Source organism: Muscardinus avellanarius (assembly GCF_963383645.1).
Source record: "Muscardinus avellanarius genome assembly, chromosome: 9".
Lineage (NCBI taxonomy): Eukaryota > Metazoa > Chordata > Mammalia > Rodentia > Gliridae > Muscardinus > Muscardinus avellanarius.
This window is the reverse complement of record NC_137795.1, coordinates 89,554,102-89,698,280: the sequence shown is the minus strand read 5'-3', so window position 1 is coordinate 89,698,280 and position 144,179 is coordinate 89,554,102. Positions and strand designations below refer to the sequence as shown.

Genomic DNA, 144,179 nt, shown 5'->3' with positions numbered 1-144,179 from the left:
CTTGGAAGCCCGGAGAAGCATGCCGGCTGTCTTCCTCTCTGGAATAGCTTCTGCCCAAACCACACCAGCTCCCTGGCCTTGGCCACCCTCGGGGGGAGCGGCAGGCACAGGGGTGGACTGAGGCTGCTGAGGCTGGCAGGAGGCGTGCCCCTGCCAGGCCTCGGGAGACAACAAGTAGTTCTGAGAGTCCGAGGCCAGGGGAGAGAACTCACGGCCAGGGGCCAGAGCCAGTGGAGACGCCCCTGGGGACTTGGCTTCACCCTTCCTGCACCTCTTTCCTCCCTTTCATTGGGAGACAGAAAGAGCTGAACAGACAAGTTCAGGCTGGGTGTGGGGTGGGCGGGGGTGTTGGACCTAACTGGCAATCATGGACAACAGGTACCAGTCCTATTGGGAGAAAGTACTAGGAATGGGACCCAGAGGTATTTACCTCCAAGCTACACCCCTAGCCCTATATTTTTATTCTTTATTTTGAAACAGGATCTCACTGAGTTGCAGAGGGCCTCACTAAGTAGCTGAGGCTGTCCGCGAACCACGATCCTCCGGTCTCAGCCTCCCCAATGCTGGGATTACAAGCCTGCGCCACCACGCCCAGCTAGCCAGAACTTTCCAACCCCTGAGCCTGTTTCCAAAACTCCTGGATAAACAATGTTGGAGGTTTAACCAGGCAGGATGGAACACACCTAAAATTCCAGTACTTGGGAGGCTAAGACAGGAGGATCGCAGATTTGAATCATCTTCAGCAATTTAGCAAGACCTGTTTTGAAACAAAAATAAAAAGGGTTAGGGGTGTAGCAGGGAGGTAGAATGCCCCGGGTTCAATCCCCAGGACCACCACCACCGACAAAATGTTGGCAGTTTATCATCTTGTTGTGCACTGACCAAAAATCCCTGGAAGGAGGCCAGCCAGCTGTAGTGGCGCATACCTATAATCTGTCCTTGGAAGGCTGAGATGGGAGGATTACAGGTCTGAGGCCAGGTTTAGCAATTTAGCAAGGTCCTTTGGCACTCTAGCAAGATGTTGTTTCAAAATAAAAAATAAGACCAGGTGTGGTGGCGCACGCTTGTGATCCCAGCACTTGGGAGGCTGAGACAGGAGGATCACACAGGTTCAAAGCCAGCCTCAGCTACTTAGTGAGGCTCTCAGCAACTTGGTGAGACCCTGTTTCCAAATAAAGTATAAAATAGGTCTGGGAGTGTAGCCCAGAGGTAGAAAGCCTCTGGGTTCCACGCTCAGTACCACAAAAAAGAAAAAGAAAAAGAAAGAAAGAAAGGAAAGAGAAAGAAAGAAAGAATAAAAGTAGGGCTGGGGGTGTTGCTCGGAGGTAAAATATCCCTGGGTTTCATCCCAAGTACAGCAAAAATAATAATAATAATAATAATAATAATAATAATAATAATAGGGTTGAGGTTGTAGCTCAAAGGTAGAATGCCCCTGGGTTCAACCTCCAGTACATACATACATACATAATATAAGGCCAGGTAAGTTGGCTCATGCCTATACTCCTAGTACTTGGGAGGCTGAGACAAGAGGATCATAAGGCTGGAGGACAGCCTCAGCAACATAACGACACTCAGCAACAGTGAGAGAACCTGCTTCGAAAACAGAGTAAAATGAGCTGGAGGCATAACTCAGAGGTAGCATGCCCCTGAGTTCAACTCTCCCCTCCCCTCCCCTCCCCTCCCCTCCCCTCCCCTCCCCTCTTCTCTCTCTCTCTCTGTCTCTCTCTCAGAAGAATGTAGCTTAGGTCACACTGCAGGTACTGGAATTCTTCCCTGCTAGACTTTCCTGTTTCTTTGGTGCCAATAAATACCAGAAAGTTTCCTTTTCAGGAGTTCAGAATTCAAGCAGCCGAAAAGTGAACAAAGGCCCAGGGCCTTTGAAAGGCGACCTTGGGGGGGGCAGGCCCAGGTGGAGCCTCCTCCAGGAAAACTGGGACTATCTCAGGGCGAGGGGAAGGCGAGCAGCCTTGGGGACGCAGCCACTAACTTCAGGAAGGGCCGTGTCAGCCTCTGTTACTTCTGAGGCAACGAGAGACAAATAATAAAGGAAAGGAGGAAAGACTTTATTTTTATTTTTATTAATATTATTTTTGGAGTACTGGGGATTGAACATTCAACCTCCAAGTTATACCCCCAGCCCAATTTTATTTCTTATTTGGAAACAGGGTGTCACTAAATTGCAGAGGGCCTCACCTAGTTGGCGAAGCTGGCTTCAAATCTGTGGTTCTCCTGTCTCAGCCTTCCAAGTACTGGGTTATTTATTTTTTTCTTTTGTGGTATTAGGGACGGAACCCAGGGGCATTCTACCTTTGAGCTACACCCCCAGCCTTATTTTTATTCTCTAATTTGAACAGAGCCTCACTAAGTAGCTGAGGCTGGCTATGGAACCGGTGATCCTCCTGTCTTAGCCTCCCAAATGCTGGGATTACAAGCGTGCGCCACCATGCCCAGCTATTTTATACTTTTTTATTTTTGGAAATATAAAATAGGTCTGGGAGTAAAGCCAGGCGTGGTGGTGCACGCTTGTAATCCCCGCACTTGGGAGGCTGAAACAGGAGGATCGCAGGTGTATGAAGCCAGCCTCAGCTACTTAGTGAGGCTCTCAGCAACTTAGTGAGACCCTGTTTCCAAATAAAATATAAAATGGGTCTGGGAGTATAGCCCGGAGGTAGAAAGCCTCTGGGTTCCACCCCAGTACCACCAAAAAAAAAAAAAAAGTATAAAATAGTTCTAGGTCTGGGAGTATAGCCCAGAGGTAGAAGGGCTTCCAGGAACCCCAGTACCACAGAAATAAACAAACAAATAAATAAATAAATAAATAGACTTGGCCAGGCGTGGTGGCACACACTTGTAATCTCAGCATTCAGGAGACTGAGATAGGAGGATCCAGGTTCCCAAACAGCCTTAGCTACTACTTAGCAAAGCCCTTTGCAACTCAGTGAGACACTGTTTCAAAATAAAGAATAAAAAAAAAAGGCGGGGGGGGGGGCTGGGGGTATAGCTGTGAGGTACAATGCCCCTGGGTTCCATCCTTAGTACCGAAAAAAATAAAAATAAAAAAATAAAAAATAAAAAGACTAAAAAATAGGGTTGGGGGTATATCTCTGAGTTACAGTGCCCCTGGGTTCCATCCCCAAGTACTGCGAAATAAATAAATAAATAAATAAATAAATAAATATGTTTTGAAACAGGTCTCACTAGATTGCTCAGAGTCTTACAATGCTGCTGAGGCTGTCCCTGAGCCCTGCCATCCTCCTTGTCTCAGCCTCCCAAGTACGGGAATCACAGGTGTATGCCACCATGCCAGGCTGAATATTGGCACATCTTACGAAGTACACTACGATCATTCTACACATGTTTACAACGTGTAAAGAGCAAACCAGGGCAATTCGAATTTGCAACTCCTCAAACATTGGGAAACTTCTAATTATTTTGAAATATATAATAAATTATGGACTATAGCTACCCTTCCATGCTACAAAGCACCAGAACAAATTCCTCCTGTCTGTGTTGTGAATCCATCATCTGACCTCTCTCTGCTTCCTCCCCTCTAGTGACACTGTCGCACCTGGATTTCTTTTCCTTTGTGGTTACTGGAGGTTGAACCAGGGGCATTCTACTTTTGAGCTGGGGCATTCTACACCCCAGCCGGCCCACCCGCCTGCCCTCCCTCCCTATCAATCAATCAATCAATCTATCTATCTATCTATCTATCATCTATCTATCTACCTGTCCCGTCCCTAAGGCTCCGTCCTGCAGAGTCCCAGGAAAGAACACACAAACGCCGAGTCTGCTGATGATGCTTCCTCTTTAATGCTTCCCCTTCAATGCGCACAGCAGGCAAATATATATCAGTCTCATAACCCCTCCCTCATCACTCCACCAACCCCAAGCTTCCCACAGCTAGGGCATGCGCATTTCTAACCCTCTCATAGGCGGGCTGGTGGTAGCACGAGGCGCTGCGTCACTGATCATCCGTAGGGCGCCTGATAGGGCTCACTGCGCAGGCTCAGGGCACCGCCAGCCTCGTGAGCCTCGTGACTTGGCAACATGCCTAGGCGCCATCTTGAGCCACTGCCCCATCCCGGTCTAGCTGACTGGGCCCCAACATCTATCTATCTATCTATCTATCTATCTACCTACCTACCTATTTATCTATCATCTACCTACCTATCTATCTACCTATCTATCATCTATCTACCTATCTGTCTATAATCATCATCTACTTGGGAGGAGAGTTCTGGAGCTGGAACCTGGAGCATTCTAGCTCAAGTTACACCCCCAGCCCTTTTCATTTTGTATACTGGGTCTTGCAGCCGGCATGGTGGTGCACGCTTGTAATCCCAGTACTTGGGAGGCTGAGACAGGGGTTCGTAGATTTGCAGTCGGCCTCAGCAGCTCAGTGAGACCGTGTTTCTTAATAGAGAATCAAAAATCAGCCTCCCAATTACTGGGATTATAAGTATGTGCCACCACGTCCCGCAAATGATCAGCTTTTTCAGCTTCCACAAATGAATGAGAATTTACAATACTTGTCTTTCTGTGTGCCTCAAGCTACACTCCTAGATCTATTTTTATTTTTATTTTTACACAGGGTCTCTTGGAGCCGGGCATGGTGGCACACACTTGTAATCCCCGCGCCTGGGAGGCTGAGACAGGAGGATCGCGCAGGTTCGCAGCCAGCCTCAGCTACTGAGTGAGGCTCTCAGCAACTTAGTGAGACCCTGTTTCCAAATAAAATAGAAAATAGCTCTGGGAGCATAGCCCGGAGGTAGAAAGCCTCTGGGTTCCACTTCCAGTACCACCAAAAAGCAAAACAAAACAAAAATAAAAAATAAAAACAGGGTCTCTTGGTCTCCTTAGGTTGATGAGAGTCTCACTACTTGCTGAGACTCAAACCTACAATCCTCTTTTCTCAGATTTCTAAGTACTGGGATCATAGGGTATGCCGCCACACCCAGTGGAATTCATCTTTTTTTTTTTTTTTTTTTTTTTTTTTTACTGAACAATATCCCATCATTATATGCACTGCATTTGCTTTGCCAACTCATCTGTTAATGAACGGTGGGGTGGACTCCAAGTCTTGGCTGCTGTGTGTCCTGCTGAGATGAACCCAGAAGTCCAGGTAGCTCTTTTTTTTTTTTGCTGTACTGGAGATGGATTTCAGGGGCATCCTACCTCCAAGCTACAACTCCAGCTCTATTTTTTTTTTTTATTCTTTATTTTGAAACAGATTCTCACTAAGTAGGAGAGGGTCTCACTAAGTAGCTGAGGCTGGCCGCGAACCCGAGATTCTCCTGTCTCAGCCTCCCCAATCCTGGGATTACGAGCGTGCGCTGTCACACCCGGCTCAGGTAGCTCTTTGACACTTGGTCTCGTTTCCTGTGGGTAGACCCTGCAGTGAGATTGTCCGACCATATGGCAGTTCTATTTTTCATTCTTTGAGAACTTTTCATGTACTTTTCCATAATGGCTGTACTAATTTATATTCCCACCAGCAGTGTCTAAGTCTCCACATCCTCCCTGGCATTTATTTTTTTGTCTTTTTTGCAGCCATTCAAAATGGGGTGAGATAACATCTTATTGTGGGTTTAATTTTCATTTCCCTGATGATTAATGATACAGGAATGTTCTTTTAGGGGCTAGAATGAAGAGGCCTAAGGGAAAACTCTTGGGAGCACTCCCTCTCTCTCTGTACTGGGAATTAAACCCAGTGGTATTCTACTACCAAGTTATTTATTTATTTTTTGCGGGTCTGGGGATGGAACTCAGGGGCATTCTACTTCGAAGCTACACTCCCAGCCCTATTTTTTATTCTTTATTTTGGAACAGGGACTCACTGAGTTGCGGAGGGCCTCACTAAGTAGCTGAGGCTGTCTGCTAAGTAGCTGAGGCTGTCCGTGAACCGCGATCCTCCGGTCTCAGCCTCCCGAATGCTGGGATTACAAGCATGCACCACCACGGCCGGCTTTATTTCTTTTTTTAATTTTTTTTATCGGTGCATTGTAGTCATACATCTTAATGGGATGCAAGATGGTGGAGACATACATGCATGAATCACCCAATTAGCCCTTACCCAGTTCCCGCTTCGTTCCCTCCTCCTCCCTCCTCATCTTTGGCTTAGTGATTGACACTGATTAGTTTACCAAGTTATTTCCTTAGTTACCCTCCCTTCCCCTGTTTTTTTGTTTGTTTCAAGGATTGAACCCAGGGCATTTTACCTCTGAGCTATACTGCAAAACTGTTTTGTTTTGTTTTTGTTTTGTTTTGTTTTTTGGTGGTACTGGGGATGGAACCCAGGGGCCTTCTACGTCCGGGCTAAACTCCCAGACCTATTTTATATTTTATTTGGAAACAGGGTCTCTTAAGCCAACTGAGGCTGGCTTTAAACCTGTGCGATCCTCCTGTCTCAGCCTCCCAAGCACGGGGATTACAAGTGTGCGCCACCACGCCCGGCTTTTTGTTTTGTTTTGAAACAGGGTCACATTAAATTGTTAAGGCTAGTCTCCTATCCCAGCCTCCCAAGTATTGAGATGACAGATGTGAGTGACTGCACTCAGCTTTTTTATTCTGTGTGTGTGTGTGTGTGTGTGTGTGTGTGTGTGTGTGTGTGTGTTTACTGGAGATTGAACTCAGGGATATTGTACCTCTGAGCAATACAAAGTCTCACTAAGTTGTGGAGCGCCTCACTGAATTGCTGAGACTGACCTGAACCTATGATCCTCCCATCTCAGCTTCCCAAATACTAGGATTACAAGTATGCGCCACCACAACTCAGTTTTGGTGGGTTTTTTTCTTTTGCAATATTGGAAATGGAGCCCAGGGGCATTCTACCTCCAAGTTATGCCCCCAGCCCTATTTTTTATTCTTTATTTGGAAACAGGGTCTCACTAAGTTGCGAAGGGCCTCACTAAGTAGCTGAGGCTGGCCGTGAATACGGATCCTCCAGTCTCAGCCTCCCAAGTGCTGGATTACAAGCGTGCATCATTACTCCCGGCTCACAACTCAGTTTTTATTTTTTATTTTGAGATAGTGTTGTAAGAGAGTTCTTCCCACAGCCTGATCTCTCCATACAAAAGTCTCTGTACAAAAGGAAAACTCTGGACCAGAAGTAGAATCTGCAGGTCATTCTTTTAATCAGTAGCTGAGGGCCCCAGCTAGCAATTTCCCACACACTGGGCCCTGAACAAAGACATGGGAGGGGGGCAGGGGGAGTACTGGGGTGGAACCCAGGGCTTTTTTACCTCTGGCTATACTCCCAGACCTATTTTATACTTTATTTGGAAACAGGCTCTCACTAAGTTGCTGAGAGCCTCACTAAGTAGCTGAGGCTGGCTTTGAACCTGTGCGATCCTCCTGTCTCAGCCTCCCAAGTACCGGGATTACAAGCGTGCATGACCACGCCCAGCTATTTTTTATTTTGAAATGGGATCTCACTAAGTTGCAGAGGGCCTTACTAAATAGCTGAGGCTGGCTGCCAATTTGGGATTGTCCTGTCTCAGCCTCCCAAATACTGGGATTACAAACATGAGCTCTCCACCACACCTGGCTGAAAGACATGAAATTTGCTATACCTAGCAGAAGCCGGTTACAGAAAGCAGAAAGTGCTTGCTACTCCAGGCCTTATCTCTCTCTTATCTGGCAGGTGTACCCTGGCTGGGCTAATGCTACCTTGTTAGTGTTGAATTGCAAACACTTTCCATTTTCCTTCTGTAAATAGGCAGATAGGGGAGGGAGCAGAAACTTTCTAATTTCCCCTAAATCAAAATTCTTTTTTTTTTTTTTTGCAGTACTGGGGCTGGAATCCAGAGGCATCCCACCTCTGAGCTCCACAGCAACCATATATATATATATATATATATATATATATATATATATTTTTTTTTTTTTTTTTTTTTTTTTTTGGTAGTACTGGGGATGGAACTCTTCTCCAAGCTACACTCCCAGACCTATTTTTTTTAATATTTTTATTTGGAAACAGGGTCCCTTAAGCCAGTGCGGCTGGCTTCGAACCTGCGCAATCCTCCAGTCTCCGCCTCCCAAGCGCGGTGATTACAAGCGTGCGCCACCACACCCAGCCTAGAGCAACCCTATTTTTTATTTTTTATTTTGAAATGGGGTCTCACTAAGTTGTAGAGGGCCTCACTAAGTAGCTGAGGCTGGCTGCAAACTGTGATCCTCCTGTCTCAGCCTCCCACATGCTGGATTGCAAACTTCTAATATTTCCAGGGCTCTGACTGTTCTTTTCCTACATCAATAAGGTCTTGCTAAATCACCAAAGCTGGTCTCAAATTTAATGATTCTCCTGCCTCATTCTTTGGAGACGCTGGGATTACAGGCACGTGCCATTACACCCGGCTCTTCGGAGTTTCTCTTGTCCTTCTAGCATATCTATTTTCTCTTCCTATTCTGCCTTGTTTTAGAAGATCTCTCTACTCAGAAAAATCAGGTTTATTTTCTGCCTATTTCCCTATAATTTTATCAGTTTACTCAACAAATATTTAACTGATCCTCTGTTTTATATCAATAATTTTAAAATGAAGATCACAGTTTCTAAGCCAGGCGTGGTGGCGCACGTTTGTAATCCCCGCACTTGGGAGGCTGAGACTAAAGGACTGGTGTTCACAGACAGCCTCAGCTACTTAGCAAGGCTATGCAACTCAGTGAGACCCTGTTTCAAAAAAAATAAAAAGACTAAAGAATAGGGCTGCAAGCTGGGTGTGGTGGTGGCACAAGTTTGTAATCCCCGCGGTTGGGAGGTGGAGACAGGAGGATCGTGCAGGTTCGAAGCCAGGCTTAAGAGACTCTGTTTCCAAAAATAAAATAGTTTTGAGAGTGTAGCCTGGAAGTAGAAGGGCTTCCAGGAGCCCCAGTACCACCAAAAAAAAAAAAAAAAAAAAGGCTGGGAGTGTAGCTCAGAGGCAGAATGCCCCAGGGTTCCATCCCCGTACCACACACACACACACACACACACACAAATCATAGTTCAAGGAAAACCTCAGCAATTTAGCAAGACTCTCAATAACCTTGAGACCCTGTTTCAAAATAAAAAACAGTATTTGCAAGGCTGAGACAGGAGGATCAGAGGTTCAAGGCCAGCCTTAGCAAGGAAGTAAGATTCTTGGCAACCTAGGAAGACCCTGTTTCAAAATTAATTCATTAATAATAAATAAAAAGCCAGGTGTGGTAGTGCACGCTTGTAATCCCCGCACTTGGGAGGCTGAGACAGGAGGATTGCACAGGTTCAAAGCCAGCCTCAGCTACTTAGTGAGGCTCTCAGCAACTTAGTGAGACCCTGTTTCCACATAAAATATAAAATAGGGCTGGGAGTATAGCCCGGAGGTAGAAAGCCTCTGGGTTCCACCCCCAGTACCACCAAAAAAAAAATAATAATAATAATAAATAAAATAAGCCGGGCGTGGTGGCGCACGCTTGTAGTCCCAGAATTTTTTTTTTTTTTTTGAGGGTTTGGGGATGGAACCCAGGGGCATTTGACCTCCGAGCTACACCCCCTTCCCTATTTTTTATTCTTTATTCTGAAACAGGGTCTCCCTGAGTTGCAGAGGGCCTCACTAAGTAGCTTTGGCTGTCTGTGAACCGCGATCCTCCGGTCTCAGCCTCCCAAATGCTGGGATTGCAAGCGTGCACCACCACACCCGGCTGTAGTCTCAGCATTTGGGAGGCTGAGACCAGGGGATCACGGTTCACAGACAGCCACAGCTACTTAGTGAGGCCCTCTGCAACTCAGGGAGACCCTGTTTCAAAATAAAGAATAAAAAGTTGGGCAGGGGGTGTAGCTCGGAGGTCAAATGCCACTGCGTTCCAGACCCGCAAAAAAAAAAAAATAATAATAATAATAATAAATAAAATAAGCCAAGTGTGGTGGCCCACACTTGTAAACCCAGTACTTGGGAGGCTGAGACAGGAGGATCATAGGTTCTCAGCTAACCTCTGCAATTTAATGAGACCCTCTGCAACTTGGTGAGACCCTATTTCAAAATAAAAAATGGAATAGGGCTGGGAGTATAGCTCAGAGGTAGAACACCCCTGGGTTCAATACCAATTAAATAAACATAAGTAATTTTTTGTGTATGTGTGGTACTAGGGACAAAACTTAGGGACATTCTACCTCTGAGCTACACCCGCAGCCCTTAATATTAACTCTTTATTTTATTTTATTTTTGTGGTACTGGGGATAGAACCAGGGGCATTTTACCTCTAAGCTACACCCCTAGCCCTATTTTTTATTCTTGATTTTGAAACAGGGTCTCACTGAGTTGCAAAGGGCCTCACTCAGTAGCTGAGGCTGGCCTCGAACCACTCTCCTCCTGTCTCAACCTCTCAAATGCTGGGATTACAAGCGTGAGCCACCACGCTGGGCAAACACACATAAATTTTTAAAAGGGCGGGCTAGGGAGTATAGAATGTCGAATATCCTTCCTGGGTTCAATCCCAAGAAACACACACACACACACACACACACACACACACACACACACATGAAAAGAGCCTAGAAACCTCTGGGGAATTGCAAAGCCTTTCCCCTCAAGCAAACACAGTGTGCCTGACTTCCTAGAAAACAGAGCTTGAGGCCAGGCTTCCTGTTTCACAGCCAGCTTGCGAGGCCAGGGCCTCAGGCTTGGGGGAAATGAGGAGGGGGGGGCCGGGAAGGCAGGAAAGCCACCTAAGGGTGCTGTGGGCTGATGGTGGTCGCTCCTTCACCAGCTGGTGTCTCTAGGTGCTGGAACCATCAAGTGGGGGAGGAAATAGCAGGTGAGCTACTGCCAGCTCCTCCCTCTTTTTGGTACAGGTTTACCCCAAGGACAGGCATCGGCTTCCTTCAAGTCTGGGTTGTATTATGCAGCAAACCATGGCTGCTCCAGCTCTTAGCCCTGGGGGAGGTCTAGGCTCCGCTGGGTGAAGGCATTAGGCAGTTTGAGGGCCTACTGGACAGAATGGAGGCTTGGGAAAGTGTGGGGCTTAGCAAATGTGCAGAAATGTCTAAACTAGGTCCAGGCACTGAGTTGGAAGGAAATCTCTTTTTGTGTGTGGTACTGGGGATAGAATCCAGGGGAATTCTATCTCTGAGCTATCTGCCCAGCCTGATTTTTTTTTTTAATTTAGGTACTGGGATTAAGTATTAAGTACTAGAATTATAAATGTGCACCACCAAGCTGGCTCTTGAAAGAAAACTCTGGATTCTGAATTTGCTCGGGGTCCTGAGCTCTGGCCAGTGTGTGTTGGAGGGGTGGCTTGAGAGATGTTGTGTGCTTCCTTCTCAAGATACAATGAGGCAACTCTCTGCAAGGGCCCAGAGGCCTTGCAAGTTGGAGCCAGGGCTGCAACTATGCAGAAGGCCTGGGTGGTTTTTTTTTTTGGTTTTTTTTTTTTTGTTTGTTTTTTGTACTAGGGACTGAACCCAGAGGCATTTTACCTCCAAGCTACATCCCCATCCCGGGTTTATTTCTTATTTGGGAACAGGGTCTCACTAGGTTGCGGAGGGCCTCCCTCAGTTGCCAAGGCTGGCTTTCAACCTGCGATGCTCCTGGCTCATCCTCCCAAGTCCTGGGATTACAAACCTGCGCCACCACTTCTTGCTAGGCCCAGGGTTTTGGCCCCACCACCAACCAGGTAGCCAGAAACAGTATTGGAGCAGTATTGGTTGTTTTATTTGTTCATTTATTTGTTTTGTGTTGGTACTGGGGGGTTCAACCCGTGGCCATTGTGTCTCCAAGCTACACCCTCTGCCCTATTCCATTTCTTTATTTTGAAACAACAGGGTCCCCACCATTCAAGGGTAGCATTGTGTGTGTGTGTGTGTGTGTGTGTGTGTGTGTGTGTGGTACTGGGGGTGGAACCCACAGGCTTTCTACCTCCGGGCTATATTTCCAGATCTATTTATATTTTATTTGGAAACAGGGTCTCACTAAGTTGCTGAGAGCCTCACTCAGTAGCTGAGGCTGGCTTCGAACCGGTGCGATCCTCCTGTCTCAGCCTCCCAAGCGCGGGCATTGCAAGCGTGCACCACCACGCCCCGCCGGCAGCCTTGTTTTGAGGCAGAATGTGATGGGAATGGAATCAATCAGCATTCAATAGTTTGATAGGCGTCCTTTCCCCCACCTGCCACCCCTGGTCAGGGGATTCTTTGATGTGCACTACTTATCATAAGCCAAGGACGCCCTGGTACCCTGGGAGAACCAAACAGGCTGTAAAGATAATGGGGGAAAGTGAGAGGAGAGAGATTCCGAAAGGGAACGAAGCTGGAGCCCTGGTTTATTGCGTTAGCTTTCTTATCCTTCGATAACTTAGCAGATTTATACACCCCTCATTTTCTCCTAATGCAACCCTATTTCTCTCTCAGCAAAATTAGCAGAAGAGTTCTGGCTGGCTAAGACTCAACCTATTTTAGAAAAAGTTTCCGATTCTCTGTAAGCTATGATACAAATAACCTTCCTAGGGTTACCCAACACCGCCACACAGTCTCCCTGTATCCATGAGGCAAGGAATTCCTTCCACGCCCTGGGTTAGAGCTGGGATTGGAATTTGGAGTTTCCAGATGCCGCAGCCCTACCCCACCGGGCCTGTCCTCAGAGAGCATGCCCCGACCAGAGGACCAGAGTGCAGAGGGCAGAAGCCCTGACTCCGTATATTCTGCCTTTTAAATACATAGGGCTAGCCGGGCGTGGTGGCGCACGCTTGTAATCCCCGTGCTTGGGAGGCTGAGACAGGACGATCGCACAGGTTCGAAGCCAGCCTCAGCTACTTAGTGAGGCTCTCAGCAACTTAGTGAGACCCTGTTTCCAAATAAACTATAAAATAGAACTGGGAGTGTAGCTCGGAGATAGAATGCCTCTAGGTTCCATCCCCAGTACCGCAAAAATAAAATAAAATAAAAAATAAATAAAATAAAAAATAAGGCTTGGAGTATATAGCTGAGTGATAAGAGTGCTTCCCTGCCATGTGCAAAGCTCTGTGTTGTCAATCCCAAACACAGCAAAACAAAGCAGAATAAAAAAGAAAAGAAAAATAAAAAGGGCTGGCGGGGCTTGGTGACACAGAGGCCTGTAATCCCAGCACTTGGGAGGCTGAGATAGAAGGATCAAAGTTTTGCAGCCAATCTCAGCAATTTAGCAGACGTTGTTTCAAAATGTAACCCAAGATGGGTGTATTGGAACACACTTGTAAGTCCAGTACTTGGGAGGTTGAGATGGGAGGATCACAGGTTTATACCCAGTCTCAGCTACTTAGTAAGGTCCTAGGCAACTTAGTGAGACCCTGTTTCAATATAAAGACTAAAAAAAAAAAAAAAAAAAAAAAAAAAAATCAGGCTGTTGGTGCAGCTTGGAGGTAGAATGCCCCTGAGCTCCATCCCCAGTACCAAAAAAAGGAAAGTTAGGTTCATCAAAAAAGGCCTGGAGGCAGGAACAGCCTAGCCCTGCACTCTCAGGAGGCTTCCTTCCTTTTATCTGACCTGCAGCATCTCTGCCTGACTTGGAGGGGAGGGGGAGAAGACAGGAGAGGACACTCTTATCAGTATTTGTGTTTGGAAGCCGTGCAGTGGCACACAACTATAATCTCAGTCCTTGGGAGGCTGAGACAAGAGGATCGCAGGTTCGAGGACAGCCTCAGCAGTTTAAAAGACTCAGCAACCTAGAGAGACCCTGTTTCAAAATCAAAAGGGCTAGGGTGTAGCTTAAAGATAGAATGCCTCTGGGTTCAATCCCCAGTACCGAAAAATTAAAGAGAGAGAGAGAGAGAGAGAGAGAGAGAGAGAGAGAGAGGAGGGGGGGGAGAAACCGAGGTAGGCATAGGCCTTTCCTTTTTAGAGGAACTTTAATTTGGTTTGGAAGGGCCTGGAGGTCTCCACGGTCTGAAAGGAGGTGGGATTTGGGTGGGGCACTAAACACAAGGACTTCATCAACATTTGCAAAATAAGTCTTCCATTCAACTCAGAAAGTGGGTGGCATATCAAATTGCTGGTGGCCTGGGCTCTGAAGTGGAGACCTGGATTTGAATCCCCAGGCTACCCTTTTTGCTGATTTGACCTTGAGCAAGTTATTTGACCTTTGGGAACTCAGGTTTCCATCTGTGCAGCAGGCCGGAGAACACCTGTTTTCCCAGGCTGTTGGTTTGGAAGTAAAACACATGTGGGTCCAGTGCCTGGGACAGACACTGTACAATACACAAGACTTCCTGCCATTCTAGAAAACCCTCTGGAAGAGCTATGTGAGCCTCCAAGCAATGGCCTTAAACTGCTAAGTGTTCGGGCGAGGTGGGCAGCCTTGGAATCCAGCATTTGGGAGGTTGGGAGGTTCACGACCAGCCTCCACTTAGTGAGGCTCTCTGTTGCAACTCGGTTGAGACCCTGTTTCCAAATAAAGAATAAAAACTAGGGCCGGGGTGTAGCTCGGACCCTGGGTTCCATCCCCAGTACTAAAACAAACAAGCAAACACCTGTTAATTGTTCATTGACCCAGGTGAGGATTGAACCCAGAGGCAATTCTACCACTAAACTCTGTGTGTGTGTGTGTGTGTGTGTGTGTGTGTGTGTGTGTGTGTGTATGTTACTGGAGATTGAACCCAGGGGCATTCTACACTGAGGAAGGATCGGGTTCGAAGCCAGCCTCAGCTACTTAGTGAGGTGCTCCACAACTTAATGAGACCCTTTTCAAAATAAAGAATAAAAAATAGGGCTGGGGGTGTAGCTCGGAGGTAGAATGCCCCTGGGTTCCATCCACATTACCACAAGAAAATAAAAATAAAAATAAAAAATAAATAGGACTGGGGTTATAGCTTGGTGGTAGATCGCCCCTGGGCCAATCCCCAGTACCACAAGCAAACAAACAAACCACCAAACAAAAGTAGTGGGGAGTGTAGCTGGAAGGTAGAATGGCCCTGGGCTCCCTCACCAGCACAACAACAAACAAACAAACAAATAAACAAACAAACGAATGAATAGATGTGTGTGTGTGTGTGTGTGTGTGTGTGTGTGTGTGGTACTGGAGATCGAACCTGTACAAGAGGCATTCTACCTCTGAGCTACACCCCCTGCCCTATTTTTTATTCTTTATTTTGAAACCGGGTCTCACTGAGTTGCAGAGGGCCTCACTAAGTAGCTGAGGCTGTCCTCAGACCTAGATCCTCCTGTCTCAGCCTCCGGAATGCTGGGATTACAAGTGTGTGCCACCATGCCTAGATCATATGAATGAATACATTTAAATAAATAAATAAATAAATATAAATAAATAAAATAGGGCTGGGGATGTAGCTTGGTGGTAGATTGCTCTGTGGTTAAAAAGTCCCTGAGTTTAATCCCTACTACTAAAAAAAAAAAAAAAAAAAAAAAGGAAGAAAGACATGTCCATCAGAGGGTTGGTAAAGACAGCAGTGAGACAGGAAGAAGTCACCAGGGGATTACAGGCAGATAAACAGAGGCCTGAGGCCTCTGACATCTCCGCATCAGAGCGACCCAGACAAAGGAAAGCAGGAGCCTACAGGGAGAGGCATCTACGTATGGGTGTGAATCACTCCCTAGACCACGGCTTCCTTGAAGTCAGTGTTGTGGAGTGTACACAGGGGTGTGTGCGTGTGTGTGTATACAATAACATTTTATATCTGACCGGCACTACAGAGAACGTGATGTCTCCTGTTTGATCCAGGCAAAGGAAGTGAAGTCTTTCTTTGCTTGTGGTACTGGAGATTGAACCCAGGGGCCTTCTACCACCAAGCTACAACACCAGTCCTATTTCTTTTTCATTTATTTATTTATTTTTTTATATCTGTATCATGCTGTTTGCAGATAAGGAAACAGGCATCATGGTTCAGCGCTGTAGCCCAAGGTCCTACCAGTATCAGGTAGAACTGAGGCTGATGGGCCCAGTCGTGCACATCTGTCATTCCAGCACTTGGGAGGCTGAGACAGGAGGATCGATTATCAGTCGCAGGTTCAAGACCAGCTCAACAACTTGGTTCATAGTTCTCAGCAAGACCTCCTTCTCCTTCCTTCTTTCTTTTTTCTTGGTACTAGGAATTGAACCCAGAAGCATTCTACCTCTGAGCTACAACCCAGTCCTATTTATTTATTTATTTATTTATTTATTTATTTTGGTGGTACTGGGGTTCCTGGAAGCCCTTCTACCTCTGGGATACACTCCCACGGGCTACACTCCCAGACCTATTTTTTAACTTTTTTATGTGGAAACAGGGTCTCTTAAGCCAGCAAGGCTGGCTCCGAACCAGCACCATCCTCCTGTCTCCGCCTCCCAAGCGCGGGGATTACAAGCGTGCGCCACCATGCCCGGCTATTTATTTATTTAATTTTTATGGTACTGGGGGTTGAACCCAGAGGCTTTCTACCCCTGGGCTATACTCCCAGACCTAATTTATATTTTTATTTGGAAACAGGGTCTCACTAGGTTGCTGAGAGCCTCACTAAGTAGCTGAGGCTGGCTTCGAACCCGGGTGATCCTCCTGTCTCAGCCTCCCAAGTGCAGGGATTACAAGCATGCGCCACCACGCCCGGCTTATTTTTTGTTTTGAAACAGGGTTTCACTAGGTTAATGAGAGTCTCACTATTTGTTGAGGCTGTCCTTGAACCTGCACACCCCCCATCTCAGTACTGGGATCACAGTCCTGTGCAACCATGCCTGGCTCCTGTTTTTTGGGGTTTTTTTGTTTTCTTTTTGTGAAACTGGGGATTGAATCCAAGGCCATTCTCTCTCTGAGCTCCACCCTCAGCCCTATGTTGGTTTATTTGTTTTTGAAGTAGTGTCTCACAAGCTGATTGTGGTGGCCCACGCTTGCAATCCCAGCATTTGGGAGGCTGAGACCAGAGGATCCTGGTTCATGGACAACCTCAACTACTTAGTGAGGCCCTTTGCAACTCAGTAAGACCCTGTTTCAAACTAAAAAATAAAAATAGGGCTGGGGGTATAGCTCAGAGGTAGAATGTCCCTGAGTTCCATCCCCAGTACCACAAAAGAAAAAAAAAAAAAGAGAAAATATAGTCTCACACTGAGTCGTATTGGCACATGACTATAATCTCAGTATTTGGAAGGCTGAGACAGGTTCAAGGACAGCCTCAGCAAGTAGTGACTCTCATCAAACCTAGTGAGATCCTGTTTCTTTTTTTTTTTTTTTTTGCGGGTCTGGGGATGGAACCCAGGGGCATTTGACCTCTGAGCTACACCCCCTGCCCTATTTTTTATTCTTTATTTTGAAACCGGGTCTCACTGAGTTGCAGAGGGCCTCACTAAGTAGCTGAGGCTGTCCGCGAACCGTGATCCTCCAGGTCTCAGCCTCTCGAATGCTGGGATTACAAGCGTGCGCCACCACGCCCGGCTGAGATCCTGTTTCAAAACCAAAAATGAAAAGAGCTAGGATTGTAACTTGGAGGTAGAATACCTTTAGGTTCAGCCAGGTGGTGGAACACATCTGTAATCCCCGTACTTGGGAGGCTGAGTCAGGAGGATTGCAGGCTAAGGACAGCCTCAGCGAGTAGCAAAACTCTCAGCTATCTAGAAAGACCCTGTTTCCAAACAAAATAAAAGGAGCCATAGTGGTGGTGCACGCTTGTAATCCCTGTGCTTGGGAGGCTGAGACAGGAGGATCGCACAGGTTCGAAGCCAGCCTCAGCTACTGAGTGAGGCTCTCAGCAACTTAGTGAGACCCTGTTTCCAAATAAAATAGAAAATAGGTCTGGGTGTGTAGCCTGGAGGTAGAAAAGCCCCTGGGTTCTATCCCTAGTAACACACACACACACACACACACACACACACACACACACACACAAGGGTTGGGGATGTAGCTCAGAAGTAGAATGTCCATGGGTACCACACAAATAGATCATCCTTAGGTTCAATTCCCAGTACCCTGTATCCCTAAAAACAACAACAACAAAATAAGCCTGGTGGTGCAGCATTTGAGGGGCTGAGACCGGAGGATCACAGTTCGAGGATGAGACCCTGTTTCCAAATATAAAGAATAGGCTGAGGGTATGGCTCGGAGGTAGAATGCCCCTAGAGCTGAAGGGCTCCTTGTCTCTCAGCTTTCATCAAACCATGCACATCCCGTGCTCTCCCTGACTGCCTCCCTGGGGATGCCCTAGGCAAGTTTACATGAACATGACTTGAAATGAGCTCTAAGCTTTTAAGTCCACAGCAGCACAGAGACCACTGATGACAGGTAACCGGTGACCACCTTCTAGAGGGGTCCAGACCTGAGGTGCAGGTGTGCCAGCTGCAAATGAACAGCTCTCCAGACGAGAAGCCATCAATGGAGTCGGGTGGTCACACTTGGGGGGCTTTCACACCGGGTGGGGACAGCAATAATAGATTCCCTTTGGCTCCAGAGTGTTGGGGTTAACAGGTAAGCTCTAAGATGGAGTGGTTGGTTTCTGGGCCCGGCTCTTCCATTCTTCCCACCACACACGGTGTCATCTCCCTCCCTCCCGGCGTCTTGCTTCAGCAGTGCGTTCTTGCAGTTTATTTTCTTGCCTTAGAGAAGTTGCTCCTGCGATCAGAGGCCACAGGGGTCAAGCTTGGCCCTGCCCTGGGCAGAGATAAACAGGCCCGGAACACATTTCCCAGATTGCCACACTGGTGAGTCAGGCAGGGCCGGACAGCTGCGCTCTCCAGGCACCCTGGGCTGTACCTGATAAGGCAGAGTCGCTCATTCCAGAGCACCGGCTTGTGAGTGCACACATATAAACAGACACTCCCAGGCTCCGTGTTGTCTTAGAGTAAATTATTGACATTTTGAATGGCTGAAAGCAAATCCACCTTTACCAAGGAGGAGTTCTAGCTTTCTGAAGCCAAACAAGTCAAACCAGGCCCATCCTTTGGTTCTACTTTGGGCCACCTGTGTGTGTGTTAATGTGTGGTACTGGGGATTGAACCCAGGGGCTTTCTACCTCCAAGCTACACCCTGAGCCCTTGATGATGAGGAAAAGGAGGAGGAGGACGGTGTGTGTGGTTCTGGGGGTTGAACCCAGGGGCGTTCTACCTCTGAGCTACATGCCCCCAAACTTGTTTATTTATTTATTTTTATGGTACAGGTAATGGAACCCAGAGGCATTCTGCCTCTGAGCTCCACCCCCAGCCCTATTTTTTATTCTTTATTTTGAAACGGGGTCTCACTGAGCTGCAAAGGGCCTCACCAAATAGCTGAGGTTGTCTGTGAACCACGATTCTCGCCTCAGTCTCCCAAATGCTGGGATTACAAGCATGGGCCACCATGCCCAGCTCTGGCTTAGTCTTTATTTTGAAACAGAGTCTCACTAAATTGCAGAGGGCCTAAGGTATCCGAAGCTGGCTGCGAACCTGTGATTCTCTTGTCTCAGCCTCCCAAGGGCTGGGATTACATGTGTGAGCCATTGTGCCCAGCTTGGGGCTACCTTTTGAACCTGCCCTGTCAAAAGAGGGTCAGGAGTCCTCTGTAGCTCTGAAAAGGGGGAAGAATTGCAGTGGGGGAAGGAGGAGGAAGCCAGAGTGGGGGAGGTGGATATATGAGGGAACAAATGGCAAAATGCCCAGAGAGAGAAAAGGCAGATCATAAAAATGCGAATAGACCTGCACCAAAGAGTGGGAATTGATGCTATAATCTTCAAAAAGACAAAAGGACTCTCCCCCACCCCAAATCAATGCCCCTCTACTCCAGTGACTGCCAGCGTATAAGAGTGAGAACAAGGAGCATTGATGGTCCAGGGAGAGTGACCAATAGCAGCACCATGACATCTTACACCTTGCACTCAGCAGCTCACACTCACTTTATGAAGGCAGTTTATAGTTTACAAGGGGCTCTCCCATTGATCACTCCCATTTATTCCATCAGCCCACTTGCGTGGGTAGGCCATTACGAGGCACATTTTATAGATGGGAAGACTGAGGCTTAGGGAGGGTGTATACGATTAATTGAGGCATAATTAAGGACACAGGCAAATTTGTTCCAGGTAGTCCAGAGCCGAAATGTTTCCTAAGTGTGGCATGATGCCACACTTAATCCCAGTATTTGGGAGGCTAAGATAGGGAGATCACAGGTTCGAGGCCAGCTTCATCCATTTAGCAAGATCCTGTTTCAAAATAAAAAATTGGCTGGACATGGTGGTCAATATCTGTAACCTTAGCACTTGGGAGGCTAAGAAAGAAGGATCACAGGTCCACGGACAGCCTCAGCTACTTAGTGAGGCCCTCCACTACTTAGTGAGACCCTGTTTCAAAATAACAAAATAAAAACAATAGGACTGGAGCTATAGCTCAGAGGTAGGATGTCCCTGGGTTCAACTCCCAGCACCACAAAAAAATAAAATAGGGCATGGTGGTACTTGCCTGTAATCCCAGTACTTGGGAGACTGAGACAAGAGGATCAGAGATTCGAGGACAAGAGGATCAGAGATTCGAGGACAGCCTTACCAAGTAGTGGACACTCTCATCTATCAACCTAGTCAGAACCTGTTTCAAAATAGAAATAAAATAGGAACCAGGCACGATGGTGCACTCTTGTAATCCCAGTACTTGGGAGGCTATGACAGGAAGATGGAATGTTTGTAGCCAGCCTGGGCTACTTAGTAAGGTATTCTGCAACTTAATGAAACCCTGTTTCAAAATAAAGAATAAAAAAATAGGGCTGGGGTGTAGGTTGGAGGTGAAATGCCTCTGGGTCCAATCCCTCATACCACAAAGACAAAAACTAAAAGCAAAACTAAAATGAAATAAAATAGGGCTGTGGGTGGTGCTCAGTAGTAGAAAGCCGTTGGGTTTAACCTTCAGTATATTAAAAAAAAAAAAAAAAAGAAAGAAAAAGAAAAAAAACAAGCTGGGTGTGGTGGCACATGCCTTTAATTCCAGCATTTAGGAGGCTGAGACAGGAGGATCATGCAGATTCAAAGCCAGCCCCAGCTGCTTAGTGAGGCCCTTTGCAACTCAGTGATGCCCTGTTTCAAAATAAAGAATAAGCCTGTAGTGGTGGCCCGAGCTTGTAATCCCCGCGCTTGGGAAGCGGATACGGAAGGATCGCACAGGTTTAAGCCAGCCTCATTGGCTCAAAAGACCCTGTTTCCAAATTTAAAAAAGCATAAAATAGGTCTGGGAGTGTAGCCCGAGGTAGAAGGGTTTCCAGGAACCCTAGTACCACCAAAAAAAAAAAAAAAAAAGAATAAAATATAGGGCTGGGTATGTAGCTCAGAGGTAGAATGTCCCTGGGTTCCATCTCTAGTACCACACACACACACACACACACACACACACACACACACACACACAGATAATAGTAAGTAAACTGAGCACATACATTCCTATGGTCTTAGTACTTGAGAAGCTGAAACAGAAGGATCTCAGGTTCAAGGCCTGCCTCAGCCATTTATTTATTTATTTATTTATTTATTTATTTATTTATTTATTTATGACACTGGGGATGGAACCCAGGGTGTTTTCCACTTCCAGGCTATACTCCCAGACCTATTTTATACTTTATTTGGGAACAGGGTCTCACCAAGTTGCTGCAAGCCTCACTAAGTACATGAGGCTGGCTTTGAAACTGTGCGATCCTCCTGTCTCAGCCTCCCGAGCACTGGGATTACAGGTGTGTGCCACCACACCCAGCTTTTTATTCTTTATTTTGAAACAGGGTCTCCCTTAATTAAAGAGGGCCTTGCTAAATTACTGAGGCTGGCTGTGAAGCTATGATAATCATCCTGTCTCAGCTTCCCAAGTACTGGGATTACAAATGAGCACCACCACATTCAGCCCTATTGGAATCTTATCTTAAAGACAGTGGTTCTAAACCAGGCGTGGTGGCGCACGCTTGTAATCCCTGCGCTGGGAGGTGGAGACAGGAGGATCGCGCAGGTTCGAAGCCAGCCGCGCTGGCTTAAGAGATCCTGTTTCCAAATAAAAATATAAAAAAAATAGGTCTGGGAGTGTAGCCCGGAGGTAGAAGGGTTCCATCCCCAGTACCACAAAAAAAAAAAAAAAAAAAAAAAAAAGACAGTGGTTCTCAGTTGAGTGTGGTGGCCCACACCTGTAATGCCCATACTTGGAAGGCTAAGACAAGAGGATGGTAGTTTTGAGGCCAACCTCAGCAATTCCGTGAGGTACTTACACATTGAGTGATACACTGTTTCAAAACAAAAAATAGAATGGGCTGAGGATGAAGCCAGGGGTGGTGGCACACAACTGTAATTCCAGTACTTGGGAGGCTCAGACAGGAGAATTATAGCTTCAAATCAGCCTCAACGACTCAGTGAGGCTTACACTAACTTAGCGAGACCCTGTTTTCAAATAAAAAATAAAATAGAGCAGGGAATATAGCTCAGAGGTAGAATGTCCCTGGATTCATTTCCCAGCACCACAGCCAACACACACACACACACACACACACACACACACACACACACACCGGCCGTGGTTGGAAGGCTCAGACTAGAGGATTGCAGGTTCAAGACCAGCCTCAGAAACATATTGAGACTCAGCAACCTAGCAAGATCCTGTTTTTAAACAAAAACATAAAAAGGGCTGGGATGTAGCTTAGTAGCTTGGAGACAGACTGTCCCTAGGTTCAATCCTCAGTCCCTCTCTCTCTCTCTCTCTCTCTCTCTCTTTCACACACACACACACACACACACACACACACACACACACACACACACACAAGAATGGACTGGAAGCTGGGCATGTTGGCACACCACTTGTAATCCCAGCATTTGGGAGGCTCAGGCAGGAGGATCGTGGTTCACGGCCAGCCTCAGGTACTTAGTGAGGCCCTCTGCAACTTAGTGAGACCCTGTTTCAAAATAAAGAATAGAAAATAGGGCAGGGGAGTAGCTCAGAGGTCGAATCCCTCTGAGTTCCATTCTGACCCACAAAAAAAAAAAAAAAAAAAAAGAATGGGCTGAAGGTGTAGCTCAGAGGTAGAACACCCACAGGTTAAACCCCAGTACCACTCCCACCACAGTGACTCTCAAACTTTGAATTGCATCAGAACCATCTCGGGAGATTGTTAAAGATGGGGGTGTCCAGGCCGCACCTTAGACCTTCCTTAGAATTCCTGGGGGGAGGGTGCTGAACATCTGTGAGCCCAACAGGCTTCACAGGTGCTTGTGGAGGACACACAAACTTGAGGACCACTGTTCTAGCCTGGAAGTGTGACTTCATCAGGGAAGGAAGGTGGGAAGAGGAGGTGGCAACAGTAGAAGTCCAAGGAGCCTAGAGGAGACACAGCAAGGAAGACAGACCTCTGCTCCTTTAAAAAGTGGTCAAAGAAAGGGGATTAGAAATCTCCTCATTCACACATGTCCTGCTTTACATATTTGCTGTGTGTGCAACAGGAAAGAGGAATGAACTCCTTTTAGAAGCAGTTAAAATAGCCCATCTCTTTCAGAACATAGAATGTAGGTTACCAAGGGCTGGGGGCAATTGATTCCCAATTGTTTGATGGGGGCAGTTATTGTTTAATGGGGGCAGAGTTTCTGTTTGGATTGATGAAAAAGTTCTGAAAGGGACAGGAGTGATGGTGACCCAACACTGAATGTGTATAATGCTATAGCTTAATACGCTGAATTAGGGTTAAAATGCCAAATTTCACGTTATATATATGTTATAATTAAAAACAAAAGTAAGCCAGGCAGGGTGGCACATACTTGTAATCCCAGTACTTAGGAGGCTGAGACCGGAGGATCATAGGTTTGAAAACAGCTTGAGCAAGTAGTGAGACGCTCATCACCCTACTGAGACCCTGTTTCAAAGTAAAAATAAAAAGGGCTAGGGGCATAGCTACAATGTAGACTGCTCCTGGGCTCATACACGCAGGCAGGCACACACAAAGAGAGTTATTTATTTATTTATTTATTTATTTATTTATTTATTTATTTTTGGGTACTGGAGATGGAACCCAGGGCATTATGATTACAAGACAAATGCTTTACCACTGAGCTACATCCTATCCCTTATTTTTAATTTTTTTTTTTTTTTTTTTTTTTTTTTTTGGTGGTACTGAGGGTGGAACCCAGAGGCTTTCTATCTCCGGGCTATACTCCCAGACCTATTTTATATTTTTATTTGGAAACAGGGTCTCACTAAGTTGCTGAGAGCCTCACTAAGTAGCTGAGTCTGGCTTTGAACCTGTGTGATCCTCCTGTCTCAGCCTCCGAAGTGTGGGGATTACAAGCATGCGCCACCACGCCCGGCTCTTATTTTTAAATTTTGAAAGAAGGTCTCACTAGGTTGCAGAGGACCTCATTAAGACCCTGAAATTCTCCTGTCTCAGCCTCCCCAAGTACTGGAATTACATATATGTGCTGTCATGCCTAGCTAAAGCTGGTCTTTGTGTGTCTGGTGTGTGTGTGTGTGTGTGTGTGTGTGTGTGTGTGTGTGTGTGTGTGTGCTACTGGGGATGGAACATAAGGGCCTTCTACCTCTGGGCTATACTTCCAGACCTATTTTTTTTTTTTTTTTTTTTTTTTTTGAGGTACTGGGGATGGAACCCAGGGGCATTCTAACTCCTAGCTATACTTTCAGCCTGGTATTTTTTCTTTTTCTTTTTTTTTTTCTTTTTTTTTTTCTTTTTTTTTCTTTCTTGTACTGGGGGGTGGAACCCAGAGGCTTTCTACCTCCAGGCTACACTCCCAGACCTATTTTTTTTTTAAATATATTTTATTTGGAAACAGGGTCTCACTAAGTAGCTGAGGCTGGCTTTGATCCTCCTGTCTCAGCCTCCCAAGCGAGGGGATTACAAGTGTGCGCCACCACACCCGGCATCAGCCTGATATTTTATTCTTTATTCTGAAACCAGGTCTCACTGAGTTACAAAGGGCCTCACTAAATAGCTGAGGTTGTCCGTGAACTGCCATCCTCCTGTCTCAGCCTCCCAAATGCTGGGATTACCACGCCAGCTTCCCAGACCTATTTCATATTTTTATTTGGAAACAGGGACTCACTAAGGTTCTGAGAGCCTCACTAAGTAGCTAAGGCTGGCTTTGAACCCAGACGATTCTCCTGTCTCAGCTTCCCAAGTACTGAGATTACAAGCATGAGCCACCATGCCACCATGCACGGCCTACAGCTGGTCTTTTTTTTTTTTTTTTTTTTTTTTTGGTGATACTGGGGTGGAACCCAGGGGCTTTTCTACCTCCGGGCTATATTCCCAGACCTATTTTATACTTTATTTGGAAACAGGGTCTCACTAAGTAGCTGAGGCTGGCTTTGAACTTGTGTGATCCTCCTGTCTCAGCCTCCCAAGTGCGGGGATTACAAGTGTGCGCCACCACCCCCAACCTACAGCTGTTTTTTTTTTTTTTTTTTTTTTTTTGTTTTTGTTTTGGTAGTACTGGGGTTCCTGGAAACCCTTCTATCTCTGGGTTACACTCCCAGACCTATATTTTATATTTTATTTGGAAACAGGGTCTCTTAAGCCAGTGCGGCTGGTTTCGAACCTGCGCGATCCTCCTGTCTCCGCCTCCCAAGCGCGGGGATGACAAGCGTGCCCACCACGCCCGGCCAGCTGGGATGTTTGAGGGAGAGAATGGTAGGAGCAAATGATGTCCAACTTTGGCCAGCTGCTGCTGCCTCAGGTGCATCATGGGAGGTGCATAAAAGGACCCGACTCACAGCACCTGGTCCAACAGAGGTCCAGCATATTCATAGGAACAAGGGAATAGATAAAACTTTTGAGACAGCTGATAGAGTCTGATGTAACTAGATAGAGCACACCGGGAACATCCATCACTGTGCCTTTTATCCCACTGGCTTCCGGGCTCACTGTCTCTCTTTTATGCCGTGTAGAGCAGTATCTCAGACTTCACTGTAGATGGAAAGCTTGTTCAACAGCAAACTCTGAGTCAGTAGGTCTGAGGCTTGGTTCTTGTCTGCAGTTCCAGCAAGTTCCCAGGTGATGCTGATACTATAGGTCCATACTGGGAGGCCCATGCAAATTTAAACTTGGTTCAGCACTATGTCTAGCTAAGTAGTGGCACTTGGGAGGTGCTTAGGAATCTATCTATCTATCTATCTTTCTTTCTTTCTTTCTTTCCTTCTTTCTTTCAGGAAGGCAGACTGGGGATTGAACCCAGGGACATTCTACCTCCCAGCTATACTCCCAGCCCTTTTCTTGTTTTGAAATGGTCTCACTAGGTTGCTGAGAGTCTCATTACATTGCTGAGGCTGTCCTCCAATCTGTGATCCTCCTGTTACAGCCTCCCAAGTACTGGGATTACATGCATACACCACCATGCCCGACAACAAATACTTATTGAATAACTGAAGGAGCACATAGGGTTGGTGCATTAATTTAGAGATCAGAATAGTCTTTGTCCTGTGCCACAGCATATTTGGGGTAATTTTTTTTTTTTTTTTTTTTGTGGTACTGGGGATCGAAGCTAGAGGCATTCTGTCCTCAAGCTACATCCCCAGTCCTATTTTATTTTTCTTTGGAAACAGGGCCTCGCTAGGTTGATGGGAGTCACACTACTTGCAGAGGCTGTCCTAGAACCTGTGATCTTCCTGTCTCAGCTTCCCAAGTACTGGGATCGTGTGCCACCGGCTCTATTCGGAGTGTTTCTGTCGGTCACTCACTTTGTAAAATTGCCTTAAACGCTGTAGAATAAAGGCATGTCAGTACTAAATTATTTCTGGCTGCGGCACCTTGCTGTCTCAACTGCAGGTCTTGAAGGAGCCGCCCTAAACTTGTGGAGGGTCATCAATCCTGGTTTGCAAGCTCCGAGGAAGTTTCGCTATAGCCCACAGTCCCTGCAAACAAATTCTCTCCATGCCAGGCGTGAGCAGCGTGCAAGGAGCTCAGCAGCAGTGCTGTGGGAATTTCCACCCTTTGGTACCGGGAGTAATTGCCACCTTGGCCTCCTTCATCCAAAGAGCCTTTTTAACAGAGTGTGTGCGAAGGAGGTTCATAAAACACGTGGATGTAATAGCACTGCATATTAGTAGTAGTATTTACTACCCTCGTTTATGATGAGGGTAACGACACTGGCAGTTGAGCGAATGAAGTGTGTGGGGAAGTTGGGGGAGGGGGCGAGGGCTGCGAGAGGGCCGGAGAAAGGGGAACTACATCTCCCAGAATCCCCCGGGAGGAAAGAGCGCTCACGCCGCGGCGGCGCCCCACCCCTCCCGCCGGCCGGGCCCGCCCCTCCGATGACGTCACAGAGGTGACGTCACGCGCCCAGAGCGAGGCTGGGGTAGAGAGGCCGACCGAGCTGGAGTCGTCCGCCTGTCGTGGAGGCTGCTAGGAGCCGGCGAGGGGTGAGCTGGCGGGCCGGCGAGCGCGCTGAGCAGGCGGCAGGGAGCGCCGCGCCGCGCCGTGGAGCGCAGGCCGGGCCGCGGCGGAGCCCAGCCGGGGCGGGCAGCCCGCTCGGGCGCCGGGGTCCCCACCCCCACTCGGCCGGACAGTGCCCGGTGTTTCCCGAGCGGGGGCGGCGGCGGCGACTGACGGGACCCGACGGGACCGCGGGTGTTGCCACCTCCGCCGAGGAGCCGGCGCGGCCGCGGGCTCCTCAGAGCCGGGGCCCGGGGCCCGTGACAGGCGGGCCGAGGAAGCGGAGAGGCGGCGGCGGCGCAGGCGACGGGGAGGCGGCGGCGGCGGCGACACCATGTCATCCCCCAGCCCGGGCAAGAGGCGGATGGACACGGACGTGGTCAAGCTGTATCCTTCGTGGAGGGGAATCCGGGCTGCGTGCTGGGGCGGGGTGGGTGCCCCCCGAAGCCCGACCGGGGTCCCGGGGCACTCCAGGCCACTGTCCGGGGCGCCCTCCCCCACCCAGAGCCTACGGCGGCTCCTTGGCACCTCCCCGGAGCCGAGGGCCTTCTGGCTCCCCTTTATCTGCAGCAGCCCCAAAGAATGCACTGCCCCCTTGCTCTTCCTGCGTCCCCAGAGCCCGTGACTTTGCCTCCACGGCATTTAGATCCCCAAGACGGTCTTTCCTTTCTTTCTTTTCTTCTTTTTTTTTTTGTTTTGGCAGAACTAGCCGCCTCGCGCTCTCCACCACCGAGCCCATTTTCGGGGTTTCTCTTTCCTGTTTGCTCGCTCTGGGTTTAGGGACTCGAGGTAGAAATTTCCGAGAGAGGGGAGGCTTTCTCCCTCTCTGGAGATGCCCCCATTCCTTCCACTCCAGTGCTTCTTGAACTGGGGTAACTCAAGCGACCTCCTTTATCCCTAATTCCTTTCTATATTAGGAAGAGAGTAGTCTTCCCAGGGTCCCTCTTCTAATAAAGAGCCCCGTGTGTTTTAAATCAGAGACTCCGGTTAGGCTTTCCGGTCCCCAGCAGAACCTTTCTGTTTTCCTTTCTTACTGACAAAGCCTATCCCAACCGTAGTTGTATGCGGTGAGGACCCCTAGGCCCTCCAGTAAGCCACCCTCCATATTGTCGATCTGACAGCTGGGATGAAGGAGGGAAAGAGGAGCTTTTGGGCAAATTAGCGCCTGTACTAGCCACTTGAGCAGAACTCCTGTGAGGGTCTGCTTCTCAGGGACTGCTTGCCTTCATCTTGCCAAGTGACACCCTGTATTTCCTGCCTCCTCCCCCCAACTTATACACGCTGGGTTTCAGTGGGAAAGCTGAAACTGATAAGAGTCCTTCAGGCAGTGGTTTTGGTTGGAGTCCAGACTGATTATTTATTTCATGACCAGCTAGAGAAATTCGCGAAGGTTTCTGAGACAGATCCAGGATTTTTTTTTTTTTTTTTTTGAGGCCTAAGTCAGAGGGTGGGGGGAACCCAGTGTTCTGAATAGCTAATCCCTGGGGAGAGGGGGAAAGGGTGGTAGTGTGTGAAAGGCAGTTAAAAAGTCCTGTCTCCTGTTTCTCTTTCTGCCTCACCCCCATCCCCCCACATTTCCCCCTGTTGCAAGGTTTTGTTTATATAACTCAAGTTGTTTGGCTAGATTCTTCAGGTGAATTCCTCCTTTTATTTGTTACTGATTTTGATTGACCGTTTAACCTCTTTGCAGAGATGAGTGGTGATGATCAAATACTCAGTAATAGAATTTGCTAAAGTTTTTAAAAAGTAGTTTTTGCATATGGGTTGAAAGTGGGGGATGGGAAGGAAGTTGTCTGGGCAAGTTTTTTTTTTTTAATTTCCATAATCTTTTCAGGAATAAGATGTTTTTCTTCTTTGGGGAACTTAGCTAGAAATCAGAAATAGTAAATAAACTTAAGTTTAGGGTTTTAAGTGTAGAATTTGAAGGGCGGTTAGCAGCTAGGATTAGGGAAGAGCAAGTAATAAAGTACAATTAATCAAAAATGTATCTAGGTACAAGTGAAATCAACTCTTTATGAGCTGTTTGTAGCTGTGATTGTTTGGTAAATGTATGAATGATACCAGTAATGTTGGCTTTTCATAAGGTTGCAAGAAAACTCGTAACTATGACTGTGTGTGCATTTTACACAAAGCAGTTTCGGGTTATATTTTTGTTTAGAAACTAGGAAATGACATGGTGGCAGACTGAGTTATTTTTATCTTGAATTGAGAGTTACTGTCACACCTAATGCAAATTTCTACTTAATGTGTAATTGGGGTGGAGTGGGGGAGAGAATTCCAGCTGTTTTTGATCAATGTCAGAGCCTCAGATTATGTACCTACAGAGATTTCTAAAAGGTCGAGGATAATGAGTGAGGCCCGACTTGACCTGATGCCTTCTCCTTACTGTGTCTTTTGTTCATTTAGTAGTTGTGGCATCTAGAATGATTACTGCATTTAGGAGCCGGGGTGCGGGTGGGGGAGGGAGAGGAAAACAGACAAAGAACAGCAGGGTGTCTTTTTTTCCCTCCCCCTAAGTGGCTTATTTCATAGCTTATTTTTAGTAGAAGATGAAGAAAGGCAAAGACGCCTTGGCCTTCCGTTCTTTCCCCACCTTCCTTCTTGCTGACAAAAGAAAGCAGAGGCGCTTTAAGATTGTAGGCATCTGAGATAGGGTAACAGTCTTGAGATTTAAAAGCCAGAGGTTATCGTTGTTCAGTGTTTACTATTTTCTGGTGTAATATAGTTTGGAAGTTAAAATTTGGCTGATTTCCTTTTGTGTGTGTGTATGTTGTGGGGATGAGAGATTTTGTGGCCTCCTTTTTCTGTTGAATGCATAACAGTAGGCCCATATGGGGCCTACAGTTTTTGAGTAACGTATATTTAGTAAAGAAAAAAATTAAGAGAAAATTTCCCAATCCACTTCTAAAATGAGTACAATTGTGTGAAAGGGCTGAGGGTTGAAAATAAAAGATGGTGGAGAGGAAGTAGAAAAGGTCTGAAGGAATGTACAATACTTCTGTCCCTCATTGCCCCTCGTTCATTTCCGTGGTGTGGAGGCTGATAGCTGGTTTCATTGCAATCTCCTGTTTCAGCCCATTTTTGGCTGTCTCCTGAGCATAATTATACCACCACGATGTACAGCTAGGTAGGGAACCTGATAGTGGGACCGTAGCGGGTTGGGGATGTGTAACTAATTGGCCACTGCCCTCCACCACCTTGCTAGGTTCTTTCCAGACGCCGTCTCTGGTTTTTCTTTGGAGTCAGTGATATTTCTTTTGTGACGGGTTGGTAGGAGGAGAGCTGACTCCCAAGTTATGCAGGGAGTGAGTGTTTTGCACCGATGCACTTAATAATCTGCTGGGCGATTATGTTCTGAAACTCTGACTCATTCATTGTTTCCCTTCTGATCCTCTGCTAAGGGTTGTGCAAACCTCCCCAGGAGCCTAGAAACTGATTTATATGACTTTTGGGTGCTGTAGGAATGCATCCCAGTTAAAGAACTGCAGTTGGTCCAAATCCTGTGGAGTGGTGTGCAGCCATTCTGTTCGTTTGCTAATTCAGGTAGTTTGGTGACCGAGGCTGCTTCGAGACTGGCAACCTCTGAGGTTTTCCATCTCCAACTTGCTGATTATTTAGATTGCCTGAGAACTGGGACTCTGGTGACCTTAAAGCGTGATTTGCCCTAAAGGAATATCGGTTTAAGTTCTCCCTAGTGGAGGAACAAACAGCTCAGATTACATGGGTTTCCTTGTTGGTGGGGGCCACTCGTCTTACCCTGTTGCACAGCCCTGGCGATCCTTTTATCTGTGAACCAGTGGCCCCTGCTGTAGGCTAGAGCTGCTTGTTTTGGAAAAGCGTATGCAGGCAAAAGGCCGCAGGCACCGCTCCTCGAAGCTCATTGGTTGCTCTGTTACTACCCGGAAAAGGAGGAGGGGTGGAGCTACCAAACAGCTGATGGAGTGTGTGACAAGAGTGTGTTTACATACAAAAGAGGTGGGGGCTGGGGAGGCCTTGTGAGCGGCTTTCTGGTCCCAGTGTATTTTCAAGAGGTAAAAAGAGGAAAACCTGGCCTGTTAGAGTATAAGAAATACTCAGAGAAAATAAGTAAAAGATAACAGTGGATCTGATAGTGGACTTGGCATACGCCACATTTGTTATGGGTGTAAGATTTAGAAATTTACAATACCAAGAGTTTTTTGAGGTACTGAGGTTTGAATTTAGAGGTCTGAGCCCTACCCCCGGCCCTCTTTTTTATTCTTTATTTTTTAAAAAAGGGTCTCTAAGTTTTGGAGGGTCTTTTATTTGTGTGTGTGGTGCTGGGGATGGAACCCAGGGGCATTCTACTATGAGCTACACCCCCAGCCCTATTTTTTTTTTCTTCTGGTACTGGGGATGGAACCTAGGGGCATTCTACCTTCCAGCTACACCTCTAACCCTATTTTTTATTCTTTATTTTGAAACAGGGTCTCACTAAGTTGCGGAGGGCCTCACTAAGTAGGTGAGGCTGGCTGTGAACCCAGATCCTCCTAAACACAGGGATTACAAGTGTGAGCCACTACGTCCATCTTTTCCTATTTTTTATTCTTTATTTTGAAACAGGGTATCATTGAGTTGCAAAGGGCCTTACTAAGTAGCCTAGGCCATCCAAGAACTGTGATCCTCCTGTCTCAGCCTGAAATTACAAGCGTGCACCACCGTGCCTGGCTCTTGGAGGGTCTTACTGAGTCTGGCCTTGAACTTGTGATCCTCCTGTCTCAGTCAAGTACAGGGATTTACAAGTGTGCTTCACTGTACCTGGCTAGTAAGAGTTTTCAAAGTCTTTTTTTTTTTTTTCTTTCAGATGGATCACAGCAATAAAATAGGACACGCTACTTTATTTTTTTATTTTTTATTTTTTTGGTGGTACTGGGGTTCCTGGAAGCCCTTCTACCTTTGGGCTACACTCCCAGACCTATTTTACACTTTTTTATTTTTGGAAACAGGGTCTCTTAAGCCAGCGTGGTTGGCTTCGAACCTGCCCTATCCTCCTGTCTCCGCCTCCCGAGCGTGGGGATTACAAGCGTGCGCCACCCCGCCGTCGACACGCTACTCTAAATGTACTTAACTGATTCAGAGGCACAAGCAGAAATGGCGGCTTCCCTCTCAAAAGTTCTGCAGTGGTAGAAAGAGGCATGTCTTATACTGTACTTAGTAACAGCATGAGTGAGTTTTAGCAGAATTGCTGGTGGCTGCTTAGGGTTTCTATAACAAGTTCAAAGCCTCAAGTGTTTGAGCCCCCTTTGTGCCAGCCCAAGCATGGTGCTTGGGGGATTCAGCAGTGAAAAATGTATCATCGTGGGTGGTTATGCTGCTTGTGAACTTAGTTAAAACATTTTTTTTTTAAATCAGGAAAAACAGTCTGTGTCAGTTCATCACTGCAGGCATCACCTTGCTTTTTGAGTAACTTGTATTTACTTTCATAACTGATATTTCAAGAAATAGAAAGGTTAGGGGTTTGGGATGTAGTTCAGTGGTAGAGCACTTGCTGGGAAGTAAGCAGGCCCTGGGGCTGATTCCCAGCATTGTGGGATCTATGTATGGGTGAAGGCTAAAAAGTGAATTTTAACCTATGTGATGGGTTATAGATGGGAGTCTACTCCCATTAGTTATTTAGAGATTTTTTGTTGTTGTTGTTTTTGTTTTTTGGTACTGGGGATGGAACCCAGGGGCATTCTACCTCTGTGCTACACCCCTAGCCCTATTTTTTAATCTTTTTTTTTTGTGTGTGTGTGGGTCTGGGGATGGAACCCAGGGGCATTCAACCTCCAAGCTACACCCCCTGACCTATTTTTTATTCTTTATTTTGAAACCGAGTCTCACTGAGTTGCAGAGGGCCTCACTAGGTAGCTGAGGCTGTCCTCCGGTCTCAGCCTCCTGAATGCTGGGATTACAAGCGTGCGCCACCACGCCCGGCTTTATTTTTTAATCTTTATTTTGAAACCGGTTTCACTGAGTTGCAGAGGGCCTTACTAAGTAGCTGAGGCTGTCCGTGAACCACGATCCTTCTGTCTCAGCCTGCCTCCCAAATCCTGGGATTACAAGTGTGCACCACCATGCCCGGCTTAGAAGATTGTTTTTAAACAAACTTTATCCTTTTTTTTGTGTGTGTGTGTGTGTGTGTGTGTGTGAGATATATATATATATATATATATATATATATATATATATATATATATATATATATACTGGGGATTGGACCCAGGGACATTCTACTTCTGAGCTATACTCCCAGCCCTATTTTAATTTTGAAACAGGATCTCACTAGGTTGATGGGAGCCTCACTATTTGCTGAGGCTATCCTCAGACCTGCAATCTTTCTGTCTCAGCCTCCTAAGTACTAGGATTACAGGTATGTGCCACCATACTCTGGTAAAAATAAACTTTAAAATGTGTGAGCCTAGCCAGGAGTGGTGGCGCACACTTGTAATCCCAGCATTCGGGAGGCTGAGACCTGGGGATCACAGTTCATGGACAGCTTCAGCTACTTAGTGAGGCCCTCTGCAACTCAGACCCGGTTTCAAAATAAAGAATAAAAAATAGGGAAGGGGGTAAAGTTCGGAGGTCGAATGCCCCTGGGTTCCATCCCCAGACCAACAAAAATAAAAATAAAAATAAAAAATAAATAAAATGTGTGAGCCAGGCATGGTGGCACAGGCTTCTAATCCTAGCATTTGGGAAGTTGAGACTGGAGGATCTCGGTTTGTGACCAATTTCAGCTATCGTGAGGCCCTCTGCAACTCAGTGAGACCCTGTTTCAAAATAAAGAGTAAAAAATAGGGCTAGGGGTGTAGCTCAGAGGTAGAATGCCCCTGGGTTCCACCCCCAGCACTGCAAAAACAAAAACACAAAACAAACAAAAAAACACACAAAAATAGTGGCTACAGTGTAGGATGGTGGTATATGCCTCTAATCCCAGTGTTTGTGAGGCTGGGATAGGGGGATTGCTGGTTCAAAGCCAACCTTAGCAATTGAGACCCTATTTCAAAAAGATCCTGGAAGCTTGGAAGTGGAGCACCCTGGGCTCAATCCCCAGTACCAGTAAATAAGTAAATAAATATAAAAAGGGCTGGGTGTGGTGGCACATGCCTTTAATCCCAGTACTTGGGATGCTGAAACAGGAGGATTGCAGGATCAAGACCAGCCTCAGCAAGTTAGGAAAACTCTCTGAAATTTAGCAAGACCCTGATCTAAAAGAAAAAATAAGCCGGGCATGGTGGCACATACTTTTAATTATAGCATTTGGGAGGCTGAGATAGGAGGATTGGAGGTTCGTGGCCAGTCTGAGGCTTTCTGCAACTTAGACCCTTTTTCAAAATAAAGAATAAAATAGAGCTGAGGGTTTAGCTTGGAGGTAGAATGCCCCAGGTTCAATCCCCAGTACAGAAAAAAAAAGAAAATAAAAAAGAAAAATAAGGCCAGGGGTGGTGGTGCACACTTGTAATCCTAGTACTTGGGAGGCTGAGACCTGAGAATCATGGGTTTGCATCTAGTCCTCTGCAACTTAGTGAACCCTGTACAAAATAAAGAATAAGAAATAGGGCTGGGGTGTAGCTTAGAGGTGGAATGCCCCTGGATTCAACCAGTACCAAAAGACAAAAGCATACAAACAAAAATAAAAAAGAATGGGGTGGGATGGTAGCTCAGAGGTAGAATGCCCCCTGTACCCTGTGCCCTCTGTTCCCACCCCCCCAAAAAAAGCCATGTAGCCACTTTGACTTCAACTTTGGCATTTTGCTGTTAATCAGTAGTTATTCCTTCCCTAAGTTAGTAGCCTTTGTTACTCTTTAATGTGTGCTCCAAGTATAGACAGTTGTATAATCTTTTAACTAGCTCCAGTGTCAATTAGGAACCTGTGGTTTGCCTTTTATTTCCTGTGGCCTCTCTTAGTGAGATGGTGAGATGAAAGTTGGAACAGTTTATGGTTTTTAAGCTAAAAGTTAAGGATCTGGCAACTCCCAGTGTTCTGAATTTGTCTTCTCTGCCTAGATTTTGGTGACAAATATAACATACTGGTACTTATTTTGGTTAAGCAGGAACCTACATGAGTAAGCATTCACAGCTTCAGAACATCTGATTCCTGCAGCGCAGTTCTAGTAAATTACACACAAGCTTAAAAATTCAGCTTTTAGGGGGAAAAAAGTATTTTGCAAATGCGACCCATAAAAATCTCTTTATCTGTGGTTTGCGTGCATTAAAACAATCCATATTTGTTGATTTTTCTAGTATTGTCGTTTTCCCAGCACCTTAAACTGTGGAGGTTTAGTGTGTGTGTGTGTATGTGTTTGTATATATGTATATGTATATTTAAATATGGTATCTTAGTGTTAACAAATTTAATGGTTCCAGGAACCATTGGATGTTTTAGGCTTGCAATTCAGACCATATCTCAGTCAATTCAGACCATATATCTCAGTGTTTATAATGTAATAGCCTTTTACTTGTGGACTCAGTATATATTTTAATAAAATAATGGAAAGATTTACTTGGAGTGTAAAAGTGATAAGATAATGAAGGAAAATAGAGGTTACAAAAAGAAAAATAGTAAGCTATAATCCTTTCCTTTTTTTTTTTTTTTTTTTTTTGGGTCTGGGGATGGAACCCAGGGGCATTTGACCTCCCAGCTACACCTCTGCCCTATTTTTTTATTCTTTATTTTGAAACAAGGTCTCACTACGTTGCGGAGGGTCTCACTAAGTAGCTGACGCTGTCTGTGAACTGCGATTCTCCCATCTCGGCCTCCCAAATGCTGGGATTACAAGCATGCGCCACCACGCCTGGCTTAATCCTTTTCTTTAAACAATAACTGAAACTTTAGTATAATCTTAATCACTGGGAGGATTTGTTAAAACAGGTTATTGGGTTCTTCCAATGGAGTTTTCTGATTCAGTGGATCAGTTCAGTGATGTCCTTAAATGGTAACATTCTCGTTTCTTTTTCCTATTAGTCTTTTATTCTCCCTAGTATATATTGTGAAACTCTGTTTCCAGAATAATAGATAAAATCAGGCTGGAGTGTAATTTGAAGGTAGAATTTCTCTGGGTTCAATCCCTAGTACAAAAAAACCCTCAAAAAACCAAAAAACAAAACTAAAGTAAGTAGCTTATTTAATATGCCATCCCATTGCTGTGCCATTGATTTCTCTGCTATTTTTCTCTTTGAGAAGATAGAAATGAACATCTCTGGCCTGGGGACGTAGCTGAGTGGTCATGCATGCTGTCCTGAGTCCAGTCCCCAGCATTGGGTGGGGTGGGTGATTGAAATTAACATTTTTGTGCATAAAGCTTTTTCTTCAGGTTATTTGTATTTTCCAGGAAAGAAATTAGATGAAAAGGTAAACATTTGAATTAATATACTGGCTGGTGGTGGTGCCCGTTTGTAATCCCAGTACTTAAAGGCTGAGACAGGAGGATCATGCAGGTTTGAGGCCAGCCTCAGCTACTTAGTGAGGCTCTCAACAGTTTAGTGAGACCCTGTTTCCAAATAAAATGTAAAATAGGTCTGAGAGTGTAGCCCAGGTATAGAAAGCCCTTGGGTTACATCCCCAGTACCATACACACACACACAATTAAAAATATGGGTCCCAAGTCAGGTTTGGTGGTACACACCTGTAACCCCATTCACTATTAGGAGGCTGAGACAGCCGATCAAAAGTTTGAAGACAGCCTCAGCTCATTTAGCAAGACCCTCAGCAGCTTCGCAAGATCCTGTTGCAAAATTAAAAAGCACTGAGAGTGTAGCTTGGAGGTAGAATGCCCCTGGGTTCAATCCCCAGACACCCCTACCCCAGTGTGTCTCGTTCAGGGGTTCTTAATTTGTTTTGTTGCATTTAGTGTTTTTTTTTGGGGGGGGGTGTGGCACTGGGGATTGAACCCAGGGGCATTCTACCTCTGAGCCACTCCCTTATTCCTATTTTGTTATTGTGTATTTGGAAAAGGGGCCTTAATAAATTGCTGAGGCTGTCCTTGAACCTGTGATCCTTCTGTCTCAGCCTTCCAAAAGCTGAGATTATAAGCGTGCATCATCACGCCTGGTTTTTAGTTTGTTTTAATACAGAAACAGCCTGGCATAGTGGTTAAAGATGAGTTCTGATTTCTTGTCTTTTGTAATAATGGTTACCTTCAAATTAGGCAGTTCTCAAAGTTCCTGCTCTGAGTTGGTAGGTAAAATGTTACATTCATGAGGACATAGATCTGACTGACAAGAACTATAGAATTAGTTTTGGGAATATTTTTTTTCTCTTTTGAAATTTAATTGACAAACTGTACATATTTAAAGTGATAGATTTGAGGCAGGCGTGGCGGCGCACGCTTGTCATCCCAGCTTTTGAGAGACTGAGACAGGAGGATCGTGGTTCATGGCCAGCCTCAGCTACTTAGTGAGGCTTCTGCAACTCAGTTGAGACCCTCTTTCAAAATAAAGAATAAAAAATAGGGTTGGGGGTGTAGCTCTGAGATAGAATGCCCCTGGGTTCCATCCCCAGTACCGCAAATAAAAAAAAAAAAAGATTTGATTTTAAAGATTTGATTTACCTAGTCAAGATATATAATTCATTTTCCTCAAAAGTTTCCAGTGTCCTTTTGTGATCTGCCCTTCTAACCACTGATTTAATTTGTCACTATAGACTTATTTTGCATCTTATAGAACTACATATAAATGGATTTATTGGTTTCTTTTTTTTGTACTGAGATAGTATATCAGAAGCATTCCACCTCCAAGCCACACCCCTAGCCCAACTTTATTTTTTTGTTGTCACTGAGTTGCTGAGACTGGTCTTCAACCTGTGGTCCTCCTGTCTCTTCTGACCAAGTACTAAGATTACAGGTATGTGCCACCATGTCTGGCTTTTTTTATAAATGAATTTATATAATGTATACTTTTTTTTTTTTTTTTTTTTGTACAGGGAATTGAACCCAAAGGCATTCTACCTCTAAGCTGTAACCCAGGCTTCCACCCTCTTTTGAGTTTTGAAACAAGGTTAAGAGCTGGGCCCCCCCCACCCTTTTTTCTTTTTCCCTAAATTTTGAAACAGGGTCAACCTGAACATAGTGGTGCAGGCTTTTAATTCTAATACTTGGGAGGCTGAAACAAGATTGCAGGTTCTCAGCCAGCCTCAGCAACTTAGTGAGGCCTTCCACAACTTTGTTGAGACCCTGTTTCAAAAATAAAAGAATAAAAAAGGCCTGAGGCTGTAGTTTGGAGGTAGAATGCTCCTGGGTTCCATCTTCAGGACCACAAATAAAAAAAAAAAAAAAAGAAACAGGATCTCAAACCTGAGATCCTCCTGTCTCAGCCTCACAAGTATTGAGATTATAGGTGTGCCACTACCATGCCAAGCTAACCTCAACCTTTTTTTCTTCCTACATTGGGAGTGAATCCAGGGCCATTCTAACTCTTGAGCTACATCCTCTTCCCTGTTTTTTTATTCTTTTATTTGTGTGTGTGGTACTGGGGGTGGAACCCAGGGGCTTTTCTACCTCTGGGCTATACTCCCAGACCTATTTTCTACTTTATTTGGAAACAGGGTCTCACTCAGTTGCTGAGAGCCTCACTAAGTAGCTGAGGCTGGCTTTGAACCTGTGTGACCCTCCTGTCTCAGCCTCCCAAGTGCTGGGATTACAAGTGTGTGGCACCATGCCAGGCTCTTTATTTTTTATTTTGAAAAAGAGTCTCACTAACTTATAGAGAGCCTCACTAAATTGCTGAGGCTGGCTGTGAACCTCCGATCTTCCTGTCTCAGCCTCTCAATTACTGGGAATATAAGTGTATGCCACCACACCTGGCCTTATTTTTAATTTTAAAACAGGGTCTTGCTAGGTTGTAGTCTTTCTAAATTGCTGAGGCTGGTCTTGAACCTGTCATTCTCAGGAAAAGCATGGCTGATGGGTCTGTCCCTGGCCTCACAGTAGAGACTGGGGCCATAGCACTTGGAATCAGAGTTAGGGTTATAGATTTAGAAAAAATTAATTTGGAATAGCATTACTGTCTTTTGTTCAACCTCTTGGTTTCTAACTTTTAAACCTTTTTTTTTTTTCATATTGGGGCTTGAACCCAGAGGTGTTCTACCTACCTCCAAACAGCATCCCTAGTACCATTTTATTTAATTTTAATTTAATTTAATTTATTTATTTTGCGGGTCTGGGGATGGAACCCAGGGGCATTCGACCTCCAAGATACACCCCCTGCCCTATTATTTATTTATTTGTTTGTTTATGGTGGTACTGGAGATGGAACCCAGGGGCCTTCTACCTCTGGCCTACACTCCCAGACCTATTTTATATTTTATTTGGAAACAGTGTCTCTTAAACCAGTGGAGGTTGGCTTCGAACCTGGCGATCCTCCTGTCTCAGCCTCCCAAGCGTGGGGATTACAAGTGTGCACCACCACGCCCAGCATTTATTATTTATTTATTTATTTATTTATTTATTTGGTGGTACTGGGGTTCCTGGAAGCCCTTCTACCTCCAGGCTACACTCCCAGACCTATTTTTACATTTTTACTTGGAAACAGGGTCTCCTAAGCCAGCGCACACGGCTGGCTTCGAACCTGCACAATCCTCCTGTCTCTGTCTCCCAAGCGCGTGGATTACAAGCGTGCGCCACCACACCTGGCTATTCTTTATTTTGAAACAGGGTCTCACTTAAATTGCAGGCTGTCCCTGAACCGCGATTCTCCGATCTTAGCCTCCCGAATGCTGGAATTACGAGCGTTCGCCACCATGGCCGGCTTATTTTTTTATTTTGAAAGAGAGTCTCACTAAGTTGCAAAGGCTGGCCTCAAACCTCTGGTATGTCCTCTTTTTCCATCCTCTTAAGTGCTGGGATGACATGTGTGCACCACCATGCCTGGCTACTTACGTGTGTAGGTAGCACTGGGGAGTGAACCCAGGGGCATTCTACCTCTGAGCTACACCCACAGACCAACATTAGTTCTTTTTGGAAACAGGGTCTCATTAGGTTGATGAGAGCCTCAAACTTGCTGAGACTGTCCTCAGACCTGGGATCCTCCTGCCTCAGCCTTTCAAGTACTGGTATTGTAGGCATGTACCAGCACACCTGTCTTATTTTTCATTTTGAAACGGTTTCACTAGGTTGCTCAGAGTCCCACTACATTTCAGAGGCTGACTTTGAACCTGCAATCTTTTTGTTTCTCTGAGGTAGAATGCCCCTGGGTTTAATCCCAGACAGACAGACACACACACACACACACACACACACACACACACACACACACGACGGCTGGAGTATAGTTCTGTCAAGGAAAAAAGAATGCCCTTAAATGAGCAACAAATGTAGATATTGTATAATATAGTATATTGTTTAGTGCTCTTTTTATAGACTTGTGCGTGTTTACTCTACTTTTATTAATAAATGAGCAACAAATGTAGATATTGTATAATATAGTATATTGTTTAGTGCTCTTTTTATAGACTTGTGCGTGTTTACTCTACTTTTATTAATATTTGAATTTAAATAGGCAGATTACGCCGGGCGTGGTGGCGCATGCTTGTAATCCCCGCGCTTGGGAGGCAGAGACAGGAGGATGGCGCAGGTTCGAAGCCAGCCATGCGCGCTGGCTTAGGAGACCCTGTTTCCAAATAAAAATGTAAAAATAGGTCTGGGAGTGTAGCCCGGAGGTAGAAGGGCTTCCAGGAACCCCAGTACCACACACACAAAAAAAAATATGCAGATTACTTGTTTTGCAGTACTGGGGATGGACCCAGGGACATTCTACCTTCAAGCTGCACCCCCAGCCCTATTTTTTTATTCTTTATTTTGAAACAGGGTCTCACTGAGTTGTAAAGGGCCTAAGTAGCTGCGGCTGTCCGTGAATTGCGATCCTCCTGTCTCAGCCTTCACATGCTGGGATTACGAGCGTGCCCACCACGCCACGTTTGCAGATTGCTTTTAATCTCTCTCTCTCCTTTTGGTACTGGGGATTGAATCCAAGGGCATTGTATCTCTGTGCTACACCCCCAGCCCTATTTTTTTTTTTTTTTAATTTTGAAACAGGGTCTCACCAAATTGCTAGGGCCTCACTAAGTAGCTGAAGCTGGCTGCAAACCTGTGATCCTCCTGTCTCAGCCTCCCAAGTACTGGGATTACAAACCTGCGCCATCACACTCAGCTAATTTTAGCTCGCTCGCCCTTCCCACCCACCCACCCACCCACCCACCCACCCACCCTTCCTTCCTTCCTTCCTTCCTTCCTTCCTTCCTTCCTTCCTTCCTTCCTTCCTGGGGTACTGGGGATGGAACCTAGGGGCATTCTACCTCCAAGCTACACTTCCAGGCCAATTTTTTTTTTTTTTTTTTGAGGGCCTGGGGATGGAACACAGGGGCATTTGAACTCTGAGCTACACCCCTAGCCCTACTTTTTATTCTTTATTTTGAAACGAGGTCTTTATTAAGTTTCGGAGGGCCTCACTAAGTAGCTGAGGCTGTCCATGAACCGAAATCCTCCGGTCTCAGCCTCCCAAATGCTGGGGTTATAAGCGTGCGCCACCATACCTAATTTTTTATTTCTTCTTCTTTTTTTTTTTTTTGGTGGTACTGGGGATGGAACCCAGGGGCATTCTATCTGCGGGCTATACTCCCAGACCTATTTTATATTTTATTTGGAAATAGGGTCTCTTAAGCCAGCAAGGCTGGCTTCAAACCTGTGTGATCCTCCTATCTCTGCCTCCCAAGTGCGGGGATTACAAGCATGCGCCACCATGCCCGGCCCTATTGTATATTTTATTTGGAAACAGAGTCTCTTAAGCCAGCTGAAGATGGCTTTGAACCTGCACGATCCTCTAGTCTCAGCCTCCCAAGTGCGGGGATTACAAGCATGCGCCACCATGCTCGGCCTTATTTTTTGTTCCTTATTTTGAAACAGAATCTCACTGAGTTGCAAAGGGCCACACTAAGTAGTAGTTTAGGCTGTCCTCAAACCACGATCTTCCAGTCTCAGCATCCCAAGTGCTGGGATTACAAGTGTGGGCCACCACACCCAGCTAATTTCAATTTCTTATGGCATTAGGTTCTCAGAACTGTTAATTGGTAATTGGTCAGGTCACTAGTCCAAGCGAAGAGAGTCTGTCATGATGTAGATTTTGGATCTTTGGATTTATATTCCAAATTACATTCCAAATATGAATTTAGGAAAATATATTGTGCTTGTATTTCTTTTTTTTTTTGGCATTAGGGATGGAATCCAGGGGCATTCTACCTTTGAGCTACATTCCCAACCCTATATTTTTATTATTTTGAAACAGAGTCTCACTGAGTTGCAAAGGGCCTAAGTAGCTGAGGCTGTCCTTGAACTGCGATCCTCCTGTTTCAGCCTCCCAAATGCTGGGATTACAAGCGTGCGCCACTACCTGCAGTTTAAGTGCTTGCATTTTTTATAAGAGTTTTAGCTCTTTTTTGTAATTTGGTGACAGTATTGCTTACTAGTATACTCATAACAAGATGCAGAACCCAATACATGTTTGATACTAGAATCATCAGCTGAATTGAGAAAACAAGCATTTATTTGACAACACTGACATTTTTAACATCTGCATACTCTACAAACCAGAGTGATTTCATTCTCTATAGCTACCATTTTAATAATGAATAAAAGAAGAATATCTTGCTTTTGTGTATGTGTATTTATTTATTTTGGTATTAGGGATTGAATGTAAGGGTGTTCTACCCCCGAGCTATACCACCAGCTCTTATTATATTTTATTCTGAAACAGGGTTTCAGAATAAAACTGAAATGGCGCAGGTTTACTGAGTTGCTGAGGCTGGACTTTAATCTGTGATCCTCCCGTCTTAGTCTCCCAAGTATTAGGATTAGAGGCATGGGCCGCCACAATGCCCAGCTCCTATTTTCTTTTTAATTTTGAAATAGGGTCCTGGTAAATTGCTAAAGATTTTTCCAAGTAGCTAAGGCTGTCCTTGAACTTGTGCTTCTCCTGTCTCTGCCTTCTATGTGGTAAGATTAAAGATTTGTACCATTGTGCCCAATACTGTGTGTGTGTGTGTGTGTGTGTGTGTGTGTGTGTGTGTGTGTGTGTGTAAGTCGTTATGCAGAGAATGATGGAACCTAGGGCTTAGGATGTGCTAGGCAAGAACCTAGTACCTGCTAGTGCTTAGCACTGAGCTATACTTAGATTTTTTGTGTGTCTGTATGTGGTTCTGGGAATGGAATCTGGGGCCTTCTACCTCTGGAGTATACTCTGAGACCTATTATATTTTTTAAACAGGATCTCATTAAGTTGTTGAGGTGGTCTTTGAACCTGTGATCCTCCTGTCTTAGTCTTCCAAATCATGGAATTACATGCATGCGCCACCATGCCAGGCTGAATTTGTGTTCTTTAGAGGTTCTTGTCTCTCCTTGCCATTGATGAGGTCCTTCCACCCCCTGTGGTACTAGGGATTGAACCAAGGGGCATTTTACCTCTGAGCTGCATCCCTAGCCGTATTTTAATTAATTAATTTTGTAGTACTGGGGATGGAACCCAGGGGCATTCTACCTCCGAGCTATACTCCAGCCCTATTTTTCATTCTTTATTTTGAAACAGGGTCTCACTGAGTTGCAAAGGGCCTCACTAAGTAGCTGAGGCTGTCTGCAAACCACAATCCTCTTGTCTCAGCCTCTCAAGTACTGGGATTACAAGCATGTGCCACCATGCCAGCTTTATTTTTATTTTTTATTTTTATTTATTTATTTTTTTTGCGGGTCGGGGGTGGAACCCAGAGGCATTTGACCTCCGAGCTACACCCCCTGCCCTATTTTTTATTCTTTATTTTGAAACCGGGTCTCACTGAGTTGCAGAGGGCCTCACTAAGTAGCTGAGGCTGTCCGTGAACCGCGATCCTCCAAGTCTCAGCCTCCCGAATGCTGGGATTACAAGCATGTGCCACCACGCCCGGCTAGCTTTATTTTTATTTTTTATTTTATTTATTTAATTTTTTGCAGGTCTGGGGATGGATCTCAGGAGCATTCGACCTCTGAGCTACTCCCCCTGCCCTGTTTTTTCTTTATTTTGAAATGGGTCTCACTAAGTTGTGGAGGGCTTCACTAAGTAACTGAGACTGTCCATGAACTGCAATCCTCCAATCTCAGCCTCCCAAATGCTGGGATTACAAACGTGCGCCACCACACCCGGCTTAGAATATAGGATTTTAAAATAAAACAAAAACTTATTTAAATCTTGCTTTTTATATGCAAAATCATTTGCTATTCTACTTAAACATGTTGATGTTTATTTTTCCTCTCTCCAATAGATTTATTTTAAAATGTTACCGAATTCTGTATTAACATTGTGTCTCTGTTTTATTCTGTATAAAAAAGAATAGGGAGACAGGAAGATTGAAGGTTCGGAACCAGCCTGGGCAATTTAGTAAGCAAACTTAGTAGTAAGACCCTGTTTCCAAATAATGTCCGGCTTAGGGTGTAGCTTGGAGGTAGAATGTCTCCGAGTTCAATTCTCAGTTTCCCCTCCCCCCAGGATAGAACTATAGAACTATAAGATGGAGATAAAGATACTGTATGAATATATAGTGTAGGCACTCTTAGAAATAGGTTTAAAACAGGGTTTTGGAAAAAAATAGTTGATTGTATCAGAGAAGGCTTCCTGGAGGAAACAATGTTATGGAGACAGAAGGGTATTCTGGAATTGGAGGAGGTCAGTGTCTCCGCTTGATTAAAGGATCTGAAGATGTAAATCAGTCACTGTAAGAATGTACTTGTTCCCAGCATTTGGGAGGCTGAGACAGGAGAATTGCATTTCTCAGACAGCCTCAGCTACTTAGTGAGGCCCTTTGCAACTTGGTGAGACCCTGTTTCAAAATAAAGAATAAAAAAGGGCCGGAGAGAGGTACCTTGAAGGTAGAATGCCTCTGGGTTCCATCCCCAGCTGCAAAAAAAAAAAAAAAAAAAAAAAAAAAGAATATACTTGTATCGGAGTATCCAATGTGTGACCAAAATCATGTGGATTAAGCTGGACATGGTGGTGCACATCTGTAATTCTCAGTATTTGGGAGGCCGAGATGGGAAGCTGAGTCAGGATGAGTACAAGTTGAGTGCCTGCTTGTACAATTTAGTGACACGCTGTTTCCAAGTAAAAAATACAAAGAGCCGAGCCACACATCTGTAACCCCACTACTTGGGAGGTGAGGGAGGAGGATGAAAGCTTGAGGTCAGCCTCAGAAATTTAACTAGACTCTGTCTCAAATATAAAAGAAGAGCTGGATGTGGTTGTGCACACTTATAATCCAGCACTTGGGAGACTGAGATGGGAGGTTCGCAGGTTCAGAGCCAGCTTTGAAAATTTATGGAGGCCCTTGGCAACTTAGCTCAGATGTTGAATGCATCTGGGTTCAATCCCTAGTGCCACCAAAACACACACACACACACACACACACACACACACACACGTATATTTATTTTTTAGTGGTCCTGGGAATGGAACCCTTCTACCTCCGGGCTACACTCCCAGACCTATTTTATATTTTTTATTTGGAAACAGTCTCTTAAGCCAGCAAGGCTGGCTTCGAACCTGCACGATCCTCCTGTCTCAGCCTTCCAAGTGCGGGGATTACCACGCCCAGCTATATTTATTTATTTAAAAAGGACTTTACCAGTATTTGGGAAACAGACAAGAGGATCATAGGTTTGCAGCCAGCCTCAGCAGCTTAGGCTCTCTGCGGTTTACTGAGACTCTTGTTTCAAAACAAAAGAATAAAATAGGGCTGGGGTGTAGCTCAGAGATAGAACGCCCCTGGTCCCATTCGCAATACCAAAACAAAACAAAACAAAACAAAAAAACAGGTGGAGGGGCTGGGAACGTGGGAATGTAGCTCTGGTTTTCTCTGGAGGTATGACCTCTTACTCTCGAAGATTCTAGGAAAAGAATGTACCACAGAGGTTGTTGAAATCTGCTGATGGTGCCTGGATCTAATGGGGAGGAGTGGATTGCTGCATGTTGTATGAGATAGCTAAAGTGATATTTTGAAGTGCAAATACTTTGGAGATAAGTGATGCATTTGAAGAAGTAAAATAATGTAATGACGAGGCTTTGGTCATAAATTAGGTTGTGCATTAGTCTTTGCCTCTTATCTACAAAATGAAAATATATAGTTTGTTTTGAGGTTTATATGAAATAATGTATGTGAATGCATTTAGCTTCTGATAGCCCAGTTAGGAATTGCACTGCTGCTTACAATAGTTTTTTTTTTTGTATGTGTGTGTGGTATTGGGGATGGAACGCAGAGGCTTTCTACCTCCGGGCTATACTCCCAGACCTATTTTTTCTTATATTTTATTTGGAAACAGGGTCTCACTAAATTGCAGAGAGCCTCACTCAGTATCTGAGGCTGGCTTCGAACCCGCGCGATCCTCCTGTCTCAGCCTCCCAAGCGCGGGGATTACAAGCGTACGCCACCATTTGCCACCACGCTAACAATAGTTTTGAAGTAATGTAGCAGTATTGGAATGTTAGATAAGGATAGGTTGGGTATCCTATGAACCCAGATTCCTTCTGACTCAGCTGCATACTGAATGGCTTTTACCCTTCAAGGTAGCTCCTACCACCGTGTTAGTATATCCTGCAGGAGGGGGAAGAAAAGAGATCAGTAAGGCAAAGGGATAAGAACTTACTGCTCCCTCACCACATCCGCTTTTTTTTTTGGTGGTGGTGCTGGGGTTCCTGGTAGCCCTTCTACCTCTGGGCTACACTCCCAGACCTATTTTATACTTTTTTTAAAATTTGGAAACCGGGTCTTTTAAGCCAGCGTGGCTGGCTTTGAACCTGCGTGATCCTCCTGTCTCTGCCTCCCAAGTGCAGGGATTACAAGCGTGTGCCACCACGACCGGCCCCGCATCCACTTTTTAGGGAACTTTTCTGCATATCCTATAGATTGCACTGATAATCTTGTGCAAGAAAATGTTGGCTGAACAACCCTAGCTGCAAGAGAAGCTAGGAAATAGGCCACCACGCCCGGCTATTCTCTATTTTTGAAACAGGGTCTCACTAAGTTGCAGAGGGCCTCGCTAAGTAGCTGAGGCTGGCAGTGAACCTGGATCCTCATGTCTTGGCCCCCTCAAGTACTGGGATTATAAGTGTGCGCTGCCACACCCTACTTGCTAATCTTTTTGTGTGTGTGGTACTGGGGCTCGATTTGCTAATCTTAATTGTGTACATCTTTGGCTTGGCTAGAGTAGAAGAAATTACTCTTCGTATTGGTTGTACCAAACCTGTGTTCCCGTGAGCAACACACGAGACTATTTCAAACCTGTCCAGCTTTTTAATAATTACATATCAGAAAATGTTTTCTGATCATATATTTTTTAGGGCCTTCGTTCTGTAAGATCCTTTTCAAAGCCATCAAGATGTTTCCAAGAGAATTGAGACATGGCTTTTTCTGTGATAGAGCTCTCTCATCCTCTCACATTCTAGGAGAGTGAGAGGTGGGCTTTGTTAACTATGAGGGCAGGGGATGCAGAGGAGGGAGTGAGGTTCAGCTCACTTGAAACAGGGCTACGGAGAAAGATGAAGCTTGCCGGGCGTGGTGGCGCACGCTTGTGATCCCAGCACTTGGGAGGCTGAGACAGGAGGATCGCACAGGTTCAAAGCCAGCCTCAGCTACTTAGTGAGGCTCTCAGCAATTTAGTGAGACCCTGTTTCCAAATAAAGTAGAAAATAGGTCTGGGAGTATAGCCCAGAGGTAGAAAAGCCCCTGGGTTCCACCCTAGTACAACAAATAAAATAAAATAAAATTCATAAAGATGAAGCTTGACCTTGGTCTCGAAAGATGAGTGGGCATTTTTATTTTTATTTTATTTATTTATTTTTGCAGTACTGAGGATGGAACCCAAGGGCATTGTACCTCCGAGCTACACCCCCAGCCCTATTTTTTTCTTCTTTATTTTGAAACAGGGTCTCACCGAGTTGCAAAGCGACTCACTAAGTAGTAGTTGAGGCTGTCCACGAACTGCGATCCCCCCATCTCAGCCTTCTGAATGGTGGGATTACAAGCGTGCGTCACCACGCCCGGCTTCCCAGTAGGTATTTTTAAAGAACAGTTATAATTGAAAGACATTGTGAGAAAGAGCACAGGGGATGGGGAAAAGGCATAGAGCTTTAAAACCACATCATTCAAAGAAGGTGATGAGTGCTGATGGCAGCAGGGTCCTAGGGTTGGTGAAGCTAAGGGACGTGCATACAGCAAGTAGACATGTGGCTAGGCTGGAGGCGCCCAGGGCCATGGTTGAAGGTGTGAAGCTGGGTAAGTGTATGTGTTTTAAGTCTAGAAGAGGAATTTTGTTTTGTTTTGGTGCTACTGGGGATGGAACCCAGGGACCTTTGTACTTCTGAGCTACACCCCCAGCCCTATTTTTTAGTCTTTTTTAAATTTTTTGGAACAGGGTCTCACAGAGTTGCAAAGGGCCTCACTTAAGTAGCCGAGGCTGGCCGTGAAGTGCGATCTTCCTGTCTCAGTCTCCCAAATACTGGGATTACAAGCATGCGCCACCACACCTGGCTCCCAATTTTTTATTCTTTAGTTTGAAACAAGGTCTCACTAAGTTGTGGAGTGCCTTACTAAGTAGCGAAGGCTGGCCGCCAACCAGGGATCCTCCTGTCTCAGCCACTCAGGTACTGGAATTACAAGCGTGTACCAGCACACCCAGCTCCCTTGCTGTGTGTGTGTGTGTGTGTGTGTGTGTGTGTGTGTGTGTGTGTGTGTGTGTGCTGGGGATGGAACCCAGGGGCTTTCTACCTCTATACCCCCAACTTATTTTTATTTTATTTGGAAACAGGGTCTTACTAAGTTCCTGAGAGCCTCACTAAGTTCCGAAGCTGGCTTTGAACCTGAACGATCCTCCTTCCTCAGCTTCTCAAGTACTGGGATTACAAGGGTACACTGCCATGCCTGGTTCCCTTGGTGCTATTTTTATTATTTATTTATTTATTTATTTTTATTTTTGTAGGCCTGGGGATGGAACGTAGGGGCATTTGACCTTCGGCCTACACCCCTGGTCCTATTTTTCTTTATTTTGAAACAGGGTCTCACTGAGTTGCAGAGGGCTTCACTAAATAGTTGAGCCTGTCCACAAACAGCAATCCTCTGGTCTCAGCCTCCCTGGGATTACAAGTGTCTGCCACTACACCTGGCTCCTTGGTGCTGTTTTTTTTTTTTGGTGGTACTAGGCATGGAACCCGTCTACCTCTGGGCTATATTCCTAGACCTATTTTATATTTTTTTATTTGGAAACAGGGTCTCTAGGTCAGCAAGGCTGGCTTTGAACCTGCGTGATCCTCCTCTCTCAGCCTCCCAAGCGAGGGTATTACAAGCGTGCGCCACCATGCCTGGCTAGTTTCCAATTTAGTACAGGTAAAGCTTTTACTGTGAGAACCGTGGCTTAATTAAAAGAGTAAGACAGAGCCAGGTATGTCGGCCCTTGTTCATAATCCCAGTACTTGAGAGGGTGAGACAGAAAGATTGAAGATTCCCTGTTAGCCACAGCTACTTAGGACCTCTGCAACTTAGGCCCTGTTTTATTTTATTTTTTAAATTATTATTATTTTTTTGGTGGTACTGGGGTCCCTGGAAGCCCTTCTACCTCCGGGCTATACTCCCAGACCTATTTTTTTATATTTTTATTTGGAAACAGGGTCTCTTAAGCCAGCACGGGGATTACAAGCGTGCGCCACCACGCCTGGCTAGACCCTGTTTTAAAATTAAAAAAAATAAAAAATAGGGCTGAGCGTGTATCTCAGAGGTAGAATGCCCCTGGGTTCAGTCCCTAGCAACACACACACACACACACACACACACAAATGTGTGTGGCTCAGTGTCAGCCTGAGCCCTTCTCGGGAGCTCTGATTCTCTTAGCCTCATCTCTTCCTGTCACTCAACTCCTTCATGTACACACTTACTGCAGATGTACACACACATGTGGGGAAGGAGTAGGATTGTGAGGTTTGTCCCCAGGTTGGGAGCTGTTTTATTTACTTCTGCCTTTAGCACATGTAATGCATGTTAACTTGGCAGCACTACTGGGCTGGATCAATGGGATACAAGGTGACTTTTCTAAAATAAACAAAGTGAAACAGTGTAATCTTGAATTTGTAAGCAAAATAGACTGAACCAATGGGACTTTTGCAGGTGGTTTGGTCATTAGCTCCGAGCATGCTCAGAGTGTATTTAGGCAAGTGGACAGGATGTTCTATGTACTGTGTAACCTTGAAGGCTTCTTCCATTTCCAGAAATGAAATCTAAAACAGAAAAGCTATTTTCCTTCCTCTTAGCTTTCAAAACAAAAGTTCGACTTGTAAATTTGAAAGAAGTTGCAGAGTGCTAGAGAGAATACTCTGGTCCTAGATTTGGTTTTTAGGTGATTTTGGTTTTTAATTTGATAATTTTTTTGAAGTGGGAAGAAAATAAAAGATCACTAACCACTTATGCACATTCTATTTCAGATGACAGAAATTTAAAGCAAATTTGTTAAAACTTGTAGAAACTGAATATGTTGACTTTTATTGATGCCCATTCTGGAGACTAATTTTTTTTAGATAATCTTTGAATTGTTTTTTTTTTGGGGGGGTACTGGGTATTTAACCCAGAAGTATTATACTTCTGAGCACCCCCAGCCTGATTTTTCCTTCCTTCCTTCCTTTCTTCCTTCCTTCCTTTTCTCCTCTCTCTTTCTTTCACTGGGAATGGCCTTCTACCTCCAGCCTACACCCCCAGAACTACTTAAAAAAGAAATTAATTAATTTATTTATTTGGAAGCAGGCTCTCATTAAGTTGCTGAGGCTGGCTTCAAACCTGTGATCCTCCTGTATCAGCTCCCAAGTACTGGGATTACAAGCATATGCCACCAAGCCCGGCTGAATTGGATGTGTTTAATGGCAGACTTTAGTGTTAAGCCAATTGTAATGCCCATTAAAACTTTGTGTTTAGAATATAGTGTCTTAGAATGAACCAGGCAAGGTGGCATGTGCTTGTAATCTCAGTAATTGTGAAGCTGAGGCAGGAGGATTGCAGGTTCATAGCCAGCCTCAGCAATTTAGGCCCTCTGCAACTCAGTGAGATCCTGATTCAAAATAATAAAAATAGGGCCAGGGCGGGGGCGGGGGGGTTGTATCTTGAAGGTAGAATGCCCCTGGGTTCCATCCCCAGTTCCTAAAAAACAAAAACAAAAAAAAAACAAAAACTAGAGTTCCAGAATGAAAGTAGTTATTTGCCTGTTTAAAAAAAAAAAAAAAAAAAAAAAGCAGCTGAAGTCATTTGAAGGAAAACTAACAGGTGCAGGAATATGAGCCATTTGAAAGTCTTAAATGCATCTGAGAATGCCTTCTTTTTGTGTGTAGAACTGGGGGTTGAACCTAGGGGCATTCTATGTCTGACCTACACCCCTACCCCTATTTTTTTTTTATTCTTAATTTTGAAACAGGGTCTAAGTTTTGGAGGGCTTCACTAAGTAGCTGAGGCTGGCCGTGAACCTGTAATCCTCCTATCTCAGCCTCCCAAGTACTGGGATTACAAGTGTGTGCCCCCATACCCAGCAATGAGAATGCCTTCTGAGAGTTGGAGAGTTTTATGGATTTCTTCTGTCTTTTCTTTAGTAACTGAACTTGATGGGAAAAGTACATTTTAGCTGGATGTACTCATGAGGCTAGTACAAGTCAAGGAATTTATTATAAATCATCTTTGCATTGCTCTTGGTCTATATCCTGAACTGATAACTGAAAAAGAAAACTTTTTTTTTTTTTTTTTTTACAGCTTTTGAGGTGTGAGGCTCAAGGCAGCTGCATGCTGGGATGATGGGATACTTTTGAAAGGCAGACGTAAGGCCTGGGCCACTTAGCCAGGTCTCTTCTGCTTTGGCACAGGTGCTGGCAGGCTGGTTTACAGGGTTAAAGTTCTGCTGAATAGCGTTTCTTCCTGGTGCTCAGAATACTGCATTGGGAAAATAGTCTGTTCTGTTTAGAGGTTAACAGTGTTATGTAGCATCAGATGAAGAACCCTTGTAGCCATTTAACAGGAGACCGCCAAGCCAGCAGCTGTCTCGGAAAATGTTCTTCCACCACCCCTTTCAAGCTATGAAAGCTCCTTTCACAGCCTCGGGGAAAGATGCAGTTTTCCCTAAAGATCAGACCTAAGAGGGTTGGAAGTTGTTATTCGGTCTCCATCTTAAACTGATAAAAAGCCTTTCTGAACGTCTCCTCTGAGCCAGACACAGTTTAACAGCAGACGTTGGAGTGCATCCTGTGCTGGGCACTGTGCTTGTTAGCACTTGTCTTCTCAGAATAACTCTGAGAGGTAGGTATTGTTTTCATAGTTTTCTTTTTTTTTTTTTTTTTGGTACTGAAGAGTGAACCCAGGGGCATTCTACCTCTGAGCTCCACCTCTAGGCCTATTTTATTTTATTATTATTGTTGTTGTTGTTGTTGTTGTTGTTGTTGTTATTATTATTATTTATGGGTCTGGGGATGGGACCCAGGAGCATTCGACCTCTGAGCTACACCCCCTGCCCAATTTTTTATTCTTTATTTTGAAACAGGGTCTCACTGAGTTGCAAAGGGCCTAAGTAGCTGAGGCTGTCTGCGAACCGCGATCCTCCTGTCTCAGCCTCCCGAATGCTGGGATCACAAGTGTGCGCCACCACACCCGGCCTATTTTATTTTTATTTTTGAAGCAGGGTCTCACTAGGTTAATGAGAGTCTCATTGCCTTGCCGAGGCTGTCCTCTAACCTGGGATCTCCTGTCTCACCCTCCCAAGTATTGGGATTGCAGTTTTCATTGTCTTACAGATGAGAAACCTGAGGTTTAGGAGCCAGTTTTCTGCCAAGCAAATGCAGAGCTGGGCATCAGACTCAGGGGCTTTGACTCTGAACTACTCTCTGTCACAGTTGCAATGATTCCCTAGCCTGAGTGGCGAGGAGGGTGTCCTTATTTCCTCTAGAGAGCTGACGCGGAGAAGTTGGTTACTTTCATAAGTCATGTGTTGAAACCAGAATTCAGACCGGGGTGAGTTTGAAGTGAAAGCCTGTGTTCTTTCCACTTAGTGTATCACATGACTGCCTAGCGTACATTACTGTAATATCTGATTTACAAAGATCTTTTTATTTCTTGTTCAGGCTTCCCTCTCTTATGAAGTTGTTTAGAAAGCTGATTTTTGAGCTGGTGTTTGGCTTTCAGAATCCATGGTCTGAGGTGGCAGTCCTGTACCTGGTGGTGGTTCTGAGACCCACCGGGCAGAGCCTTGTCGATGCAGTTGATATCTTTACTTTTTGAAGCCAGTGATACCTGCCAGGTTCTGAGACCTGCTGTGAGTTCCGAGGGCGGAGCAGCAGATGTGCTTCTCATTCCTAGCTTCCCCTGTCCCTTTACAGTTGTTTTTTTTTTGTGTGTGTGTGGTACTGGGGATGGAACCTAGGGGCCTTCTACCTCTGGACTACATCCCTAGATATATTTTTATATTTTGTTTTGAAACAGGGCCTCACTAAGCTGCTGAGGCTGGCTTTGAACCTGCAATCCTCCTGTCTCAGCTTGGGATTTCAAGCCCGCGCCACCACGCTCGGCCCCTTTACAGATGTTACCTCCCTCTCCTGGGTAACTGTAAAGTGTGGGGTTGAGGTTAAATACAGAGCTCCTGATTCTCCCACCCACTCCCTAAGGAACTTGAGGCTCTTAATCTTTCTAAGGCTCGTTTTCCTCATCCGTAGAATGAATGGGTGGTGTCCTTGAGGATTATCTGGGTTTGAATGAGAGGAACAGGCATTAAGTGCTCCAAGCGGTATAAGGTATATGCAGGGGGTAGGTGTCCAAGAGATAGTGGTGACATAGTCTCAGCTGTGTGGTCTCTCTCTTCTGTTGTCAGAGCTGTTAGAAGTGAATGATGACTGGATTAAACTGGTATAACACTCTGAATGCGGTAAAGTTTGGTAAATGTAAATTTGGGGATTCCCTTTATTTTATAGTCATATATAAATCAGTAGATTTCCTTCAGTTTATAACATTTTCAAATTTTATATTGTAAATGTTTATAAAAAAAGACCATGTCTTTAGTTGGAAATAATACTTGGTGTGTTAGAACAAACTCAAGAATGGCAAAAGTCTTGAGAAACGGATTTGTTTATTTATTAGCAGTACTGGGGATTGAACCCAGTGGCTACAGTAGAATCTACTGTGCCACATCCCCAGTCTTTTATTTTTATTTTATTGTTATTTATTTATTGTGTGTGTGCACGTGTGTGGCGTGTGTGTATGTATGTGTGCAGTACTGAGTACCACCTCTGAGCTATACCCCAACCCTATTTTTTAAAATTTGCAATAAAGTCTTACTAAGTTACTGTGTACTGGCCTCTAACCTGTAATCCTTCTGTCTCAACCTCCCAAGTACTAGGATTATATGTATGTGCCACTGTGCTCCGCTGCTTTTGATGATTTTATTTTTAAAAAAAAAAAAAAAAAGGTTTTTTTGGTGGTACTTGGGATTGACTCAAGGGCATTCTACATCTGACTTAAACCCCATCCCTATTTTGTTATTTTGGGACAGGGTCTTTGTTCAGTTGCCCAGGCTGGCTTTGAACTTGATCATCTTGTCCTAGCACCCGGAATAGGTGGCAGTTATAGGTGTATGTCACTGTGCCTGTCATGTATGCCTTTGACTATTTATTGTTTGTTTTTGGAGGTACTGGGGATTGAAACCAGGGGTCTCCTACCTTTGAGCTATCCCTAGCCTATTTTTTTTTTTTTATCTTGAAACAGGTTAATATTCCATAGTAAACACCTGGCTAAAGTAATATACTCCCCCCCCCCAACGGGTCTGGGGATGGAACCCAGGGGCATTTGACCTTTGAGCTACACCCCGTGCCCTATTTTGTATTACAAGCGTGCACCACCACGCCTGGCACAGTAATATACTTTAAATACCAGTGAATTAATTTGAGTTTTATTCCTGAGAAATTGAGTTCTGAATAATGAATTTAAGAAATTTTTTGGTGTGTGTGTGTTACTGGAAATTTGAATCCAGGGACATTTTACCTCCACATCCCAGCTCTGTTGTTGTTGTTGTTTGTGGTACCGAGGATGGGACCCAGGGGCATTCTACCTCCAATGTACATTCCCAGTCCTATTTTTTATTCTTTTTTTTTTTTTTTTTGGTGGTACTGGGGTTCCTTGGAGCCCTTCTACCTCTGGGCTACACTCCCACGGGCTACACTCCCAGACCTATTCTTTAACTTTATGTGGAAACAGGGTCTCTTAAGCCAGCGAGGCTGGCTCCGAACCAGCGCGATCCTCCTGTCTCAGCCTCCCAAGCGCGGGGATTACAAGCGTGTGCCACCACACCTGGCTTTTATTCTTATTTTGAAACAAGATCTCACTACGTTGTGGAGGACCTCGCTAAATTGCTGAGACTGGCTTCGAACCCGCCATCTCCTGTCTCAGCCTCTTAAGTACTGGGATTATAAGAGTATACCACTATGCCTGACTGTAAACTTTTGAAACAAAACTTAAGTCTGTTAGTTGAAGGACTTGTGGGTTCAAACCTGTTTTAGAGATCATTCTGTACCTCTTGCCATACCCTCCTCCTTTTACACCTATTTCTTACCTTTAAAGCTGAAGTCCCAGGAACTCTCCAAAGGCAGCTTTTCTTAGGAATTACCTTAAATTGGCTTCTGGCAAGTAGGTTGGAAAGTGGGAAGGCGGTGCCCATATGTTCCCTGCAGCTGAATCAGAAGTGTTCAAAATGATTCTTTGCTGTCATATTTGGAAGTATTCTGTGCTGGTTTTGAGATTAAGCAGATAGTTGAAGCCTCTAAGGAAGAAACCTTTTGGCCAGGCATGGTGGCGCACGCTTGTAATCCCCCAGTACTTGGGAGGCTGAGACAGGAGGATCAGATTCATGGACAGCCCCAGCTACTTGGTGAGGCCCACTGCAACTTGGTGAGACCTTGTTTCCAAATAAAGAATAATAATAATAATAAAATAAAGCTGGAGGTGTAGCTCAGAGGTAGAATGCCCCTAGGTTCTATCCCCAGTACTGCAAAAAAAAAAAAAAAAAAAAGAAAAATCCTTTTTATTCTAAAATGTTAAGTGTTGCTTTGTAATTTACATAACAAATCATTTTGCTTTAGAGATGTGAAATAGGCATCTATAAATGAATACTTTTAAACTAATGTTAAGACAAAGTTCATCTTTTCACAGTAGGGTTTCTTTAGAAAAACCCTCTTTATTCTACTGAAAAGCAGCTAGTTCAGACTAGGAAAGCGTATTCCTCTAATAGGACCAGGCAGTTAGCATGGAATTATAATGCAATGAATGCTAGAATTTTTTGATATATTATCATCAATTGGTGTTAACCAATAACCACATAATAGTTAGAAACCTTGGTTGAGAGACACAAAGGTTTCTGTCTTATTCATAGGCATGCTTTAGTTCTTGAAGCTAATAAACATTAGGTTCTTAGTCTTACTTTTTTTTGATAACCATCTACTGATAGTAAGATTAAGAAACGGTGCTTCTGGGGTAGGTCATTATTTTGAGTTAGAAGAAAATGTCAAGGGACTCTTCGTTTAGTGCTCTATTCAGGCTAGACGTTGTGTAGAAACAGTAGGGTGTGCTGATGAGTAATGAACACCCCTTGGGGTAAAGCCCTGACGTGCAGGGTGTGCTGATTTCTGAGGCATAAGTACTCCACCAAGGCGGAGTTTCAGTCTACCAGTGTGACATCACTGAACTTGATGTTGGGAAGAGATGCATATAATCAGCTGGCTTGAATTAACTTCAGCTATCAAATTTTCAGGATTTTGTGCCTTTTTACTTATTTATTTACTTTAGTACTGGGGGTGGAACCCAGGGGGATTCTACTTCTGAGCTACACCCCCAGCTCTATTTTTTGTTCTTTATTTTGAAACAGGGTCTCAGTGAGTTGCTAAGGGCCTCACCAAGTAGCTGAGGCTGTCCATGATCCGCGATCTCCTGTTTCAGCTCCCGAATGCCTGGATTACAAGCGTGCGCCACCACGCCCGGCTTCCCTTTTTATTTTTTTTTAAGACTTGAGTGTGTTTGTTTCCTGGGCTGCCCTTGGACTTGCTCTCTTCTTGCTTCAAACTCTTGAGTAGCCACCACCCCCAGCATACGCCTAACATTTTAATAATTAGCTTATTTCTGTCTTTACTTTTGTTATTCATTCATTCACTCACTCATTCATTCATTTATAGTTTTTGCTGACATTGAACCAAGAGGCATTCTCTCTCCAAGCTACACCCTCGGCCTGATTTTATTTCTTATTTGGAAACAGGGCCTAACTAAGTTGCTGAGAAACTCTAACTTGGCAAGGCTGGCTTTGAACCTGCAATCCTCCTGTCTCAGCCTCCCAAGTACTGAGATTACATGTGCCACCATGACTGGCTGTCTTGTCTGTCTTTCTTTCTTGCAGTACTGGGAATAGAACTTAGGGGTATTCTGCCTTTGAGCTACACCGCCAGCCCTGTTTTTTATTCTTTATTTTGAAACAGGGTCTCACTACATTGAAGAGTGCCTCACTAAGTAGCATAGGCTGACTGTGAATCTGTGATCCTCCTGCCTCGGCCTCCCAAGTACTGAGATTATAAATACACATCACGAAGTCTGGAGTAAAAGTGATTTTTAAGAAATAAAAGAAGCCAGGCATGGTGAACGCGTATAATCCCAGCATTCAGGAGGCTGAGACTGAAGGATCACAGTTCATAGACAGCCTCAGCTACTTAGTGAGGCTCTCTGCAACTTAGGGAGACCCTGTTTCAAAATAAAGAATAAAAAAAAAATAGGGCAGGGATGTAGCTCGGAGGTCAAATGCCTCTGGGTTCCATCCCCAGACCCGCAACAAACAAACAAATAAATGATTAAATGAATGAATGAATGAGCCGGGCTGGTGGTACACGCTTGTAATCCCAATACTTGGGAGGCTGAGACTTAAAGATGGCAGGTTAGAGGACAACCTCAGTTACTTAGGCCCTCTGCAATTTAGTGAGACCCTGTTGCAGAAAAAATCACTTACTAGCCAGGTGTGGTGGCACATGCTTATAATCCAGTATTTGAGAGGCTGAGACAGGAGGATCTTGGGATCAAGTGTAGCTTCAGCAAATAGATCAACCTAGCGAGACTGTTTCCAAGTAAAAGTAAAATAGCGCTAGGGGTAGAGCTTGGAGGGAGAATGCTCCTGGGTTATATTCCCAGTGCAAAACACACACACACACACACACACACACACACACACACACACACACACAGAGTCTTACTGAAGTATATTTTACAAAATTTAGTAATTTTAAGTATATACATTTGATCCCCCCCCCTTTTATTGTGGCACCAGGGATTGAACCTCAGGGGCACTCTACCTCTGAGCTACACCTCCAGCCCCATTTTTTTTGGTACTGGGGATGGAACCCCAGGGCATTCTACCTCTTGGCTACACCCTCAGCCCTATTTTTTATTCTTTATTTTGAAACAGGGTCTCACTAAGTTAAGTTGCAGAGGGCCTCACTAAGTGGCTGTGAACTTGCATCCTCCTGTCTCAGCCTGCCAAGTACTGGCATTACAAGCGCGTGCCAACCATGCCCAGCCTCTTATGTACTTTTCTGGCCTCTTCTATCAGAGCTTGGCCATGTGGACCTCTTACCCCAATAACACTCTTCAGCTGGTTCCAGGCACAGGAGCTGAGTCTGTGCCTTTGCTCCTGTTCCTACCTGGCCTATAGTATTGCCGACACCTAACATTTCTTGTTGTCTTGACTGTCTTGCCATTCCTTAAAAGTATAGCCCTATATTTTTATACAACTCGGTCCTTTAGGGATTATTCATTTCCTCATCTGACCTTTATGCCACTTATTTAGCACTTAATTTTGCAACTTGTACTGAAATTTTAGGTTTTATAGAAGCATTTGGTCTTTTCCAACAAAGTTGTGAAATATGCGAGTTAAGTTTCAGCACATAGCTTTGCCAAACAACAAAAGTAATAAATGGCTCTTGAGGACAGTCAACCGTCAAGCAACCCTTCCGACTCACGAGTCCAGCACGGCGACTCTCCTGGGGGTCTGGTGCTGTGCTGTGTCGTGGGCCTGTCAGGAGCGGACTGTGGAGTAATGTGTCTCAAGCAGCCTTGATCGTGCAGATGGCACATCAGAGATCTCATCTCTGCTTTGAAAATTCATCCAAAGGCAGTTGGCATCATGGACTTTGGACTTTGGGCTAGGATTAAAAGTAGGTCTTAAAAGAAAATCCTTTGTTTCTTTCTGCCAGCTTTATTGCATGTTTGAAGTACTGGTGAGAAGGCAGGAGGGTGTATCTCGCTGGTTTCCTTCCTGTCCCAGGAAGCCTTAATACAGTATTCTGAAAGAACTTTTGTGTCTTTTTCAGTAGTTTTACGCAAATTATCTATTCATTTTAAAACTTGTATTTTCTATATAGAAAATTGCACATGTACTTCTTGAAAGCTGACATTGATAGACAAACCTTTACAATAATTCTAGGGGCCTCTTTCTTAGACTCCGTTACAGGTTCACTCAGGGCTTCATATTTGGGTTGATATTTATTTCTTGTTAATTAACCTATATTTCTTTTTTCTTTCTTTTTTTTTTTTGCGGGTCTGGGGATGGAACCCAGGGGCCTTCGACCTCCAAGCTACAGCCCCTGCCCTATTTTTTTCTTCTTCTTTATTTTGAAACCGGGTCTCACTTGAGTTGCTGAGGGCCTCACTAAGTAGTTGACGCTGTCTGTAAACCGCAATCCTTCAGTCTCAGCCTCCCGAATGCTGGGATTACAAGCGTGTGCCACCACGCCTGGCTTAACATGTATTTCTTGAGCAGGCACACTTGCAATTTCAGCATTTGGGAGGTTGAGACAGGAGGGTCTGGGTTCAAGGACAGCCTCAGCTACTTAGTAAAGCCCTTCGCAACTCAGTGAGACCTCATTTCAAAATAAAGACTAAAAAATAGGGCTGGGGTATAGCTCAGAGGTAGAATGCTTCTGGGTCCCTTCCCCAGTGCCACAAAAACAAAACATGATTTCATTTATCATTCCCTAAATATCTGCAGAATTAAAATTTCCTATCTCTGAGGTTCCAGTGTTGGGTGACCACATGCCCAGTGGACATCTTCACTTGGCTGCTCTTGAGAGTCCGCAAATTTCAACATGTCCTAAATGGGCCACCTCTCAGGAAGACTTATCTTCACTTGCTGACTGATACTGTTCTCTCCAAATAACTCAACCTCAAATTTTGGAATACTATCCTTGGCTTATCCCTCTGCCCTTTTTCTCTGTTTTTAATTTATGGTGCTAGGGATTTAACCCCAGAAGCATTCCATTTCTGAGTTACATCCCCAGCCCCTTTTATTTTGAAACAGGATCTTGCTAAGGCCATCTTAGCTCTCCACACTTCTGCCTCAGCCTTCCAAGGGAAAGGGTTGCAGGCATTCCCCACTGTGCCTAGCTGCCTTCTCTTGAATCTACCTCAGGCATCTTAAGTTTTTCCCCCAATTCTCTGTTTGAGTTCATGCTTATTTTACTCCCCCCTCGCTTTGTACTGGGGATTGAACCTAGGGGCATTCTAACTCTGAGCTATACTCTCAGCCCTATTTTATTTTATTTATTTATTTATATTTTTCAATACTGGGGATGGAAACCAGGGGCATTCTATCTCCAAGCTATACCTCTAGTCCTATTTTTGATTCTTTATTGAAACAGGGTCTCACTGAATTGCAAAGGGCCTCACTAAGTAATCCTCCTGTCTCAGCCTCCCAAATGCTGGAATTACAAGCATGCACCACCACGCTGGCTATCTATATTTATTTATTTTTGTGTTACTGAGGGTAGAACCCAGGGGCATTAACCTCTGGACTATACTCCAAGACCTATTTTATATTTTATTTGGAAACAAGGTCTCACTAAGTTGCTGAGAGCCTCACCAAGTAGCTGAGGCTGGCTTCAAACCTGTGATCCTCCTGTCTCAGCCTCCCAAGTACCAGGATTATAGGCATGTGCCACCATGCCTGGTTCCCTTCAAGTACTTAATGGAACAGAGCCAGGCGTCGTAGTGCACTTTGTAATCCCAGCATCTGAGAGGCTGAGACAGGAGGATCACAAGTTTGAGACCAGCCACAGCTACTTACTGAGGTCCTCTGTAATTTAGACCCCATTTTAAAATAAAGAGCTGGGCGTGGTGGCACGCGCTTGTAATTCCAGTACTTGAAGCTGGGGCAGGAGGATCGCAGGTTCATGGCTGCCGGCCTCAGCTACTTAGTGAGGTCCTCCACAACTTAGACTATTTCAAAATAAAGAATAAAAAAATTGGGGTAGGGAATAGCTCGGAGGTAGAATGCCCCTGAGTCCCATCCCCAGTACCACAAAAATAAACAAATAAATAAAATAAAGTCAGGCATGGTGGTGTATGCTTGTAATCCCAGCACTTGGGAGGCTGAGACAGGAGGATCACGGGTTGAGGACAGCCTCAGCTACTTAGGCCCTTTGCAACCCAGTGAGACCCTGATTTCCCAAAAAAAAAAAAAAAAAAAAATAGGGCTTGGGGTGTGACTTGGAGGTAGAATGTCTCTGGCTTCCATCCCCAGTACTGCAAAAATAAATAAAAGAATAAAAATTGGGATGTAGTTCTGAGGTAGAATGCCTCAGTCTCAAACCCCAATACGGCAAAAAACAAAACAGAAACAGCAAGTTTACTTTCCTGACTTAGATTAACCAAGCTCATAAGCCTGAAAGGTGGACCAGCGTATTCTCTTCCTGTCGGTGGTCATAGGTAGGAGCCTACACAATAGGTAGAGAGGGTGGTTTGAGGAGTTGGAATAGAAGCAGTAGGATGAATGAGGTGTTTAGTCACCTGACATAATCTGGTGATGTGACTGTTTGTGGTGGAGCGATTCATCTCATGACCAGCAGATTCTTGGCTCTGGGCAAAGGCTGCTTATCTTTTCTTCCTACTGGTTTCAATGGCATCTGCCAGCGTTTCTCTCTCTCCTTTTTTTTATTATTATTGTTTTTGCGGTACTGGGGATGACACGCAGGGGCATTCCATCTCTGAGCTACACCCTTAGCCCTATTTTTTATTTTGAAACAGGGTCTCACTGGGTTGCAAAAGGCTTCACTAAGTAACTGAGGCTGAGAACCGCGATCCTCTTGTTCAGCCTCTCAAATGCTGGGATTAGACGCGTGCACCACCACGCCTAGCTTCTTTTTAATACTTTGGTGCTTACAGAGCCGACCCATTCTGGCAGACACCTTGTTTTGCTTTTGCTTCTCCACTCTTTTGCATTAGGAAAGGCGCACCTTCCAAGCTCCCCACCACTTCTGAGTAATCCTTATCATAGCACTCTCCTCTTGCTGCCTGGTGAGTGGCGTTCCCCACGGGGTGTCTTCGCTCCCCACGGGTGTCTTTGCTCCCCACGGGGTGTCTTCGCTTGTCTGTTTCCCCACTGAATTGGGAGTTGTCTGAAGGCAGTGCCACCTGTGTCCGGGTCCCACTGTCCAGCAGAGTGCTTCACACCCATTCTCGTAATTCATTCACCCAGTTCTTGTTGAGTAGCCCCTGTAGGCCAGGCACTCAGATGTGTCAGGAATAAAGAACAAACTCAAGCCGGGCGTGGTGGCGCACACCTGTAATCCCCGCGCTTGGGAGGCTGAGACAGGAGGATCGCACAGGTTCGAAGCCAGCCTCAGCTACTTAGTGAGGCTCTCAGCAACTTAGACCCTGTTTCCAAATAAAATATAAAAAAGGTCTGGGAGTATAGTCTGGAGGTAGAAAGCCTCTGGGTTCCACCCCCAGTACCACCAAAAAAACAAAAAAAAAACAAAAAAAAAAAACAAACTCAAATAAGCTTCTTGCCCTTTGGAACTTGCATTTTGTTGGTGTTAAAGGAGAATGGAACTAGAAAAAAATAGGGCTTATGGTAAGACCCACAAGGAAATAGACAGTAGGCTGAGGTAGAAAATCATGAGGTGTCTATGATGTTCTCCCACGAAAAAATTAGAATTAAATGGGGGCTGTTTCTTTAGGTGTGTGTGTACTTGAGGTGACTTGAAGGGTCTCTGAGGAAGTGGCATTTTAAGACAATCCATAAAGGGTAAGAAGAAACAAAACTATATGTAGAAACAGGGAAGTCAGGGCTGAGCGGAAGTAGTCCTGAGGAGGAAGAGAGCTTGTGCTTCAGGAAGCAGCGGCCAGCGAGGCCAGAGAGGGGCAGAGGCTGCAGAGGGGAGAGGCGCACCGCGGCAGGCGTGTAGTGGGCGCGGGAGGGCAGTGATTCACATAGGTTAAAATGTGTTTGGAACTAGTACTTCTAGGACTTGTGCTAGATGGTTATTAATATTATTGAAATGAAGATGGGGTCTTGCTTTGTTGCTCAGGCTAGACCCTCCTGAGTAGCTGGGTTTAAAGGTTTGCGCCACTGAACTTGGGATTTTTTTTTTTTAATTTTTTTTTTTTTGCGGGTCTGGGGATGGAACCCAGGGTCATTTGACCCCCGAGCTACACCCCTGCCCTATTTTTTTTTAATTCTTTATTTTGAAACCGGGTCTCATTGAGTTGCAGAGGGCCTCACTAAGTAGCTGAGGCTGTCCGCGAACCGTGATCCTCCAGGTCTTAGCCTCCCAAATGCTGGGATTACAAGCGTGCGCCACCATGCCCGGCTTGAACCTGTGATTTATTTTGCTTATTCTCTTTTCTGGGGTAATATTGACAATGGTTGAAGACCTAGAATTCCATCTTAAGTGAAATGTATCCTACAGTCGCAGTCACTCTTAAGACATTCCTTGTCTGAAGTTTCTTTCCTAGTGTTAGCTAGAATATAGCCATATTTAGAAGTTTCTGTACCATATTGAGAGTTTTCGCATACTCCTATTGACCATTGTTAATCTCTGTTGGTTGATCTACTATTTAGGATAACTGTTAAGATAAATATTAATAGTAAATGACATCCTCATCTGAACACAAATTCAAGATAGACAACTGAGTTTTTTTGGGAGGGGGGTGTATGGAACTGAACCCAGGTGCATTATACCTCTGAGCTATACCCCCAGACTTTTTTTTTTGTGTGTGTGTGTGTGTGTTTGGTGATAGAACACTGGGGCATTGACCTCTGAGCTATACCCATGCCCTATTTTTTTTTTTTTAATTTTGGTGGTACTGGGGGTGGAACCCAGGGTCTTTCTACCTCCAGGCTATACTCCCAACCTAGACCTATTTTTTTTTTTTTTTGGTGGTACTGGGGTTCCTGGAAGCCCTTCTACTTCTGGGCTACACCCCAGACCTATTTTTACATTTTTTTTTTATTTATTTGGAAACAGGGTCTCCTAAGCCAGCGCGCGCGGCTGGCTTCGAACCTGCGGGATCCTCCTGTCTCAGCCTCCCAAGCGCGGGGATTACAAGCGTGTGCCACCACGCCCGGCATCCAACCTAGACCTATTTTATATTTTATTTGGAAACAGGGTCTCACTAAGTTGCTGAGAACCTCATTAAGTAGCAGAGGCTGGCAACAAACCTGTGCGATCCTCCTGTCTCAGCCTCCCAAGCGCTGGGATTACAAGCGTGCGCCACCACGCCCGGCTCCCCATGCCCTATTTTTATTCTTTATTTTGAAACAGGGTCTCACTAAGTTGCAGAGGGCCTATATCTAAGTAGCTGAGGCTGTCCATGAACCACTATCCTTTGGTCTCAGCCTTCCGAATACTGGGAACAAACGTGTGCCACCACGCCCGGCATACCCCCAGCCTTTTAGAAATTTTTTATTTTAAACAGGGTCTTGCTGGGTGTGGTGCATGCCTGTTATCCCAGTACTTGGGAGGCTGAGACCGGAGGATCACAGGTTGGCAGCCAGCCTCAGCAATTTAGTTGAGACCCTGCTTCAAAATCAAATAGTAACAGAGCTAGGAATGTAGCTTGGAGGTAGAATCCCACTGGGCTTAATCCCCGGTACCACACACACAGAAAACCCCCCACAAGTATAGTGTGTGTGTGTGTGGGGGGGTACTGGTGTTCCTGGAAACCCTTCTACTTCTGGGCTACACTCCCAGACCTATTTTTATACTTTTTTTTATTTGGAAACAAGGTCTCTTAAGCCAGTGAGGCTGGCTTCAAACCTGTGCGATCCTCCTGTCTCTGCCTCCCAAGTGCTGGGATTACAAGCGTGCGCTACCACGCCTGACCACAAGTATAGTTTTTAAATTATATTGATTGGTGTCTTTTGGTCTTTTTGGGGGGGTGCTGGGGATTGAACCCAGAGGCGTTCTACCTCTGTGCTATACCCCCAGCCCTGATTTTTATTCTTTATTTTGAAACAGGGTCTTGCTAAGTTGTTGAGAGCCTCACTAAGTTGCTGAGACTGGCTTCGAGCCTTCCATTCTCCTGTCTCAGCCTCCCAAGTACTGGGATTTTCAGTGTGTGCCGCCACACCCGGTGATTGGTGGGTTTTTCTGTTTTGTTTTTACAGTACTGAGAGAGGAACCTAAGGACATTCTACCTCTTGGCTACATCTCCAGCCCTATTTTTTAACCCTTTATTTTTTTTGCTTGTTTATTTATTTTGTGGTACTAGGGGTAGAACCCAGGGGCTTTTCTACCTCTGAGCTATACTCCCAGACCTATTTTATATTTTATTTTATTTTATTTTATTATTATTATTATTTTTGGTGGTACTGGGGTTCCTGGAAGCCCTTCTTCCTCCGGGCTACACTCCCAGACCTATTTTATATTTTTGAAACAGGGTCTCTTACGCCAGCACGGCTGGCTTCGAACCTGCGCGATCCTCCTGTCTCCGCCTCCCAAGCGCAGGGATTACAAGCGTGCGCCACCACGCCCGGCGCAGACCTATTTTATATTTTATTTGGAAACAGGGTCTAAGTTGCTGAGAGCCTCACTAAGTAGCTGAGGCTGGCTTTGAACCTGTGTGATCCTCCTGACTCAGCCTCCCAAGCTCTGGGATTACAAACCCCAGCGTGCGCCACCATACCTGGCTTAACTTTTTATTTTATTTTTTTATTTTTTATTTTTATTTTTTATTTTTTTGGTGGTACTGGGGTTCCTGGAAGCCCTTCTACCTCGGGGCTACACTCCCAGACCTATTTTTACATTTTCATTTTGGAAACAGGGTCTCCTAAGCCAGCGCGCGGCTGGCTATGAACCTGCGCGATCCTCCTGTCTCCGCCTCCCAAGCGCGGGGATTACAAGCGTGCGCCACCACGCCCGGCAACTTTTTATTTTTAAAACAGGATCTCCTGAATTGCAAAAGGGCCTCACTAAGTAGCTGAGGCTGTCCTTGAACTGAGATTGTCTTGTTTCAGCCTACCAAATGCTGGGATCACAAGTGTGCACCACCAAGCCTGGTTTTAGTAATTGGTCGGTCTTTTCTTTCTTTCTTTCTGTACTGGGGGTGGAAGCCAGGGGCTTTTCTACCTGTGGGCTATACTCCCAGACCTATTTTATACTTTATTTGGAAAGAGGGTCTGAGTTGCAGAGGGCCTCACTAAGTAGCTGAGGCTATCTGCGAACCTCGATCCTGTGGTCTCAGCCTCCCGATTGCTGGGATTACCACACCCGGCTTAAACTATTGCTTTGATTACCTGTCAGTGCTTTCCAACTTCAGACCCCCGTTTACGCTCCACCGTGTTAAGTTACATGTGTATTACTGGGGCAAAGGGAAGCAGGAGGAGTAGAGCCCGGTGGAGTGGGAGGTGAACCACTCACCAGCAGTTCTACCTTGGACAGTGCTGCCGCCTAGCACGTTCTTCATCTTTAGAGTGGAAGACTTACTTACATAGGATGGTTGAGAGGCTGAAATGAAATAGCATATGTAAACCAGGCCAGGTGCACACACCTGTAAGCCCAGGACTCGGGAGCCTCAGGCAGGAGAAGTAAGAGGCTAGCCTCAGCAACTTAGAATGGACTTGGGTTGTTCTAGTCCCCAGTACTGCAAAGAAGGGAGGGGCTAGGAGTATAGCCCAGAGGTCAGTACCCAGAAACTACACACACACGCACGCACGCACGCACGCACACACGCACACACCTACTTGGATAAAAGGTGGGTGACTGACTTGGGATTGAACCCAGGGGCATTCTATCTCTGAGGTATACCTTAGCCCTTTTTATTTTTTATTTTGAAACGGGGCCTCACATTGTTGCTGAGGGTTTGCTCAGTTGCTGAGGCTGGCCTCAAACTTGTGACCCACCTGTCTCTGCTCCCAAGTAGTAGGAGTACAAGCCTCATCACCATGACTATCTACTATTAATTACTTTTTATTGGCCAGCTATTTCTTGTCTACCTTATACCTAAACACCCCATGTTATGTATGTATTTTTATGGTACTGGGGATGGAACCCAAGGGCATTCTACCTCTGAGCTACACACCTCAGCCCTACTTTTTATTCTTTATTTTGAAACTCACTGAGTTGCAAAGGGCCTGGCTAAGTAGCTGAGGCTTGCCATAAACCGTGATCTTCTGGTCTCAGCTTCCTGAATGCTGGGATTAGAAGCGTGCACCTCCACGCCTGGGTGCCCCATGTTATTAAATTGTTTTTAATGGGGCTGGGGATTGAACTCAAGGCCATTCTACCTCTGAGCTACATCCCCAGCCCTATTTTATTTCTATTTTGAAACACGGTCTCACTAAATTGCATAGGGCCTCACTAAGTAGCTGAGGCTGACTGCAAACTTCATTTTTATAGTGGAAGACTTACTTGCACAATAGGATGATCGAGAGGATGAAATGAAATAGCATATGTAAACCAGGCCAGGCGGCACACACCTGTAATTCCAGGACTTGGGAGCTTCCTATCTGCCTGGCGCCTACCATGCCTGCCACCCCAGGTTATTTTTATTTTTATTTTTTTATCTTTTGGTTTTAGGAATTGAAACCATTGGTATTCTACCACTGAGCCACATTCCAAGCCCCCCCCCCTTTTTGTTGTTGTTGTTGTTGTTACTTAAGTTTCCCAGGCTGATCTTGAACTTGGGATCCTCCTGCCTCAGTGTCCTGAGTACTAGGACTAAAGGTGTGTGCCACTGTACCTGGCCTTGTGATCTTGGTCTTCCTCTTGCCTTCCCTTTTGTTTTTGTTAGAACAGTGTCATCATCAGATATTCTTGAGTCTCCCCCTCCCTCACTTACATGGCCTTCAAGTTCTTTCAGTTCTTAGAAATCTCATTGCAGCCGGGTGTGGTGGCGCACGCTTGTAATCCCTGCGCTTGGGAGGCAGAGACAGGAGGATCGCGCAGGTTCAAAGCCATTCGCGCGCACTGGCTTAGGAGACCCTGTTTCCAAATAAAAATGTAAAAATAGGTCTGGGAGTGGAGTGTAGCCCGGAGGTAGAAGGGCTTTCAGGAACCCCAGTACCACAAAAAAAAAAAAAGAAAAAAAAAAATCTCATTGCAATGAGGCTTCTCCCCAGCCTTCTGCCAGGCTGAGCATGCTGTCTTCCTTTCCAAAGGCTGTAAAGGCTTTTTGAAAAGATAGTATAGGATTGGGTAGAGCCGAGGCTTGAACTAGACTGCCTGAGTTTCTGTCCTTACAGTGCAGCTCACTGGCTACTTAAAATGTCTTTGTAATAATAACTCCTAGGCTGTTTGGGGGGAAATAAGTTAGTATAAGAGAACAGTGCTCAGCGCACTGTGTAGAATGCGCTGGCTGTTAATATTTGTGGCTGAGAAGGGGAGCAGCAGTGTAAAGGGTTAAAGGCTGCACCAGTAGGGAAGTTGGGCCTGGTTCTATATTTGGGACAAGTTATAGGTTAATGAACTCCTAATTAGCAACTAGCAACTGCTAAGATCAATATATTAAGACATATATGTATTTTGGGGGGAGAATTAAACTTAGGGACATTCTACCTCAGAGCTACATCCCAGACCCTTTTTACTTTTTGTCTTGAAACAGTCTTGCTAGGTTGCTGAGTCCTCTTGTCTTAGCTTCCTAAGTACTGGAATTACAGGCGCGCACCACCACACCTGGCAGGACCTAAACATATTAAAGGTTAAAGTCTGCCAAAGTACTTAGCCCATTGTCATGATTGAAGAATTTATTTATTTATTTGCTTTTGTTTTATTTATTTATTTATTTATTTATTTATTTATTTATTTTTGAGGGTCTGGGGATGGAACCCAGGGGCTTTCAACCTCCGAGCTACATCCCCTGCCCAATTTTTTATTCTTTATTTTGAAACAGGGTCTCAGTGAGTTGCAAAGGGTCTCACTAAGTAGCTGAGGTTGTCCTCAAACCGTGATCCTCTGGTCTCAGCCTCCCAAATGCTGGGATTACAAGCGTGCGCCACCATGCCCGGCTTGATTGAAGAAATTTAATTGCAGCTTTTAAACTAAGTTAGATGATACTAATAGATATACCTTGTTAAATCTGAGGACATTGTTTTTGGAGAAGTGGTGGTAGTAGTGAACACTGACCCTTTCCTTAATGTGTGACATAGTTACTGTTACTCCTTTGCACACTGCGGACACCAAGGCACAGAGAGGTTAAGTGGCCTGCCCAAGACCATATGGCAAGTAAATTATTAGGCCTAGATTCAGACTCATAAGCCCATTCTCTGTTCACTAGGATTTAGGACTTTTTTATTGTGAGTTCTCAATTCTTAGAAAAGAGCAGTCCTAGCCAGGCGTGGTGGCGCACGCTTGTAATCCCAGCATTTGGGAGGCTGAGACCGGAGAATCGTGGTTCACAGAGAGCCTCAGCTACTTAGTGAGGCCCTCTGCAACTCAGTGATACCTGGTTTCAAAATCAAGAATAAAAAATAGGGCAGGGGGTGTAGCTCGGAGGTCGAATGCCCCTGGGTTCCACCCCCAGACCCGCAAAAAAAAAAAAAAAAAAAAAGTCTTCTTTGGATGCTGATGCCTTTGCGGTGGTGTGGGTCCAGGAGTTGCTGTCATCTGTCTCCAACATGTGACTCTTAGTTCTGGATCTTACAGTCCAGATAATGCTGTTGAGTATATTGCTTCTTTTGAGATGATGTTAGCAGTTCTTTTCATCAGTGAAGTCCTTTCTTAATTATGCTTATGCAGATTTCAGTCAGAGAGTAACCCCTGTGTGGTGTCTTCTGTCAAGGAGCATGTTCCTGGGTAACCTTTGTTTGCCATCCAGGTAGTGTATGCCCGGGGAATGCGTATTTCCTGATCAAGCCATTGAGTGAGAAAGGTAAATTTGATCAGGAAAACATTCAAATACAGCTAGTTGTGGTGGCGCACGCTTGTAATCCCAGTACTTGGGAGGCTGAGACAGGAGGATCACATGTTCATAACCAGAGGCCCTCTGCAACTTAGTGAGACCCTGTTTCAAAATAATAAAAATAGGGCTGGGGGCATAGGTTGGAGGTAGAATGCCCCTGGGTTCAGCCCTACCCCTACTTCCACCAAAAAAAAAAAAAAAAAAAGTTGAATATGGTTTGTTTTGGAACGGAATCTTGGCTATATTACCCAGGTTGGTCTTGAACTTGCGGCTCAAGTGATTTTCCTGCCTCAGCTTTCCTAGTATCTGAGACTACATGCTTGTGCTACTGCACCTCATGAATAACTGTGTTTTGAAGGAATTAGATCTGTGTGATTTTTCTTATTTTTTTTGGTACTGAGGATTGAACCTAGAGACATTCTACCTTCTGAGCTACATCCCCAGCCCTATTTTATTTATTTATTTATTCTTTTTTATTTTTTCGGTACTGGGGATGGAACCCAGGGGCATTCTACCTTTGAACTACACTCCCAGCCCTATCTTTTATTCTTTATTTTGAAACAGGCTCTCACTGAGTTGCAAAGGGCCTCACTAAGTAGCTGAGGCTGTCCATGAACCACAGTCCTCCTCTCTCCGCCTCCCAAATGCTGGGATTACAAGTGTGCACCACCACGCCCAGCTCTAGTTTTTTTTTTTTTAGTTTTTTAACCAGTCTTGCTAGGCTGAAGAACGTCTCTCTATAAGGCAGGCTGTATTTTTGAACCTGTGAGCATCCTATTTCAGTCTCCCAAGTATTGAGATTCTAGGCATGCACCACTACACCTGGCCTTTTTGGATACTGTAGAGTCAACCCAAGGGCATTCTACCTTTTAGCTACAACTTCAACCTTGCCCTCTGCTTTTGTTTTGGAGATTGAACTCAGGAACATTCTTTGACTTGTATTCCCAGCCTTCCTTCCTTCCTTTCTTTCTTTCATTTATTTATTTATTTATTTATTTATTTATTTATTTATTTAGTGGTTCTGGGGATGGAACCAGGGCATTCTACTTCTAAACTACACCCCCAGCCCTTTTTTTTTATTATCCTTTACTTTGTAACAGGGTCTCACTAGGTTGTGGAGGACCTCACTATGTAGCTGAGATTGGCTGTAAACCTGTGATCCTCCTGTCTCAGCCTCCCAAGTACTGGGATTACAAGCATGTACTACCACAACAGCTTATTTTTTATTTTGAAATAGGGTCTTGTTAAGCTGCTGAAAGTCTTGATACACTGCAGAGTCTGTCCTTAAACCTGTAATTCTCCTGTCTCAGCCTCCCAAATACTGGGATTATAGGTGGCCACCACCATGCCTAGCTTCCAGGGTAATTATTTTGTGACAACGGATTGTTTTGTTGCCGTAATAGTAAAAGTAGTTTGGAGTAAGGAGCTCTTTAAAATATCAGATCCAGTGGCCGGGCGTGGTGCCGCACGCTTGTAATCCCCGTGTTTGGGAGGCTGAGACAGGAGGATCGCACGGGTTCGAAGCCAGCCTCAGCTACTTAGTGAGGCTCTCAGCAACTTAGTGAGACCCTGTTTCCAAATAAAGTATAAAATGTGTCTGGGAGTATAGCCCGGAGGTAGAAAAGCCCCTGGGTTCCACCCTCAGTACCCCCCCACCCCCAAATCGGATCCATCTAGAGGTAAACTTGCCTTATATCCTATTTGGGGCATAGATCTAGATGCATAAATACTTTTCAGTATAGGTAAAATACCGTTTTATTTTCATTATATTATGTGATGTCATGTCATGCTAAATTCCTATTTTTAAGCTTTTTCTGTGTAGGTTTTGAATTGTATCTTGTGGGTTGAGCTGTAATTGATTGATATTGTAATTGATTTTGAGAGTTAGTGTAAGGTGCCTCTGTGTTTTGTTCAGCGATCCTCATCACGTGTGGTTTTGTCTTGGGGAAGGGCAGTTGGTAGCCTGGCATGTCCTTCCTTCTTCCCTTCCCCTTCTCCTTGGGTGGCCTCCCCAGGGCTGCAGTCAGATTGAACAGCATGAGAGAAAAGACACGGGGCAATTGAGGCATGCATGGTAGTGGGGGTAGTGTTTCAAGTTGAACTTGGTTTCACTTCAAAAGCTTTAGTGCCAGCACTGTGAGGAAAATAGATCTATTGGACTTATAAGATGGCAGTTAGTAGGTAACTGAACGTAAATATTCTTTATTTTTTGGCAGTACTGGGGGTAGAACCCAGGAGCATTCTACCTATGAGCTACATTCCCAGTCCTATTTTTTTATCCTTTATTTTGAAACAAGTCTCACTAAATTGCAGAGGGCATCACTGAGTAGCTGGGACTGGCTGCGAATCTGATCCTCCTGCCTCCCAAGTACTGGGATTACAAGTGTGCGCCACCACACCTGGCTTAAATACTCTTTTTTTTTTTTTTTGGTGGTACTGGGGGTGGTACTTTCTACCTCCAGGCTATATTCCCAGACCTGTTTTATACTTTATTTGGGAACAGGGTCTCACTAAATTGCTGAGAGCCTCACTAAGTATCTGAGGCTGGCTTCGAACCTGTTCGATCCTCCTGTCTCAGCCTTGCTGGGATTACAAGCTCACCACGCCCAGCTCTTAAATACTCTTTTTTTTTTGGGGGGGTACTGGGGTTCCTGGAAACCCTTCTACCTCCGGGCTACACTAACAGACCTATTATTTTTTATATATTTTTATTTGGAAACAGGCTCTCTTAAGTCAGTGAGGCTGGCTTTGAACCTGCGCGATCCTCCTGTCTCTGCCTCCCAAGTGCGGGGAGTACAAGCGTGCGCCACCACTCCCGGCTTAAATACTCTTTCTGAAAGATATTAACGCACTATATATCAAAACTAGGCATATGTCCCTTTCAATCAGAAGTTTCACTTGATACTTGGAGAAAAAAATACTTGGAAAAGTATACCAGAATACATGTATTCAGATGTTCATTGTAACATTGTAATGGGGGGAAAATAACCAAAAATATATCTCACAACTTACCTTTCACTAATGAATGATTAAATTGTAATGTGTTAATATTATGCAAGCATTAAAAAGAGAGGAGCTTAGGTGTATATGTAGTCATAAAGATCTCCTTCAGTAGGATTGCATGGACAAAGGTATTGTGAACACGTATATATAGGAACCTTCTGCTGGGCATGGTGGCGCATGCTTGTAATCCCAGCATTTGGGAGGCTGAGATCGCGGACAGCCTCAGCTACGTAGTGAGGCCCTCTGTGACTCAGTGAGACCCGGTTTCAAAATAAAGAATAAAAAAATAGGGCAGGGGGTGTAGCTCGGAGGTCTCATGCCTCTGGGCTTCATCCCCATACCCGCAAAAAAAAAAAAAAAAAAAAAAGTAAATAAAAATATAAAATAATAAAATATATTAAAAAATCAAAAAGAAACCTTCCTCTGTAAACCACACTTTGGTAGTATCTGGGAAGGAGCACTATGGGTTGAGGAGCAGGAAGGCTGCTCTAAGCCCTGCTCTTGTGTATGTGCGGTGCTGGAGATTCAACTCAGGGGCATTCTACCTCGAGCTACACCCCAGCCCTCTCTTTTTAACTTTCTAGTTTGAGGTAAGGTCTCACTGCGTTGCAGAGGGCCTCACTAAGTTGCTGAGGTTGTGATACTCCTGTCTCGGCCTCCCAAATCCTGGAATTACAAGCATTTGCCACCACACCCAGCAGCCCTGCTTGCTTTAAAACACAATGAGGAAAAAAAACTAAAACTAAACCCTTGATGGATGAGGTCATTTCATTTTCTTGAACAGCTTCCTTGCACCTTTCAAGGAGGATGGACCCCCTGCTGTGCTCTGCTGTCTGCCTGCAGCACCCACATGGGGACCCGCATGGCTCACGGCACCTAAGCCTGGCATGTGACTTGTCCCCATGGTGCAAACAGGGGACACCTAATAGCTCGTCACCTTTTCAATGCCAGCCCTTCCTGCTGCATATACATTCCATCTGTGTTTATGTGTCTAGACTTGTTTTCTCCTGTTTTGCTAAATAACTGATTTTTATACATCTTTCAATTGTTCAGGAAGCACTCCTTGTTAGAAACTTGGATTTTAATTTCCTTCTGTACGTCCTAATAATCCAGCCTCAATCGCTTGCACTTTGTGTATGCTTAATTCTCAAACTTCTTTTGATTTTTAACAGTTAGGCTTGTTGCCATAAAAATGACCACTTCCATAGCTCTTAATGGTACCTGAGAGTCCATTTCTTACTATGCACTAATCATTTCTGCTGGTCTTAAGCTAGCACTCTCATGAGCAGGGCAACCCAGCTTCCTCCTAAGCCCTGCCACCTGTTACTTGCTGGACGCTGAAAATAGCTCAGAACCCTTGTGGCTGTATCATGTGGCACACCTAGGGACAGCCTCCATCCGCCTCAGAAACCCCTGACTTTCCAGGGTTTTCTCTCATTTACTCATAGTGGAGGGATTTTCTTAGGAGAAGAAAATCTTTTTTTGTGGTACTGGGGATGGAACCCCTAGGGCATTTTACCTCCAAGCTACACTACCCCAGCCCTATTTTTTATACTTCATTTTGAAATGCTCTCACTGAGTTGCTGAGAGCCTCACTAAGTAGCTGAGGCTGTCCTCAAACTGCACTCCTCCTGTCTCCCTTCCTCAAGCATGCACCATCATGCCTTGCTCTATTCTTTATTTTTAAACAGGATCTCACTAGGTTGTGGAGGGGCTTCACAAGTTGCTGAGGCTGGCTATGAACCTGTGATCCTCTTGTCTCAGACTCCCAAATACTGAGATTACAAGCATGCGCCACCACTCCTGGTTTAGGGGTGTGTGTGTGCTCGTGCGCGTGTGCATGCGCATGGGTGTATGTATGAGGGATGGCATCCAGGGGCTTTCTACCTCCAGGCTACACTCCCAGACCTATTTTATATTTTTATTTGGAAACAGGGTCTCTCTAAGTTGCTGAGAGCCTCACTAAGTGGCTGAGGCTGACATTGAACCTGAGCGATCCTTCTTGTCTCAGCCTCCCAAGTACTGGGATTACAAATATGCACCACCATGCCCAGCAGGGTGTTTCTTTAAAAGCAGTTTATTTCCACTTGGGAGTTTCATTTATAGTCTGAGGTGTAGGTTAGTAGTAGAGTCATGTCCTCACGCCTATCATGCCTGGGGACATGAGTTGATCCCTAGCACCTGACAATTTTTAAAATTTATTATTATTTTTTTTTCTTTTGGTATTGGGGATTGAACTCAGGGACATTTCACCTCCAAGCTCTACCCCCAGCCCTGTTTTTATTTTTATTTTGAAGCTGTTTAGCTAGTTTGATGAGTCTCATTGCTTGCTGGGGCTGTCCTCAAACCTCTGATCCTCCTGTCTCAGCCTCCCGTGTACTGGATTACAAGTGTGCACCACCATGCCTGGCGGGTTTTTTTTTTTTTTATTCCTTTTCTTTTTTTTTTTCCATTTCTTTTGCTATTTTCCACTATTTCTACATAAAAAACTGATTTTTATGAAATCAAAGTTGAATTAATGCCACTTAATGTTTGATACCTGCTATGCCTAGCGAACATGGAATAGTGAGGGGACAGCAGGTGTTGCCATTCCTGTTCTGGAAAACAGCGAGGTTTTAGGGAGGCCATTGAGATCAAAGTTTTAGAGCAGTGCTTTCTAACCTGTTTAGAGGGGCAAACTAGTTGTATGTGTTCATGGGCTATCTTTTCCTTTTCCTCTCAACTTAAAAGCATTTATATTTGGATTTTGGGGGTACTTGGGATTGAACCCAGGGGCACTCTACTACTGAGCTACAGAGATTATTGAAGTTGTAAAATTATGATAGAAAATTGTTGCTATTTAAAGACCCAAATTAGTAATAAGCCAGCTTATGGGAAGAAGCCATTATCTGGTTTGAGAATCTGAATCTTTCAGTAAAAAGCTCATGTTGGGTGTGTTGAATAATATGTAAGATCTCTTTCTGCTCATTTTCATGATCCATTGTTGTTCATACCTAGATAATCATCTACTGAATGGGTACCAGTGCTTGGTACTTGTTAATTCTTATCCACCACTTCGCAGATGGGATGTACTATATATGTCGCGATGAAGAATGCCAAAGAAAATATTTCCTTGTAAAGTGCCACTGCTTAGTATGAATGATTTATATTTGTCTTGATTTGAATGTTTGAGAGTAGGGATTTTTTTAAACACTTAGATTAATTATATCTTCATCAGTAGAATTGCCATTACAGTTTACATGTCTCGGGTGTTAGCAGAAAAACCAGTCTATCTCCTAAGGCTAGCGTGATGTATAGTCTGCAGGCTGTTAACTTAAAGTGAGAAAAAGAAGTAATGGTTTTAGAGATTTTTCAAGAGAGAGAACATTGCAAACATAAACACCAAATACATGCATAGATCATCAAGCCATACTAGTTTGGGCTTAGTTGATACTACTGAGAAGCTGCTTTATGGCGAGCCGTGTCCTAAGCACTCTGGTGGTACAACAGAGAAGGCTGTAGTCCTGAAGGAGAAGTGGGGTCTTTTTACAATAGGTATTTCTATTAGGTTTTTACAGAGGACAACCCATTTATTTGTATGTTTTTGCATCAATTATGGGAAAATTCTCTGTTGCCTAGGACTTGGAAGCTTTCGTGGCTAGCTGCTGTTGTCTTCCTTCAGGCTGGTTTCTTTGCTTTTCTTCTCCTGTGGTTAGGTAGGGGGGGCCTTGAGAACGACAGGGTTTCTCTGCTGGGTTCTTTCATGGCAGATGTGATTCCGTCTACCTCCACCATGCAGATTTGCAGGTGTACATCTCCACCCAGGCCTCCTGTCTGTAGCGTATCTCCAGCTGACAGGTGCTGAAGGCTGTGTGAAGCCTTTGCTAAGTGCCACTTGAGACTTGAGGCACAATATATCAGATACAGAGCTCATTATTTCTGCTTCCAGGTTTGCAGTTAACCAGAAAAGACTTTTCTTGTTTGAAAAAGTAATTTTATAATTCCCTGGGAACAAAAGGGAAACTGAAAGTTTTTATTAAATACTAGGGTGTGTGTGTGTGTGTGTGTGTGTGGTACTGGGGATGGAACCCAGGGGCATTCTACCTCTGAGCAACAACTACAGCCCTATTTTTTATTCTTATTCTTTATTTTGAAACAGGGTCTCACTAAGTTACAGAGGGCCTCACTATGTAGCCAAGGCTGACTGTGAACCTGTGATTCTCATCTTGGCCTCCCAAGTACTGGGATTGCAGGCATGTGCCACCACGCCCGACTAGAATATGACCTTTTTTTTGGGTGTGGGTCTGGGGATGGAACTCAGGGGCATTTGACCTCCGAGTTACACCACCTACCCTATTTTTTATTATTTATTTTGAAACCAGGTATCACTGAGTTGCAGATGGCCTCACTAAGTAACTGAGGCTATCTGTGAACCACGATCCTCCAGTCTCAGCCTCGCAAATGCTGGGATTTCAAGCGTGCGCCACCACGCCCGGCAAGAATATGACCTTTTAAAAAGTATAATTTTACCAACTTTGGTTATCTAATTTTTCTAGTCTTCTATAGATATGTCTTAAAGGATACTTGCCCAGTGACAGCTCCCAGATCTAACTCAGGGAGGTTAAGTACAAAGAGAAAGTAGGAAAGGAAATCTCTAAATGCAATGACTTAAGCATAACAATATGAGAAATCTCCTATAGCAGAAAATAGTATACACGTTTTTAGTTCCTTAAAGGCATCACTGTATTTTTGTGATCCAAACTGAAGAGAGGATTTTTTAGTGTTCTGCTTAGAATGTAGAATAAGAAGGAATTTTTTAGATAACGCTTTAAAAAAACAAAACTTCCTTACTTAAGTAAATTTTATTCATGAGAATTCATGAATAAAGAGTAGGCAGAGTTCTGTATATTTTAAATTAAATAATTACCTAGTATGCATGAGGCTCTGGGTTCGATCTCTAACACTACAAAAAGAAAAAGTTTCTGTTTCTCCTGCAGGATCTCCTGCAGGTAGCTGAGCCTGTTTCATTTAATCTTCAGCAATCCTGCAGGCGTGGTAGCCGTTGTGGGGCTGTTGGCTCCAACTGTTCTCCTGTCTCTTTCTTTTAAGGAGTGGGTGACTAGTCTGAAGCTATACTCAGATGTTATGTGGCGGCAGCAGCCCATGGCAGTCTTGTAATTTTATGCATGTGTTCTGTGTTCGTGCTCTCTCCCTTCCTCCCTCTCTCTCCTCTCTCTCTCTCTCTCTCTCTCTCTCTCTCTCTCTCTCTCTCTGTACTGGGGATTGAACCCAGGGACAGTCTATACCCAAGCTAAATCCCCAGACCCCTTTTATTTTCTGTTTTGAAACCATGCCTAGCTAAGTTGCTAAAGCTGGTCTCAAACCTGAAATGCCTCAGCCTCACAAGTACTGCGATTATAGATGTGTGCCACCATGTCTGGCTACCCCTGGCCCCTTTTTTTTTTTAATCTTGGAAATGGAGTTTTTGTTGAGATTGGCCTAGAACCTGTGATCTTCCTGTATTAGCCCCCGCCAAGTACTGGGATTATAGGCATTCATTTTCCCATGCCCAGCTGCTTTGTGTTAATTCCCACTTTTTACCCATTCTGCAACACCATAGCTGTGTTACCTTTGGAAAGCACAGTTATATACACTGTCATGGAAATGTTGTGTCCCCTGTTCCCTGGATAAACTCTGTTTTTCATCTCTCTGTAGTCTGTTCTTGTCCTGCTTTTCGTTACTCCAAGGTGTCCCTTCAAAATAAAATTTTCGTGTTCTCTGTTCTTGGATCTATCTTGTGTTTTTACTTTAAATGCCCTCTTCCACCTCTACATGTCCAAATTACATTGTGTTTTTAAGGCATTGTGTAAATCTTTTTTTTTTTTTTTTTTTAGTGGGTCTGGGAATGGAACCCAGGGGCATTTGATCTCCAAGTTACACCCCCTGCCCTAATTTTTATTCTTCATTTTGCAACAGGGTCTCATTGAGTTGCAGGGGGCCTCACTAAGTAGCTGAGGCTGTCTGCGAACGGCAGTCCTCCTGTCTCAGCCTCCCAAATGCTGGGATTACAAGCGTGCGCCAGCACGCCCGGCTCATTGTGTAAATATTTGCCTCCCATACCTAACATGTCAGTTTACAGGAGTTTCTTGCTATTCCAGATTCTAGTAGCATTTTATTCAAACCTTTTGTGTGTGTAGTACTAGGGATTGAACCCAGGGGCATTCTACCTCTGAGTACAGCCCCAGCCCTTTTGTATTCTGAAACAATCTTGCTTTGTTGCTGAGGGTCTTACTGTAGCTGGCCTGCAATCCTCTTGTCTCATCTCTCAGGTATTGGGATTACAGGTGTGTGCCGCCACACCCAGGTTTGCATAAGGACCAAATCGCACATCTCATACTAGATTTTAACCTTGAAGGAGGGCTCTGTTTAAGAGTAATTATTATTTGCTTTATGGCACTAGGGTGGAAGGTAGGCAGAATATTCAGTAAACCAACTCACATTAGAAATAAAGCCTCTGATCTTCTGTGGATTTAATAGCTCCACATAATATTCTCTGTAACACAGCTTATTTGTTTGTATTAATTTATGTTAATGCTTGAAAATAGTTTTGGAGTCAGGCTTGTTGGCACACACCTATGCCAACTGTACTTGGGAGGCTGAGACAGGAGAAACACAAGTACAGGACGGGCTCCACAAATAGACGCCCGTCAGCCTAGTGAGACTCTGTTTCCAAATAAGAAAATCAGCTTGAAGATGTAGCTTGAAGGAAGAATGTCCCTGAGTTCAATCCTCAGTACCAAAACAAAAACAACAACAGAAAGTTTAGGGGAAACAAAACTGCTTGAGTTTAAAAGACAGATATATTCTTTTATTGATTGCCCTTGACAATGATAGTATCTCAAGACTGAGATAAATAAGTAAAAATTTGCTATAATTCCTTATGTATAAGGCGCGCACACACACACACACACACACCCCTCATTACTCACAGAACACTTCTCTACTGCCCCCTTATTACCTTTTGTCCTTTTATCTATGTTTTATGCTTTTTTTTTTTTAATACTGAGGATTGAACCCAGGGGCATTCTATCTAGGAGCTATATTCCCAGCTCATTTTATATTGAAACAGGATCTTGTTAAACTTCTGAGGTTGGCTTTGAACCTGTGATCCTCCTGTCTCAGCCTTCCAAGGACTGGGTTTACAGGTGTACACAACCATGCTAGCTTCCCAGCTCTTTTTTAGAAATATATATATATTTGTTGTTGTTGTTGTTGTTGTTTGGTGGTACTGGGGTTCCTGGAAACACTTCTACCTCCGGGCTACACTCCCAGACCTATTTTTTATATTTTTATTTGGAAACAGGGTCTCTTAAGCCAGTGAGGCTGGCTTCGAACCTGCGCAATGCTCTTGTCTCCGCCTCCCAAGCGCGGGGATTACAAGCATGCGCCACCACGCCCGGCTTTTAGAACTATATTTTAAGCCAGCCTTTCACTAAATTACCAGGCTGTCACTTAAAGTGATTCCTTCAAAATGTTAGCTGTTGATTTACTTGGCAGGGTATTCTTTCTTCTTTTTATTTATTTATTCCTACAGTACTTGGGATTGAGCACAAGGGCATTCTACCTTCAAGCTACGCCCTGAGCCCTATTTTATATTCCTTATTTTGAAACAGGGTCTCACTAAGTAGTTGAGGCTGGCCACAAACCAATGATCCTCCGGTCTTGGCTGCCTAAGTACTGGGAGTACAAGGTGCTCCACCATGCCAGTTCTTGACCAGTTAATACTAGTCCTGTGGCACAGGCTTAGCTCTTGGCTCCCTTTCTGAAAAATTTCAGATCTACATAAAAATTACTTCTAAAATTCTGATAGACACATTTTGCCAAGAATGTCAGTTATCTCTTGACAGTTTGGCGTTCACATTTAAATATTAGATTGTGTAATCATAATGCCATTCAAGGAAAATAAGATGGTGGGTGGTTGGCATTTTAAAAGTGAAACGGACTTGGGTTCCTGGGAACGTTAATCATTGTTCTGCTGAAAATAGTTATAATCCTTAATAGTGAAATGCTAAGTGGGTAAAAGCCAGTATTTTGCAAAAAACTTAGAGATGAGTAAAATGTGATTTATGGGTTTATTTTTGTGGTACTGGGTACTGAATCCAGGGGCCATTTATCACTGAGCTACTCGCTAGGTTGTCAAGAGTCTCCGTACTTCGTGAGATTCTTTTCGAACCTGCGATCTCTTGTCTCAGCCTCCTAAGTACTGGGATTACAAGTGTGCATCACCATGCCCAGCTAGTCCTGGAATTTGAACACCAGGTCTCCCATTCCAAAGCTCATATTCTTTTTATAAAAGTTCAATTTCCTCCTAAATCACTAGAGTTATTAAGTATATTTTATTGGGACCATGTCAGGTTCTGGTAACTTCCATATCCTGGGGATATATATCATGAGTACCTTCCAGGTAACATAAGACCTGTGTAATTTCCTTTACCTCCTACCTCAGCATCGAGAGTAAGCATGAGGTCACAATCCTGGGCGGACTCAATGAATTCGTAGTGAAGTTTTATGGACCCCAAGGAAGTAAGTATCTGTGTTGACGTGTGCTCTCCTGTTATGATCTTTCACCCTCTTCCTCAATTTCAAAAACAAGTGGTGGCATGCTTAGTTTTTGAAAAGTTCTGTTGAACTTTAGAACCATTGAGGAAATCACTCTCTCCCCATGATCACCTTAGGTACTTTTTCTCTTATTTGCTAAGAATTGTGGGTTTTGTATAGATAGCCCTATGGGTGGTTTTTGTTCTGTTTTTACTTGGTGTGGGGGCACGGGATTCATTGAGGTAAAAAAAAAAAAGAAGGGGCAAGCCGGGCGTGGTGGCGCACGCTTGTAATCCCCGCACTTGGGAGGCAGAGACAGGAGGATCGCGCAGGTTCGAAGCCAGCCACGTGCGCTGGCTTAGGAGACCTTGTTTCCAAATAAAAAAGTATAAAAATAGGTCTGGGAGTGTAGCCCGGATGTAGAAGGGCTTCCAGGAACCCCAGTACCACCAAAAAAAAAAAAAAAAGGGGCATAGCTTTTACTTACCAAAAACATTGAAAAGTGTTTAATTGATTAACAAATTTATAGGAGAGAATGCATTTGCTCCCCCCCCCTAAATTCTAAAGTATATTAGTCTGAATGAGAACCTACTGGTTGTACTAAGTCCCTAACCTTTTTTTTTTTTTTTTTTTTTTTTTTTTAGCGGCAATGGGGATTGAACCCAGGGACATCCTACCTCAAGAGCTGTACTCCCAGCCCTGTTTTTAATTTAATTTAATTTTTTTTGTGGTACTGGGGCTTGAACCCAGGGGCATTCTACCTCTGAGCTACACCCACAGCCCTATTTTTATTCTTTATTTTGAAACAGGGTCTCACTAAGTTGTGGAGTGCCTCACTAGCTGAGACTGGCCTACGATCCTCCTGTCTTAGCCTCCCAAATACTGGAATTACAAGTGTATGCCGCCACACCCCACTCATTCTTTATTTTTGAAACAAGTTCTGAGTTGCAGAGGGGCTTCATTAAGTAGCTGAGGCTAGGACCTGTGAATCCTCCTTTCTCAGCCTCTCAAGTACTGGGATTACAAGTTTGCACCATCATGCCCAGCAGGTCCTTAACTCTTTACCTCCAAGCTACACCCCAGACTAGTTTTTTTGTCTTTAATTTTTGAAACAGGGTCTCACTGAGTTGCTAAGGGCCTCACTAAGTGGCTGAGGCTGTTCAGTTCTCCATCCTCTGGTCTCTGTCTCCCAAATGCTGGGATTACAAGCATGTGCCACCATGCCCGGCTTGGTCCCTTTTTTTTTTTTTCTTGGTGGATCTGGGGATGGAACCCAGGGGAATCTAACTTCTGAGCTACACCCCCTGTCCTATTTTGTATTCTTTATTTTGAAACAGGGTCTCACTAAGTTGCAGAGGGCCTCACTAAGTAGCTGAGGCTGTCCACGAACCGTGATGCTCCTGTCTCAGCCTCCTGAATGCTGGGATTACAAGCGTGTACCACCATGCCCAGCTTGGTCCCCAACTCTTAAGGAACTAATTTGAAGGGTTTTCAGAAGAGATTAGGGCTTAATGTTTAATTCCCACTCTGATTTGGAAACACAGTTTTAATGTAACTTTTTTTCCCCAGCACCATATGAAGGCGGAGTATGGAAAGTTAGAGTGGACCTTCCTGATAAATACCCTTTCAAATCTCCATCTATAGGTACGTGAGTACTTGGTTTGGTCTCTCTTATGAAAAAAATTTTTTTGTGTGTGTGTGTGGTACTGGGGTTCCTGGAAGCCCTTCTACCTCTGGGATACACTCCCACGGGCTACACTCCCAGACCTATTTTTTAAACATTTTTATGTGGAAACAGAGTCTCTTAAGCCAGCGAGATCCTCCTGTCTCCGCCTCCCAAGCGCGGGGATTACAAGCGTGCGCCACCACGCCCAGCTGAAAAAATTTTTTGACATCTAAAAAGAGAGAAAAAAAATTTACATTATGTAGGAGTTAATTAATTTCACAAATGGCTGGGCATGGTGGCACATGCTTGCAATCCCAGTACTCGGGAGGCTGAGACCAAAGGATCACAGGTTTGAAGCCAGCCTCAGCAACTTAATGAGACCCTGTTTCCAAATATAAAATAAGTCTGGGGGTATAGCCTGGAGGTAGAAGTTTCCTGGGTTCCATTCTCCAGTAACGAGCGGGGGGGGGGGATTCCAGAAATGGCTGTTTAACTGAATTTTTTTTTTGTTTTTGTTTAACTTTGGTTAATTAATCACTGATTTTTGGAGGGACTTCCATAGTGTGACAAAGAACATTTAAATATACCCTTTACATGATTATAATGACTGTTACTCTAGATTTTTCTTTCAAGTGTCAGAAACCAACAAATTTGATGCTGTCCAGTCAGGCTATTAGCTGTAAAAATAAACATAGCTTAAATCTCATCATGAATACCAGATTACTGGAATGAATATTACTAAATATTCTAACCCTGTTATTTAAAAAAATCTGGCATAGATCTCGCCTTGCTTTGCTTAACTACAATATATATGCCTAGCAATCAAATGATTTTCTTCCACTCTCACCATCCCCAATCTTTTTAGCCTTTTAAACAGCAGATAGGAGCTGGGCATGGTGGCACAGGCCTAATAATCCCGGTACTTGGGAGGCTGAAGCAGGAGGATTTCAGGTTTGAGGACAGCCTCAGCAAGTATTGAAACTCTCAGCAACCCAGTGAGACCTTGTTTCAAAAAATAAATACAAAATAGGGCTGGGATGTAGCTTGGAGTTTGAGGGCCTCTGGATTCAATCCCCAGTACCAAAAATAAACAAACAGCACACAAAAGAGTAACAGCCTCAGTGGAGTTGTACAAGAGGTGCTTTTTCCTTGCCTTCATCTTTTTGCTGCCTTAATTGGTGATGTTATTAACCTGTCATTCCTATTAAGACACTCCGTGATAATTTAGGTGTTTTAGAGTCAGATGCTATAAAGGTACATTTGATTGAAGGTTAACACCTTTAAATATTTTGAGATGGTAGAATGGTAGTACTTTCATTAACATATTTTTCTTGCTTCAATCTATATATAACTAAGATATTATAAAATATTGACCAATTTAAAATAAGAACAATAATAAAATTAGAATATATCAAAAAATCTCTGGTCAAACTGAACCTCAGACTGAGAATTGTGAAATCAAATGTTGTCTCAATTGAATCAGCTGTTTCTCTCTTTAGAACTAATGTGGGATCTCTTGGAGTTTAGACCAACACTCAGTCTTTTTTTTTTTTTTTTTTTTTTTTTTTTGGTGGTACCGGGGGTGGAACCCAGAGACTTTCTACCTCCGGGCTATACTCCCAGCCCTATTTTATATTTTATTTGGAAACAGGGTCTCACTAAGTTGCTGAGAGCCTCATTAAGTAGCCGAGGCTGGCTTTAAACCTGCGCGATCCTCCTGTCTCAGCCTCCCAAGCGCGGGGATCACAAGCGTGTGCCACCACGCCTGGCAGTCAATCTCTTATGAAGATAAAGTACTTTACAAGTAATACATAATTATTCTTTAGGATCTTTCTAAAGTTAGACAAACAATAAGCGAGGATACAGAAACAGGCAATAAATAGCCCATAAATTCCTGATGTAACCTGAAAATAGAACCCCTGAGGTTTTTTTGTTTTTGTTTTTGTTTCCGGTACTGGGGATTGAATCCAGGGGCATTGTACCTCCAAGCTACACCCCCAGCCCTATTTTTTAGTCTTTTTATTTTTATTTATTTATTTATTTATTTATTTATTTATTTATTTATTTGGTGGTAGTGGGGGTGGAACCCGGAGGCTTTCTACTTCTAGGCTATACTCCCAGCCCTATTTTATATTTTATTTGGAAACAGGATCTCACTAAGTTGCTGAGAGCCTCACTAAGTAGCCGAGGCTGGCTTTGAACCTGCGCGATCCTCCTGTCTCAGCCTCCCAAGCGCAGGGATCACAAGCATGCGCCACCACGCCCGGCTCACACTTAGTCTTAATAAAGTTTTTTGATGCCAGTTGTGTTGGTGCATACTTGTAATCCTAGTATTTGGAAGGCGGAAACAGGAAGACTGCAGGTGTAACTCAGAGCTAGAATGCCTCTGGGCTCAATCCCCAGTACTTTTTTTTTTTTTTTTAAAGGTTTTTTTTTTAAAAGAAACGAACCAAAGCGTTCTGAGGTTTCTGCTTTGGCTCTAGACCCCCATGTTTCTGTGGACCTTTTGCTCATTTGAATAATAGGCTAGTCGTTTCCTTGAGTTTCTTAGGTGAGTTTATTTTGCTGTACTGGGGATGGAACCCAGGGGCATTCTACCTCTGAGCTACAGCCCCAGCCCTATTTTTCATTCTTTATTATTATATTATTTTTGTGTGTGCGGTGCTGGGATTCAACCCAAGGCATTCTACCTCCAAACTATATCCCCAGCCCAACTTTGTTTCTTATTTAGAAACAAGGTCTCCCTAGGTTGCTGAGCACTACATTGCTGAGGCCGATTGTGAACCTGAGTCCTCCTCTCAGCTCCTCAAAGTACTGGGCTTACAGGCATGCGCCAGTATGTCCAGCTTATTGTTTACTTTTGAAATAGGGTCTCACTAGGTTGTGGAGAGCCTCACTAAGTGCCTGACGCTGGCCATGAACCTGCCTTTCTTTCCCAGCTTTCCAAGTACTGGGATCTGAGTGTGTGCCCCCACACTTGGCCTGAGGTGAGCTTTTTAAACCCAGCAATCAAGAAGATGTTTTATAGTTAAATGAATCAAAATACCCTGACTGCTGCAAGGGCCTCCCTGTTGTAGACTTAGGGATGGCAAAATGGGTTGGGAACTGTGAGGTGCAGCGTTGGAGTCCAAAGAATAGCACGCCGGGCTGAATTCCTGTGTGGTTTGGGAATCAACCTGTCCCTGGCTTCACTTCACCACAACAGAAGGTGGATGTCACTCATTTCAAGAGGGCTTCTCTGGCATGTTGTGGTTCCCCATCCCAAGTTTATTCATTTAACTTTAGAGTATTTCTCTACAACCATTTTTTTGGGGGGCAGTATTGGGTATTCAACCCAGGGCTGTTCTACCTCTGAGCTAAACCCCCAGATGAATTTTATTTCTTTTTTTATTATTATTATTATTATTATTATTATTATTATTCAATTTATTTATTTTTGCGGGTCTGGGGATGGAAACAGGGCCATTCTACCTCTGAGCTACACCCCCTGTCCTATTTTCTATTCTTTTATTTTGAAACAGGGTTTCACTAAGTGGAAGAGGGCCTCATTAAGTAGCTGAGGCTGGCCGCAAACTTGCTATCCTCCTGTCTCAGCCTATGAAGTACTGGGACCACAAGCATGCGCCACCATGCCTGGAGCTATATGACCATTTTACATTTTTATGTAGTTGAATATTATAATCTTAAACCCTTTGGTTAGTCTTTTCATATATAAATCCATTCAAACATATCTCATAAATACCTGTTTTTTGGGGTTTTTTGTTGTTGTTCTTTGTAGTACTGGGGATAGAACCCAAAAACATTCTACTTCTGAGCTACACTGCCCAGCCCTTTCTTCATCATCATCATCATCATCATCATTATTATTTATTTTGAAATAGGGTCTCACTGAGTTGCAAAGGGCCTCACTAAATAGTAGCTGAGGCTGTCCGCGAACTTGGATCCTCATGTCTCAGCCTCCCAAATGCTGGGATTATAAGCGTGTGCCACCACGCTCAGCTATAAATACTTGTTTATTTAAAGACTAAAAGTTTGCCTGCTAAATTTAATTTTGTTACCCTATATTCCTAGTAAGAGGAAGTAATAGAGCTTGTTGAAAGTAACGGTGAACCTATAGAGATTCGGTTGCATATCCTATAGAAAAGGAGCTATTTCTCAAACTCTGTTTTAACTTATTTTTCCTGGTAATATGGTTATTTCATTATAGCTTGCTTTCTTTCTTTTTTTTTTTTTTTTTTTTTTGGTGGTACTGGGGGTGGAACCCAGAGGCTTTCTACCTCTGGGCTATGCTCCCAGACCATTTTTTAAAATATTTTATTTGGAAACAGGGTCTCACTAAGTTGCTGAGAGCCTTACTAAGTAGCTGAGGCTGGCTTCGAACCCGTGCGATCCTCCTGCCTCAGCCTCCCAAGCGCGGGGATTACAAGCGTGCGCCACCACGCCCGACTTCATTATAGCTTTCTAAGTTAAAATACTTAGAAAGTACTAGAGCCTCACTCACTAAGAGGCTGTGTCCAGAATGCGCCGCCCCGCGCCCCCACTGGTGTTGGGGATGAAACCAGGGCCTCGTGCGTGCGGGACAACTGCTCTGCAACTGAGCTCCCGTCCCTAACACACCTAAACTTCAGGCACTGATCGTTTGCCGATGACACGGTTCTGTGCCGCTGTGAAGTGGAGAGCAACGAGGAGGCTGCTCTAAGTTCTCCGTGAGTCCTCCCCTTCCTTTCTGTATGTTTGCACAACTTGGTGGAGTCCACAAATGTGGATCATCTTCTCTTTAAGGAAGTGGGTTTCGTTGGAATATTGTACAAACTGCCCTGTGTCCTCCAAAGGAAGATTGCATACAAGAGTTTTAATCAGTTCTGTGGGGTGACCCACTTTAAACAGTCAACAGTGTGATTACTGTGGAGATGTGCTTTAAGCACTGTGAGAGGTAGTGGCTCACTTAGAAAAGGCAGTTTCCCTTTTGAGTTGTATAGACATAAAATTATACTGAAGGGAAAGGAAATAAGATAAACCCAGCCTCACATTCTTTTTAAACCTTGCTCTCATTGTATCTGGACACATGTGTGTGACACTCTTCCAGAGCCTAATTTTAAGCTTGGGAAGCTGAGACAGGAGGATCACAGGTTTATGGCCAACCTCAGCTACTTAGGCCTTGTGCAACTTAGTGAGACCCTTTTCTTTTGTGGTACTGAGGGTGGAACCCAGGGGCTTTTCTACCTCCAGGCTATACTCCCAGACCTATTTTATACTTTATTTGGAAACAGGGTCTCACTAAGTTGCTGAGAACCTCACTAAGTAGCTGAGGCAGGCTTCAAATCTGTGCAGTCCTCCTGGCTGAGCCTCCCAAGCACTGGGATTACAAGTGTGCGCCACCACGCCTGGCTTTAGTGAGACCATTTCAAAATAAAGAATAAAAAATAGGACTGAGGCTCAGAGGAACCTCCAGTTCCATGTTTAAAAAAAAGATTTTCAGCTAGGTTTGGTGGTACATGCTTGTAATCCCAGTAGTGGGAGGCTGAGACTAGAGGATCACAGGTTCAAAACAGCCAGCTTCCACCACTTAGGCTCTCAGCAACCTAGTGAGATCCTAGTTTATCCTAGTGAGATAAATAAGAAATAAAGCTGGGCTTGACAGGCTGAGATAGCAGGATCGCAGGTTCGCAGCCAGCCTCAGCTAGTGAGGCCCTCCACAACTAAGTGAGACCATGTTTGAAAAAATAAAGAATAAATATTAGGTCTAGGGGTGTAGCTTGGAGGTAGAATGCCCCTGGGTTCAATTTCTAGTACCACAAAAAACCCAAATCAGTAAAATCAAGCTGGCATGTAGCTTGAATTTCCAGGACCAAAAAAAAAATTCTGTGTATGGAATATCTATTCAGTATAATTTTCCACTTTTACTTTTGAGATACTTTGCAAATACAGTCTTAGGTTTCAATAGTTGCATGATTGCGTAAGATGTCCTTTTAAGAACAATTTAGAGCTGGGCACCCGCTTGTAATTCCAGTACTTGGGAGGCTGGGACACGAGGATCGCGCAGTTTTGAAACCCGCCTCGCCGCTTAGGCTCTCAGCAATATAGTGAGACCCTGTTTCCACATAAAATATAAAGTTGGTGTGGGAGTGGAGCCTGGAGGTAGAAGGCTCCTGGGTTCCATCTGTAGTACCACACCCACACAAAACAAACAAACAAGTAAAAAACACCCTGGGTTCGATTTCCATTACCATACACACAAAAATCACATCTGTAAATGAGCAGATAAGAGTTCCCTCAGATCCTCTTTGGAAAGAAAAGGGATGTGAGTGGACACCGTGGTGGGTTATGAACTTAGTCTCACTTTGTGAGACTTTGTGCTCATCTCATGGGGTTTTATATTTTCTTTGAATAGCATGAGTAACGGCAAATGTTGATGTTTTGAAGCTGGATATGAATTTTTGAAGTGACTAAGGTAATTTAAGTCCAGAGAATAAGATGAATAGAAAAATTAAGTAACTGCTCCTGGGCACTTGTAAGGAGAAATTAGAAATGTCCTTTAATTAACTGCAACATCATTGAAATATTTGCATAGTTTTCAGAGAGACAGCTTTGAAATGTATCATATCTATATCAAGTTCTGATTTGAAAATTCAGATTTTTATTTCTTCATTCAGAGACATTTTCTTTAGTCCTTAGCAGCGCTGCTGGGGGTTAGTGACTGTGTGTGTGATTGGATAGTTGTCACTGATTATCAAGAGAAGTTCTGATGCTGGGCATGGTGGCGCACGCTTATAATCCCAGCATTTGGGAGGCTGAGACAGGAGGATCACGGTTTGTGGCCAGCCTCGGCTACATAGTGAGGCCCTTTGCAACTCAGTGAGACCCTGTTTCAAAATAGAGAATGGAAAATAGGGCTGGGGGTATAGCTCGGAGGTAGAATGCCCAGTACCTTAAAAAACAAAACAAGGCTGGGCATGGTAGCGCACGCTTGTAATCCCCGCACGTGGGAGGCAGAGACAGGAGTCACTACACCAGGCTTGTAAAGATCTTAAAAGCATCATGAAGTCCCCTTCAGAATTTTTAGAAGTCACCATAAGATTATATTTACTTTGGCACTCACATTAAGATAAAATTAATGCCGGGCATGGTGGCACACGCTTGTAATCCCCGTGCTTGGGAGGTGGAGACATGAGGATCGCTCAGGTTCGAAGCCAGCCTCGCTGGCTTAAGAGACCCTGTTTCCAAATAAAAATATAAAATAGGTCTGGGAGTGTAGCCCAGAGGTAGAAAGGTTCCATCCCCAGTACCACCAAAAAAAAAAAAAAAAAGATAAAATTAAGTTGTTTTATCTTAAATTTTAATGACTATTGTGAGTGCATTAATAAAACTGTATTTTAGGCAGCCACTGACAGTATATAAGTTAATAAGCATGTCTATCTTCCAATAAACTTTATAATAAATAAAATTACATTTTAAAATTTCAGATATCATCTAATTTCAGGCTATCATCTAAGCAGGGTGGTCTACATTGTCCTAGTCCACTGGACTAGATAATTTGTCAAAGGCTCATTTACTTGCATATTTATTTTTGGTACTTGGGATTGAACCCAGAGACATTCTCCCTCTGAAATACACCCCCAGCTCTTTTTTTTTTTTTTTTTTTGGTGGTGGTGGTACTGGGGTTCCTGGAAGCCCTTGTACCTCCGGGCTACACTCCCAGACCTATTTTTACGTTTTTATTTGGAAACAGGGTCTCCTAAGCCAGTGCGCGGCTGGCTTCGAACCAGCGCGATCTTCCTGTCTCTGCCTCCCAAGAGCGGGGATTACAAGCGTGCGCCACCATGCCCGGCTCACCCCCAGCTCTTTTAATTAAAATTGTTGTTGTTGTGGTTGTTGTTTTTATTACTACTACTACTACTGCTGCTGCTGCTGCTGCTACGGGGATGGAACCCAGGGGCATTCTACCTCTGAGCTATGCCCCCAGCCCTCTTTTATATTCTTTATTTTGAAACAGGGTCTAAGTTGGAGAGGGCCTCCCTAAGTACCTGAGGCTGTCTGCGAACCCTCATCCTTCTGTCTCAGCCTCCCACAAACTGGGATTAAAACTGTGTGCCATCACACCCAGCTATTAAATTTTATTTTGAAACGGGGGTCTCAGTAAGTTGCTGAGGCCTGGCATTGAACCTATGATTCTTATGTCTCAGCCTTCCAAGTCCTGGGTTTACAAGCATGTGCCACTAGTTGTGGCTGAAGGTTTCTTTTAAATCTCCCAATCTAGCTGGGCATGGTGGCACAGGCTTGTAATCTCAGGACATGGGAGCCTGTGACAGGAAGATCGCAGGTTCAGAGACAGCCTCAGCAAATAGTGAACTCTCATCAACCTGGTGAGAGTCTATTTCAAAATAAAATAGGTTTGAAGGTGTAGCTCAGAGATAGAATGCTCCTGGGTTCAATTCTCACTACCACAAAAAAAGAGAAAGAAAACTGAGCTGAAGGTGTAGCATTTTACCCACCTAGAATAGAACGCCTCTAGGTTCAATCCCTAGTTGCAAACCAATCAGTCAGTCAGTCTGGCATGGGCTTCCGGTTCTGAGGCTTGAAACCAGGATGTCATGCGTGCTAGGCAAGTGCTGCCAGCTGAGCTGCGTCTCCCCCTCCTTTTTGAGCTGGGTTCTTTCTAAATTGCCCAGGCTATTTCTCTTCTTTTTCCTTTTTTCTTTTTTTTTCTTGCGGGTCTGGGGATGGAACCCAGGGGCATTCTACCTTCGAGCTCTACCCCTAGCCCTATCTTTTTATTCTTTATTATGAAACAGGGTCTCATTGAGTTGCACAGGACCTCGCTAAATAGAAGCTGAGGATGTCCATGAACTGCGATCCTTCTGTCTCAGCCTCCCAAGTGCTGGGATTACCAGCATGTGCCACCACACCCAGTTTGCCCAGGTTATCGCTAACTTGTGAAACTCCTCCGTCAACCTCTGAAGTAGTTGGAATTGTGGATGTGTGCCACCATGTCCAGTTATTGCCATGGATTCTGAACTAAAAGATACTTTGATAATCACTATGCCATAATTTGTTTTTTTGTGTGTAAATGATTAAGGAAAATAATTTTCATTGTCAGAGTAGTAGAATCTTCTGGAATCAGTTTTTATTTCACTATGGCTAGAAATTGCCTCACACTATTTTTGGAATGTAGTTTTATAAAACAGTATGACTATGCTGGGCCGGGCGTGGTGGTGCACGCTTGTAATCCCAGCATTCCTTGTAATCCCAGCATTCCGGAGGCTGAGACAGGAGGATCGCAGTTCAAGGACAGCCTCAGCTACTACTTAGTGAGGCCTTTTGCAACTCAGTGAGACACTGTTTCAAAAAAAAAAAAAAAAGGGATAATAAATAGGGCTGGGGATGTAGCTTTGAGGTAGAATGCCCCTGGGTTCCATCCCAAGTACTGCAAAATAAATAAATAAAGTAGTAAGACCATGCTAACTATAGAACTTAGAAAGCTTATCATTTTGTGTGTTCATAGTCAGAAATATTTCTTTTTTTCTTTTTTGGCGGCATTGGGGATGGAACCCAGAGGTATTCTGCCTCCGAGGTGCACCCTCAGCTCTCTTTTTTTTTTTAAAGTACTGGGGATTGAACCTAGGGGCATTCTTACTACTAAGTTGCAAGGGCCCAGGTAGCTGAGACTGGCAGCAAACCGCGATTCTTCTGTTTCAGCCTCCCAAGTACTGGGATTACAAAGCACGCACCATCACTACCGGCTACTCGGAAATATTCTACTATTACTTCCGCAAGAGGTAGTGTGCGAAACTTAATAGTGTTGAGACTGGTGGAGAGGAATTGTCATTCACAGGAGGTTCAGGGTTAGTCATTTAACAAAGGCCTACTTGGACCACTGTATTTCCACAAATCAAACAAACTGTTGGGGCTAGGGAAGCAATATTTTATTAAGGCTATCTATATACTTTCATGACTTTGGGTTTGAATTTTATTTTTGCATATGTTACTAGGGATGGAACCCAGGGGCATTCTACCTCTGAGCTATAGCCCCAGCCTTATTTTTTATTCTTTATTTTGAGACGAGATCTCACTAAGTTGCAGAAGGCCTCACTAGGTAGTTGAGGCTGGACACAAACCTGTGATCCTCCTGTCTCACCCTCCCAAAGTACTGGGATTACATAAGTGCCCCTCCACCTCTGGGTTTAGTTTGAATTTAGTTCCTTAACTGGGTGTGGCGGATCACACCTGTACTCCCAGTACTGTAGGGGAGGCTGAAAGAGGAGGATCACAGATTCAAAGCCAGCCTCATCAACTTAGTGAGGCTCTTAGCAACTTAGGGAGAGGTTCCATTTCATATAAAAAATAAGATAAAGCTGGGTATAGCTTGGAGGTACAGTGACCCTGGGTTCAATCCCCAGCACCACAAAATTTTTTTCAAAAAATTTAATTTCTTTTTCAAATAGTTATATAAATGCTATTGTATACTGTTCTGTCTTTGCATTCCAGTGGAGAGAAACCAGGTTCCATTAGGAAAGCTCTGTAAATTTTTTTTTTTTTTTTTAGATAATGCTATGAGAATGTGGCCATTGTTAAAAGCTGTCTTTTAGCTGGGCGTGGTGGCTCACGCTTGTAATCCCCACGCTTGGGAGGCTGAGACAGGAGGATCGCACAGGTTCAAAGCCAGCCTCAGCTGGCTTATGAAACCCTGTTTCCAAATTTAAAAAAATATATAAAAAATAGGTGTGGGAGTGTAGCCCAGAGGTAGAAGGCCCCTGAGTTCCATCCCCAGTACCACAAAAAAAAAAAAAAAAACAAAAGCAAAAACAAAAAACAACTGTCTTTTACTGGAGCTCTGAAAATCAGAACTTCAGGGTACATTTTAAAGAGTATGTCTGGCAGCTGTGGCATCGTTATTCTACAATCAATTGCACACGTTTACTGAATTCCTGCTCTGCTGGGCAATACTCTAAATACTAAGGATTCAGAGGTGAGCAAATTGTTCTCTTAACACAGATGTTCGCTCTCCCCCCCTTCAGTGTAGTTCTAGATATTGAACCCAGTAACACCTCTGAGCTAAGCCCCAGCCTGGTTTTATTTTTATTTTATTTGTGTGTGTGGTACTGGAGGTGGAACCCAGGGGCTTTTCTACTTCCGGGCTATACTCAGACTTAATTTTTATACTTTATTTGGAAACAGGGTCTCACTAAGTTGCTGAGAGCCTCACTAAGTAGCTGAGGCTGGCTTCGAACCTGTGTGATCCTCCTGTCTCAGCCTTCCAATCGCTGGGCTTCATTATTCTACATCTTACAAGCATGCACCACCACACCTGGCCTTATTTTTAGTTTTTAAATTTTATATATATGTATTTTTAATTTTTTATTGGTGCATTATATTATTTTTAGTTTTTAAAATTAATTATTATTTTTGTTTGCAGTACCGGGGGTGGAACCCAGGGACATTCTACCTCTGAACAACACCCCAGTTCTATTTTTTATTCTTTTTTTGTGTGTGTGGTACTTGGGTACTGGCCCTTCTACCTCCGGGCTACACTCCCAGACCTATTTTATTTTTTGGAAACAGGGTGTCCTAAAGCAGTGCGGCTGGCTTCGAACCTGCGCAATCCTCCTGTCTCCACCTCCCAAGCGTGCGCCCCCACGCCCGGCTTTTTATTCTTTATTTTGAAATAGAGTCTCACTGAGTTGCAAAGGGCCTCACTAAGTAGCTGAGGCTGGCCTTGAACCTGGACAATCCTCCTGTCTCAGCCTCCCAAATGCTGGGATTACAAGCGTGCGCCACCATGCCTGGCTATTTTTATTTTTTGAAACATGGTTTCTCTAGGTTGATGAGCATCTCACTACTTGCTGAGGTTGTCCTCGAACCTGCAATCCTCCTGTCTCAGCCTCCCAAGTGCAGGGATTACAAGTATGTGCCACCACACCCGGCAATACATACCTTCTTTTGGGGAAAAGATTAAAACCTCTCCAAGAAAAAATTTAAGGTGAGATTAAAAAAGCCAGCCTTGATCCTCCAAGACCAAGAGTATTCTGAGTGCCCCCCCCAAAAAAAAAATTTTTTTTTCCAAGACCAGCTTCCCAAGCTTGGAAAGAAAGTGAGGTATAAGGTCAACATGCAGGGTGGGGTAAGGTCATAGAAGGCTTTGTAGACCAACTTCAAGTTAATTTTATGTAATAAAGATCATTGAAAGGTTTTAAGTAGAAGAGTGAAAGGTGAGATTTCATATATATATATCTGTATACACACACACACACACACACACACACACACACACACACACATATATGAGGATTTGTGCTCAGTGGTGCTCTACTACAGTCCTTTTTTTTGTGGTGCTGGGGATGGAACCCAGGGGTGTTCTACCTCTGAGATATACTGCCAGCCCTATTTTTTATTCTTTATTTTGGAACAGAGTCTCAGTAAATTGCAGAGTGCCTCCCTTAAATAGTTGAGGGTAGCTGCAAACCTGAGATCCTCCTGTCTTAGCCTCCCAAGTACTAGGATTACAAACCTGCGCCACCATGCCCATCTTCACAGCCCTTTTTATTTTACTTTGAAACAGGGTGCCACTAAGTTGTCCAGGCTGGCCCTGAACTTGCAGTCTCTCTTATCAGCCTTCTAAGGTGGGATTTCAGGCTTGTGCACCATCTTACCTGATTGTGTGTGTTTGTGTGTTTTATGTGCGTGGTACTGGGGATTAATCCAGGGGCTTTAGCGGCAAGTTCTCACTGAGTTGCTGCCAGTCTTAAGTGCTGAGGCTAGCTATCTGTGAACCTGTGATCCTTGTCTCAGCCTTCCAAATACTGGGGTTACAGGTGCGGGCGCCACTCCTGGCAGGTTTTGTGTTTTAATGATCACCCTCCTGCTGTGAGGAGAGACTTGGTGACTGGGTAGAAGAAGCAATGCCTTGCAAGCGGCTGTCCGCAGGAGAGCCTTCTGTTTTGGACCAGGGTACCAAGGGTGAGAAGCTGGTCTCAGTCTATGTTGCACTAAAGAAATTTGGTTCTATTAAGGAAATCATCCAAATTGGGAAGATAACCTAAAGGAAGATAAAGGGTAAGGTATATATATATACATTTGAATCGGGGGATTTGAAAGGCTGTTTAAATTTCCTTTTTAGAGAGTCATCTAGGAAAGAGAAAGTGTGACGCTTGGGGTGGGGAGAAAGATGCAGGGGCCCTTCCACTGAGAAGGAAAGGGGCAGGGTTGGAGCACAGTGTTGGCAAGAGCATGAATGTGGAATTAGTATTGAGCCAAGAAAATAGAGTGTGTACGCAGGGAGGATTTTAGACACGGGAAGTGGGGGTCCTGCCAGTGGAGCGGTCACAGACGTGAGACCTGGAGGGGAGGCCGAGGGAGCAAAGGGGCAGCAAGTGGAGACCTGCAGACTGAAGTGGATGGAAGAGCGAGCTGCTCGGAAAAGGGGAGGGAGAATGGCGCGGATGATGAGTCCACACAAGGCTGTTGGTGTGTTTGCGTCTATAGCTCTCCTCCCTGCCAGCTCAGTAGATGCAGACTCCATGAGAGCAGCTTCTGCTCTGTTTTCCTAACAACCTTCTCCCTCACAGCAGATACTCAGGGCCTGACACATGCCTATTCCATAGAAGACTACTTGCGATCTATACTAAATATAGACTTTCTTTGCCGTTATTCCCAGAGAAATATACTATAACAGTGGTTTATGTAGCATGTACATTGTAATGGGTATTGTAAGTAATTAGAGATTATTTAAGTATATGGAAAGATGTATGTAGGTTATATGCAAATATGGTGCCATTTGGGGTCTGGGACTTGCACATCTGCAGATTTTGATAGCTTCCTCTAGTCGCAGACTTGCTGTGTGGGCATGTTGGATGGGAGAGGACAAGGAATTCTCAGAGGGTTGCTAGAGCTTGGTAATGGTGGAAGCTCCTTTGGCAAGGACAAGAGACTGGTGGGGAGAGAGGTCTGGTGTGTGATGTGGAAGGTGGTGCTGTGTGTGAGGTAATAATGTTTAAGGCCGGTCCTGTGGAATGAAGGAAAGGCATCAGGGAGAGCATGAGGAGCTGAGACCAGGGTGTCAGGAGTGGTCCTCATGGTGGTGGCGCTGAAATGACAGTCGCTGGCTGAGGGATGCATAGGGATCAGGTGCTGAGGTTCTTAAAGCAGCAGCTAGTGCTGAGACTGGCCCTGTTGATCTGAAAACCTGCTGTTAGTGATGTGCATCATCTCAATTCATCCACTTTACCTTGCTATTAAGAGTAAAAATAGTACTTAAGCTGAGCGTGGTGGTGCACCCTTGTAATCCCAGTACTTGGGAGGCAGAGGCGGGATTCGCAGCCAGCTTAAGTAATTTAGTGAGGCCCGTCTTCAAAATAAAAACTAAAAATAGGGCCAAGGGTATAGTCCAGAGGTAGAATGCCCTTGGGTTCAATCCCTAGTTCCACAAAACAAACAACAAACAAAACTTTCCTCTAAGGTGTTCTGGCCTTTTCATGTGCTTTTTATTGTCAAAAGGACTTGTGCATTTCCTTATTTCCTTTTTTTTTTTTTTTTTTTTTTTTTGTGGACTGGAGGTATAACCCAGGGGCCTTCTACTTTAGGCTGTATCCCAGCCCTATTTTTTTTTTTTTTTTTTTTTTTTGTAATTTGGAAACAGGGTCTCCTTAAGTTGCTGAGAGCCTAAGTTGCTGAGGCTGACTTTAAGTCTGTGATCCTCCTGTCTCAGCCTCTCAAGTACTGGAATTACAGGCATGTGCCACCACTCCCAGCTGTGTCCATTTTCTTTTTTACTTTTTTCTTTTTCTTTTGCGGGTCTGGAGAAACCCAGGGGCATTCAACCTCCGAGGTACACCCCCTGCCCTATTTTTTATTCTTTATTATGAAACCGGGTCTCACTGAGTTGCAGAGGGCCTCACTCTGTAGCTGAGGCTGTCCACGAACCGTGATCCTCCAGTCTCAGAATGCTAGGATTACAAGCGTGCACCGCCACACCTGGCTTCCATTTTATTTTTGAAGCTGACTTAGCCAATTTGAATTCTGCCTTTGACAAATTACCAGCCTGTGCCACTATGCTTGGCTCCATTTTATAAAGCAGAGTTTCACTAAGTTACCACATGCTAGCCTGAAACCTGTGATCTTCCCATTCCAGCCTCTGAGTCTTGGGATTACAGGCACACCATATGCCTCACTTACTCTGACATCTTTTGGGCATTAAATTCATTTTTATCCCTTCAGGATTTGGTATCAAAATGAAAAAAATGTATTTTTGGCTTCCTTCTTTAAGCTTAAATTCATTTAAAAGCAGTAAGAGTAATGGCTTAGCTTCCTTTGAAAAAGTTGTTCACACAGTTTAAGATTTTGTATTCCTGGTATTGGTGAAAACCATATTGTTAAAATGAACTTTAAAGATTATCTCATCTGGTTGCTTCATTTTAAGGATGGAAAAAATGAGGTTGAGATATATCCACTAACTAGTTGCAGAGTCTCACTTGTATTCTAGTGTTTTGTCTTTTCACCATACCAAATGCATTCAGAATGGTCTTTTAAAAAACTATTCAAGCGGGAAAAAAAAAACTAAAAATAAGGCCAGGTGTGCTGGCACACGCTTGTAATCCAGCTTTCAGGAGGCTGAGACCTAAAGATCGCCGTTCGCGGACAGCCTCAGCTACTTAGGCCCTCTGCAACTCAGTGAGACCCGGTTTCAAAATAAAGAATAAAAAATAGGGCAGGGGGTGTAGCTCGGAGGTTGAATGCCCCTGGGTTCCATCCCCAGACCAGCAAAAAATAACTATTCAAAGCCAGGCCAGGCATAGGGATGCATACTTATAATCCTAGTATGGGGTTGGGGGGTGTGGGGGACAAGCTGGGGCAGGAAAATCACAGATTCGAGGACAGCCTCAGCACTCGTTAAGACTTATCAACCTAACAAGACCCTGTTTCAAAATAAAAATAAAATAAGGATAGGGGTGTAGCTTGGAGATCGAATGTCCCTGGGCTCAATCACTGGTACCACAAATGTAAATGAATGAATGAATACATAAATAAATACCACTACCATGTGAGCGTGGTGGTGCACGCTTATAAACCCAGTACGTGGGAGGTTGAGACAGGAAGATTGCAGGTTCATTTACAGCCTAAGCTCCTTAGGCCCTCCAGTTTCAAAATAAAGAATAAAAAAATAGGTCTAGGAGTGTAGCTTGGAGGTAGAATGCCCATGGGTTCGATCCCCAATACTGCCAAGCAAAACAAAAATCCTATTAGATTAACTGTATTTTCCATTTGCAGTGTGATGTTTTAGGAAACATGAGATCTCTAAACGAGTATATTCTCTTGATAGTCCTAACAGTTCCTAGAGGAGTAGGAGGAGATGGATGTGTAAGGCAAATATTTTCATGTTTTAAGATGAGGACAGTGAGATGGAATTACTTGCTAAGCTCATTAAATTAGAGCTAACATTGTTGACTGCTTGCTGTGTGCCAGTTAAAGTCCAGATGCTTTACACACATTAACTGCTTAGTCTTTGAGACAGTTGTATGATGTGTAGATAACACTGTTGAATCTGGTTTAGAAGGACGGAAACAAAGGCAAAGAGGGTCAACGACTTGCCAGACGCACACAGTGGGACTCGGGCGGTCTGGCTGAGTCAGATCTTTTAACCATTATTTTGACTTGAAACGGGGTCTTATGACTTCATGTCTACTATGTTCTATACTCCCTGCTTCTGACCACGAAAATAAATATGGATTCCAACAGCATGGTTATATGAGTGACCAAGAGTTTGAAAAATAAACTATGGAGATGGGAAAAGAGATCACAGTCTTCCAAAATTGAACCATCAGTAAGGAAGCTGAAGATGTTTGTGATATGCTAGGTTGGTAGAAGGTTTGTGCTGTTGAATAACACTTCACCTTTTCTTAATTAAAAATGAACTTTCTTATCCATCCAACCCATTCCTCAGACTCCATGTTAACAGAGAAAAGAAGAAAAGAAGGACCCTTTGTTGAGTACTTGGGTGGAACCCAGGGGCTTTTCTACCTCCAGGCTACATTCCCAGACCTATTTTATATTTTATTTGGAAACAGGGTCTCACCAAGTTGCTCTGAGCCTCACTCAGTAGTTGAGGCTGGCTTCGAACCTGTGCGATCCTCCTCTCTCAGCCTCCCAAGTGCTGGGATTACAAGCCTGCGCTTACATGCCTGACTCTATTCTTTATTTTGAAACAGTCTTACTCTTTTTTTTTTTTTTTTTTTTTTTGGTGGTACTGGGGTTCCTGGAAGCCCTTCTACCCTCCGGGCTACACTCCCAGACCTATTTTTACATTTTTATTTGGAAACAGGGTCTCCTAAACCAGCCCGCGTGGCTAGCTTCAAACCTGCGCGATCCTCCTGTCTCTGCCTCCCAAGTGCAGGGATTACAAGCGTGCGCCACCACACCCGGCCAGTCTTACTCTTGTTTTAGAGGACTCATTAAGTAGCTGAGGCTGGCCACAAACCTGCAATCCTCCTGTCTCAGCCTCTCAAATACTGGGATTACAAGCACCTGGCTTGACCCACAAGTCTACTCGTTAATAATCTCTCAAGCCAGACAGGATCTCACTAAATTGGTAAGGGTCTCCCAAGTACTGGGATTACACGCACTTCTACACTCATGTGCTGTTTGGGTTTTTTTTTTTTTTTTTTTTAATGGTACTAGGGTGGAACCCAGAGGCTTTCTACCTCCGGGCTATACTCCCAGACCTATTTTATATTTTATTTGGAAACAGGGTCTCACTAAGTAGCTGAAGCTGGCTTCGAACCTGTGTGATCCTCCTGACTCAGCCTCCCAAGAGCAGGGATTACAAGCGTGTGCCACCACGCCCGGCTCAACTTTTTTGTTGTTGTTGTTGTTGTTGTTGTTGTTGTTGTTGTACTGGGGGTGGAACCCAGAGGCTTTCTACCTCTGGGCTATACTCCCAGACCTATTTTATATTTAATTTGGAAACAGGGTTTCAGTAAGTTGCTGAGAGCTTCACTAAGTAGCTGAGGCTGGCTTTGAACCTGTGCGATCCTCCTGTCTCAGCCTCCCAAGCGCGGATTACAAGAGTGCACCACCACACCCGGCAGTGCTTTTGTTTTTTTTAAAATAGTTTTGCAAACTGGGCATGGTGGCGCACACTAGTAATCCCAGCATTTGGGGGGCTGAGACTGGAGAATCACGGTTCGTGGACAGCCTCAGCTACTACTTAGTGAGGCCCTTTGCAACAATAAACAGTGAGACCCTGTTTCACAATAAAGAATAAAAAATAGGGCTGGGGGTGTAGCTTGGAGGTAGAATGCCCCTGGGTTACATCCCCAGTACCGCAAAAAAAAAAAAAAAAAAAAAAAGTTTTGCATCAACTAAACATGATTTTAATTTCTTCGCCACAACTACAAGTCACCTTATTCCCCTTCTGCCAAAAGATATAAGTCAGAAGTGGTTTTTTAGCTAGATATTTTTTCCTATTGCCCACCATCCTCCTTTTAAAAAGTTGCTAGAGTGCCAGGCGTGGTGGTGCACGCTTGTAATCCCAGTGCTTAGGCTGAGACAGGAGGATCGCAGGTGTATGAAGCCAGCCTCAGCTACTTAGTGAGGCTCTCAGCAACTTAGTGAGACCCTGTTTCCAAATAAAGTATAAAATAGGTCTGGGAGTATAGCCCAGAGGAAGAAAAGCCCCTGGGTTTCACTCCCAGTACCCCCAAAAAAAAAGAGAGAGAGAGAGATGACTTGATGGGCTGGGGGTGTAGCTCAGTGGTAGAGTGCTTGCCTAGTATACACATGAGACCTTGAGTTTGAACCCCAGCATGTATATATGTATGTATGTTTATGTGTATAAAATATATATGTACACAATGTACCATTATATCATTTCTATTACATTCTTATACATTGATGTACATTATGTGTTTATATTTCACACACATTTGTTACTTCCTACCATGTTTCCATAAAACGCATTTTCAAAATATGTTCTCTTAAAATATCTTCAAAATAGTTCCTCACTGAATGGAAATAAGTGTTGGGAAAACTTGTAGCAGACATACCCATTAGTGTGGTGATAGCGTTGCCAAAAGGGAGGAGAACGCGCCAGGGCAAACACGCTCAGTCCTGAGAATGTTCCTTCTCTGAATTCCTGGCCTGTTTTTTCCCACTCCTCCCCTTCTCATCCAGAAGTTCCATTGCTGGCATCATTGTCCAGAATGTAAGTGGCTTTCAGAAACACTGCCCATAGCTTGTCTGAGAGTACATATAAAGGAGATATGCTTTTTTTCCTATGGATTTGCTTTGGATTTTTTGTAGCAATTAAAATAATTGATAAGCCAGGAGTGGTGGCACAGGCTTGTTGTAATCCCAGTACTTGGGAGGTTGAAACAGGAGGACCGCAGGTTTGAAGCCAGCCTCAGCAACTTTGTGAGACCCTCTTTCAATGTAAAGAATAAAAAGGCGTGGGCCGGGTGTGGTGGCGCAAGCTTGTAATCCCTGCACTTGGGAGGCGGAGAGAGGAAACAGGAGGATCGCACAGGTTCAAAGCCGCCGCACTGGCCCTGTTTCCAAATAAAAATATACAAAATAGGTGTCTGGGAGTGTAGCCTGGAGGTAGAAGGGCTTCCAGGAACCCCAGTACCACCAAAAAACAAAAAAAAAGAAAAGGTGTGCTGGGGATGTAGCTCAGAAGTAGAATACTCCTGGGTTCAATCCCTAGTTGTGGAAAGAAAGGAAGGAAGGAAGGAAAGAAAGAAAAGGGAGGTCCTATTCATCTACACATTGTTGCTAGCATTGATCTGGTGATTCCTGTTCCTTGAGGCAAGGTTCTAAACTCTATTCTGCCTCTTTGGTTTTAAGGCTCTGTGGTGATTTAACATGCTGGTAGTTTTGTATTGTATGCTCCAGAAGGCTTCTACACCTAAAAATGCTCTGTACAGAGCAATGTTCTTTAGAGACTTTACAGTTGACCATTAACCCTTTAGTCCTCTCTTCCCAGGGCTTTGGCCATTGTTGTTATATCCTGGATTTTTGGCACTGACAGGACGTTTAGAAATAGAGTAAGAGTGGGACTTTGGAGCCCACACCAGTCCAGCTGTTTTTCTTCATAACTAAAGAAACAGACCCACAAAAGCAAAATGGCTGACCAGGGCTTACAGTTGGTAGCCGAGCTGGGGTAGAACCCTTGTTCTCTCCAGTCCTTTGCTCTTGGCAGGAGCTTCTGCTTTCTGTTCCAGAGCTCAGACCGAGTTTTATTCTTAGAGCACTGGGGACTGAGCTCCAATCCATTTATTACTAAAGTATATGTTTACTAAGCCCTTTTTCTGTCCAGTTATGTCTTCCTAGACTCAATCAGGCCAAATCTAAATTTAATTGAAAACAGTGTAGAAACTCTATTGATTCCAAATGTATTCCCTAGGTCATGGTCAATGAGGGAGACATTTTAATCCTTTAGAGGTAGTTTTGATAAACATTTAAAGCTCTTCAACATGGCTTTTTTTCCCTTGACTTACACCTTCAAGGTGCCTGTGGCATCAAATTGTGGAAGCTTGATGTCCCCCATAGAGTTTCCATTCCATTTTGAGACCTGCCTTTCCCCATCTTTTTTTCTCCAACATGGACTTGGTATGAGCTGACTGAGCTATCCTCCCAGTAGCCTTTTTATTTTTTATTTTTTATTTTGGTGGTGGTACTGGGGTTTCTGGAAGCCCTTCTACCTCTGGACTATACTCCCAGACCCATTTTTTATATTTTTATTTGGAAACAGGGTCTCGGTCTCTGTCTCTCTGTCTCTCCCTCTCTCTCTCTTTTTTTTTTTTTTTTTGGGTAGTACTGGGGTTCCTGGAAGCCCTTCTACCTCCGGGCTACACTCCCAGACCTATTTTTACATTTTTATTTGGAAACAGGGTCTCCTAAGAAAGCGCGCGCGGCTGTCTTCGAACCTGCGATCCTCCTGCCTCTGCCTCCCAAGCGCGGGGATTACAAGCGTGCGCCACCACGCCCGGCAAGGAAACAGGGTCTCTTAAGCCAGTACGGCTGGCCTCAAACCTGCATGTGTGATCCTCCCGTCTCCACCTCCCAGGCATGGGGATTACAAGCGTGCGCCACCACGCCCGGCTAGCTTTGTGTGTGTGTGTGTGTGTGTGTGTGTGTGTGTGTGGTACTTGGGGTGGAACCCAGAGGCTTTCTACCTCAGGGCTACACTCCCAGACCTATTTTATATTTTATTTGGAAACAGGGTCTCACTAAGTTGCTGAGAGCCTCACTAAGTAGCTGAGGCTGGCTTCGAACCTGCGCCATCCTCCTGTCTCAGCCTTCCAAGCGCGGGGATTATAAGTGTGCGCCACCACGCCCGGCTAGCTTTTTTTTTTTTTTTGGTGGTACTGGGGTTCCTGGAAGCCCTTCTACCTCCGGGCTACACTCCCAGACCTATTTTTACATTTTTATTTGGAAACAGGGTCTCCTAAGCCAGCGCGCGGGGATGGCTTCGAACCTGCGCGATCCTCCTGTTTCTGCCTCCCAAGCGCGGGGATTACAAGCGTGCGCCACCACGCCCGGCTCTTTTTTTTTTTTTTTAAAGAAACAAACCATGTGTTAAAAACTTGAAGATGTGGATACCATATTATTGAGACACTAGTCTCAGTGGCTTTCCACTTCCCTCGCAATGAAAGTCGGCCTCCTTGAAAGGGCTCCCAGTGCTCACCACTTCTGACCCACTTCAGGCCTTCTACCGCACCCTTATGCACTTGGCTTCTGTCTACTGCTCTTCAGAGGCTTCAAGCAAACTCTGATGCACTTTACACCTGACCGTTCAGAGTAGACGCCTTCCCTCCTGTACGATGCTGCCCCCTCACACCCCACCCCAGCCTTCCTGTTTCTTCCTTCATGACACAAGCCACCATATAGGGAGTGCTTACTTTTTTTTTCTTTTTTTCTTTTTAAACAGGGTCTCACTGAGTTGCAAAAGACCTCACTAAGTAGCCGAAGCCGTCTGTGAACTGTGTGGTCCTCCTGTCTCACCCTCCCAAATACTGGGATTTCAAGCGTGCGCCTCCATCTTTGTTTTCTAAAGGGCTTTCTGGCCTTTCTCATTTGGCACTGGGAATTTTTTGCCATAGTTTTAAGACAGGAGGATCACAGGTTTGAAGTCTGTCTCAGCAACTTAATGAGACCCTGTTTCAAAATAAAAAAATAGGTCTGAGGGCATAGCCCAGACGCAGAAGGCCCCTGGATTCCATCCCTGGTAACACGCAAGCTAGTCTCTCAAAGATGACTACCGTTGACGCTCTGGTCTTTCACATTGCTATCGTTTTCTATTTTTCCTTTGAGGGATAGGGTTTGGAGAAAAAGTTCCCACCACTGAGAATTTGGCACTGCTAAGCTTTGACCATTGTGTTTCCAGTTTCCTATCTGTGTGCAAACTTGTGTTTACAAAGACATTGTCCCTTTTTAAAAGGAACGTAGAGCCAGGTATAGTGGCGCACACCTGTAATACCAGTACTTGAGAAACTAAGACAGGAGGATCACGGGTTCACTGCCAGCCTCAGCAAGTCTCACATCAACGCAGTGAGGCCCTGTTTCCGAATAAAAAATAAAACAGGACTGGGTGTGTATATAGAAGTAGAATGGCCCTGGGTTTAATCTCCAGACTCCCCCATCACACACACATACATATGTAGTGTTAGATAAAATCATTTTTAAACTACTTTTTTTCTTTGTTCCCTATTCCCAACACACCCATGGGCCTGTACCCTAATTGAAATAGTTCAGCTGGGTGTGGTAGCACACATCTGTAGTACCAGTAGGTTGGAGGCCAGCCTCAGCAATTTAATGAGACCCGTCAGCTTAGCAGGACTCTGTTTCAAAAAATAAAAATAAAGCCAGGCGTGGTCGCTCACAGTTGTGATCCCAGCATTTGGGAGGCTGAGACCGGAGGATCCTGGTTCGCAGCCAGCCCCAGCTACTTAGTGAGGCTCATTCCAACTCATTGAGACCATGTTTCAAAATAAAGAATAGGAAAATAGGACTGGGGTGTTGCTCAAAGGTAGAATGTTTCTGGGTTCCATCCCTAGTACTGCAAAATTAAAATATAAACTAATATCCTGCTATGAATATCCTCATGGGTCATCTTGGTCATGTGTATTATTATTTACCTACAGTTATATAGAGTTTTTCTTCTGTTCTTTTGATTTTTTGTTTTGTTTTTGTTGTTGCTTTTTTGTTTGTTTGTTTTACAGTACTGGGGATTGAACTCGGGCGTTCTCCCTCTGAGCTAGTACTCTAGCCCTACTTTTTATTTTATTTATTTATTTATTTTGCAGTACTGGGGATGGAACCCAGGGGCATTCTACCTCTGAGCTACACCCCCAGTCCTACTTTTTAGTCTTTTTATTTTTGAAACAATGTCTCACTGAATTGTGAAGGGCCTCACTAAGTAGCTGAGGCTGTCTGCTAACCCGGGATCCTCCAGTCTCTGCCTCCCAAATGCTGGTATTAGGCCTGGTTATTTTTTATTTTTATTTTTATTTTTATTTTTATTTTTTGCGGGTCTGGCGATGGAACCCAGGGACATTCGACCTCCGAGCTACAGCACTGGCCCTATTTTTTATTCTTTATTTTGAGACACGGTCTCACTGAGTTGCAGGAGGCCTCACTGAGTAAGTAGCTGAAGCTGTTAACGAACTGCGATCCTCCAGTCTTAGCCTCCCAAATGTTGGGATTACAAGCGTGGGCCACCACACCCGGCTAGGCCTGGTTATTTTTTATCTTGAAACACAGTCTCAATAAGTTGCAGAGGGCCTCACTAAGTAGCTGAGGCTAGCCGGGAACCTGCGATCCTCCTGTCTCAGCCTCCCAAGTCCTATAGGATTACAGACGTGTGCCACCGTGCCCGGCTCTTCTTTTAATATTAAGATGGAACATATCCATCAGCTTATTAGTCTCTTCATAAACCATATGCCTCTTAAGGCTAGGCTTTGAAGCATGTTTCATTTCCTTAATGAAAAAATTAATACTGGATAAAAGCCTTTTTGCATCAAAGTAATTTTAACATTGCAGGGCCCTCTTGATAGTAGTAGATAAAACTGTTTCAGTACAAAGGATTAAAAAATTGAAAATTAGAAACAGGATGAGTACTTGGGAGTAGCTGGAGCAATCAAAGACTAGAATAATGGGAGTTTCATGGTTTTCTCCTCTATTTTCTTATTTGGGGACATTTCCAAGGCTTTTGGAGACAGTCTCTGTAGCAACTAACTAGAGACTCCGCTTCAGGGCGGTGTTGCCCCTCTCCGTCTTTAATGCACAGAGTTACTTATTCCCGTCTCCTGTCCTGCTACAGTGACCTCTCAGAGTGCTGTAGTGTGCGGTCTGTTTTTACACCCTAAGCAAGCACAGTAACTACCTTCCGTGTAGGTGCTACCTGTGCGTTTGTAATGAATGACAGAGAACCTTTGGGTTATGGTCAGTGTATCCCTAGCCCTCCCTCACCCGCAGACTGGGACATGATTATGGTGGGAATCACCTTAGCAAGCATCTTGACTGTCTTAAAAGCGAAGGATGGATGAGGGGAGTCCTGACTAAGGAAAAGAGTGACGAGATGACAGCCCTGACAGTGGATCTCTGCTCTAGAACATTGTCATTCACTATACACACACTGATTACCACCGATTTTGTTAACTAATTAATTTCTCCCTGAAACTTAAAAAAGCAGTGTATTGCTAAAGTCTATATTTGTTTTTCTAGGAATAAATTTCAGAAAACTTAAATCCCTGACAGCTATCTTAGAGGATTTTTTTTTTTTTTTTTTTTTTGGTGGTACTGGGGTTCCTGGAAGCCCTTCTACCTCTGGGCTACACTCCCAGACCTATTTTCTGTATTTTTGAAACAGGGTCTCTTAAACCAGAGCGGCTGGCCTCGATCCTCCTGCCTCTGCCTCCCAAGCGCAGGAATTACAAGCGTGCGCCACCACGCCCGGCTGTTAGAGGATTTTTTAAAGACCCCTGGCCACCTTTCTTGTTTGCCTCAATTTTAATCAAAATTGTGTTTCCTTGCCGGGCGTGGTGGCGCACGCTTGGAATCCCCGCGCTTGGGAGGCAGAGGCAGGAGGATCGCGCAGGTTCAAAGCCAGCCACATGCGCTGGCTTAGGAGACCCTGTTTCCAAATAAAAATGCAAAAATAGGTCTGGGAGTGTAGCCCGGAGGTAGAAGGGCTTCCAGAAACCCCAGTACCACCAAAAAAAAAAAAAAAAAGTGTTTCCTTAAATGAGTATACTAAAATTCAAGGAAACATTTTGTTCACTGTTCTTGTGAAGCCCTTTGATTTGGAAGCAGTGTTCCTCTAGCCCCACAGCAGCTTCATTCATGTTCTGCATGTGGTGTAACTGAATGGTGAGAAGTTCAAGTGTAGAGCCTCAGTCTCGAGCTTGAACAATAACTGTTGGGAGGGGGAGTGTCAGCTTGATGTTTCTTAACTTTTATCACGATACCAGTTATAAATCCATTAAGCTGGGTGCCGTGGCACAGGCCTGTAATCCCAGCACTTGGGGAGGCTGAGACAGGAGGATTGCAGGTTCCTGGCCAGCCTTAGCTATTTAGCAAGGCCCTCAGCAATTTAGCGAGACCCTGTTTATAAATAAAAAGTAGGGCTGAGGTTCCTCAGCTAATTAGCAAGATGCTGTTTCCAAATAAAATATGTAAGTGTAGCTCGGAGGTTGAATGGCCCTGAGTTTAATCCCCAGTATCGCACACACAAAAATCTTTTAGTGTTATAAATTCTCTTGTGGTGAGTATCTTCGTGGCTCAGGAAACACTTGTTTTAAGATTATCTTGTAGCTTGGCATGATGGTGTGCACCTGTGATCCAGGACGTGGGAGGCTGAGACAGGAGGATCCCAGGTTTGAAGCCAGGCTCAGTAATTTAGTGAGGCTCTCAGAAACTTAGTGAGACCCTGTTTCCAAATAAGAAATAAAACCAGTCTGGGGGTATAGGTCAGAAGTAAAATGCCTCTGGGTTCAATTCCTAGTTAAAACTCACCCGCACACAGATTGCTTACAAAGTTTGCTTGTTTGCTAAAAGAAATGTTACTTATATTGGTTAATTGAAGCCAACAGGAGAATATAGTCTTATCCAGAACTAAAGATCTAAGATTGAAAGTAATGATTTATGGACATTATAACTTTTTCCAATACCAAAATTGTTTCAGTATTGACCTACTTTAAAACGTACTGTTCTCTGGATACTTTTTGCTGCTAATTAACATCTCTTTTTACAGGATTCATGAATAAAATTTTCCATCCCAACATTGATGAAGCGTAAGTAACTATTTAAAAATGTTTGCATTTTAGTGACAACTGCTCTTAATTAGAGTTCATGCCTCTCCCCTGTTAGAAAAGACCCCTCGGTGGTCCTTTTGTATTTTACAGGGAGGTAGGACGCTGTGATGGTGACTGTCATTGCAGAATCCTCGGGGAGTGATTCTCTAGACCACTGACATACACTGCAGCTATTGTACTGCTGAGTTTTTCCTATTGTCATGACTGGGTCCTTCATTTCCAGCTAACATTTGTAAATATTTCACATCTTCATTCTCAATTGTATAGGCACAACTCAGAGATCTGTTTTCAGTACACAGATTCACTATTTTTAGCCGTTTAAGTATGTCATAGTTCTTGAGAGAAAGGCAAATATGAATGTCAAGTTTCATTTCAATTAATGAATCTTAATTATCCTTCTTTTCTTCCAGTATTTTATTAGTGCTATTTAAAAATGGTTCCAGTATAGCCTGTTTTGTCCTTCCTGTGCTATTTATAGCACATGGCGGCTGCCTGCACTTTTTGTTCTCCACAGCATTTAACTTTGCTGTCTCTCACACAGCTTAGAAGGCTTTTCTGAACTTGGTGTGAGTGGGTCGCATCCTTGTCTGTTAACTATTTCAAAGTATCAGTCTTTCTAACAAGGTGTTTTCTTATGTAACCAAAGTATAGCTTTCAGATTCAGGAATTTAATATCAATACACTTTTTATCTGCTCTGCTCCGTATTACAGTAATGTACTTCTCAGCACTTTATTTTTCTTTTGGAAAAGGATTCAGTCCAAATCTACATACTGCATTCAATTGTTCTATTTCCTTTTTTTTCCTTTCCCCTCCATGGTGGTGATGTCAATTGAACCCGGGCATTCTACCTCTGAGCTATACCCCAAGCCCTATTTATTTTATTTTAAAATTTTGAAACAGGGTCTTAACAAGTTGCTGAGAGCCTTGCTAAGTTGCTGAGGCTGACCTCAAACCTACAATCCTCCTGTCTCAGAGTCCCAAGTACTGAGATTACAGGCCTACGCCACCATGCCGGGCTGTCTTGTTTCTTAAAACCACTTTAACTTGGAACAGTTTCTAAGCCTGCCTTTGTCTTTTATAAAGTGGACATTATAGAGAATGTAGAATCTTGTTTCTTTTATAAATTTCCCCTCAATCTGCTTGTCTATTTTCTTACAGATTCAGGGTGTACACACACGTAAACCACACAGTGAGACTTGGGTCTTCTTGGGGTATCCAGGTTCTGACTGCCTCTTGTTACCAGTGTTAATGCTGATCTCGTGGCTCTGGTATTTTCTGGCTTCCTGGTTGTATGGTTACCGTTTTCTTTTCAGCTTGTAAGCAGACACTGAAGATCTTGCAAATATTTTGCTCCTCATCATACTTTTCCCCAATTGGGATTTTTAAGGATTTGTTGAAAGTATTTCTCTTGATAAGTAAAAATAGTTGCCAGATAACATGAAAGTAACTTTCTAATTTTTTAAAAAATGCCATTCTTTCCATCTGTTTCAGGTCAGGAACTGTGTGTCTAGATGTAATTAATCAAACTTGGACAGCTCTCTATGGTGAGTTTGGCCATGGAATACTTTTTGGAGATGTTGAGACACTGCCTAAAAAATGTTGTTTTGCTTTTCTTCTCTGCTTTAAGATGTTTTGTGGGAATGTGAAGAGATTGTGAAGGAACTGATGGGAAAGTTTGATCAGTAAAAAATATTTTCTGCCAGGTATGGTGGCCCACGTTTTTAAGCCCAGTACTTTGGGAGGCAGAGACAGAAGGATCGCAGATTCAAAGCCAGCCTCACCAACTTAGTGAGGCCCCCCACAACTTAGTGAGACCCTGTTTCCAAATAAATAAAGTCAGGCTAGAGGTGTAGTTTAGAGGTAGAATGCCCCTGGGTTCAATCCTCAGGGCCACCAAAAAAAAAATTCTTTAAAGTACAAATATTGAGCCAGGCGTGGTGGCGCAGCTTGTAATCCCAGCACTTAGGAGGCTGAGACAGGAGGATCACAGGTGCCATAGCCTCAGCTGCTTAGTGAGGCTCTCAGCGACTTAGTGAGACCCTGTTTCCTAATAAATTATAAAAATAGGACTGGGAGTGGAGCCTGGAGGTAGAAAGCCTCTGGGTTCCACCCCCCAGTACCACAAAATATATATGTAGTACAAGTCTAAATATATATATTAGTAGTACAAGTCTAAAATAATTCTGTGAGCCGGGCATAGTAGTGCACACTTGTAATCCCCCTGTGCTTGGGAGGCTGAGACAGAAGGATCACACAGGTTTGAAGCCAGCTTCAGCTACTTAGTGAGGCTCTCAGCAACTTAGACCGTTTCCAAATAAAATATAAAATAGGTCTATAAGTATAGCCCACAGGTAGAAAGCCTCTGGGTTCCACCCCCAGTCCACCAAAAAAATAAATAAAATTAAAATTAAAAAAAGAATAATTATATGAGATTCTGAACTTAAGGTATATTGATATATATATATGTATATATTCTTTACTATATATACATGCACATATCAGTATACCATATATATGTAGATATGCATACATACCCACAAAAGTATGCAAACATTTTATATATGTGTGTTTTCAGAAGCACACTTTATAAATGTGTTTATGTGTGATATTGTTTAGTTTTGGAAAACTCCCAGGAATGTCCGTCTAAAATGAGGTGAACTGTGTAATAAGAGGTTCTAGGAATTACCTGATTCAGATGTCAGAAGCGCCTTATGAAGCCGAGTGTGTTAGCCTTCTTTCAGTGCTGAAACTGGCAACTCATCTCTTGTAGTGAATTAACAAATGAACCACCCAGCTCTGTCAGAGAAATAGGAGGAGGACTATCAATCCACCTTTTCTTGAGCTTGTAACCTGGTGGGGGAGCTGAAAATATTTGTATATATATTTAAAGTTCATTAGGGATACAGAACATATTTGTTCTACCCGTATGTCCAAAGTCTGAAGCTCTGTAGACACTCCACTCTAGTTCACCACCCCCAGGTCTCCCTGATTCTCCTGCTGGAAGCCATCTCTGTATACTCCCTCCCTCCCTCCCTCTCCCTCCTTCCTCCTTCTCTTCCTCTTGTGTTTTCTCTCCTTCCCTCCCCCTTCCCCTTCATCTTCCTCAGTTCTCTCTCCTCTCCCTCTCTCTATACTGATGATTGAACTCATGAACATTTATCTCTGAGTTACACCCTGTTTCATTGTGAAACAGGGTCTCAGTTGCAGGGGGCCTCGGTGGTAGCCAAGACTGGCAGTGTCCTGTGATCCTCCTCTCTCAGCTTACCAGGTACTGGGATTTCAAGTGTAAGCCACCACATCCGTACCTGTAGGCCTCCTTGTGGCCCACTTTTATTTTACACTTTGCATTTGTTGGTTTTGTCTCTGTATTTTGTGCTGCTAGATTTTTGTCTACCTTAAAGGACTATCAGGTACATGTATGATTTGTCTTCAAGTCCTACGACTCTTAGCACGGTCCCCTCTCACCAATATGGGTTGCAAGAATAGGTGGTAGAGGTGACAGTTGCTGAAGGGCACAGACAAGAAGAGAAAGATAGTTGAGGCTGTGCTTACCCAGGGATGGCTTTATTTAGTTGAAAAGTTGTGAGACTTTGGTCTAAGGTAGGTAAGACATTTTAGTCCATCTACAGCTTAAAAGTTACCTTTGCAAGGCATCCTCATACTAGGTTGGTGAATGAGAGCCACAGAAGGTTGCTCAGCAGCAGCACACAGCTAATCCCTTCCCTCTCTCTCTCGATTCTGCCATTCTATGTTTCTTCTACCTGGTGTCCTCTCCTGACCTTTATGTGGCTGGTACCTTCTTTTCTCACCTTAAGCATCCCTTCCTCAAGGAAGCCTCCTTTTTTAGCCACTTCATTGTATAGCATCTTGTTTTATTTATTTATATTTATATTTATTTTTATTTTTTTCAATACTGGGGATATAACCCAGGGGCATTCTACCTCTGAGCTATTCCCCCCAGCCCTATTTTTTATTCATTATTTTGAAATAGGGTCTCACTGAGTTGCAAAGGGCCTCACTAAATACCTGAGGGAGGCTGTCCGAGAACCACAATCCTCCTGTCTCAGCTTTCCAAATGCTGGGATTACAAGCATGTGCCACCACGCCTGGCGTGTTTTTTTTGGGTTTTTTTTTGGGGGGGGGTTTTTTTTTTTTTTTTTTTTTTTTTTTTTTGGTGGTACTGGGGTTCCTGGAAGCCCTTCTACCTCCGGGCTACACTCCCAGACCTATTTTATATGTTTGAAACAGGCTCTCTTACACCAGCGTGGCTGGCTTTGAACCTGCGCGATCCTCCTGTCTCCGCCTCCCAAGCGATCCTCCTGTCTCCGCCTCCCAAACACAGGGATTACAAGCTTGCGCCACCACGCCCGGCTTTTTTTTTTTTTTTTTTTTGATACTAGGTATTAAGCCCAAGGGAGTCCTTCCTCTGAGCCCTATCGTTAGTTTTTATTTTTATTTTGAGGCAGGGTCTCACTAGGTTGTGAAGGCCTAAGTTGCTGAGGCTGTTTTCAGCCTGTGATCATTTCCTCCTCCAAGTACTGGGATCACACACGTGCACCATCACACCTGACCCTCAGAACAGATTTTAAAGCAGAGGCTATAAGCCAGGTGTGGTGGCACACACTTGATTTGGGAGGCTGAGACAGGAGGATTGTGGTTCGTGGACAGCTTCAGCTACTACTTAGGCCCTTTGCAACTCAGTGAAACCCTGTTTCAAAATAAAGAATAAAAAATAGGGCTGGGGGTGTAGCTTAGAGATAGAATGCCCCTGGGTTCCACTCCCGGTACCGCAAAATAAATGAATAAGTGAATGTATAAATAAATAAGTAAATAAAGCAGAGTTCAACGTGACTAAGGTTTATCACATTTATAAAATGTTGTTTGTTATTGTATTTTCTTGCAAAGCATTTAATAAGCAACAAGATTTAAACCATATTGGTCAATATGAGCTGAAGCAGATTTCCATATTACATGGGTATGGGTTGTTCCACTGTCCCATAGCAAGAGTGCGCCATACTAGCATCATAGGTATGTGCAGGAAAAGACAAATATTTTCAGAGTGTAGATGAAAGTGTACCGAGATGGATATGGTGGTGCACGCCTGTAATCCCAGGATTTGGGAGGCTGAGACAGGAGCAGGTGTGAGGCCAGCCTCATCAACTTAGCAAGGTCCTCAGCAACTTAGTGAGATCTGTTTCAAAATAAAAAATAAAATAAGGCTGCGAATGTAGCTCAGAGGTAGAACGCCCCTGGGCTCGATCTGTAGTACCACCCCCGGCAAAGCAAAACAAAAAAATGTACTGAGTATGTGAAAATTGTTTTTACATTTTGCTCAAAACACAAACTCTTTCTCAAAAATATTCATTTTATTTTTTCTGTAAAAAGTTTTAGGATCAGCAGGTAAATACAATTTATTGAAAGGTGTCGGTAAGCCAGGCACAGTGGTATACCCTTGTGATCCCACCAACTCAAAAGGCCAAGGCAGGAAGTTTGAGGCCGGCCTGGGCTCCGTAGCAAGACCCCATCTCAAGATAAAAATCAAGACGGGCAAGAGACATAACTTGGTGGTAGAGCTCTTGCCTCGTATGTGTGAGACCCTAGGTTCAATCGCAGTGCCACGAAAAACGAAAGAAGAAAGTATATATATATATATATATATATATATATATATACATATAGTAGAGGGAAGAAGTTGTGTGTGTGTGTGTGTGTGTGTGTGTGTGTGTGTGTGTGTGTATTGATGATGGATGACCTTGAAAGTTTTTCAAACTTACCTTTTTTTTTTTTTTTTGACGGGTCTGGAACCCAGGGGCATTTGAGCTCCCAGATACACCCCCTGCCCAATTTTTTATTCTTTATTTTGAAACTGGGTCTCACTGAGTTGCAGAGGGCCTCACTAAGTAGCTGAGGCTGTCCACCAACCAGGATCGCCTGGTCTCAGCGTCCTGAATGCTGGAATTACAAGCGTGCACCACCACGCCCGGCTCCTGCAGTGATTCTTAAGAGAATCTTAGTCCAAAGGACTGGAAAAAAAAAAACTCAAATAACTAATAGGAGAAAGCTTGCATATTAATGTGCATACTCAGCTGAAAAGCAAAAGGCTTAGCCTGGCACCTAAAACTTGCTTCAGCACCTGCCTCTACTATATGGTACAGAGGAGAGCAGGAGTTAGGAAGTTTCCTGCAGCTCCCTTTGTCCCAGGCATGTACTGTGCAGTGGGTCTACATGTTTGTAGTATAATAGTGATTCCCAGACGAGACTTGAGATTTATACTTATAACTAGGTACTAAGCAGGATTCATGGGATCAGTGAGTTCAGTCCTCTAGCCCTTTCCCCAAAGAAAGCCGGGGCCCATCTAACACACTGCTTTTGTTCTCATGCTGTTTTCTCTTTGTCACATATATGTGCGTTAGTTCATTCAGAAGTTTGAAATTGTTATAATTGTAGTTTAATTACCCAATAACTTTTAATTTTATATTATTAGCTTTGCAGAGAGCTAATTATATGGGTAATATGGTTAATTTTATAAAGATGCTTTGTCATCAGTGTGAAATTATTGAGGATGAAGTCATCTCTTGTTACTCTGGGATATTAAAAGGAAAATGGTGCCATGTATGGCGGCACACACCTGGACAGGAGGGTTGTAAGGTCAAGGCCAACCACAGCAATATAGCAAGACCCTTAGTAATTTGGTGATTCCAAATTAAAAAATAAGCCAGGTATAGTGGTGCCCACCTGTAATCCCAGTACTTGAGAGGCTGAGACAGGAGTAGCACAGGTTCAAGGACAGTCTCAACAAGTAGTGAGACTCTTACCAACCTAGTGAGACTCTCTTCCATATTAAAAATAAAATAGAGCTGAGTGTGTTTCTGGGTTCAATCCCCAGTAACACACACACACACACGTAAAAATAAAAAAAGAACCAGGCATGGTGACACTATCTGTAATCCCAATACTTGGGGGGCTGAGACAGGAGGATTGCAGGTTCAAGTCCAGCCTCTGCAAATTAGTGAGACCTTGTTTCAAACTAAAAGAATAAAATAGGTCTGGGGTTATAGCTCAGAGGTAGAATGCCCCAGGTTCAATCCCCAGTACCATTAAAAAAGAAAAAAAAAAGCAATGACAAAAGTGCTTTATTTTGGCTTCTTGCATGATACTTATCTTTTCTTACATCTCTTTCTGTTCTTCCAGATAGCAGTGATAAAAGCACTGGGAAACTTAAAATCAGCAAAAGGGATCTGGATTTTAGTTTCAAAAACAAATATAATTCTAAGCTGGGCGTGGTGACACACGTTTATAATCCCCGCACTTGGGAGGCTGAGACAGGAGGATTGTGCAGGTTCAAAGCCAGCCTCAGCTACTTACTGAGGCTCTCGGCAGCTTAGTGAGACCCTGTTTCCAAATAAAATATAAAATAGGTCTGGGAGTGTAGCCCAGGGGTAGAAGGCCCCTGGGTTCCATCCCCTGTACCACCAAAATAAATAAATAAATAAATAAACAATTCTAAGGACTGATAGAAAAAAGAGTTCATTAAGCCACGGGTAGGTTTTTTTTTTTGGGGGGGGGCAGTACTGAGGATAGAACCCAGGGCCATTCTACCTCCAAGATATACCCCCAGACCTATTTTGTTCTTTTATTTGGAAACGGTCTCACTAAGTTGCACAAGCCTTACTAAGTTGCTGAGGCTGGCTTCAAACCTGTGATCCTCCTGACTCAGCCTCCCACATACTGTGATTACAAGCATGCGCCACCACACCTGGCTTCACGTGTAGCTTTCTAAGCTCCTCTTTAACTTTCTAGTTTTTTTTTCCCTCCAGAGTATATCTTATCTGTGGTTGACTTATCAGCCCACTTTCTTGGGATGAGGAATTGTCAAACACAGCGTAACTTCCTGCATGCTTGGTCCCTGCTAGTATTTCTTTCTCTAGCTTTCTCTGTTCTCATCCTTTGCTGACTGGTACATTATTTATATTGAGGATTAAGTTGTAGATGAGCAGATCAGAAGATTATTTTCTTATAACATTGGGCAATTTACAATTCTTATCCTTAGGGCAATTAGGTAGTAGACTGGACAGTCCCACTGTTACTTTGCTGGAAAGAAACATCGACATTTAGACTATTAATAGTAGTAGTAATAGATAAAATTGACTGTGACAGAAGGAATGTGTCAGGAACTTGGAGATAAAGCAAGACGAAATTACTTTCACATGCTGTTCAGAAAACAACAAGAAGTTCAATTTGTTTAATAAAGTTCCTTTGAGCCAAGTAGCCTGAGTCTTCCTAAACATTTTAGATCTTGGCTGAAGGTCACTATTTCTTTAGTGCTTCATGTTGCATTGATTAGTGCAGCCGATTCTCCAGGGTTAGTGTCCTTGTGCTGACAAGAAGTCTGCATGTTGCAGCGACTGTTTGGGCAGGCCCAAGAGCTCAGTGTCACTGCGTGCGTGGTGGACCCTCAGCCACATCCGGTGGTTGGAGTGTCCCTGGGTTCAATCCCCAACACTGAAAAAATAAGAAGAGCGCAGTATCACATTCAGTGGTGGTCAGCATTGGACCATGGAGTGGTCTAGGCTTTGTGAAATACGGAACATGACCCAACCAGCGAATGGCTCTGAAACACAGCCACGACTGCGTTCTGCTTTCTTTGGGACTCTAGCTTTGGGACTTATATGTCATTATTGATTATATGAACACATAACCTCGATTTGGTTTTCCTTCCTTTGTTTGTGATTGTGATATAGGTAAAGACTTCCCCGTGTGTGACACCAAGCTGTGATCACTATATGTGACACGAGCTATGATATTATCTCTTGTTACTCTCTTCTGACACTAAATAATCTTTTCTAACAACTAAATTATTGCCTAGTAATTAACAGCTCTAATAAGGAGTGTCAGTATAACTACAGGAATCCCTGGCTAGCTAATTACACATTAACTGCCCTCATTGCAGGTAGGTTAATAACAAATCCTATTACCATGTTGTAAGTCACAGTCTCAAGGTAAGCAAGGTCACCCCAGGTTTGAACTAGAATCTAAAAGTTACCCCAGTAAGGTAAGAAATGTTTGGAGATCGGCAAAGCAGTAAGTGGTGTTTGGATGCACCAGAGGTGGTTTCTTCACTCTGGTGTATGTGGGAGCATTAGTTTTCTTCTGTGGATCTCACAGCTAAATATGTTAAAGGGAGGGTGTGCAGTTAGGCAGCGAGTGGGAAGTGATTGTGTAAATGATTTTGGAATGCTTTAAAACAGTGCATGTTACGTAAGGACACGCCTCAGGTTGGTGACCTGGCGGTTTAGCAGAACATACCTGGTCTTCTCTAAGTGGTAGTATTATTTATCTTGGACATTTCCCTTTCTCACATATAATAGAATTCCTTTTTTTTTTTTTTTTTTTTTTTTTTTGGTGGTCCTGGGGTTCCTGGAAGCCCTTCTACCTCCGGGCTACACTCCCAGACCTATTTTATATTTTTATTTAGAAACAGGGTCTCCTAAGCCAGCACACGCGGCCGGCTTCGAACCTGCGCAATCCTCCTGTTTCCGGGATTACAAGTGTGCACAAGTGTGCGCCACCACGCCCAGCTAGAATTCCCTTTTCTAAGCTTAGAATATTTAAAGCCAAATGCTACCATTAAGTGGGAGTAATTAAATATGGCAGGTATATTGCAAAAATTCTTGAAGTATTTGACAAATCTTAATTCCTCCTGACTATAGGAGAGTTATGAGGAGGGAGATGCTTCAGTCTATTTTGGTTTTTGCCTGCATTGAGACAGTGTGTGTGTGTGTGTGTGTGTGTGTGTGTGTGTGTGTGTCATTGATGATTGAACCCAGGGGCATTCTACCTCTGAGGTACACCCCCAGCCTTATCTTATTTTTATTTGGAAACAGGGTCTTGCTAGGTTGATGAGTCTTGCTACTTGCTGAGACAGTCCTCAAACCTGTAAGCCTCCTGTCTCAGCCTCCCAAGTACTGGATTACAGGTGTGCACCTGCACTGATACCTTTAAAAGATATTAGGAAGCCGGACATGATGGCACAGGCTTGTAATCCCAGCATCCCTGCAAACCTCAGTTCACAGACAGCCTCAACTATTTAGAGGCCCTCCACAACTTAGTGAGACCCTGTTTCAAAGTAAAGAATACAAAATAGGGCAGGGGGTGTAGCTCAGAGGTTGAATGCCCCTGGGTTCCATCCCCAGACCCACATAAAGAAAAGAAAAGGAGCCAGACGTGGTGGCACACACTTGTAATACCAGTACTTGGGAGGCTGAGATGGGAGGATCCACAGGTTCAAGGCCAACCCCAGCAACTTAGCAAGACTCTGTTTCCAAATAAAAAATAAAATAGAAGCCGGGCGTGGTGGCACACACTTGTAATCCCAGCATTTGGGAGGTTGAGACCAGAGGATCACAGTTTGCAGACAGCCTCAGCTACTTAGTGAGGCCCTTTGCAACTCAGCAAGACCTGTTTCAAAATAAAGAATAAAAAATAGGGCAGAAAGCCGGGCGTGGTGGCGCACGCTTGTAATTCCAGCATTTGGGAGGCTGAGACTGGAGGATCGTGGTTCGCGGACAGCCTCAGCTACTTAGTGAGGGCCCTCTGCAACTCAGTGAGACCCGGTTTCAAAATAAAGAATAAAAAATTGGGCAGGGGGTGTAGCTCGGAGGTCAAATGCCTCTGGGTTCCATCCCCAGACCCGCAAAAAAAAAAAAAAAAAAAAAAAAATAGGGCAGAGGGTGTAGCTCGGAGGTTGAATGCCTCTGGGTTCCATCCCCAGATCCCCCAAAAATAAAATAGGACTGGAAGTATAACCTCAAGGTGGCCCATGGATTCCACCCCTAGTACCACAAAATAAATAAATCTTGAGAGTTAGGTGCAGTGGTAAATACCTGTAATCTGAGTACTTGGGAGGATGAGCCACATGGAAGGTTTGAGGCCTATAGATGATAACTTAGCAAGGTTCTGTTTCAAAATAAAAAGGGGTGGCATATAGCTCAGGGCACAGTGCCCTAAGAGTCAGGCAGTAGCACGCACACGTACACACACACACACACACACACACACACACACAAAATCTCATGCACAAACATGAGAGCTCATGTGAATCATGAGTTTAGAGCTTTTGTGTATTTATACAAACACACGATGCTCTAAGCTAAGAAATTACCTGCATTCGCGAATTTATCTTTTAGCAAATTGATGAACATAGTGATATATTTGCAGCGTGCTACACTGAGCAAACTAAATGTGGTGTGGCGGACCTCAGGGCGAGGCCCCGTGCCATGGCGCCACAAGAAATCTCTGTGGTGGGCTGCCCTGCTCACCCCTTCTGTGCCCTCACGACTGTAGAAAAATGGGCTCTTGACCATTGAAGATGGATTCAAAATGATTATTTTGGAGAATCTTACTTTTAATCTCCAAACTATCTCTTTTTTTTTAGTTGGCCTGCCTATCTGAGGTATTCCTGGTGGATTTTAATGAAGTGAGATGTTTTTGTGTGTGTGTGTGTGTGTGTGTGTGTGTGTGTGTGTGTGTGGCACTGGATATTAAACCCAGCGGCATTCTATCTCTGAGCTCCACCCCCAGCCCTATTTTATTTTTATTTGGAAACAGGGTCTCGATAGGTTGATGAGCGCCTCATTACTTGCTGAGACTGTCCTCTAACCTGTGATCCTCCTGTCGTGGGCCCCCAAGTACTAGGATTACAAGTGTGTACCACTAGGCCCAGCCTGTAGCCTTGAGGGAGCCGGGCGTGGTGGCACACACTTGTAATCCCAGTACTTGGTAAGGCTGAGACAGTAGGATCACCCGTTCTCAGCCAGCCTAAGCTACTTAGGCCCTGTGCAACTTACACCCTGTTTCAAAAAAAAGACTGAAAAATAGGGCTAAGGGTAGAGCTTGGATGTAGAATACTCCTGGGTTCAATCCCTAGTACTGCCAAAAAAATAAAGCCTGGAGGGGATGTTTGTCATCCTTTAGGGTCCCTTTTCCATGTACAGCAGCTGCTCGGTTGTGTGCAATATGGGATTCTCTGGTTGATGAGTGCATATGTTTTTTTTTTTTTTTACTACTTTTCCTTTTATGAAGAATCTCAGTCTTTTCATATTCATAGACTGTAAGCAAGAGAAAAAAGTAAAGTCAAACCCTTATCACTGCAACGTCTTAAGTGGTAAAACAGTAAAAGGTGAAGATCTCATAACCCAAAATTATTACATACAATTATATATATAAATACATGTAAAGGAAATCTGGAAATCTTTCTGCTCTGTTTAAAACGTGTGTGTGTGTGTGTGTATGTGTGTGTGTGTGTGTGTGTGTGTGTACTTCTAGGGAGCAAACCCACCTTGTACATGCTAGACAAGTGCTGTACGTCTATGCTGCATCTTCACCTGGCTCATCTTGGCTACTTGGCTTTTATGTATGTGTTATAGATATACTCCCCATCCCCAAAACAACTTGTCAAATGAAAGAAGTAAAACTTAGCCGGCCATGGTGGCACACGCTTGTAATCCCAGCATTCAGGAGGCTGAGACTTGGAGGATCGTGTTTGCGGACAGCCTCAGCTACTACTCAGTGAGGCCTTTGCAACTCAGTGAGACCCTGTTTCCAAATAAATAATAGGGCTGGGGGTGGGGCTCAGAGGTAGATTGCCCTGGGTTCCATCCCCAGTACTGGGGGAAAAAAAAAAAAAAGGTAAAATTTTATGGTTGGTTTAATTCTGGACATTTAGAAAATTATGACTTGCTTGGCAGTGATTTCTTTCTTTCTATTTTTTTTTTTTTTTTTTTTTTGGTGGTACTGGGGTTCCTGGAAGCCCTTCTACCTCTGGGATACACTCCCAGACCTATTTTTTAACTTTTTTTATGTGGAAATAGGGTCTCTTAAGCCAGCGAGGCTGGCGCCGAACCAGCACGATCCTCCTGTCTCTGCCTCCCAAGCACGGGGATTACAAGCGTGCGCCACCACGCCCAGCGTCAGCAGTGATTTCAATACAGTTTATTTAAGATGAACAAAAGCCAATTTACAGAATTTTGAAAGGCTAATGGCTGATTTTTCCCAGTAATCCAGAATATGAGCTAGGCAAGATGGCATACATGTGTAGTCCCACTACTTGGGAGGTTGAAACAATAGAATCACAGGAGATAGAATGTCCCTGTGTTAAATTCCAGACCACAAAAGAAAAGACAAAAACGAATAGAATAACATGGTTGAAACTTCCAACTTATTTAGCCATTAATGCCACCTGTACTGGCAGAAGCCTTGGGAAAGATCTGTGTGGGTCACAGAGAGAGTCATTCGTTCAAGGCCATAAGAACTGCGCCTCCTGATTCCCCCCCCCCCTGCCGCCCCTGGTATTGGGGATGGAACCCAGGGGCATTCTACTCCAAGCTACAGTTCCAGCCCTATTTTTTGTCTTTTTATTTTTGAAACCGGGTCTCACTGAGTTGCAAAGGGCCTTGCTGAGTAGCTGAGGGTGTCCGTGAGCCGCGATCCTCTGGTCTCTGTCTCCGAATGCTGGAATTACAAGCGTGGGCTACCATGCCCAGCTTGTGACTCCTGATTTTTGTCCATTTTTTCCACTCTCTACATGGGAACAGGACTGTTTTCTTCATCTCCTCTCAGTCCTACTTTTTGCTGAAGTAAACCTGGACCGCCTATGAAGTGCACCGGAGGGGAGAGGAACAACAAAATATAAGTTTGTTTGGTAGCATGCTTTTGGAGTAGAAGAGATGGTTTTTTATGTTTTAGTTTTTGAGGTACTGGGGATTGAACCCAGGGGCCTTCTATCACTGAGCTATACCCCCAGACTTGTTTTTTATTTCCAAACAGGGTCTCACTAAGTTGTGAAGGGCCTCACTAAATTGCTAAGGCTTTGACCCTGCGATCCTTCTGTCTCAACCTCCCAAATACTGAGCTTACAAGCATGTACCACTAGGCTTGGCTGTAGGGAGAGTTTTGAATGTGAGAGTAAGAAGAATTTGCTCTTGTATGAGAATTACCTAAGCAACTGTTTTAGAAGATTGTCCCTCTCGCTGATTGCAAAGGAAGGGTTTAGAGCTGTGAAAGCCATCTAGAAGATGACCACCCTGATCCAGAGCTGGGATGAAGGTCAGGCTCGATGGGGACAGGCCAGGGAAGAGGAGGAGCCAGAGGCATTTTGTTGGAGCTGTAGGAAGAAAGCCTAACCAGATTCCTCCCAGAGGTTTCCATCCAGGGGCAAGGGCGTTGGATTCAACTTCCAGCCTTTATTAGGAGAAGTGAGTGGGTTTTTAGAAAAGTAATTTTAGGCAAGTCTGATAAAACTAAAAGTATGGAGGACCAGTTATAAAGGTACAGTAGTTAGGGCATACACTTACTCCTTTAAAACTATTAGATGATCCACCCCCCTCCCCAAGATAAATAAAAGCGTAAGATAATAGTCTTCCCAGAGTGAGAAGATACAAAGGTAATTCTTAAAATACAAATACCAAACCACGGTCGTGGTGCACACCTGTAGTCCCAGTACTTGGGAGGCTGAGGAAGGAGGATCACAGATTTAAGAAGAGCGTCAGCAATTTAGCAAGATCCTGTTTCAAAATAAAAAATTGGCTAGGGTTATAACTTGCAGGTAGAATGCCCCTGGGTTGTTCAGTCCCTAATACCAAAATAAAAACAAAACAAAACAAAAAACACAGACCAGGCATGGTTGTACATACTTATAGTTGTAGCAAGACCCTGTTTCAAAATAACAAATAAAATAGTGCTGGAGCTGTAACTCAGAGACAGAATACCCCTGGGTTCAGTCTCCAGTACTAACTGCACACACGCACTTCACACTGTTGTGCAAGGGGCTGATACCTTTCCAAATAAGTTTTTGTTACTTTTTTGTTTATAAAAAGCAGCTCTAGGCATTGGACATCAGGGTAAGGGAGGAGTAGAAGAAAGGGGAGTGGGCGAGGTGGCCTTTGAGAAAGGAGGAATGGCTTTGACGGTGGTATTCTGAGCTATAGCATTTATTTTTCAGTGTTAAATCTGAAAAACAAGTGGAGATTAATGCAAGTAGGAGTCCCCAGGATGACTGCCTGCTTGCTAATTGTGATTCCTGGTGGGGTGGCTTTGGGCATCCACAGGACTTTAATCTGAAGAAAGCAGCATACTTTATAAAACTTTCCATTTTAATGTTCAAAGGAAATAGAGGAAGACGCAATAACTTATGGTCACTGGTTCATAAACAGCCAAGAATAAAACATGGATATGTGATTCATCCCCTTTAAAGCCACAGGCCAGCTTACTGTGAGTCACCTGAGCAGGCAGCTTTAAGAATTGGTACATTTTTGTGTGATTCATTTTAATTAATATGTATTCCTTAAGGGATACAGGTAGCTGAAATTTCTACACTTCAAAAGTGTCATAGTTGTGTTAATAGTTTAGTCCTTTGGTGCAGTTTGAAGCGGATCTTAGTCATTTTCAGTGATGTGTAATACTTCCTAGTAAGAAAGAGCCGCATTATACTTCTCCTTTTGCAGAAGCAATTGAGATGCAGAGAGGAAGACCATGGGCAGGTCAGAGAGTAGGTTAGTGGGCATCCTGAGGTTAGACTCGTAGTTTCTTGGGGTTTCGTCTGTTGTTCACCTCTGAGGAGCCAGCATCCCAGTGGAGGCCGCTCTGCCAGATGGCCACAGTATGTTAGGTGATACCACTGTCCTCTCCTGCAGCGTTGCTAATGCCTCGAGAACAGATCTGCCTTGGGTTTGGAAGCCCTCTACCTGGAGAGGGTGGTGGAGACTGAAGTGTGCAGAAGAGAGCTGGAAGGCTGCTCAGCTAGATCCTCTTCAGCAGCTCAGCCAAGGCACCTGCGTGACCTTGAGCCCAAGTACCTGCAGGCCAAGGGCCGCCCCTTCGCCCCTGGCCTTGGGCAGGGCTGCCTGGGCTGGTGTTTCCTGGCACTGCACTTCCAGCCAGCCTGCAGGAGCCCTGGGTAGCTGTGAAGCCTTGGCATGCCATGCAGGTCTTGGGAAAACTCCCTGTGTCATCTTTTTTTGTTTGTTTGGCTTTTTGGTACTGGGGATGGAACCCAGGGCATTCTACCTCCGAGCTACACCTCCAGCCCTATTTTAAATTCTTTATTTTGATATAGGGTGTCACTAAGTAGCTGAGGCTGGCTTCGAACCTGCTCAATCCTCCTGTGTCCGCCTCCCAAGGACTGGGATTACAGCATGCACCACCACACCCAGCTGGCCTAATACACTTTTTTTTTTTTGGTAGTGCTAGGGACTGAACCCAGGGGCATTCTACCTCCAAACTATACCCTCAACCCTATTTTTTATTCTTTGTTTTTGAAACAATGTCTCACTAAGTTGTGAAGGGCCTCACTAAGTAGCTGAGGCTGACTACAAACCTGAGAGCCTCCTGTCTCAGCCTCCCAAGTATGAGATTACAGGTGTATAATGAAATTTTTTTCTAGAATTAGTTTTATCAGGTCACCGGGCGTGGTGGCGCATGCTGTAATCCCCGCACTTGGGAGGCGGAGACAGGAGGATCGCGCAGGTGCTGGCTTGAGACCCTGTTTCCAAATAAAAAAGTATAAAAATAGGTCTTGGAGTGTAGCCCGGAGGTAGAAGGGTTTCCAAGAACCCCAGTACCACCAAAAAAAAAAGTATCAGGTTGTTGGGTGTGGTGGCACACACTTGTAATCTCAGTTCTTGAGAGGCTGAGACAGGAGGATCACAGGTTCGTGGACAGCCTCAGCAATTTAGTGAGACCCTTTAAACTTATTGAGATCTTGTATCAAAATAAAATAGGACTGGGGTTATAGCTCAGAGATAGAATACCCCTGTGTTCAATCCCATCACTAAGAAAAAAAGTTTATTGTAATGAATTTTTCCTAAGATGAGTATTTTTATCCCATTTTTGGTTTATAGTTTGGGTCTCTTCTGCCAGCATCTACCAACTTACCTTCCTTCCTTCGTTTGTTTATTGTGGTGCTGTGGGTCCATCCCAGGGCCTCAGCCATGCTAGGCAAGCCCTCTACCACTGTGCTGTATCCCCACCCAACATCTGTACCTACCCAGCCAACCTACCTTCCTTCCTTTCTGCCCTCACATTTACCACTGGGGTCCTCTACTACTGAACTGCATCCCCAGTCCTTATTTTGAGATAGGAACTTACTAAATTGCCAAGGCTGGCCTCTAACTCATTTTCCTGCCTCGGCCTCCTGAGTAGCTGGGATTACGTGGTGCACACCACTGGATCTGGCCTTAACATCTTTATCTTGAAAAAGGGTTTTGCACATGGAAGAGACATTCCTTTGTGGGAGGACTCAGCTAGGCATCATTGTGCTGGCCACTTTGAGGAGGCCTCGTTTATTACAGTGGCCAGAGCAGAACATCCCCGCTCCAGAAGCTCTTGTCTCCACCCCAACCCAGGCTGTGAGCGCTTCTTTTCTGCTCTTGTGTTTTATAAGTGTGACTCAGCACATCTGTAAACATGGATCAAAAATGTGTTAATGCAGGAAGACAGCAGACACAGGAAGGAGGAACCAATAATTAAGGGTTCTTTTATTTGTTTGGAATGAGCACGCAGGCAAAGCCACTTATTGGTAGCTTGAGGAAGCTTAAAAGTAGGAGGAAAGGGTATATATAAAACCTCCCGGGACACAGGAAACCCCTGTTACCTAATACCTCATCTGCAGCTTTCCTCTAACCCCAAGCACTTCTGTGTGCTACTTAAGGAGAACCAAACCTATACTTTGTTTTTACAGATCTCCGTTGTCGTTTGGCAGGGCTGTTGCGCAGCTGACCCCTTTCAGCAGCACCTGTAGTAATAACATGGCAGGAGAGGCCCCGCTGGCTGGCTGGAAGCAGCTGTGAAGGCAGACTGCACATCGCCTGCTTGGATCTCATCTTGCTGGCTTGCCTTACCAGAAAGGGGACTCTGGAGAAGGCGGGGTTAAAATCTGAGCCACCGCCCGGCCCTTCCCCAGGGTTGCAGCTTTGCCTGCGCCATCTTGAAAGTTGAGCATTTTGTTTGATCCATTCACAGGGCAGCACTGTGAGCAAGCCCAGCTGAAACCCGGCCTTTTGGGCAAGTTACTTAGCCTCCTCTGTGTGCCTGGGTTTTCTTACACTCTTCACAATATGCTTCTTATTATTTGGCATTTACCTACCGATAAAAGTGTGTTACACTATATGTGGCAGCTTCACATCAGTACATATGTGGTGTTTTACTGGAGTTTGAACTGAGTAGCATTCTACCTCTGAACTATACCCCCACCCCTTTTTATTTTTTATTTTGGAACAAGGTCTTGCTAAGTTGCTGAGGCCGGCCACCAACCTGCAATCCTCCTGTTTCAGTCTCCCAAGTACCAGGATTACAAGCATGTACCACCACACCTACTTTAGAACTTTTTTTTTTTTTTTTTTTTTTTTTTTTTTTGGTGGTGGTGGTCCTGGTATTCTGCCTCTGAGCTATAACCCCAGCCCTATTTTTTATTCTTTATTTTGAATCAAGGCCTCACTAAGTAGCTGAGGCTGTCTGCAAACCTGTGATGTTCCTGTTTCAGCTTCCCAAGTAACTGGCATTACAAGTATACACCACTACACCCCACTAGCATAGAATTTATTTATATTTTTTGTGGGTCTGGGGGTGGAACCCAGGGGCAGTCAACCTCTTGAGTTACACCCCTACCCTATTTTTTATTCTTTATTTTGAAACAGGGTCTCACTAAGTTGCGGAGGGCCTCACTAAGTAGCTGAGGCTGTCCGCGAACCCTAGTCCTCCAGAATACTGGGATTACAAACCTGTGCCACCACGCTGGGCTAAGTTTTTTTTTTTTTTTTTTTGGTGGTGGTGGTACTGGGGTTCCTAGAAGCCCTTCTACCTCTGGGCTACACTCTCAGACTTTATATATATATATATATTTTTTTTTTTTTTAATTTTTTTTAAATTTGGAAACAGGGTCTCTTAAGCCAGCAAGGCTGGCAGCTTGATCCTCCTGTCTCCGCCTCCCAAGCACAGGGATTACAAGCATGCGCCACCACGCCCGGCTGGGCTAAGAATTTTTTAAAATACTCTTTTGCAGCCTGGCGTGGTGGTGCACTTGTAATCCCCGCACTTGGGAGGCGGAGACAGGAGGATTGCACAGGTTCAAAGCCAGCCAGCAGGGCTGGCTTACAAGACCGTTTCCAAATTTTAAAAATAGTATAAAATTAGGTCTGGGAGCGTAGCACGGAGGTAGAAGGGTTTCCAGGAACCCCAGTACCACCAGAAGAAAAAAAAAAGTCTTTTGCATAAGTACAATACGTGGTTGTAATTCTAGAGGACAGACTGTTTTATGGCCTTTTTCACCTCATATTCAAGCATAAGCACTTTTCTCTGTTCCTTAGCCTTTACAAATAGATTTCTGTGGTTTTGTGCAGTGAATAACTATATTTGTTTGAATATATTGTTTTCTTTTTTAAAGAAAACTATAAATGCTGATGAAAATTACTGCAGATAGTTGGGTTATCTTGAAAGGTCTTTTTGGATTTTGCCTTTTTGATTTGCTACGGTGAGCGAAGAATGACACCCGCAGACCTCAGGAAGGGGAGTAAAAGGTTTATTGGAAGCAGCAGGGAAGGGGGGAAGAGTGGCTGAACACCCCCAAAGGGGCTGGAACTCTGGGTCCAGCAGCTGCCTTCAGGACAATACTTGAGAGTAGCCCAAGCTGAACTGCCTTCAGGTGCAGGCTGCTTTCTTCCAGAGTGTTCATGCTATCTGCCAGAAGGGAATAGAGAAAAGTGGAACTCCAGAAAAGTGGAACTCCGGGGTCCAGTAGCTGCCTTCAGGGTCACTACCCGAGTGTCGCCCGAGCCAAGTGCCCATCAGTTGCAAACTACTTTCTCCCAGAGTCCACGCGATCTGCCAGAAAAGAGGTGCAGGTCACCCCTAGCGGCCTGGCCAGCCTTGATGTCCAGCAGAGGCCTTCAGGTCACTACTCGAGAGTCGCCCGAGCCACGTGCCCTCAGATGCACTCTGCCTTCTCTCAGAGCCAACGCGACCTGCAAGAGAGAGAACAGCTCCCCAAAAGGGGAGGGGGTCCAGAGAGGGAAAGTCCCCCATTTGTCATCTGTTTTGGTTAGGGTGACTTTTGGGATTCCAAGGAGAATTTGCATAGGGTATTTGCAAGTCCTTTGAAGGGTCTTCTTTCAGGAATGCCAGACTTGTGGGTTTGTTGATTAGTAAACAGATGGCTTTGTGAAGCTCTGGCCCTCTTATCTCTGAGCCTTTGGAGTTTCAGGCATTTGTCGCCCCTCAGGAAACTCAGGAAATTACCGAGGCCTTTTCCCTATCTGCCTTTTTCCTTTCTATCTCCTCAATGTGGTTCTTTGGTACTGTTCTGAAGTTGGCCTACCTTATCAATGTGAAATCACCCCCAATCCATAACTCTGGGTTAAAGGTAAAGCTGCTTTGTGTCAGTGTCTGGGGTGTGAGGAGGACTGTGCTCGCTGTCCAAAGGACTCTACAGTCATCATTCTCAACTCCTGCTACTCAGTGAGAGACAGACAGACCAAGAGAGAGAGTACACGCATGCACACGCACCAGGGATGGAACCCAGAGGCATTTTACCTCCAGGATATACCCCAAACCTGTTTGTTTTCATTTAGAAACAGGGTCTTACTAAGTTACTGAGGCTGTCCATGAACCTGCAATCTTCTTATCTCAGTCTCCCAAGTACTGAGTTTACAAGTGTGTGTCATCATACCTGGCTATATTTAAGCTTCAGTATAATCCCAGGGAGGCTTAGTCAGGAGGATCACAGGTTCAGAGACAGCCTCAGCAAGTAGTGAGACTCTCATCTACCTAGTGAGACCCTGTTTCAAAATAAAGAATAAAAAATAAGGCAGGGAGTGTAGCTTGGAAATAGAATGCTCCTGGGTTCAATCCCCAGTACAACAATAAAATAAATAAGCAAACAAAGTTAAATTATTTAAAATATGAAATGAAAAACATTCCCATATTTTAGATGTTCAGTAACATGTTACTAGTGGCTACTGTTTAATAGGTTGGGGTTTTTTTTATTTGTTTGTTTTTGTTTCTTTGAGATACTGGGGATTGAGCCCAGGAGCATTATGCCTCTGAGCTACTGAGCTACATCCCCAGCCCTATTTTTTACCCCCCCCCCCCATGGAACACAGGGGCATTCGACTGAGCTACACCTCCTGCCCTATTTTTTGTTTTTAATTCTTTATTTTGAAAGCCGATCTCACTGAGTTGCAGAGGGCCTCACTTAAGTAGCTGAGGCTGTCTGTGAACCACGATCCTCCAGTCTCAGCCTCCTGAATCCTGGGATTACAAGTGTGTGCCACCACGCCCAGCTTTACTTTATTTTGAAACAGGGTCTCACTAAGTTGCAGAGAGCCTCACTAAATAGCTGGACCTGGCTGCAAACCTGCGATCCTCCTGTCTCAGCCTCCCAAAGTACTGTGATTACAAGCGTGCCTCATCACTCCCGGCCAGTTACCGTTTTGAATAGTACAGATCGAGAACACATTTGTCCTTGTAGAAAGTTCTGTCAAGTAGGGCAGTTTAAGAGTATTCTAACTGCTCCACTTCTTAACCTTACAGTCATAATAAAGGACCATCTTATGTGGAGACCTTACTTTTTACTTTTATTTTTGTGTGTGTGTGGTACTTGGGATTGAACTTAAGGGCATTCTACCTCCAAGCTACATGCTCAGCCCTAAATTTAATTTTTATTTTAAAACAGGGTCTCGCTAAGTTGCTGGGCTGGCCATGAACATACAGTCCTCCGGCCTCGGCCCTCAAGGACTAGGATTACAGTGTGTACCACCTCACCCAGCTATGTGGAAGCTTTTCTAGAGCAGAGTTCATATACTATGGCTACCTGTTTTTGTATGAAGTTTTACTGGAGCACAGCCTTACCCATTTCACTGCTTTCTCTCTCTTCTCTTCTTTTCATGAAACAGGTCTCCCTAAGTTGCAGAGGGCCTCACTAAGTAGCTAGGCTGACTGGCCACGAACTGGCCATGAACCTGCGATCCTCCTGTCTCTGCCTCCCAAGGCTAGGATTACATGCATGCCCAGCCAGCTGTTCTCTTTGTCTCTTTTTGTGCTGGGCGTCAGGGCTGAGTGTTGGCTACAGACTATATGTGACCCACAAAACCAAAATTACTTATCAGACCCTTTGTGAAAAGCTTTGCCAGAGTCTTTATTGAGAGCAAGGTTTTCACCCTCAGCACTATTGATGGTTTATTCCAGATAATTCTTTGTTGTGGGAGCTGGCCGGTGTATTATCGGACACTTTAACAGCATCCTTGGTCTCTATTCACTAGTGGAAAACACCTACCCCCAGTTGTGATAACCAAAAATATCTTCAGACAGTGCAAACCACCCCTGGCCAAGAACCATGAATCTCAAGTGACGTGACACTGGGTAGGAATGTTGGCTGTAAAAGTAAAATCAAGTAAATCCACTAAAGAAGCAGAATAAATTAAAGAGTAAGTTTTTATATTATTTATACTTAAGCATTATCTTCTGAAACAGAAATGTTGATACAAATTACGACAGAATGGCTAAAGTAGGTCAGAGAAGTGGCCTGTTTGCCAACTGAGGAGCAAAAAAGTAGAGCCGGGTGGTGCGGGCCTGTGATCCCTGTACTTAGAGAGACAAGAAGATTGCAAGTCGGGCATGGTGGCGAAAGCTTGTAATCTCAGCTTTTGGGAGGCTGAGACAGGCAGATGTGGTTCAAGGCCAGCCTCAGCTTCTGCTTAGTGAGGCCCTTTGCAACTCAATGAGACCCTGTTTCAAAATAAAGAATAAAAAAAAATGGGGCTGGGGGCGTAGCTCAGAGGTACAAACCCCCTGGATTCCATTCCCAATACCAAAATAAAAAGGAGGATTGCAGGTTTCAGGCCAGTCTCAGCAGCTTAGTGAGACGCCATTTCAAATGTAAAATGCAATAGGGCTAGGCTGTCACTCTGGGTTCAGTGCCCAGTACCACACACACATAAGTAGAAATCACAGCGGGAAGAACTGGTTATGTTTTTTGTTTTGTGATACTGGGATTGAACCCAGGGGCACTGTACCTCTGCAGTACACCCCCAGCCCTAATTTTTATTCTTTACTATGAAACAGGGTCTCACTAAGTTGCAGAGGGCCTATGTAGCTGAGACTGGCCATGAACCTGCGATCCTCCTGTCTCAGCCTCCCAAGTACTGGAATTACAAGCCTGCGCCACGTGTCTGGCTTTATTTAATAGTATTTCTAAACTCTCAGTTTGGAAATTAAAGTGAATTAGAATTGGTAAAATATTGAGGCTTGGAAGTACAACCCAGTGATGGAATGCTTGCCTAAATCCCAATACCACACACACACACAAAAAAAACGTTTTCTGAAAGAATACTTCTATTAGTGCATTACGTCTGCACGTGGTGAGGTTAGACACGATGTCAACATGCATGCCGCGGCTCCTGCGCTCCCTCCGCCCACCCTGCCCCCACGCCCCTTAGCGAGCTTGGTGTGCTGCCCTCGGGTGTGGCCGCAGTGTGAATTGACTGTCTGGTTGCTCAGGCCTCCCTTTTCACCTCCCTCCCGGAACCTTCCCCTGTCTCACTGTCCTCTCATTTAACTGAAGTTCCCTTTGTGTCCCATTCCCTCTCTGTCACACAGAGTGAGAGGCAGGACCCTGGAGCTTGAGGCTGGCTGGTCTTGCTCAGCACAGTAGTCTCTAGTTCCATCTATTTTCCTGCAAGTGACATGATTTTGCGCCTCTTTGGGCTGGGTAGAATCTCATTGTGTATATACACATTTTCTTTATGTAGTCCTCTGTTGCGGACATCTGGGTTGTTCCATACGTGGCTCTTGTGAGTCGCGCTGCTGTGCCACTGTAGTATTCTAACTTCAGTCCTTTTGGGACAGCACTGAAGAGCAGTACCGCTGGTTCCTATGGTGGTTCCATTCCTGGCCCTTTTTCTTTTCTTGGTAGGGAATACAAGAGTTTTATTTAGGAAGTGGGGCACAGTAATAAAAGAAGGCCATGATAAAAGGGAGTTACATTCCAGAGAAACATTTTTAGTCTCTTGAGAAACCTCCAATACTGATGTTCATAGTGGGTATACTAATTTGAGAATCCCACCAAGAGTGTATAAGGGTTCCTACTTCCTCACGTTTTCACCAGCATTTATTATTTATTGTCTTTATTTTTTTATTTTTTTGCAGTACTGGAGATGAAACCCAGGGGCATTCTACCTCTGAGTTATACCCTCAGCCCTATTTTTCATTCATTATTTTGAAATAGGGTCTCTCTGAGTTGCAAAGGGCCTCACTAAGTAGCTGAGGCTGGCTGCAAACTGCAATCCTCCTGTATCAGCCTCCCAAATGCTGGGGTTATAAGTGTGTGTCACCATGCCTGGCTTATTGTTGGAACCCAGGGGCATTCTACCTCCGAGCTACACCCCCAGCCCTATTTTTATTTATTTATTTATTTATTTATTTATTTATTTATTTATTTATTTATTTATTTATTGTACTGGGGGTGAAACCCAGGGGATTTTCTACCTCTGGGCTATACTTCCAGACCTATTTTATACTTTATTTCAAACAGGGTCTCACTAAATTGCTGAGAGCCTCACTAAAGCACTGGGATTACAAGCATGCGCCACCATGCTCAGCTAGTCTTTATTTTTGAAACAGGGTCTCGCTAAGTTGTAGAGGCCCTCACTGAGTTGCAGAGGGCCTCACTAATTAGCGGAGGCTGTCCCTGAAAGGTGATCCTCCAGTCTCAACCTCCTGAATGCTGGGATTACAAGCGTGCGCCACCACACCCAGCGTTTGTCTTTATTCTTGATGGCTGCCATTCTAACTGGAGTTAGATGGAATCTCAGTGTAGCGTGATTTACATATTTTCTTATTACTAATATACTGAAGATATATTAATATTCTTCTCTCTCGTGTGTATTGGGGGGGCTGGAAATTGAACCTAGGGATGTTCTACCTCCAAGTTATACCCCCAGTCCTATTTAATTTTTTATTTTGAAACTGGGCATGGTGCCACACACTTGTAATCCCAGTACTTGGAAGGTTGAGACAGAAGGGTTACAGGTTCAAGGACAGCCTCAGCTACTTAGTGAGGCCCTCTGCAATTTACTGAGACCTTGTTTCAAAATAAAGAATAAAGCCAGATAGCTGGGTGTGGGGCTCATGTTTGTAATGCTAGCATTTGGGAGGCTGAGACAGGAGGATTGCAGTTCACGGACAGCCTCAGCTACTTAGTGAGGCGCTTTGCAACTCAGTGAGACTCTGTTTCAAAATAAAGAGTAAAAAATAGGGCTGGGGGTATAGCTCGGAGGTAGAATGCCCCTGGGTTCCATCCCCAGTACCGAAGGAAAATAAATAAATAAATAAATAAATAAATAAATAAATAAATAATAAAGCCAGGTGTGCTGGTGCTTGTAATCCCAGCATTTGGGAGGCTAAGACAGGAGGATCGCAGTTCAAGAACAGCCTCAGCTACTTAGGCCCTCTGCAACACAGTGAGACCCTGTTTCAAAATAAAGAATAAACATAGGGTTGTGGGTGTAGCTCGAAGGTAGAATGCCTCTGAGTTCCATCCCCAGTACCATAAAAAAAAATAAACAGGATCTCATTAAGTTGTAGAGGCTGACTTGGAACCTGTGATGCTCCCATCTCAACCTCCCAAGTACTGGGATTAGAGGCATGTACCACCATGCCTGCTGGTGAATATTTATCATCTATTTATTAGCCATGTGTGTTTCTTCTTTTGAGAAGTGTCTGTTGAAGTTTTGTTTTTCGATTTGAAACAGGATGTCACCAAGTTGCTGAGGCTGTCCCCGAACCTATGATCTCCAGTCTCAGCTTCCCCAGTACTGGGCCTAGGAGTAGGCCACCGCACCTGGCTTTTTGTTGTTGTTAAGTGTTGAGGAGGAACAAGATCCTGTTTCAAAATAAATATAAAGACAGCTCTTCAATATAAAAAGGGCTTGGGGTGTATCTCAGAGGTAGAATGTCCATGCATTCAAATGGTGGTCCCACAAGACACGGTGCTGAAATGAAAATGTATTATAAGTTACACAGAGTGGAGCACACTTTTATGGAAAGTGGTTCCCATATAATTAAAGATGTAAGAGAGTTCACAGGTTTGGCTACTGAATTAAAGTGAATTTTACAGCTAAACTTGCATGCTGCCACGCATGAAACGTTTGCTTGTTTGTTTGTTTGTTCCAGATCTCACCAATATCTTTGAGTCCTTCCTGCCCCAGTTGTTGGCCTATCCTAACCCCATAGATCCTCTCAATGGCGATGCTGCAGCCATGTACCTCCACCGGCCAGAAGAATACAAGCAGAAAATTAAAGGTAAGAAGGCACAGAGGTCAGCCGTGAGGCCCAAGTTAAATCTCAGCCTGGCTTGGTGGCGCACACTTGTGATCCCCATACTTGGGAAGCTGAGACTGGAGGATCGAAGGTTCAAGGCCAGCCCCAGCAATTTAGTGAGGCCCTCTGCAACTCAGACCCTGTTTCCAAATAAAGAATAAAAAATAGGGCTGGGGGGTGTAGCCCCGGGTTCCATCCCCAGTACCACAAAAAAGGAGAAAAAAAAAACCCTTCTTAGCCACTTAGTTTCTCTTATTTTTTTCTCAGACCTAAGTAAAGAGGCAGCCGTGGGCCGCAGTAAGGCTCGTCGGCTTCCAGAGCCAGCCAGTTTAAAGTCCTGTTTCCCATGGTTAAGACAGTCTGCATGCTAATGCAACTGGAATTTTCATTAAAAGGAAATAAGTATGTAAAAAATTGGCGCAATCCCTGGCGGTTTACTGGAGCCCATGGGCTCGTCCTTTCTACCTCTGCATGCATTTGAGAGCTATCATACTGAAAATCCTAGATATATAAGCTTCACCAGAAAGGAAAGGAATTCCAAGTCGGCAAAAACGCGCTTGCTCGTCTTAAAACGTGGTAGGCCCCGGTGTCCTCCCATTTCCAGGAGGACTTGCCCATGTGTGGTGTGTGGCCCTCTGAGGCGCACCTGTAAGACATGGCAGAGTGTTGCTATAACTCACTGGAACCGTGCCAGGTGTAAGCCGCACAGGAGCCCAGGGGCTACTGATTGAACACAGCTTTCCTTCTGTTTGTCTCCTCCTCCTCTCCAGGTCACATAGGGTACTGTTGCTTAAAGTAGAAATGAATCTACTATAATTTACTTAGGTCTTAAGTACATCCACAAATTAATATATAATTTACATAGCACAATATCTACATAGCCAAGCAAACAGGTATTCCAAGAAAGAGGCAGTCAGCTTAAACCAAATAAAATTGTTATGAGACTACATTAGAAATTTGACAAAAGAGGCTGGGCGTGGTGGGCACGCTAGTAACTCCAGCATTCGAGATGCAGAGACTGTAGGATTGCGGCTCATGGACAGCCTCAGCTACTTAGCAAGGCTCTCCGCAAACTCGGGGAGACCCTGTTTCAAAAATAAAAGGACTAGCTGGGTGTGATGGTGCACGCGTGTAGTCCCAGCATTTGGGAGGCTGAGACCAGAGGATCACAGCTCGCGGACAGCCTCAGCTACTTAGCAAGGCCCTCTGCAACTCAGTGAGACCCTGTTTCAAAATAAAGAATAAAAAATTGGGCAGAGGGTGTAGCTCGGAGGTCAAATGCCCCTGGGTTCCATCCCCAGACCCGCAAAAAAATAATAAATAAAAAATAAAAGCACTAAAAAAATAGTGCTGAGGGTATAGCTCGGAGATACAACGCCCCTGGGTTCTATCCCCAGTACTGCAAAAAAATTGACAAAAGAATTGCTTAACAAAGTATCTGCAAACCACGTATTTCTGTAGTTCTGATATTCATTATGCTCAGCAGTTCAACACTAGCCCTATTTTAGTGCATTTCTGCTGTGGTCCCAGTTACAAAAGGAATACAACCTATTTCCATCTTAGACGTAGCCAGCCCTGGCTTAAGGAGCCTCGCTTTCTGAAGTGTTTATACTGGCAGTCAACCTTTGCTCTAACCCAAGAGAATCCTGGCCCTCATACCTGAGCTCATCTTGCTTCCTGCCATACCTTTATATCTACCCCTCCCATCTTTTCTTTCTCTTATAGGAAGTAAGAGGTGTCCTGCCCAGTCTCAGGCTCGCCCCCCACCAGCCCTTGTTCTCCCAACTACCCTTCCTCCTCTGCCCTCGCTCGCGGGCGCCCACCCAGCAGCCTCCCTCAGGAGCACTCTCTTCATTTCATTTTCAGACACCCTTGCCTTGGGCTCTGCACTTGCTGGCTTCCCCTCTGCTGCCTGGGGCTTCATTTTTTTCCTGATTCTGTGGGCTCTTCTCCGGTCCCATGTTCTGGTCCTCTCTACAGCTTGGGCATTTTACTCTGCCTCACTGAACGCTTCTCATCCCGTTTCCCAAATGCGGCCATTCTCTTACAGTTGGCCCTTAGGCTGCCCCTCTCCTCCTTGGGAAGCTCATTCTCCGCTCACAGTGTCAGGTCAGTGATTGGCAAGTGTGTGCGTCCAGGCCTGGCGCCTCTTCCCGGCTGCCAGCTGGGCATTCCCGCTGTGTGGCGCGGTATGGCAAAGCGTGTGTATACGTTTCTGCCCTAGACTTTAGTCAGCCTTCATATCTAGTTGATGCTCCTTTAGAGTGTAGATTTGAAAATGCGTTTAAAGCTGGAGTGTTGGCACACACTTGTAATCTCTGTATTTGGGAGGCTGTGACAAGAGGATCACAGGTTTGAGGACAGCCTCAACAAAGTAGTGAGACTCAGCAACCTAGTGAGACTGTGTCAAACGTAAAATAGGTCTGGAGGTGTGTGGTTCAGAGGAAGAACTCCCCTGAGTTGAATCCCCAGCACCATATAAAGAAAAGAAAACAGGTTTAAATATTGGGTAACCTGTGTAAGTGGGCGCCCTTGAGCCTGCTAAAGACATGTCCTGCCCCAAAATTTAGCTGAGTGGCTCAGTTCAGGGCTCTTTGGTATTGAGGTAATGTACACCTTTGCCTTCCCTAATCAGAACGCATCACTGTTGGGTGAGTTTCAGGTGCCCAAGCATATTCTCTTCCATTGTGAGTCATAGAAAGTTGCAAACCTATAAAAAAAAAAAAAAGCCAAGTGTAGCCAGGCGTGGTGGTGCACGCTTGTAATCCCAGCATTCAGGAGGCTGAGACAGGAGGATCGTGGTTTGCGGACAGCCTCAGCTACTTAGTGAGGGCCTTCAAATAGGGCTGGTGTGTAGCTCGGAGGTCAGATGCCCCTGGATTCCACCCCCAGACCCACAAAAAAAGAAAAAGCCGAGCGTGGCGTCACACACCAGTAATCCCAGTGCTTGGGAGGCTGAAACAGGAGGATCACAGGTCCGAGGGTAGCTTCAGCAATTTAGTGAGGGCCTCAGCAACCTAGCACAAGACCCTATTTGAAAAACAAAAATATAAAAAGGGCTAGGTATAGCTCAGAGGTAGAATGCCCCTGGATTCAAACCCCAGTACCACACACACATTAGTTAATTAATTAAAGAATTAAAATAGCTGGGCGTGGTGGCGCACACTTGTAATCCCAGCACTTGGGAGGCTGAGACAGGAGGATCGCACAGGTTCGAAGCCAGCCTCAGCTACTGAGTGAGCCTTTCAGCAACTTAGTGAGACCCTGTTTCCAAATAAAATATAAAAATAGGTCTGAGAGTGTAGCCCAGGTGTAGTTAATCCCCTGGGTTCCATCCTCAGTACCAAAAAAAAAAAAAAAAATTAAAATAGGATTAGGGATGTAGCTCAGAGTTAGAATGTCAGTGTTAGAATGCCACTGGGTTCAATCCCCAGAACCCCCACCTATACACACACACACACACACACACACACACACACACACACACAACTATAGACAAACAGAAAATAATAACCACAAAACTCACCACTCACCTACCGATAGCAAAACTCTCTTCAGATTATTTTCAGAAAAGAACCCAAGGGCATTTTTTTTTTTTTTTTTTTTTTTTTGCGGATCTGGAGATGGAACCCAGGGACATTCAACCTCTGAGCTATACCCCCTGCCCTATTTTTTATTATTATTTATTTATTTAGTCATTTATTCGGTTTTTTTTTATTGGCACTGGGGGTGGAACCCAGGGGCTTTTCTACCTCCAGGCTATACTCCCATACATATTTTATACTCTATTTGGAAACAGGGTCTCACTAAGTTGCTGAGAGCCTCACTAAGTAGCTGAGGCTGGCTTTGAACCTTTCTCACCCTCCCAAGCACTGGGATTATAAGCATGCGCCACCACGCCCAGCTTATTTATTTTGAAGCAGGGTCTCAGTAAGTAGCTGAGGCTGGCCGCAAACCACGATCCTCTGGTCTCAGCCTCCTGAATGCTGGGATTACAAGCATGGGCTATCGTGCCCAGTAGCATTCTACTTCTGAACTATGCCCCAGTTTTATTTATTTATTTATTTATTCATTTATATATTTATTTATTTTTGCAGGGCTGGGCATGGAACCCAGGGGCATTCTACCTCCCAGCTACACCCCCAGCCCCCTTTTTTTTTTTTTTTTTTTTTTTTTTTTTTTTTTTTTTTGCCTGTGTGGGGATGGAATCCAGGGGCATTCAACCTCCAAGCTACAGTCCCTATTTTTATTTTTTTTATTTATTTTTTAATTTTTTTGGTGGTACTGGGGTTCCCGGAAGCCCTTCTACCTCTGGGCTACACTCCCAGACCTATTTTCACATTTTTATTTGGAAACAGGGTCTCGTAAGCCAGCATGTGCAGCTGGCTTCGAACCTGCGCAATCCTCCTATCTCTGCCTCCCAAGCGCGGGGATTACAAGCGTGCGCCACCACGCCCGGCTATTTTTATTTTTTGAAACAGGGTCTCACTAAGTAGCTGAGGCTGTCCACGAACCGCGATCCTCTGGTCTCAGCCTTCCGAATGCTGAAACATGTGTGTGGTACTGGGGTTTGAATCCAGGGGCATTCTACCTCTGAGCTATACCCTAGCCCTTTTTATATTTTTGTTTTTCAGCAACTTAGTGAGACCCTGTTTCCAAATAGAGTATAAAATATGTATGGGAGTATAGCCTGGAGGTAGAAAAGCCCCTGGGTTCCACCCCCAGTGCCAATAAAAAAAAAAACGAATAAATGACTAAATAAATAAATAATAATAAAAAATAGGGCAGGGGGTATAGCTCAGAGGTTGAATGTCCCTGGGTTCCATCTCCAGATCCGCAAAAAAAAAAAAAAAACATATTTTTTGAATCCCGAATGCTGGGATTACAAGCATGAGCTACCACAGCCAGCTCTTATTCTTTACTTTGAAACAGGGTCTCACTGGAGGGCCTCACTAAAGTAAGTAGCTGAGGCTGTCTGTGAACTGTGATCCTTCAGTCTCAGCCTCCTGATTGCTGGGATTAAAAGTGTGCGCCACCACTTCCGGGTTCAAAGCAATCTTTTTTTTTTTTTTTTTTTTTTTGCGGGTCTGGGGATGGAACCCAGAGGCATTTGGCTTTCAGGCTACACCCCCTGCCCTTTTTTTTTTTTTTTTTTTTTTTTGTGTGTGTGTGTGTGTGTGTGTGTGTGTGTGTGGTACTGGGGGTGGAACCCAGAGGCTTTCTACCTCTGGGCTATACTCTCAGCCCTATTTTATATTTTATTTGGAAACAGGGTTTCACGAAGTTACTGAGAGCCTCACTAAGTAGCTGAGGCTGGCTTCGAACCTGGGTGATCCTCCTGTCTCAGCCTCCCAAGTGCTGGGATTACAAGCATGTGCCACCACACCCGGCTCCCTGCCCTATTTTATTCTTTATTTTGAAACAGGTTCTCACTGAGTTGCAAAGGGCCTCACTAAGTAGCTGAGGCTGTCCGTGAACCCCAATCCTCCTGTCTCACCTTCCCAAGTGCTGGGATTACAAGTGTGTGCCACCATGCCACGCCTGGCTTTTTTTTTTTTTAAACATGGTCTCACTAAGTTGCCAAGGCTGGCCTTCAACCTGCGATCCTCCTGTCTCAGCCACCTAAATACTGGGATTACAGGTGTGTGCCACCACATCTGACTGTAGTTCTCTCTTAATTCTATGTTTTCACATTTAGCCACTTATCTTTGCTGAGCCTTTCCCCTGAAATGGCTCACGTGGCCCTGCAGCTGGCAGAGTATGGGATCATTGTGGCTTTGACCGCCTTCCTGGGCCATATCCGATTCCTTTCAAAGCTGCTTCCTCTGCGTGGCACTTAGCAGCTCCTGCTCCAGCCTTGAAGTGCTGGGTTTACAGGTGTGTGCCACACCGTGTGGCTTGTCTCCTTGACTGTACTAAAGAAAGCTAATAGAGGCTGAGACAGGAGGGTTACAGGTTCAGCACTAGCCATAGCAATTTAGCGAGGCCTTCAGAAACCTAGTGAGACCCTCCCTGATTTTAAAAAGACAGTAGGGAGACGGCTGACCAAATAAGGGCTAGTTTCATCTCATGATCTTAACATAGAATTTTGTTATAACGAATTTAAAGGGTCCAAAGTCTCAAGTCTGCAAACTTTGTAAAGAAAATAGGAAAAATATTCTTAGTGTGAACCCTGTGCCAAGGCCTCAGATTTGGCGAGTCCAGGTGGTATTCACCTGTCTTCATATTGCAGTCCCTACACTAGAGAAGAGACAGAACCCAAGGCCATGAGGCTGCGTGTGCCCAGCTTGTGTTCTCGATGGGATTCCCACCGTCCGCCTCCTCCTAGCGTGTGTGGGTGGTTTCCTTGAAGACAGTATGCAGTTTTAGGAACAAGTGTATTATTTTTCCGGCAGTTTACGTTCTCTTTCAGCCGTAGACTCAGCTGAGGCCGTAGCAGCATAAATCTCCAGGTGAATAACTCGTGGTAAAAGCAAGCAGAGGCCGTGCGCCTCCAGAGAGCAGCTCACGGCCGCTGAGCAGGCTGGGAGACGGCTTTTGCCAGCTGCTTCCAAAACCTGACGGGCAGGATCTGTGTAGACTAAATAATAATAAATCCTAAAGCCAGCAGGAATTATACAACTGCAAATCTGAAAACGATAGGGGTTTTCTGGTGTTACTCTGGAGTCCTCACTAGGCCTGTGCTGTCTGGGAGGTCAGTCATTTTATTCACATGGAGAGTGAAGAGAATGTGGTACCTTGTCTCCCTCCTCTCCAGTACCTCAGCTCAGGGTGATGATCCAAAGCACTGGCCCTTCTGCAAGTCAAGCATGGGTTACCCTCCGCAGCCCCTCCTCTGTCCCTGTGCCCCCAGCTTTAGTGACCATCGCAGCGGTCAGCTTCGTCAACTTCACGGTGGCACCGAAGGGGAGTTTGAACCTCCTTAAGACGCAGCTTTTTAGGGCTCTGAAGCGGGTGTCGGCGCAATCACCACTTTGTGTTTTCTTTTCCCCATCCCTCGTGCAGAGTACATCCAGAAATACGCCACGGAGGAGGCCCTGAAGGAGCAGGAAGAGGGCACTGGTGACAGCTCATCGGAGAGTTCTATGTCTGACTTTTCGGAAGACGAGGCCCAGGACATGGAGTTGTAGTAGAAAGAGCACTTGCTTTTCAGAAAGACTTATTTCCTAACCATGAGAAGCAGACTATAATATTCATATTTAAACAAAGCAATTTTTTTTATTACTAAACAAGGTTTTTATGAATAATAGCATTGATATATATATATTATATATCACCCTTTAGATCTTGATTTCCTGGTCATTTCTCAACCTGAGGTGCATAGCATATTCCCACATTCCATTTTGGTAGCAATATGCGGTCCGGATGCATGCATGCGTAAGTCCACGTGGCCAAGTCAGCCTGTGTGCTGCCGAACTGTCAGAAGAAGTAGCCGCTGATAGGTAGACAGACATGAGTAAAACTAACAGGAGAAAGAAACAAACCAAACCAACCAGCTCTTGGACGTGAAGATAGAATAGTGCTTTTTCAAAAAGGAAAGGAAAACAATTGGGGAGGAAGAGACCTGCTCTGGGAGCGTGTAGAGCCAGCCCTGTGCGAATCGGCTGCTCTTCCCTGGGAATCCTAGATGGGCCCACTCTGTGGGGGAACAGTGTAAAAGCAGGGAGCTAATTGGAGAATTGAAACCTAAAATAATATTTTCGACTTGGATTTTAAGTGCATTTTTATATGTAGCTTCCCGCCTTCACGCTACCAGACCTGCGGCCACGGCGTTTTGCTTTGGAGAGCCCTTTGGAC

General features: G+C 44.4%; 1 protein-coding gene across 2 annotated transcripts; it reads left to right on the top strand.

Annotated features, from left to right (window-relative positions):
* Positions 1-27,592: 27,592 nt before the first annotated feature.
* Positions 27,593-143,512, top strand: UBE2H (ubiquitin conjugating enzyme E2 H; the record flags this gene model as incomplete). Of its 2 annotated transcripts, XM_080701449.1 has the most annotated exons (7): positions 27,593-27,645; positions 81,957-82,033; positions 83,618-83,692; positions 109,957-109,996; positions 111,510-111,562; positions 136,236-136,364; positions 143,388-143,512. In XM_080701449.1, 7 exons carry the CDS (start codon positions 27,593-27,595, stop codon positions 143,510-143,512), a joined length of 552 nt encoding a protein of 183 aa, XP_080557575.1. The 2 variants fall into 2 exon arrangements, with proteins under 2 accessions (XP_080557575.1, XP_080557576.1); XM_080701450.1 differs by lacking the exons at positions 109,957-109,996; positions 111,510-111,562.
* Positions 143,513-144,179: the final 667 nt, after the last annotated feature.